At 41.5% G+C, this 144,179-nt stretch overlaps 2 protein-coding genes across 7 annotated transcripts; both read left to right on the top strand.

Annotated features, from left to right (window-relative positions):
• Window positions 1-28,375: 28,375 nt before the first annotated feature.
• On the top strand, window positions 28,376-96,304 carry TMEM260 (transmembrane protein 260). 6 transcript variants are annotated; one of them, XM_027570445.2, is made up of 16 exons: window positions 28,378-28,772; window positions 33,646-33,677; window positions 34,404-34,555; window positions 51,458-51,635; window positions 52,810-52,923; window positions 64,293-64,472; window positions 65,965-66,005; window positions 69,099-69,182; window positions 70,764-70,785; window positions 72,371-72,540; window positions 74,710-74,881; window positions 77,887-78,035; window positions 85,125-85,301; window positions 87,678-87,731; window positions 89,449-89,539; window positions 93,846-96,295. In XM_027570445.2, exons 1-16 carry the CDS (start codon window positions 28,613-28,615, stop codon window positions 94,098-94,100), a joined length of 2,031 nt encoding a protein of 676 aa, XP_027426246.1. In that variant the 5' UTR covers window positions 28,378-28,612; the 3' UTR covers window positions 94,101-96,295. The 6 variants fall into 6 exon arrangements, with proteins under 6 accessions (XP_027426250.1, XP_027426246.1, XP_027426248.1 ...); XM_027570447.2 differs by lacking the exon at window positions 93,846-96,295 and adding an exon at window positions 90,741-92,432 and having other exon boundaries at window positions 70,764-70,878; XM_027570444.2 differs by having other exon boundaries at window positions 28,379-28,772; window positions 70,764-70,878; window positions 93,846-96,293.
• Window positions 96,305-133,847: 37,543 nt separating this feature from the next.
• LOC113909966 (thymosin beta-4-like) lies at window positions 133,848-134,438 on the top strand. The gene has a single exon (XM_035728177.1). It carries the CDS (start codon window positions 133,899-133,901, stop codon window positions 134,031-134,033), a length of 135 nt encoding a protein of 44 aa, XP_035584070.1. The 5' UTR covers window positions 133,848-133,898; the 3' UTR covers window positions 134,034-134,438.
• The last annotated feature ends 9,741 nt before the right edge of the window (window positions 134,439-144,179 follow it).

Genomic DNA, 144,179 nt, shown 5'->3' with positions numbered 1-144,179 from the left:
ATAGAGTGCTAAAATCCCCCAGTTCTTGGGCTGGGGGAGCTCGATTTGTAGTTTTTGCAATTTCCCAAACTACTTCCACCATGGCTGATTTAAAGCTACCGAGCTAGCATCATGGATCATGTCATGGGAGAGAGACGCTCACAACTGGCTCTTGTGAGCCAGTGTAATCTGACTCCAACACCACTGAATGAGATTTTTAAGTGATGAAGATTCATTCAGTTCAACAAGTGCTTTGAAGAAAATGAGAGGATGGCATGGTTTTAGGTCTTCCTAGAAGCAAAATAGCATTTTTGCCTTATCTCCCCCCACCCCGCCCCCCCCACCCCCTCGTCAATCCCAAATTCAAGTTCAGTCCTAATTATAAATCGATTACTTTTGAAAACTACGTTCAGGACCTTTCCTATTAAAGGTGACAATAGTGATCTAACACCAGCAGTGCCTTGGAGGTGCTGTCCCAGGGGTGGTGATAGTCTCACCCTGATCTATGTACCCCTTCTTTCTCAGCATCTCTTACGAACAGGACACGCATTTCCAAGATGATGGGCCCAGATTAGAAGCAGGGGCTGTGTTCCCAGAACAGATCAAAGTTACATACAAGCACAGAATTACGGGATTTAAAACTTGGTAGAACTTGGCTGATTTGTTCTCTCAGCTATACGTTTGAAGTGTTCAGTGGGGACCCCAAGTCCTGATCTCATCGCTTAAGAAATGTTAAAATGCCTCTAGTGATTCTGACTTTAATTCACCCTGACTGCTAGAACAGGAGCTTTGGAAACGAAAGGAGTAGCAAACCTCCTGTGTGAGATCAGAGCTCTAAGGGGGACATTTTGTGTCAGCTTCCTTGGATATGTGTGTGTATCCAAAATAATTAACATGACTTAAATTTCTGGCCATTTTCCAAGTGCAGATGTATGACGGGGGTGGGGGGGAATGTAATTTGCACATTCATTTATCCATTCCTTCATTCAACTATAAAAAGATGAAACTAGACCTCATTTTCCTTGCTTCAACCTTTGCCTCCTTTCTCTTTTTCCCTATTATTTTCTCTCCACACCCCCTTTTTTTCCTATCTCCCTTCCCACGAACCTTGATTAAAAGACAACCTCCAAGCTTACAAAAACAGCTTTTGGAAGAACTGTTCTGACAGTTCCTGGGATGAGATTGATCCAGTGATCTCCAGTAAGAGTCATGAAAACCCAGAGCCATCTCCAACTATCTGCAAATATTGCAGCAGTTAGAGATAAAGAAATTGTAACCTAGCAGACCACAAGATCCCACATCCCACCCTTCTCAGTCGATAAGAGCCCAGACTACATCATCTTGGATAGTCAATGTATCTTCAGATCCAGATTTGCATCGGCTGAATAAAGCCTTTAACCTCTGTTAGAAATACTTGAACTATTTCTTTTTCTCTGACACAACAAATACTTAGGGAGCATTTCCTCTGGCCCAGCACTAATCTCGTTGCTTTGGGTACATCAGTGAAAAGACCCCTGCCCTCATGGGGTCCACATTCCAACTATCCACCAAACCACAGCCTGACTGATTTTGGATATCGAACAGCAGGTTTATATAGGGGAGTCATAAACATAAAGGCTGAAGGCAGAAGTCTAGGATTCTAGACCCATTGTCCATTCCCCAAATATTGTTTATGTGCATAATCCCCTCTCTGATGTCCCATTTTCATTCTAAAGTGGATCATGACCTGACTTTTATCGAACACTGCACTTTCCAGAAAGGACCCCCAAAGTACCAGACTCTTAGGAACGGTATGAAGTGGGAGATTTAAAATACAAATCTTGGGCGCCTGGGTGGCTCAGTTGGTTAAGCGACTGCCTTCAGCTCAGGTCATGATCCAGGACTCCCTGGATCGAGTCCCGCATCGGGCTCCCTGCTCGGCAGAGAGTCTGCTTCTCCCTCTGACCCTCCCCCCTCTCATGTGCTCTCTCTCTCTCTCTCTCTCTCTCGTTCTCTCTGTCTCAAATAAATAAATAAAAAAAATCTTTAAAAAAAATAAAATACAAATCTTAATTCGACAGAAGAAATGGAAGTTCAAATGCTTAAGACAAGAAGACTATTGATATCTCTGAGAGTATATAGAAAGCACCCAGCTCAGTGTTTTGTAAGAATTACTAAGGCAATAAAGGACTACTACCAGGATAGACTTTTATTGTCTAGAATTCCTCATGCACTGTGATAATAAAAAGTGGACTCGATTTTAGTTGATTTTATTGTTTTTAGACTCTCTTCAGACAGTGCACTGCCATTTTGCCTGTACCCTGGGCTGACCACCCTGATCACCCCTACCCTTGGGGACACCATTGTTCTTCCTTCAAACATTTTCTTAGATTCATCTCATCTATAGAGTCTTTTTAACCAACCTATATCAAGCTGACTCCTAATACCTGTTTCTTCCATGATCTTCTCCAGCCATTACAATCCGTTTCTCTTAATTAGCCCTTATTTAAATGCAATCTGGAGTGTGTGAATTACTCCTTCCTGCACATCCTGTATCTTCTCAGACTTAACATAATGAGGACAGGACTGGGTCTGGTATCCATTACTCACCAAATGATAGGTGCGCAGTAATTGTTTTATCAGTAGGTAGCAAAGAGGATATGGATGGCTTTGTGCAAATCACCATCCCCCTAAACCAGGGACCCCCTGGTTCCTCTCATGGTAGGGAAGCACATCAGTGTCCCAGCTGGGCCCAAATTGTGCTTCCTGCAGAGACTCAGCTTCGTCTCATGACCCAGTGCAGCTAGCCCACTGGGGAAAGAGCCATCAAGCCAGGCAGCTCACCTAGTAACAACATTCCAGGAATAAAGGGCAGAAGGCTGCTGAAGTGCAAGGTGGGGACTTATGCCAGAGTCAGAAAGAGAAAAGAAAGATCAGGCAAATCTTAGTGAGACCTTGAGGCCCAAGCAATACTGTCTGGAACCTGGGTAACAGAATGTGTTTTCTGAAGGGTAGGACTCTGCCTAACTTTGCCATAAATCCCTGTACGGTCTCCAGACGATGGTAGGAGCTCCATGAGAGAGCAATGTGATGGGGAAAAAATAGCATCAGAAAAGAGAGTGGTGCCTGGCAAGGGTGCCACCTCCTCATTATAAAAACCCTAACTTTTCGGGGCACCTGGGTGGCTCAGTCAGTTAAGCGTCCGCCTTCAGCTCAGGTCATGATCCCAGGGTCCTAGGATTGAGTCTCTCATTGGGCTCCTTGCTCAGTGGGGATTCTACTTCTCTCTCTCTCTCTCCCTCTGTGCTCTCTCCCTCAAATAAATAAATTTAAAAAAAAACCCTAACATTTATTGAAAACACAACTTGTTGCAAACACTAGGCTAAGGTACTTTATCTATATTATTTATTTACTCTTCACAGTCCTTTGAGGTAGTTTGATCTCATGGATATGATGTGACAGAACCAGGATGGTAGTTGACTGGTTTTGTTCAAGAACACATGTGAGGCACCTCCCAGGAAACATGAGACATGCTTGTGGGGTGAGCTCTCCAGGGGCTGAATATTGGGGTGAGTTTTTCTGGTGGCTATTTTATTCATGTGACCCCATTTGATGTCACTGTTAGTGAAACCCCAGAAAATGTGGGTGACAATAATACAATAATCACACCGGCTGAAGGAGAAGGTAGATAACCAGGAATTACAGATATACAAAGTAGTCCCAGCTCAAATATCCGGAGGGCTGGGCTGGGCTGGGATGGAGGGCACTGTGCTGTGCTGATGTCCCTAGGGCAGATCACTAACTAGGAAGAAACCCGTTAGTACTGAGGGCTGGCAGATTGCTGTCCCTGCAGGAGCTTGAAGAGGAGGAAGCCTTCGGGGTGTGCATGGGAGGTTAGCGGGAAGTCTCGTCTCCTCCCCCCCTTCCCTCCCCACCATCCCTGAGGGGGCTAATTAGCCAGTGCCAGTCCCTAGGCCAAAAAGAAGTGACTGCTCCTTACACTTAGACCAGTGGTTTTCCAACCTATGCTGAATGCTGGACCCACCTGGGGGCTTTAAAAACGGCCCCACTTACTGGCTCAGAGATTATCATTGACTGGGCTGAGGTGTGCCCTGGAGGGGCGGATCAGGGTTTTTCAAAGCTCCCCCAGGTGATTTTTAAAAATTTTTTATTGTTGTTAATCACCATACATTACATCATTAGTTTTTGATGTAGTGTTCCATGATTCGTTGTTTGTGTACAATACCCAGTGCTCCATGCCCTAATTTGGGGAAGGAAACAGGCATCAAAATCCAGGAGGCACAGAGATCCCCCAGGTGATTTTAATGTGCAGTTGTCTCGGTTGAAAACCCCTGGGTTAGGGCAAGCCCAGATGAAGGAGAGTTGATCGCACCTAATATTTATTGAGCAGCTACTATTCCCAGGCACTGTGCTGGGTGCTTTATGCGGATCCTTTCTGATCCTTAAAATCAACTTGCCGGTAGGTATGCTCCTCTCATTTTGAGAAGTGAGTAAACTAAGCCACACAGCTAAATCGAGGTCACAGAGTCTCTATCCCATCTGCCTGTCCCCAAGCCCAGTCCTTTCCTGCTATATGTCCTGGCAGGACAGCATCGCCACTGCGAGCTCTGACAAGAGAAGTGGAAAGAGACCAGAGATTATCTTCGTGAACACTCTTCACGAGAGATTATAAACACACCAAGAGAGACCTCTGACACCTCTTCCGCCAGTGCCGCGTGATTGCCCTTGAGCCTGGGTCTTTCCTCCCAGCGGAGTTGCTGTGACCTCTGAAAAATGTTTGCCTCTGTGCCTATTAAGACTTCACCTTCCTCGTTCTGATAACAGTGCCATGCCAGGTGCTAGGGGGTGTGTCAGAGAGACAGGATACACAGTGCCTGTCTTCGGGAAATCTTTTGTTGAGCTGAGCAACAACTATTCAATGAAACCACTTTGGAATAGTAATCTGGGGTAAGGGGCATTATTTGAAAAGCAGAGAATTGCTCTAGCAATTGGTGGTCCTCTGCGGCGCCTAGGTGGCTCAGTCAGTTAAGCGTCTGACTCCTGGTTTTGGCTCAGGTGGTGATCTCAGGGTCCTGAGGTCGAGCCCCAGGTTGGACTCCACGCTGGGTGTGGAGCCTGCTTAAGGTCTTCTCTCTCCCTCTCCTTCTGCCCCTCCCCCACAAATAAATAAATAAATCTTTAAAATAATAAAAAAATAAATGTGGTCCGCGGACCAGTGGTACCCACAGCCTATGGGAGCGTGTCAGAAATGCAGACTCTCAGGCCCCCAACCCAGACCTAGTGATTCAGAATCTGCATCTTAAACCATCCCCAAGTGATACATTTATATAGTAATGTTTGGAAGCAGTGGTCATGAACAATATTGGCATTACTTCTGTCCCATGTTGTTGCTTTAGGAACATCTGTTTTATTTCCTTTCTCCTATGAATCTCCCCTGTGCTCACACACACTTTTTTTTTTTTTAAGATTTTATTTATTTATTCATGAGAGACAGAGACAGAGAGAGAGAGAGGGGCAGAGGGAGAAGGAGGCTCCCAAGGAGCAGGGAGCCTGATGCGGGACCCGATCCCAGGAGTCTGGGATCATGACCTGAGCCGAAGGCAGACGCTCAACCATCTGAGCCACCCAGGCGCCCCACACTTTTTTTTGGAGCATCGGTGCAATTCTCCCTGCCCTTCTTAAAGTACATGAAACCAAGATGAACAGGGAACGGGGATCCTGTTCATAACGAAGTCTTTTGTCAGGTTTCCCTCGATGGCCCCAGGTGCCCTGGCACAGCTGCTGATATTTAGTGACGTTCTGCACCAGCGATTCTACCATTTGGGAAGTGAAATTCATTTTTCTGTCTCTGGCTTATGAAAGCCTGGGGCAAAGGAGGTGAAGGAAGGGGAGCTTGGAGGAAATCAGTATTGGATGTATCAGGTGTAGCAGCGAGGTCAGACCATTTCCATCTTAGGTCCTGGCGTTTTCTTGAGGCCTGGGCAATCTATCGCTTTAAATGCAGATGGGAGAATTTCTTTAATAAGGCCACAGACAAAGGTTTGTAGTTCTAAGAGGCTCGACATTTGACTCAAAGTCCTTATATTGAGTTACACCCTCAACAGGGATTGTGTTCTGCTCTATGTTTAATTACTCTCGGAAATGGTCAGTGAGGTCCTCTCAAGCACGGTCTTCAGGCACTTGTAATATTAATTGTTCCATTTAATAAGCAAACCACAGCCCCATTGAACCTTTCATGGATGCATGATTTTCATCTAGTCAAGTAATAAAGCCAATCACTTTCTTAGGTCCTGGATTGCCTCTTTTACAAAACTGTGCTCCCCGTTTTAGCATCAAGAATAAAGACCTACCTTTGCGCTCCCTGCTCGGCGGGAAGCCTGCTTCTCCCTCTCCCACTGCCCCCGCTTGTGTTCCCTCTCTCTCTGTCAATTAAATAAATAAAATCTTTTTTTAAAAAAAAAGACCTACCTTTGCTACTGAACAGATTCAAAAACAAAATCTACTCAAAGAGGGGAATGAATTTACAGATATTGGGAAACTTTGGAGGTTCAGGATTGTGCGTGACTTTGAAACAAACCGTATTATTCCTGCAAAGTTGCAGAATGATGCAATATAATGTTTGCATTTGGGAAAATTAATCATAATCCTACGTCATCGGTCAGAAATATAATTAAACTGATTAGTGTCATAGGATAAAAATAAAAAGCAAGGCCTGTGACAGCTTCCTGCAACCCCCACCTTCCCCCCCCCTCCAGCTCCCCAGAAAGGCTCTTAAAGGAACATTTAAAACACAAGTCTTTGTTCCCTCAATCTATGGTGCTCAGGTCAGGTGGACCCTGTGGCGTGGCTGAAATATTTCAAACAGTCACTCACAAATGTGTCATTTGACCTGCTGTTCTTCCAAAGAGGTATGAAAAATGTGTTTCTTGCTGAGATAACTTGAAATCAAATAAACATAATCTCTTTAATTCTTTCTAAATAGTTCCATATTTCAAGTCTAAACACAATAGAACACAAAGCTTCTAGCTTTTAAAAAAAAGTTTATTTTTTTCATGTGTGTTGTTGGATTTTTTTTTCCTTCCAGTTTGTGTAAGTTAGATTTTAAGAGTATAATTTACACTTCAAACCAAACGAATATATTTTCTTCAGTTTGGAGACACATACACAAAAGATGGCAACATTTTTACTTGGTTAAATAGATACATGTGCTTTCATAGGAGTGCTATCTTTAAGCAAAGACAGATATTCTTATTTGTATTAACCATCACTTGTTAAACCAGAGGAAAGTCTAAACCGAGGCTCACAACAAAATTGAACGATATTTCCTTATGCAAAATTGGTTCTGGTCCATTGTTTTTATTTATATGCAATAATGGCACTCCCTCAAGTTTGTAATAACACTGTCATGGCTGAAGGGAGTTTGTTTTAGGTATTATATCTATTATCTGCTTCCTCTCCCTTCTTTAAACAGAATCTCCAAGGAGAAAGTCTGTATGTGGCATGGATTTAAGAAGAAATGATAAATCAAAAGCTTTCCTAAAACCTCACTGAGTAGGATGTTATTTTAGATTGTTTTAAGATTTTTAATAATTCTTGTTTGTTTGCCCTTGCCATTGAACATTCAATGACACAGAACTTTGCCTTATTCTTAGTAGAGAATTATAAGGCTTGGAGTCCTTGTATAATGTTCTATTCATTTCCTTTGCTGCCTTCAGGCAAGCCTACCTAACCTTTTGCCCAAACAAGGAATTTTTATCTAGGGCTCCCTGTGCAAGGATGAATTGAGCGGTTTGGAAGTGGCTGCTTAGCTCACCACCACCAGAGTGTGCTCTGGTACCATAAGATTCAGAAGGTTTTCTTCCGTGGGTTGGCAAGGTACATGGTTGAAGGGCTTCAAAAAATTCTTTCCATCTGACCGCATAAGTGTCCCTTTAAGTGTCTTGGTGAGACTGGATTATGTTCATGAATTTGATTAAGGTAGAACTGAAGACTTTACCTTCAATACTGACACATGACAGTATTCGGCGAGAGTTCATTTTTGGATTTGAATTAGCTCCCCTTAGTTCCAGTGGGGTGGTGGTAAGAAATAGTATTCCCCTCCATCCACAAGCTCTGTCTTCAGGCAGTAACTCTTTCACCTTATTTATAAAATAGTGTCGCTGTGGCCCCAGGGCTTGGATGTACGCTAGGGTGACCTGGGAAGAATGGACTCCTGAGTGACAGGTCCTTGTTGCAAGTCCCCAGCAGAAGCCCCTGGCAGAACCTTGGCCACAGGGTTGGTGATGAAAGCACAGCCTCCGTGGGTGTCCATGCTGGAGGCTGGTCATGCTCCTCAGTGTGCTTCCAGCACCTGTTAGCAGCACCTCCCCGTCCTTCAGCACTGTCTTTTGCTTTACTTCGCCCCCCCCCCCCCCCGCCCCCCCGGGGAAAGCAAATGACTAAGACTCTCTTCAGGCACTATGGCCCCTCAGTTCCCAGTGACCCACAGTCCTTTTGCTCTTGGTCCCTTCAGTAACTTCAGACCCAATGTCACTTCCTTCTCCTGGGGTTGGCCACAGTTGCTCTAGCAGAGTCTGCGAGGTCCTTGTAGCTGGGACCACTCGTCTCCCTGAGATGTCTAAGACTCACTGCTCAGGCTTCAGTGACCACCAGCTCCGAATAGAAGGTAGCCCAAGACCACTTTCACAGAAGTATGTCCCCGGGTCTGCCTGGACAGATGGAGGTTCAGCTCAGGTCCAGCTCTGGAAGCCACCTTGAAGCAGATTGGCCCTAGAGGGACCACAGCCCAGGGAGCCATTTGAGGGGGCCCAGTGTGCCCTGCTTCCTTTGCCCTCAGATGAGCACGGAGGACCCCAGCACCCGTGTGGGACTTTGTGCTCCCCTCTCCATATGAACCCAATTTAGCATGGGAACAGACAGCATCCCAACACCCTTTTCAACGTGGCAGTGGTGGTGCATCTCTTCAGTTGAAGGTTTCTCTTGCACAACAGGGACACAAGGAGGTAGCTTGGGAGATTTTATGGACACCTCCTACCCCTGTGCACACTAATGTCCCCCAGCCCCTTTCAAAGCCACTCCAAATAAAAGCGGAATCTAAACAAAAATAGTGCACTTGCTATGTAAGTACAACTTTAAGCCAAGTCATGTCATGAGAAGCCTCTCCAGCTTCCATCCAGAGCCCCATCCATATGGACTGGACATCCAGGAGCCATCTTTCCTCTGATGTGGCTCCTGGGCAGTGAGTCCTGCAGACTCCCTTCCCAGAAACCCAGGGTAGCCAGTCCCTCCTGGACTCTAAGCCTCCTGTGGCAAATGAGTGCCGTCTGTCCTGCTACTGATCCCAAGATTCTACCGGGACCAGGAACCCCCTAGATGCCACTTTTGGATACCCCAGAGGCTTCTAAGGACATTCATGGAGATGTATCGTGTGATAACAAAGGCTCCAAGCTGACCCTGACTCTTCTCTTGCTCTCTTGAAGTTCCTTTGGCCTCCTTGTATGACTTGCAGACAATCTTTGGTCGGTTAAAAACGAAAGAAACCCAGCAATCTACTTCTCACTTGGACAACAGCATGATCCTGTGTATGGAAAGAGCCTGTGCTCTTTCCCCAAATCCTTCAGCTTGTCAATTGTGTGATTGAAGGAGTTTGCTCCAACTTCCTAAGCCTCGGTTTCCGTTTTTATAATGGAGAGGTGCAATGGGAACAAGGCTTAGTGTGGTATACTGCTACCCCAAAAGTGAAAATTGGCGCTACGGCCTCAAGCAGAGAATGGGGTCAGCTGGGTATGTAACTGATCAGCTCATCTGCACATGGTGGTTCACTGGATCACATTTGTCCGAAATGCCTTTAAAAAGGACATCATCTGTTACTCCTTCTTGGATTTCTATTACTTACAGGACAAGCTGTAATTTCAAAGGAACAAAGGTTTGCCAGACTTGAAAAGAGAAAGAGAATTCTCAGAGTTGCACAAAAATAAATATTTTCCTACCACAATACTGAGTTTTCACCACCGATCATGCCATAATATGTTGGCTTTTAAAAATCACTGTGATTACTTAACTGAAATTTATTAAATGTGCCATAGGAGAAGTTGGAGATATAAAAGTGAAAAAACAAAACCAAAACCTCGGTGGCTCCAATGAGCTTCTCTCGTGCCACCTGGGGACAGAACCACACACCTAGGAACTGTAAAGAGAGATTGTTAAATAGAATTTATTGTGCATAATTATAGTTACAGTTTACGATGATGAACACTATTTGATAATCTCATACCAATACAAATGCACTATTTGGGAGTATTTCCCCCTAAAGCATTCTACTCTTTCAGCATCATGGCAGGAATAGAATATTGTGGAAGAACATTGAATTATAAAGCCAAGTTCCAGTTCTGCCGTCAACCAGTTGTGTGGCTCAGGTGAGACCCTTAACCTTCCAGGTGTCTGCTTCTCTATCAGTCAAATGAGGAGTTGTAACTTTATATCAGTGAGCCCCAGAGCACGCTAATCAACAGGATCATCTGGGGAGCTTTGAAAACGTTCGGCTATCCATTCTCTACCTGGAACTGCTAATTAGAATCTCCAGGTGTAGGCTCAGGAATCCACATTTTAAAAAAGTTCTGCCACATATTTCTGATGATCCATGGGTTTAAGGAATGCCTCGTTAGAAAGTTGGCCACATCTGGCCTTTCTTTAACCCACCTCTTTTCTCACCCTGCTTAAAAACATCTCAATTTTACCTGGTTTCCGCCATTACCTTCCTGCTCCCCGCTCCGGGATTTCATGACACACTCCTTTGCATCTGTGGCATTAAACACACACCTCTGCTCCTCCTGTGTCCTCAGGTCCCTCCTCCACTGGAAGCCCCACACTGTCCCTACTGCTTGGGTTCCTGTCCCTGAAGCTGACTAATCCCAGTGGGTGAAGTCTCCTACCAGGATGAACCCAGCCCCTCTCACCCCACCCCCACCCCTCACACATCCACTCAAGCTCCAGGGCCAACGCTAGCCCAAGACAAGGGCACTTCAAAAATTAACTCAAGGATTCAGTATCAAATCAAGGGGTACAGACAAGATTCCCATTGTGGTTAAAGTGGGGGACCTGAGATGAAATGTGGGGGTCTGAACTCTTCTTGCTCCACCACTTGCTGGTTGTGTGACATGGGCAAGTTACTTAACCTCTCCATAATGCCCTTTCCTCATCTGTAAAATGGGAATATAAATGGTTTCTAGCTCACAGGTTACTGGGAATGTAAAATGAGATCATGTTTCATGGCTAACGTTTTTTGAGTGTTTCTTATGCATCAGGCAGTATTGTAAGCATTGTATATGCATTAATACATTTCACTGGTGGAGGGCAGTCCTAACCCAGGCAGGGAAGCTCAAAATCCACAGTCTCATATAATTTATGTAATGTACTTGCTGAAGTGCCTAGCATACGGTAAGAATTGAATAAATATTTAAAGAAAATCCAGAATCTGGGCTCTTGCTTTGTACACTGTGACTATTCTTTTATCTTATAGTCCAATTTCAGCCAGACTCTGCATTATTCTCTGAGACTCCATCTTCCCACCTTGTCTACTTACCCAGTTCCCCCAGGACTCAGTCACCTCCTAAGAGCTTCCTCTTATAAGGCCTTCCTTCCTGACCTCTTTGTCTTTAACCCCACATGGTCTCTCTGCTCTTCTGCCATTACCACGATAAGGACATGACTGTGTGCTAGCCTGATGGAAGATGGGAGATACACAGAGGAGACTTTTGTTACACAGGTCCTGCCAGCCAAGGCCATCCTAGACCAGTTAGCAGCCAGCAGATCCTCAGACCTGTGAGCAAATTCAGCCAAGATCAGCAGTCACCATGCTGACTTCCCCATGGGCAAACATAAACCCTTATTGTTGTATGCCACTGAGGTTTTGTGGTGTTTTCTTACACAGCATTATTGAAGCAATAGATGACCGGTGCATAATTGTTAAGTGATATCACATGGATGCAATAATAAAAGCCAGAATGTGGGGGAATCCTACAGGATAAATAATCCAGTTTCTTCTCTTGTCCTGTAGAATTCCCCACATTCTGAAGGGAGAAATGTTATAGATTAAAAGAGACTTGAGAAAAATATGAGCCAAGGGCAATATCTGGATCTTATGTGAACCTCATTCAAATAAATTTGCTATTAAAAAACATTTATGAAGGTGCCAGGGTGGCTCAGATGGTTAAGCGTCTGCCTTCGGCTCAGGTCATGATCCCAGAGTTTTGGGATCAAGCCCCACATTGGGCTCCTGGCTCAGCGCAGAGCCTGCTTCTCCCTCTCCCTCTGCCTCTCCCCCTGCTCATGCTCTCTCTCTCTCTCTGTATCTCTGTGTCTCAAATGAATAAATAAAAAATCTTAAAAAAAATTTATGAGACCACCAGGGAAATTTAACACTAATAGGATAGTTGATAATATTAAGAAATTATTGCTAAATTTTAGGTGTTACAATGGTAATATGGTTATTTTTTTAAAAGATTTTATTTATTTATTTGATAGAGAGACAGCAAGAGAGGGAATACAAGCAGGGGGAGTGGGAGAGGGAGAAGCAGGCTCCCCACTGAGCAGGGAGCATGATGTGGGGCTCCATCCCAGGACCCTGGGATCATGACCTGAGCCAAAGGCAGATGCTTAACGACTGAGCCACCCAGGCGCCCCTATAGTTATTTTTTCTTTTTTTAAAGAAACCATATCTCTGAGAGACACATACTGAAACATTTATGGATGAAATGATATAATGTCTGGAATTTTCTTTAAAATAATCTAGTGAGGCAGAAAGTAGGGGAGAGTTATTGGTGAAACAAGATTAGTCATATATTGGTAAGTGCTGAAGCTGGGTGATGAGTACTAGAGATTCATTATACTATTCTCCATAGTTCTGTGTATGTTTGAAAATTTTTTTAAATTTAATTTTATTATATTATGTTAGTCACCATACATTACATCATTGGTTTTTGATGTAGTGATCCACATTTTATTGTTTTCGTATAACACCCAATGCTCCATGCATTATGTGCCCTCCTTAACACCCATCACCAGGCTAACCCATTCCCCCACTCCCCTGCCCTCTAGAACCCTCAGTTTGTTTCTCAGAGTCCATAGTCTCTCATGGTTCATCTTATAGGGGCACTTGGGTAGTGCAGTGGGTTAGGTGTTAGACTCGTGGTTTTCGCTTGGGTCTTGATCTAGGGTTGTGGGATTGAGCCCCATGTCAGTTTCCAGGCTCAGCATGGAGTTTGCTTGAGATTCTCTCCCTCCCTCTCCCTCTGCCCCTCCCATTTGTGCTCTCTCTCTCTCAAATAAGTAAGTAAATCTTAAAAAAAAAAAAAAGAAAATTTCCATTATAAAAAAGGAAAAAAGGAAAGAAAGAAGGGAGGGAGGGAGAGAGAAAGAAAGAGAAGAACATGAACAAACTGCTAGGGACAAATGATGAGTCACGAAATAAGATCAGAACTAAAGACTTGCCACCAGTGTCACTTATGGCAGAACCCCAAGCTAAGCTATTAAGACCTAATTTGAAGCTGTGGATCCTTCCATGTTAAAAGGGAAGCAACTATAGTCTTAGAATATATCTGAGGAAAAACTCACAATAGAATATGCATGCAAACAATAATCTCAAGATCAATGAAGGTCTAATAGAGTCAACAGATCTAAGAAATGGCAGAATCCACATCCAAGGAAATAAATACAATAGAGCAAGTCTCAGGACATTAAGAAGAAAACAGCAAGCATAAAACAAAAACTGGACATTATGAGAAAAAACTTATAATTATGAAATAGGAATAGGATGATAAAGAATAAGAATTAGAAATCAGTTGTTAGGTGTCTGCCTTCGGCTCAGGTCATGATCCCAGGGTCCTGGGATCGAGCCCCACATCAGGCTCCCTGCTCTGCAGGAAGCCTGCTTCTCCCTCTCCCACTCCCCCTGCTTGTGTTCCCTCTCTCGCTGTATCTCTCTCTGTCAAATAAATAAATAAAGTCTTTAAAAAAAAAAAGGATTAGAAATCATGAAGTGAAAAACACAGTTGATTATATATACTATTAAAAAAATTCACTAGATGAGTTTGCTAGTAGCCTATTTATAACTGAAGAGATATTTAGTAAATTGGAAGAAAGAATTAAGTAAATCTCTCAAAATGTAGCTCAGAGAGATAAGAAATGGAGACTATAAAAGAGATGTAGAAACAAGGAGAAATCCAATTGAAGTTCCAGAAGAAAAGGAAAGATTATATAATAAAGAAGCAATCTTTGAAAATAGAATGGCTAATAATTTTCCAAAACCAAAAGAACAAGTGAGTACCAAGAAGAATAAGAAAGTTCTATGTAGAAATTTCTATGTCCAGATACATCACAGAAAATTTAAAAACAATAAAGGTGCAGAAAACAAAATCCCAAAAGCTGCCAAGGGGGAAAAAAAGGCAAAATAGGTAAAAGAATGACAATTACATTGATGGACTTCTTGGCAGTAGATGACAGGAAAAAAAAATCGAATGGTAAAAGTGCTGAGGGGAAAATGATGAATCTAAAATTCTATACCCAGCTAAATTATCGTTCAGAATCAGGGTGAAACAAAAGACAAGCATAGATCTACAGAGTTTCAGAAACTACTAAAAGATATATTAAAAAAAAAAAAAAAGATGAACCCAGAAGGAATAGCATAATGAAAGAAGAAATAATGGGGAAAAAATGAGAAACATGCTGGTAAATATAAGTATTGCCTGAGAAAGCACTTTATTTTTTTTTTTAAGATTCTATTTGCTTGTCAGAGAGACAGAGGGAGAAAGAGAGAGCCAGTGCACAAGGGGGGGGGGGGGGAAGGGGAGGGGAGGCAGGCAGAGGGAGAAGCAGCCTCCCTGCTGAGCAAGGAGCCGATGTGGGAATCGATCCAAGGACCCTGGGATCATGACCTGACCCACCCAGGCGTCCTGAAAGCGCTTTATTTAAATATAAATACTATAAGGTGTTTGTTTACATCTTTCCCTGTCTCCACTACCATTACTCCTTAGGACCGAAGTCAGCTCCCACCAAGATTACTAGTTTGGTTACTGCTAACCCCTTTCCCTGCCTCTAGTCTTACTTGTCTTTCTTCTCCATTCTGCAGCCAGAGGGAACTCTCTATAGCATAAATCATACAACCCTTTGACAGTTTCCTAAGGTTTTTAGGAAAGAGATTTTAGAATTACATGTGTGAGCAGATAAAATATGACGCCGGCTTGAGTTTTGTTTTTGCTGCTCTAGAGAGTTTTTCCTTCTCCGTCCCAGGAAGGAAGTTAGCTGGCTCTGTGTTGGAGAATTAAAAGGAGAGGTTCTCAGGAGGAAGACAACTCCAGGCTCAGCTTTCATTTGTGACATTTGGGCTCATGAATGTTGGCTTGTCCCAGAGAGGGAGAGGAAGGGCAGAAGAGCTGAGGATTTAAGACACAGAAATAGCCAAACTAGAGGGGTGAGAGAGATTTCCAGAGATAAGAGATCAGATTCTTGAAGGTTTTCAAGCAGGTAGATACCCAGGTTCACTTGTTAGCAACACTTGAGACTAAGCACTGGTGGAGAATGCTGAAGTCAGGTCAAGGGAACAAGGGTGGGACTACATACATACAGAGACGTCTCTTTCATATCCAAGGGGAATATTTCTGCAGACCCAAACTTGGCATTAGCGTTGATGACATCTGCCTTCAAGGGAGAATGTCCTTCAAGGGAGAATGGCCACCATACAGATTAAGCCCAGAATGTTGTGGCTGTGTAAGCCTCAAGACTCTCAGATGACCTGGATAAAGTGGGAAGGAGCCCCAGTAACAACTGGGAAAATTCCCTGACAACCAAGTGGGATAGAGACTCAAAATAGATTAAGTTTGATTTATTGAAATAAAGTCAATATACCCTTATGGTGTAAATTAAAATTCCTCTCTGCTCCTCTTGGGTTACCATCTCTGCACGATAGAGCCCCCATCCCCCACCCCCAGACCTACCTAGCCTCACCCTTTACAGCCTACCCTGTGGTTCTGCACTCTAGGCCCACAGATCTGTTCGCTTGGATACACTATGTCCTCTTCAACTCCAGGTGTTCCCACACCCCATTCACTCCTTCCCTCAGGCAGCCTTTATCTGGCAAACTCCAAACTCCAAACTTCAGGTCCCAGCTTCTTCAAAGCCTTCTGTGATCCTGTAACATCCTGGATGTCCCCAGTCATGGCCCTCATCACACCAGATTATTTATATTGTCTTTCACAATAAGGCCTGTGAACTCTGGGAGGAAGAAATAATGCCTGCCATACTTTTGTTTACCAATGCACAAAGCCTGGCACACAGTAGAGAGAATCCCAGTTGCTATTTTTGAGGTGACTAATAATAATATTGTTAGTAATATATAATTACTATTAATATAATAAAAATGTTGTTACAAACATTTGTTGGAGTCTTTACTCTGTGCCAGGCTGGCTGCTAAGCACTTACCCTAGATTTTTTTTTTAATTCTCGTAAGATTCTCATTTTACAAATAGGAAAAATAAGGTAAGAGAAATTAAGCAACTTGCCCAGCTAGTAAGTGATTGTGGTGGGTTTGAACTCAGGCAGTCTAACACCAAAGCCCATGGAGTTAACCATTGCCTTCTAGTCCTGAAAGGAGCATGGATCCTGGTAGGACAGGTACCACATGCTCCTGGACTCCAGCAAGACTACCACTCTGCTGAGAGGCCCATCTCACTGTTCATGACCGCTTCCGGCAATCTGTGCATGCTGTCTGCTCACTCTACACCCTCCACCTCTACTGCTCTTGCAACCTTCCTTCATTTCTACAAGCATTTATGCTTATGTCCTACCTTTGTGTCTAGGATGTTGCCTTCTGAGGTGAAAACCTGCTAAGCCCATCTTCTTTCATGTGCATGGGGGAGGAAGTTCCCATTTGTCCCTCAGATAGCATATTTGAATCCAAATGATAATATGTGATGAACGGTACCTCGCCTGACTCCACTCATTTACAGTCAGCTTATTGCAAATCCTGAGCGCAATCTCATGATTCAATCAAATGATGCACTCAACATGGTGTATTTATTCCCACAAGAAAACAAAGCCCTTTTACTGGGTTTGCGGAAAAAAAAAATATCAGGAAAGGCATTAACTGCCCAGTCTGCCATATCCCTTCTCCTGATGCCTGATAGAAGTCTCGTGTGTTCAGGTATTTTTCATCCAGCTTATCTTGGGCTTCCCTTGGACTTGCAGTTACTATCCTTCCAAGTTGAGGATTCAACTCAGCATCCTCACCTTTCCCATCTTAGAGAGACAAGCAGTAGGGATAGATCTTGGGCTCCATCTAACAGGATGTAAAGCCAGCCCCAGAATCCGTGGGGCTCAGATTCCAGAACTGCCCCCTCTCCCTATTGTGCTTAAGCTCTCATCTTTATTGGAGCTCCCATCCTTCAGAGAAAAGCAGTTTCCTACTGTGTGCTGTTACCTGAGAAGTAAGGGGCTTCTCCCTCACTCGTCCTATTTTATTCCTAAGGTCCAAACAGAAGAAAGATCCTCCATCTTATCTTACTTATGTAGATAAATTTAACGAGACACTCTTCCGATGGATTTTGAAACACTAAGCTGTCTTTTGACTCTCAAAACATTTTGAGCCAATGTTTGCCTTCTTCTAAATCCCAGCTACTACTGTATTGCTATTTTCTAACAGGAAAGAAAGGTATCGGTCTCAGAAAATCATTAAAATACAGTCTGACACCTATTTTACATTTTTTTCTCCCTGACTTCCAAGATTAGTTCGTCACAAGCAAACTGACACTTCTAAAGGCAACATCCCCAACTTTGACGTTTAGTGTGGCTGAATGACTAATCATAGAATTTCAGGTCAGGGAGAAGTAAAGAGCAGGGTCACAGCCTGACTGGCCAATAGGGTCTTGGGTTATTGATCCTCCAAGAGCACCATCCAGGGACTCCATTGCCTACACTCAGAGAGACCATTGCACAGTCCATGATAAATAGACTTTATTTATTTTTTTAAATTTTTTAAGTTTTTATTCAAATTCCAGTTAACATACAGTGTAATATTAGTTTCAGGTGTACAATTTAGTGATTCAACACTTACATACAACACCGGGCACTCATCACAACAAGCACAGCCCCCATTCCCCATTCCCTATTTAAACCCCCCCCCCACCTCCTCTCTGGTTACCATCAGTTTGTTCTGTATAGTTAAGAGTCTATTTTATGGTCTGTCTCTCTCTTTTTTTCCCCTATGATCATTTGTTTTGTTTCTTAAATTCCACGTATGCGTGAAATCATACGGTATTTGTCTTTCTCTGACTGACTTGTTTTGCTTAGCATAATACCCTCTAGCTCCATCCACGTCATCGCAAATGGCTGAGTAATATTTCATTGTTTATATCTACCACATCTTTATCCATTCATCAGTTGATGGACATTTGGGCTCTTTCCATCATTTGGCTATTGTAGACAATGCTGCTATACACAGTGGGGTGCATGTATCCCTTCGAATTAGCATTTTTGTATCCTTTGGGTAAATACCTAGTAGTGCAATTGCTGGATCGTAGAGTAGTTCTATTTTTAACTTAAAAAAAAAAAAGATTTTATTTGTTTATTTATTTGAGAGAGAGAGGTGGGGGAGTAAAGAGGGAAAGAGTAGGGGGAGGAGCAGAGGGAGAGGAAAAGCAGACTCTGACCCAGCGTGGAGCTGGGTATGGGGCTCAATCCCATGACCCTGAGATCATGACCTGAACCAAAATCAAGAGTCAGATGCTTAATTGACTAAGCCACTGAGGCGCCCCTATTTTTAAATTTTTGAGGAATCTTCATACTGTTTTCCAGAGCGGCTATGTCAGTTTGCATTCCTACCCACAATGTAAGAGGGTGCCCCTTTCTCCACACCCTCACCAAAACCTGTGCTGTTAATTTTTAGCCATTCTGACAGGTGTGAGGTGATATCTCATTGTAGTTTTAATTGCATGTAGAATCACTACTTGTATGCGTATAAATGAAAATATTTAATTCATTTTATCAACTATGTTAAATTCATCAAGATGTTACATATCTATACTTCAGTAATTTTTCTTTAGATGTTGAAAGCATCAGTGCAGGAATCCGGAGAGAAAGAAAATATATTAGGCTGAGAGTCAGACTCTAGATCACTATTCCAGTGATTAGGAGCTTGTAAACCCTGTCACATGGAAGGTTCTTTATTCTACTAACTAAATGCCTTTGATGACTTTGGGTATGTTAGTTTGGGCAACCTAACGTGCTGTACAGAAAAAGGGGGAAGAACTTGAGAGTTTGCAGAGGCAACTTTGGGAGAGAGGGGGATGAGGAGGAGCGCGAGTAGGAAGCTGAGGTGATGGTTGTTGGTGGAATATATCTTTCCATTCTAGTAGAACCAACTCCTTTGGGACGAGTGAATTTCCATGGAGACTGGAAAAAGGGCTGAGTTTGGGCTGATGCAGCATGACTGAAGAGCTAGAGGCAGAGGAGAACATGATGGCAGAATTTCCCACCCTGAAATATCAGGAAGGGGTTTGGACTTCCACAGACCATGGAATTGGGTGTTTATCCAAGGGTAGACCAAGTCTCCAGGGAGCAAGGAGCTTCCCAGATCACATCTAGGCTGCAAATGAAGGCCTTCTTTTGCATTCTTTTGCATCTCTTTCAAATTAACTTTGAAATGGAAGTAGAAAAGTGTAAGTTTTACCTGCCCTATTTTAAAATCATATCCTTGAGTGTTTCTTCCAAATGTTAGATAATAGTAATGATAGCAAATATTTATTGTGGCTCACAATGAACGAAGTTTTGTTCTTTTTATTATTTTACTTATTATTCAGACCAAACTTATGAGGATGGCACTATTGTCATTCTCATTTTTTATTTTATTTTTATTTGTTTATTATTCTCATTTTTTAAATGAATAATCTAAAGGCCATAAAAGTTAAGAAACCTGTTAAAATTCACAAGGATAATTAGTAGAGCCCGCATTTAACACAAGCTGCTCCCTGAACTATTAGTAAGAAAATGCTTAATGTTACGTATGTGCTATAATTACTTTCTAAATTACCTGCATAGTTATATGTCTCTTAAATTTCTTTTGTCATTTGATTTATATCTTTTTAAGTCTGGTTTAGGAAAGATCTTCCTTAGAGTGGGTGGTTTATATATAATCTCTTCTGAAAACAATTGGCAAAGTTAGATATCCTCTCTACAACCTTTCTACTGCCAATCATCAACGGCTTTTTGAGTACTTATTATGTAGGTCCTATGACTGGCACTGGGATAAATCCACAGTTTTAGTATTCCAATATCCATATTCAATCTGATAGGTACATTTTAATATGATCTTTACATCTTTTACATCTGAGTGTAAAAAAACTCATTATTTGACTCTGAATTAGAACAAAGATTTAAAAAAACTCTAGTTGAATTATTCAGGTATAAGTCCACCAGATTTTGAAACAGTAGTACCATAATATTTGTTATGAGACTCTTCTGTGTGGGGGCCAGACATTTCTTTTCTTAAATCCGTATTGTGTTAATGGTCTGACTTTTCCAGCCATCCTGCCTCAAATGCATTTTCTTTGGTCAGGCAGAAAAACAAAATCACATTTGCCCCATATATTTTCTTAATTTTTGTCTCAAGGGTCTTATTGGAGGAACTATTAAAGATGGCTGTAATTTCTTTCCTATTCCCTTTTATAGGTAGAGCCTAACTCCCCTTCCCTTGAATCTGGGATGGTCTTAGTAACTTGTCTGACCAATGGAATACAGCAAAAGTGACATTCTGAGTCTTCTGAGGCCAAGACATTAAACAAAACTGAACAAAACAAAAACCCCTGCAGCTTCCATCCTGGTCTCTCATAATTCTCTAGGAAACTTGAGCAGGTCAAGTACCCTGAGAGTGCAATGCTGGAGAAGCCACATGTGACCACTCAAAGCAAAAGTTTCAGCTGAGCCCAGCATTCTGGCCATCTCCACCTAGCCATCAGACACGTAATGAAGGCAGCTTGAACCTTGCAGACCATCTGCCTGCTGAATATCACCAAGTGACCTCAGTTATGCCATACAGAACAGGAGAAACTTATAGCTGAGCCCTGTCCACATTTCTGACTCACGAAATTATGAAATATAATAAATGGTTTTGTTATATGCCACTAAGTTTTAGAGTAGTTTTGTTTTTGCTTTTGTTTTTTTAAGATTTATTTATTTATTTGAGAGAGAGAGAGAGCACGTACATGCGAGTGGGGGGAAGGGCAGAAGGAGAGGGAGAGGATCTCAAGCAAACTCCCCATTGAGTGCCGAGCCAGAGGGGATGGGGGTTCGATCTCACAACCCTGAGATCATGACCTGAGTGGAAACCAAGAGTCGGATGCTCAACTGACTGAGCCACCCATGTGCTCCTAGGGTAGTTTTTAACACAAAAGCAGATAACTGGAACAAAGATTTTCAAAATACTTTCTGAAAAATTAGTTTCTCTAATATGGATACAATTAACTTGCAAATCAAAGTAGAACAGCCAAATGAGAGAATTTTTAAAATGTAATTCAAATAGGAAACAACTGATTTAGGGCAAACATTTATATGGCTCCTGTATTTCAGGCTCTTCGTATAATCTGCAATTCAAAACAGATGTGGTTTTGGCTTTTTTTCATTCTCATTTGTTCCTTTACAAGTATTTTTATATTCTTTATCAAAGTAACAGAATGCATATGGCAAAATGTATAATAGTACAGGACAACTTATAATGGAAGAAGTACCTTCCAACCTGCTTCTCCCCTCCCACTAGTCTCCTTTTTCAGGGGCAACCACTTTCAACCTTGTCTGATTTTGGTCCTTCTCATGACTACCTCTTTCAATAATAGGCCTCCAAAGCTACCTGTTGATTTATCAATTTAAAACATTATCTCTTGATGAATGAGGAGGATAGACAGAATGAGGATGTGGCTCATCACCACAATCCTTGCCTCCACTTCTAATTTTGAGAGTTGTCAGAGTACCTTGTCTAATTTTTGCTTTTGTGCCTTTAAGTAATATTCCTTTTTTATGCGCTATTTTAGAGTTTTGTTTAAAGAAATTGGTTCATTGACATTTTGAAGACTCCTGATAGACATCACACTCTAAAACCAACTACTTGTTTTTGCCAAAGGTCTGGAGCATAATTCACAAAATTTATGTTAGAAAGTAAATTGATTTCAGGAGTGAGTTTAGTATGCAATTACAGTAGATCACCAGAAGGGATTTTGAAAGGAAATTTACTTTCATGCTGAAATCTATTTTCCTTGAGTATAAAACACCTCCCTATAATCCCTTAGATTACACCGAAGTAAAAAGATGCAGGGACAATGATGAGTTATCACATGCCAACTCAGGGTAATATTCTGCTTAGCATTCATTACAAAACTGTCTTCTAGATAACTGCTCCACAATCTCCCTTCCTTTCCATTTTTTCATTGAGACGTATCACATATAGATAAAAGAGTGCTTGAAAATGTTTATAAATAGTTTAAAGAATAATTATAAAGAAAATATCCAAGTAGCCACTGCCCAGGTCAAGAACAGAAGCACTGACAGCACAGTAAAGCCCACAGGTACCCCTCCCCATCACAGCTCCCACCAACCCCCGAGGTAGCTACCATTATCTCAACATCGGTGACGATTTTTTATTTTCTTTATAGCTTAAAACTTTACGGATAGAGCTCCAAACAATTTAGCTTAGTTTCACTATCTTTTAACTTTAAATAACTAGAATCATTCTCTCTGTACTATTTTATAACTGTTTCTTTTGCTTGGTATTTTTTATGAGAGGCATCCATCCTTTTCCATGGTGGTTAACTGTAGTTTGTTTATTCTCTTTGTTGTGTAGCAGGTTATTGTATAAATATACCAGGATTTATTTCTCTGTTCCACTGTTGAGGGGTGCTTGGGGTTGTTCCGATTTGGGGGCTCTTATGAACAGTAATGCTATGAACATTTTTTGTAACTGTCTCTGGCTTCTCGAGGTACAAACGCGGCATGGAATTGCTAGGATCCAGGCTCTGCAGATCTTTGTTTTTCCTTGAAAAACGTGTGCTTTCCAAAGTGGTTGTACCAATTTACACTCCTGCTAGAATTTCCATTGTTCTACACGCTTGCTGACATTAAATATAGTTGGACTTCTACTTTTGCTAAACTGGTAGGTGTGTAGTATCCCACAGGGGTTTTATTTCTCATTTCTCTGATGACTAATCAAGTTGAACACATTTTCATACTTTCACTGATAATTCTAGCTCAAATTATTTAAATATCTTATAGATTTTTGATACATGTAGCTAAATTGCCCTCTAAAATGTTGTATCAAATTACTTCATCACTAACACTCTATAGATATTAAATACCTTCAACAATTGGAAAGATTGAAAATGACTTTTTTTGGGTATTTATTTCAAATTCTTTTGGTTACTAGTACATTTGAGTGTTTGAAATTATTTTTCTAAGGTACTGTACAGGGACATTTGTGTCTTCTTGCATTGTCCTATTGTAGGTGGTTTATGGGATGGTATTCCAGGTAGCTAATTTCTAATCTAAAGTACCGAATCTAAAATTTTACAGGTATTGGTAAGATTAAGACACATCTGACTTTATTTTAAGTGGGATTTAATGGTAATAATGGCTTCTAGATGACAATTTTTAAGGCAGATTTCAGTGCATTAATGTCTGTGAAGCTGCTGTAAATGTTTGGGAAGAATAAAACAAAGGGGAGTGACTCCTGCTTCCAGAAAGATGGAATAGACACTTTTCCCTATTCCTCCTGCTAAGTACAAGTAAACATTATATGTAAGACAATGATAAGAAAACTAAAGGTGGAGAGAAGAAGGCAGACCAAATAGGAGCCTGAGAAGTTGAAGAACAACATGATAGTGAGTTCCCTGGGTTTTCTTTTTGCCTCATAGATCCTAGATTGGATGCTAGAGAAGCTGACAACCCAGAGATGCCGATGGGCACAGACCAAAAAAGCCCCAACAAAAGCATGTTCTTTCTGGTCAAAGGACAGGGAAAGGATCCAGACAGATATATTAAGAAAGTAACATCTCTACTATAGCCAAAAACCAAAGAAAAAAACAGTGGCCCCAGGCCCTACCCATTCTAGCGAAGACTGAGTACAGACCTAAACTTCCATCCTCTCCAGATGTCCCCAAATACCCACCAGGGTGATGTTCAAGGCTGAGGAAGGAGCCAGAACTTTCATCCTGGCTGGGTAGAAATGGGGCCTCTCTTCTCCATGGTGTCAGCAAAGTCCACATGGGGAGGCTAGACTTCCACCCTCACCCAGCAGTAATGAGCTGCCCACCCCTCTCGGATAAGGTGGTGTCAGATGGAGCCTAAAGGAGAGTCATGATTTTCACCAGCAGCCCAAAAAAGGAGGCCACTCCCTGCCCTGCCTCCTCCTCCTCACTGTGGTATCATCAGAAGCCACAGGGAAACACTAATAAGATGCTACTTGGCACCCCACATGCCCCCCACCCCGCCACCCAGCTAGGAGGTATCAGTGGAAGCCTAGTGAAGAGCTGGAATGCCCATGTCTGCCCAGCTGTACTGAGGAGCCATTCCCTAAGGTGTCCATAGAAGCTAGGTGCTGGCCATAGGTGCCAGGAAGACTTTGCTTTCCCTGGGGATCTAGGAGGCCACACAAATGATCTTATTTCCCTTTTGTTTTGCTCTCAAGACTCCCAGAGCCAAATCTGGTATACCATAGGCCCATACATTCATATATTTACTTTCCTCCAATCTGATATTCTATTTCCAATTCACATGTTCCCTGACCTTGAATTTGCATTATGTATAATACTGCGATGGTCTTTGGATGAGTCACCTTCGCTTGACAACATTCTTCAGTTTTTCAATCAAACACTAATCTAGGTGTTTTTGTGAAGGTATTTTGTAGCTGTGATTGAAGTCTGTGATCAGTTGGTGTTAAGACAGGGCGATTATCCTAAATAATCTGGGTAGACATGATTCAATCAGCTGAAAGGCCTTCAGAGCAGAGCTAAGGATTCCCTGATGAAGAAGAAATTCCACCTGTGGACAGCCGCTTCACCCCATGCCCAAGACTTCCAGCCTGCCCTTCCTGACGGCCGGCCCTAGGGATTTCGTACTTGCCTAGCCAGCTTCCACAAACACGAGAGACAATTTCCTGCAATAAATTTCATAGCATCCATATATCTCCTACTACCTTTGTTCCTCTGGCTGAATCCTCAGTAGTACACTATATTTTTCTAGTTTATAGTATGTATTACAGTAGCTGTCTCTAACCCACTGTGGAATGAACCAGAGCATGTATAATAGGTACATGTTCCTTATATATTTCACTAGTCTCCCCAAGGATCAAGTTCAATGGTCATGCATTCCCTAATTTCCCTCCTAAACTCTAGTATTTCCTATCTTCATCCTTCCTGTTCTTTCTTCCTTGGTTCCATTCCCTCCAGCCTCCTGTACATCTTTACTTCATTACTGTCTCTCTCCAGATACTCTCTTGGGTTACAAAAAAACTCATCTGACACTTCAGTCCCTATGAATTCCCATACTACTTCTCTCTTTCCCTTCACTGACACACTTCTTACCAATGTGTTCTATTTTCTCTTCTTCCATTTCCTCATTTCCTACCCACTACTGCCTGGTTTCCATATCTACTACTCTACTGAAACTCACCCCTTGAACTTTCAAGGTTCAAATACTTCCAACTCACCAAATCTAACTACAGCAGCACCTGCTAGTTGCATTCCAATATCCATTCTCCCCTTCTTCCTTGGTGATAGAATCCTGAAAAGCCATCTAGCTGCAAAGGTACATTTCTCAACTGCCTTTGCCCCTAGGAGTGGCCTGTTAATCAACTGTGACCAATGAAATATAGCATAATTGTGGAATGGCATTTCCATAACCTTCTTTAAAAGGCTGGGACATTCTCATCGCTTCCTATCCTTTCTCTTTCTTCCTCAAATACAGATGGAGCATTAGCATCCCATCATTGGTCAAGGGATGACCTTGAGGACTTAAGCTGAGTAGGATGGGGCAGGGAGATATAAGGAGCTCAGTTTTTTCCTTGAGGACACGAGAGAGTTGCCAAATCAATGTTGGACTGACTGCTTTGAGACCTCTACATAAGAAAATAAATGCTTGCATGTTGAAGACACTGTAGCAGAGTCTCTGTTACCAGCAGGTAAATGCAATCCCTAACAGGTATACCAGTGGTCTCTCATTGTGCATGTATCCATCCATTACGCCAGTATTTGTTAAGTACTCTTTTGTGCCAGTCACCATGTTAGGCATGGTATATGGTGCAAATAAGACAGGCAAAGACTGCCAGGTTTGAAATGTTGTTTAGACATATAAATAGGGAAATCACAGTGCAGTTATTTTCTTTTAAAAGCAGTCACTTAAAGGAAAGAATAGCAGTGTGTAGTTTTGGAATTTATTAGACTCTAGTTGCTACTTAAAATTTCAATAAAATTATTTTGGGAAAGGAGGCAGAAAGAGAAAAAATAAGTCTACAAATGAGCCCTGGCACACTCTAGTATTTGGAGGTCTGACAGAAGTGAAGTCAGGGCAGAGAGGCCAGTGATAGAAGGAGAGCCAAAGCAGTGTCCTCTCAGGGAAGCCTGGAGGAGACTGGCTCCCGGTGGGAGCGAAGCATCAGCACATGTCCTGAGAGGCAGAGTCGGGCACAGAGCACTGGCCCTACTTCATCCTCAAAGGAGATTAACCGTGAGCTAACGAAGCTTAAGTTTCACGGCCTGTCACTAGCACAGGTTCCTTCCAATGCCTGTACCTAATTTTGTATCTGCAGTTTTGTATTCTTTTGCTCAGATGATTCTCCAAATTGTATAAACTCAAGCCCCACAAAACCTCAATCTGGCCCTCCTCACCGTCCTTCCCTCTCTGTGACAACCTGACCACATACCCTTCACTGACATCATTTCTTCCTTAGCTTCTTGGGACACATGACCCTCTGCCACTGTTCTCTCCTCCTCTCCTGCCATTCCCGAGACAAAGATAAGGGCTAACACTTGACCTTCACCTTGTTCTCGATACACTATGCCCCGGTGAACTTACTCATCCTTCTCATCCCTACACGAGAACTCCCAAATTCCTACTTCCAACACTGATCTCTACTACCCATACATGGGCAAAGAATTATGCCCTTTTGAAAATAATTTGCCATGATAAAAATGTATCTTTTTATAGAGCTCAGAAGCAAAAGATGAAATGGACATGCTTGGCTCAGTCAGCATGAATCATTGGCGTGCTCTTTCAGAAAAGAAACAGAAAGCAGCCTGTGTCAGCACGATGGATGTCAGTTTTTTATAAACCTAATCAGCAAAGTGACATCCATCACTCATGCCTTACCACACTGAGAGCTCTGGCCCCCACACCAGAGAAAGGATTACATAAAGGAAAGAATACCCGCAGTCAGGGGACCACTGGGAGCTATTTTAGAAGCTGCCTACCCGGCGGCCCCTGCCCTCCAGGAACCCCCAATACGGCCGAGAAAGTATTGTGTAAGTACCTGAGGAAGACTACGGTATTGCTGGCGCAACTGCCAACCTACGTAGGTGGATGTTACTCCACAGTTGAGACCAAGTGTTCCACTCAGAGTACTTGTGACACGTTTTAGATTGTCACTAATCTTTGGTGTATTTTGAGATGCATTCCACAGAGGATGGCCTCCTCCCCTCCCCCTTCAGAATAATTACTGTAATAATGTAAAATGTAAGCTTAAAAATCTTACTAAGAGCCTCGTGCTACGTGGTTGTCCTGTAGTCCCCGTTCTTTCTTGCCTGGCAGCTAACCATGTACAGCGTACAGCATCTCCGTTTCATTTGTCATGTTGTGCCAAAGCTCCACCGCAATCCCCCTGTTCATCAAAGTAGGCGACAACTTTAGCAGGATACGAATTATTGGTATTAACACAGAAACTCAAGTTTCTCAACTCACCGGTTGAGTTTTCCTCGTGGTATAAGGAAAAAAACAGACCAACTAGCGTATTTTAATCTCTCTGAAAGTAACTCAGCGATTTAACAATTCGCACACGGGCTTGTAATGAATCGTAGTGAACATGCGGTTGATGCGATGCATTGGCCTGCTTCGCGCACCGCGCGCACACTTCTCCGGGCTCTTGCACGGTGCGGCTCGGGCGCGCGTTCGCGGCCCTCCAGTGTAGTTCCACCCCACACCAGCGGGGGCAGAGGCGGTCCTGGCGCACCCCGGTTTGCGACCCCGCTCTGTCTCTGTCAGACCCGACCAAGTCAGTGTGAGGGGGGGTGGGGGGGCGTAAAGACGGCGGTCCCGCGCCCAGGCTTGCTTGCTTAGCAGAAGGCTCTTGCTCGTGGTGGGTGACTGTAAAGCACATTATCCCCCCGTGGGTCCCACCGCGTGGCGCGCTACCACCGAACCCCCGGCCGGCTGGTGCCAGACGGGCCGCGTCCTCTCCCCGCGCCCGGCGGAGGAAGGTGCGGTCCGGGGAGGGGGCCGAGGCCCGACCCGGAAGCCGCCGCTCGCGCTGCGCTCGCCTCTCGCCGGGGAAACTCCGGGTCGCCCGAGTCCTTGGGCCCGCCGCGGCCTCCTTCCCCGGGCCCCACGGGGGCCCATGGGTCTCCATGGCGACGGCGGGGGCCCGGCCGGGGGGCGGGCAGCCCGGGTGGGGCCGCGGCGCTCCGGGGGCCTTCGCGGCGGCGTGGCCGTGTTCGCCGGCGTGGCCGCCGTGTTCACCCTCACGCTGCCCCCCTCGGTGCCGGGGGGAGACTCGGGTAAAGTATCTCAGGGCCGCCTTCCCGCCCCTCTCCCTGGTGGGTCAGCTCGCGCCCCCCGGTCCGCCCGCCCGTGCTCCGTGCAGGGTTCTGCGTGCCAGGCCAACTTCTGTTTCCATTCCTGTAACTGGTGTCTGTCGTTTTCCGGCCCTGGAGAAGGGGCTTGCCGGTTTCGCCTGGTGGGACTTAGCCGACCTCTGCCCCTGGCCAGGGCATTTTCCGGGACCCGAGTTTTCGCTTTCCATTCCTTCTGACCCCACAAATGTTCCTGAGTCCTTATTGTGTTCCAGACAAAAGGAGTCACGGCGGTGGTGACCAAGTACCGTGGGGAGTGTTCTTGGGCGGGTAGAGACAGTACACACACGACGGACTACACAGCGACAGACCGTGGGAGGGAAATGTGGGATAGGTGGGGGCGTGGGGCAGCTAGGGCCTCCTTCAGAATGGCTGGCCAGGAAAGGCCTCCGAACAGGGTGTTCAGTTGAAACCTGAATGTTGAAAAGGAACCTGCCCCGCAGACTCTCAGGGAGAGCGCTTACAAGAGTGGAAGCCAGTTGTGGCTTCAAGCAAGCCGCTTCTGTTAAAAGTACGGACCACGGAAATCACAGGAGCCATTGTTAACGTATTTGTTATAGGCTTGTTACGTATTTGGGAAGAGGAGCAAGAGCCTGGTTTTGTTTTTGCTTTTGTCTTGCTGCCAGATTAAGTGACCATCCGATAATGCCGGTAGTGCTGTAACTTCTCGAGGTGAATCTATAGATTGAAAAAAAAGGAGTGTACTAGTCACGTCTTGCTTCTTAACAAGATGACCCCAAAGTTAGTGGCTTGAAACAACAGGTGTTTATTATCTCCCCTTCCCTGCGGTGCAGGTTGGCTGGGTGCCTTTCCTCAGGACAGGGTTGTTGTCACGGGGTGGGCGGGAGCTGCAGTCTTCTCAGGGCTCATCTTGGGAGAGGATTCGCTTCTCACCTCAGTCCGGTTCTTCGCCACGTGGGTCTCTCGGGAAGCCGACTCTTGTGAAGAGGAAGAGACGGCACCCTCGTCTGACACGGCTGTCATTTCCTAAACCTAGTCGTGGAAGTGATTGATAGACCACTGCCCTGTTTTATTCTTGACAGTCTGTAAATCCAGCCCACGCTCACGGGGGAGAGGATTATATAGTGAGAACGGCAGGAGTTGGGCATCAGTGGGGGCCATCTTCCGGGCTACCTTCCACGTTGAGGAGCCTTGATGTTCCTTTTACATATAAATCATTGCCTGCCTTCTTTCAAGTCCTATTGAACAAATAGGAGCAGTGTTTCATTAGTATAGTTGGGAATGGAGTTACCATGTTTCCAAGGCTTACGCTGAATAATGGAAATAACTGTAGTGTGAGAGTTTTGACAATGGAGAGCATTACTTAAAGATTGAGTAGTTCTGTACCTTAAAGAAAGAAGACATTGACAGTTACTTACCATGATTCTTTGAGCCTGAAGTTTTCAGATAGGATGAATAAAAATAACTAACACTTACTGAGCACTTACTATATGCCAGGCACTCTTCCAAGTGCTTTTCGTGGATTGTCCTTTGTTAACTATCCCTGTGAGGTAAGAACTATCAGTATCTTCCTTTCATAGCTGACAAAACTAAGGCTCAGCTGTGTCCAGAATTCACGCAGCTAGAAAGCAGGGGGCAGTCAAGGAAAGAACTCAAGTAGATTGACTTCAGAACATACTCTCTTAACCTGTGCTCTAAGTTCTTTATTAAATCCGTCATCACATATATAGTGTTATTTAGAGTCTATTTAAAATCTATGATTGGTGTCTTTATTAATACTGTTATTTTTTCCCAGTAGAATAAAGTTACCCATTTACATTGAGTTACCAAACTTTTTAGGTGTTCTGATTTGTTTAGTTTGATGCCAAATAGTGGTTGCTTCTAATATTTTGGTGTTCATTGTTAGGAATGATAAATAAACTTTTCCAAGTCTTGCCAGTAAAATTTGTATAATCATGTCTTTGATAATAATTGTTTATATGTTGAAAGTACTGTCCTCCTTGAATGTTGTGTTTATGAAATATTTTTATCAATAAACAGAACACATCTCAAAACCAGTATAAAGTATGTATTTTTCTTCTTGATAAGTCTTAAATTATACTCCATAGATCTGTCAAATTGTGTAGCCTTGCCAAAATTATTTCTTGCACTATTTGATACACAGTTGATTTATGGGCGGGAATACTCATGATCCTCTGGAGGAGAGTGTGGGGCGACTTCACATTTATTTGTTATTCTTGGGAAAAATAAAGTAGCTTATTTATGTGTTCATATATTTTAAGAATACTGTCTTTAACAGACTTGATAGATGAGCATATAATTGTGAAATTAATATAAAAAGTATAATGCAGAGGGAGCTGGTTTTTGTAAAGGTTAAGTATCCACTAACAGTTCTGAGCTTGCCACCCATTTGCATCTCAAGACAGAAAAGCTGTAATTCTCAAACTTGAATGTACCTCAGAATTGTCTGGGAAACTTGAGACCCAGTGCCAGAGGGTCTTAATATAGGTAGGTTTGGTCAAGGAATCTTCATTTTTAAAAAGCATCCAGGTAATTCTGGTGCAGTTGTAGTAGGACTTAAATTTGAAGAAGCCTTAGAGTAAAGGGTTGGGAGTAACTGAGCATCCAGGAGGCTCTTTTGTTCCCCCTTAGTCACATTTCTCTTATCTCTTTATCAAAGTCCAGTTTAAGAGTAATGTTTCCCTTTAGCTTTTTTCAAGGATACATTTATAGACTTTGAATAATAGCTATCTTTCCTATTTAGATTTTAGTTTAACATTTAATATAAGAGTAGGTGATGGAAGTTTGTCACATTCCCCCAATTTTTATACCTACAGAACTTAAAGAATAACATTATGATTTTTTAATGGTAAAAAGAAGTTAGCGAAAGTAGGCTATTTTTCTTAATGTTAAATGCAATTGTAAATACACTTTACATGGAGGAGAATAAATAGTGACTTTGAAAATTTGAACTTAACTGTGTTTCATCATACCTATAGAAATACCAAAAAAGCTGATTAAAACAGTTTGGGGACTGAAGACAAGCCTAATCCATCCTGGAGTAAAACTATAAAATGTCCTTGACAGTAGTTACAAAGGGAAGTTAGTTTAAATATTTTTAGGCCATAAACTATTTCTTTAAAAAGTCTCTAAGATGCAAAAAGTGCCTTTGGTTTCCAAATTGCTCTCGAATATCTCCAGAAAACTTAAAAGGTATCCTTAAGTAACTGACTTAGGAAAGCATTATCTGTCTTTGGGTGCCCTTATGGGGCTTCCATGAGGCAAGCAGTCATTCAGCCTAAGATAGGGGTATCTGAGTAGCAAGGATGATGATATGATTTGTCTTATTGTCAACCTGTGTGTGCAGGACTTGAATTAGTTTCTTTGTGGGACCAGAGGAGGGAAGGGTGGTGGTGTCTTGACGGTCCCCTGAAACGGATAGGTTAGTATTTTCAACTTAGAAAAGACAGAAATGAAAACAACTAACTAGAATATAAGGCAATCTAAACAAGTGCTAAATAGGTTAGAGCAGGTTCTATGGAGGAGGAAGAAGTGATTAATTCTGGTGGGGGAGGCTAGGGAGGGGTATGTATAAGGAAAGGTGTCACTGAGAAGGTGGCAATTGAACTAGGCCTTGAAGGATTTAGGGGAGAACACTGGGTGAGAAAATGAGTGATAAGAGGTGCAAAAGAACCATTCCAGAGGAACAGTGGGTAATCAGATTTGACTGAGGTGAGCATAGGTTTCATTGATACATGCCTTGTAAAGGGAACCTTGAAGCCTTTAGAGGGCTAGCCTGTCGTGCTGAGGAATCTGACCTTCATTTAGTAAGCAGAGAGCAGCCATTGAGAAATTTTGGATTGGTGAAACAATCCAACCTGTTTTGGGGAGGTGGGGTGGCAAGAGGTGATTTCACTATGAAGATGAAGTAGAAAAGTGGTCAAAGTTCTTGCTGTCCTAGCCAGAGGGTAAAGATCTACTTTGCGGCTGCAACAGTAGAAAGTAAAGAAGCATTGATACCCATCGAATGATAGAAAATGGACAGTAATACATTTCCTAATAAATACTAGTAACTTTCATAAACCATCAACATTGACTTCTTACATTGTCCTGTATTACAGTGCACAGGAATGAATCAGAAATAGTCCCTGTGCTCTGGATACTTAAAATACTAACAAATAGACATTGAATTACTGCATCATAATTTTAGAGATAATCGCTGATGGTGAGGAATTACAAAGGACTATGTAAATAATATAATGATTTAGTGGTTTGCAGAAATGTATTATGGTAATCAGAGCTTACCAAAATAGCCTGGAGCTAAGAAGTGCTCGCCAATTATTTAAAGATACCCGACATAATTAATGTAGAGAAGGTATTCAAATGCCAGTTTAGAGCAGAATGGTACATGTTATGGAATGTCTAAGCTTCAGAGGTCTGCACATTTTACATTATCATAAAGTTGCATCTTTGTAGATATCTTTATACTAAATTCTTGAGGGACATTACATCATATTACACTTACATTCTATAAGAGTTTTTGTATATTTGCAAGTGTGCACAACTTTCAGGAAGGAAAATAAGCACTTCTTAAAAACCAGAATTCACCTATGTTTCCACTGACCAGTTATTAAAAACTATCAAAGATCATTTGTTCAGTTAGACCTAAGGGAGAAAATATCCTTAGACTGTTTCATGCTGTTAAATCTCTACAGATTTTATAGTTTTATCCAGTCAAATTAATGCAAAACCCCAGTGCAAGCATTTGGATTTTGAAAACTTTGGAGGAGTGTCATTTTCTAATAGTAATTATTGGTTTTACATTATTTTTTCACAGGGGAACTGATCACAGCCGCACATGAGCTTGGAGTAAGTATTAGTTTTATTGTTTAATCAATGCTCTCATTAACAGTTTTAGGAATTAAGAAAGTTTAATTAAGCATGGAGTAAAGTAGATTAATTTATTTTCAAACCCCAGTTTTTAGTAACTTATAAGTACAGTACGTGACAATTTACTTTAAGTTTTAAATCCAATTAAACTAAATTACAAAGCAAAGCCTTTACTATATATACAGTAGCTGGCTTATTATCACCCCAAATTTTGTATAAGCTATGGAGAATAAAATAAATCGGGTTAACAGTTTTAATAAGTTTATTATTTAATAAACTTTATTATGGTGCATGATCCCTTTAGGCAAGACCTTAGGACTGTCAGCATGGTGGTAATCCGATAGCAGTGTGGTCTTTCAACTTCCTAACCAATACGAAATTTCAGAACCTGCTTTATTTCAATAGCCTTTTAAATGACCCTAATGTACTGTGAACCCAGAGAACAAACTGCTTAAGAACTGACAATGAAATATGTCACCCTTTCTCTAGGTGACACACCATGTGATAGACGCTGCCAAATCCGCTAAAGAAAATATTTATTTGTATTGGCACAAAAGGATTACAATAGAAAACCGCTGTTCAAACATGTAGTCATTGCCTCTTAATCTTTATACTTGCCCGAGCAAAGGGCTACTTTGCAATTAAAGCCAGTGTGACTCTTTAGTAGGAGGTGAAAACCTTCTAACTCGCTGATTTTTTCCATAGGTTGCCCATCCTCCTGGCTATCCTTTGTTCACGCTGGTGGCTAAACTGGCAATTATACTCTTTCCTTTTGGTTCAGTTGCCTACCGCGTCAATCTTCTGTGTGGCTTGTTTGGAGCAGTAGCTGCGTCATTACTTTTTTTCACCGTTTTCAGGTAAAGTAGTTGATGAGTTAAAATTAATTTTGGCTAATTGGAGATGGAGCGTTCTGATGGCCTAAGTGCAGACATTAAATAAAACCCCAAAACCAAAACTCTTTTGTTGCTTGAATGGTTTTCCTAATCACTCCTGTGATTACACTTTCTTAATTTCCAGTAATTTCATACGCACTTTACCCCTCAGGTGATTACACAGTTGGTTGTGCTTCCTACAATGGAGTCAAGGTGTCACCAGTTGATTATCACAGTTCTCGGGTTAGGCAGAACTAATAAGGTTTGTCATTTTATGAAGATGCAGATGGGCCAGTTTAATTCAACAATATGAAGGTCATCTTATATGCACATGTTGTATACTCTTTGAAATGAGGCTGTTAACTAAGGAAATCAGTTTGGGATATGGTTTTGGTAAGGTTTCACGATTCCTAATAAGGTAGGCAAATTAGACCCCACATACTTCATTGATGGAAAGTTTTCTTGGTTCTGAAGGCTACCTTGCTTTTTAAAAAATGGGTCATTAGGATGTTGGTAAACTTAATTTTTCTTTGCTGCTTCTGTCTCCTTCATTCTTAACCAGTCTAACCTATGCCTAAGGAGATTATAGTTAAAAAATACAAGTTACACTTCCTGCAAAGGGAGAACCAAAATAAAACGCCTCTTTCAAAAACTACTGCAGTTTTTATTATAAAAACAAATTTTTGTATGTAAATATAGTATAATTTGAATAGACAATTTCAAATGCCATTTTTGGAGACTAATGTTTTTATTTGTCTTATTCATAAAATTGCCCTTTGACTAAATTCTTTCTAAATTTCCTTTTTAATTGTTTATGGAAAGGTAAAAGTTAACATTAAAGCTTACTTTTAAATTTATTTGTGGAAAGCTTTCAGATTCAAATGTTGTAACTGTTGGTCATTTACTACATTTGTATCTACATTATTTAATTCATTTTTATTTCAGTTACAGGTTTTCAGTAATAGCCAATTTTTCAGTATGAAATGTTGAAAATAACATCTCTGCTTGGATTGATTAGTATTATGAATACCTTCTTTTTCTAAATGATTAGAGTAATCTTCTTTAGAATTGTTTCTCCTGAGTCTTTTATAATTAAGAATTTGTCATTATTTCTATTGAGAGAAAAACTGATCTTTAACATTTTTAAATATCTAGGTTGAAATGTAGAACTACTTGTCTTGTATTGAATGTATGAATTAATAATCTTCACAAGACATTTAAGACAAAGGCATTTAAAGAAAATTAATACTTGTATTTATTTTAGTAGTTCATCTGTAATTTATTTTATTTTTTATTTTTTATCTGGATTTTAGAATATCATTTCTACAACATACATTTAAATGCTATGTGGCTATAAAAAGCTCTTATGCAAATAAAGTGATTTGTTCTCTAAAACTTTTCCATGCTTTTCAATATATAAATTGGTGATACCATTCCACATGAAAACCACTGTAAAAATCATACATAAAAATCTTTACAGAATCCAAATAGCTTTGGACAATAATTTTCCTTTGAGTCGTCTGTATTTTAAAATAGCTTTTATTATCATGCTTGATTATAATGGGTTTTAGATTAGCACACTTAACCTGTGATCCCTTTTTTTTTAAATACAGTCTTAATGGTAAATTTGTATATTTGCTGACATAGGCTTTTTAAATCAAAAACCCTTAATATGACTAAACTGGATATTTGAGTGGTTTTCAGAATGTTTTAGTAATATTGTACTTGGGAAAGTTGCTTTCTTCCAGAAAAGGGATCCAACAATATTATCTCCTACATACATTTTAATATGAAAATACTTCATTATTTTGAATACAAATAATTGACAAGGTACACGTCCTCTGGGAACAACCTAGTTCAAGTGGCAAATCTGTTTTGTCAAACAATAGACACCCTTCAGGAGAGAGCAAGCCATCTCTATGGTAATAGGACTAACAGTAGCCTATTGATTGAGAGGAAGAAGACATTATACAGTGTCAGCTGGCTTGTTACAATTTCATTTGTTGTATGACCTGAACTTAACCTTTAAAACCTTTCTTCTGTGAATATAAACCCAACAGCAGGACACAGTTCCCTTGCAGCCATTACAGTGACAGCTTTTTTCCAGCCCAGCGTCCGGTAAATGTGTTCCTTTACAGGTTGCCTCCTTTATCAGAATTCGTTGAGGAGACATTTGACTACTTTATTCATTGACAGGCCAAATCATCATTCCATTTTGTTGTGGAGTGTTGGAGGGTTTTGATCCAGGAAACAGTTTTATTCTTTCTCTCCCCCCATCACTTCAGAGAACATTACTGTACATGTAGGATTAGCGCTGACTGGTGTGCAGTAAATTAATTCTTTTAACAGGTTTAGGTTTTTTTCAGGTAATTGTTCTCATGGCATTCACTATATTTAGCTCTTGGGGTGGACATAAAGACCTTCTGTACCTTTTAAACAAAGATTGTATTTTAAAAGCAAATTTCTGTTTAAATGTGTTGATGTAAAAAGCTCCATTTTTTTCGGTAAACATGACTTAGGTTGAAAGAACAATTTATTCGTTGTTTCCAATTACTATGTAATTTTTGCTTTCCTTGCATCTTTCTCTTGCTTTTAAGAGCCGTAAGATGTCATCAACACTGCATTTTTTTGTCATTCTTTCCTAATGGTTGACAAGAACTCATGTGTATTCGCTTCGCCCTAATGTAGAAAGCATGGGAGTAAAAGAGCACTTTGAAAGCTGTATGCGTCACTATACTTTATTGAATTAAAAATAGTAAGATTGTGGCAGTTGTTTCTATATGTATTTATGTATTGTCCCCTTCAGGGGTATTTTTCAGCATTCACTATGTGAAGGGAGTTTAATACATTTCATTTATATGAAACAGGATTCATTTTATTAATGTGTACATCTGTGTTTTTAAGAGTACATGACAGGGATTTGTAGGAACTGGGATTTTCTCTTTCAAGGCCATTGAAGTAAATTATTTTTAAGTTTGATGGTACGATATCTAAAGTGTCACCTTTGAAATTCGCAAATCCTGTTAATACAGAATTTAAAAAGTTACAGCTCAGGTAAGTCACTAATATGAACGGGATTTAGCATTGCTTAGTACTTGAATTTCAAACTTATTTTCTAAGCAACCTCAAACTAGGTCCTATATACTTAATAAGGAAGGAGCCCTGAAATCACTATCTCGCAACATCAACATGCTTACATTTCTTATGCTCTGGTATCACTAAAAGAGAATGGAGTATGTTGATAGCATTGTATAAAAGTTCTTTCCCTCAGGGAAGATTTCAATTGCTTATGATCTCAGATGAGGGCATATCTTGTATCATGTATTTTAGTAGGGTCCAGGGCAGGAAATCTACTCTCAATAGGCTTGAGAGTCAGCATATCCTTTCCAAACTGTCGTGGGCCAAATGTAAGTATGGAAGAATTCATTCAACAATGTTTGTTGAGGACTCTTGTGAATCGAAAGTAAAACTATTTTAGTTTTTATAATCAAAATTCAGTGTTTACTTAAAGAAATTAAGACAAAGTCACTAACCATTGAATAAACAGTTTTGCAAATATTTTTTTCTAGAAGGTACTGTCTTAGGAAACTTGCATTAAAAAACTTTCTAACACCGTTAACATTGTACAGTAAGAAATCAGATCTCTTAATGTCAACCAGGTTGCCTAGAATATATGAATATTAATGGTAATTGAAGGTAAAACTATACCTGCTCACTACAAAGAACCGACAACCAATTTCAGTGATAAATTTAAGTATTTTCTGGCAGATCCTTTTGTGCCAGTATTTTATTTATGGGGCATTTTATTTTTTTGTAAGTGATATAATTCTAAACGTTATGCTGCTGCTAAAAATTAATTTGATTAAACCTTTGGAGGAGGAATACTTGATTTGGAGCACTATGTCTGCAATTCTTATAGTTCCAGCTAAGATTCCATTCAATAAAGAATAGGAATTAAAATGCCGTACCTTAGAGAATGTAGAATCTCCTGCTTAAGGGACATTTAGATTTTCCAGCTCAAAGAGTATTTTAGATTATTGCCATAGAGAAGAATGTCAAGCTCTTCCTAATTTCAGAGGTAACTATGCAGAAGTAACAAATAGTCACCAAGTTTTTGTAGTTGAAGAAGAATGGAAAGTACTGGAGTATTAATTTCCATTCAGGAGAATATCTGTCTTGATCCCTGGTTAATTGATCATATATTTCTCTCATACTTGTATTAAAATTGCATTGACTCAGACTGGCTAAGCATATTAAGAGCTTGGTTCATTTGCATTTTCTTCTAAGTAGAGGGACATATTAGGCTCAAATAGCGGCACTTCATTTTGAAGGGGAAAAAAGCAGGGCAAAAACTCTTTTTTAAGACTGTAGAGTCTTTTCTGACAGCTAGTCAGAGTTAGAATTAGTTCAAGGAAATGTTAATAATGCACTGCCTGGCCTAATCCCTTTGATATCACCAGGTATCCTCCTGTTCATGGGTTAATTGCTTTAAAAGCGAAGGCAATATTCTGAGCGGTGGGCCGCTTCACCTTTTCACAGCTGTTACCATTGAGTGACAACTAAATCCCATGTGTAAGATGAGGAAGAGCTCAATCTCCAATTGGGAGAAAATTTATGTAAACCACAATCCCTTCAGAATGTGCGGAAGTCATAGACTTTCTTGATTTACTCTGCTTTTCCCAGAAAGCTCTATTGTTCACTTTCCTAAGTCCCATCAACCCTTTGTAGCAGAATATCACAGAGGCAGCAGATAGCTTGAAATATATAAATGCTATCATAGCTCTGATTAATAGCAGTGCTTATGAGTCAAGTCTGATAACAGTGCAGCTCTCCACTCAATTTCAGATACTGCTAATGGAATCTGTCTTCTCCAATTGTAATATGAGAAGGCCTAATTTGCCATGGAGCTTGGAGCTGTCACCAGTAGGGGATTGTGGGGTCAGATGGGAGCTGCCAGGTTTTTGCCCTGCAGCTTGTATCTCTCACTTTGAATAGAGCAGCCCCCTGCCTGCCAGTTAGCTGATAGGCCGCTGTGGGGTTTATGCCACTATATACAATAGGAAAGGGCTACATAGGCTGACTTTATAATTGTGAAGCTAGCTCATATTTCCACAGCTACTGTGCTGCATAATTTCTAATAAGTGGTTTTAACAAATGTCAGATTATGAAAAGTTTCCTCAATTACAAAAACTTATAAAACATTCAGATTGCTAAATCTGTTTCCTGCCGAGATTTAGCCACTGGAACTAGTCATCAGTCATTACGGCTGTAATAATAAATGCATATATTTCTTAAAATTACAAATAAAATTCTAGATCATAACTCCCCATAGATATGCTACTTTTCAAAGCCATAAAAACAGAAAGCGGTCTTCAGAAATTGAAGTATTAAGATATGCTTTCATAACTTTGCATGATAAGACTACTTAATATTAAATCTCTATTGTTTATTGAGTTGGTTAGTGTTGCCAATGAAAACAGTTTCATACCCTCATTCGGCTGATTTTAGTTATTTGGATCTTTTAAGTTTACCTGCCATACGTTTAGTGTCTTAATGTTTCAAAAAGTATGCAGCATCTTCTAAGTTTTGAGTGAAAAGGAACTTAGTGTGATGACAAGCCAAGGCCAGGGCCTTTGAGAACAATATGCTGGAATGTACTTTTTAACCATTCAGATTTGCTATTGAATACAAAATAACGCTATCAAGCTTGAGTTAACAAGGTAATTTGAGGTCTTCTGTGTCTTTAAACATTTTGAACAAAATATGAAAATTTGTAATTTGGGAGTTATTTTAAACCAGGCTGTGCTTTCAGAAGAAATTGCATCCCATTGTGCAAGTTATTTGGCATACCATGAGAACTTAGTAAAAAAAGTAAGGTGTATGATGTTGATTCTTAGAAAGCCCAGGGTTTTTTCTTTTGGACAATTAGGTAGAAGCTGATGAGATATAATAAAAGGAGTTGTTCTAAACCTTGAGTAACTTTATTATTTATTGGTTAATGCATAAATCTGAATTTTAATGGGAATTGTGTGATTTTATCTTATTTTCGGAAGCTATTCATGATCTTACTCCCTCCGTGTCAGTTGTGTTTTTTTTTTTCCCAATGTTATTTAGTGGTTTAAAATCAGGAATAATACTTTGTACTTTTCCTTTTAGTGTATTGGTAGTTGGTATTTATGTAGCTGAAACTTCAGGCCAGAACCAGTTTTCCTTTTGATTGAATCTCGTGAAATAGAACACACCTTGGGAGAATTTTATCTGGAGTGAAAGTAAATTTTTATAAAATGTGGGAAAAGGGATTATTTGCAAGTTTATTAAAGGTGGAAGTGTTTTACATTTTTTTAGGTGTAGTGGTGGCAGCTTCCAAGATGTAACTTTAATATACCATGCCCTAAATGATTGACTTATGTTGATTAGGTCCAAGCTTTAAAATTAACAGGAAAGTTTAGGTTCTACTGTTTTCTAAATGGCTACTGGCTATAATTTGCCAACAGAGTATCTGGAACATATTAGATGCTCAATGCGTATTTGCTGCCACTGGGTTGAGTGAACTGCCATGGAAAGAGAGGCTTGGCAGTAGCTAGCTTCCCAGTTTGACCTTTCTCCAGGTACACAGAAGAGATAAATATATGGGTGTTGATTATGTGATTGAGGCAGAAGGTAACATTTATATATTTTCATGAACAAGACCCAGAAAGATAAGAACTCCGGGAGGATGGGGTGGTAGCTTTGCTGTTGTGTCCTGCTTTACCTTACTTCCTCCCTGTAATCCATTACATTTTTTTAGTCATCAATATGAGTTGACACTAATAGTAATTTATTTAATAATCAGTCTCAGAGGCTGCATTGTGGCCTGCTTACTCGATCCTACTGCCTTCAAGCAGGAGTTTGCAGCATAGAAGGAGGGCGGTGTACCCTCCATGTTGGGTCCTTTGCATGCAAGTAACACTGAAGACAGATACATTCGTGAATTTTATGAGGCACGTCAAATGTGTGTTCTGAGAGAATTTCAGGTTTCTGTTATTTGCCTTTTGATTGAGGGTTAGACAAACATGTGACTACACATGAAAATCAAATACCACGTAGTGGAAAGAAAAATATACCTTATCATCAATAGCAAACCTGTGTCAATGGTGCAAATTGTAACCTCCTGATTTATCCATTGTGTCAACAGATGAGGAGTATTCCATCAGTGAGAAAACTCCTGCACAATCAGTCCCTTTCCTAGGAATCTTATCTAGGTTTCATGGATTTTGTGGACCAAAAAGAAGGCAGTTATGTATTAACCATAGAATTCTGAGCTTCACATTCTTTAGGATGATCTTAATCCTTACCCCATATTCCTTACCTCAGTGGAGAATTTTTGTTATTTGTGTTATCTGGGTGAAATTTTAAGTACTTTACCACCCTTCCCATACTGTCTGTCATACTTTTGGTGTGTCTTTCTCTATTGACTAACCACTGTGCTTTACTAGAATGTGAACTACATGATGTTAGTGTTAACCCAAGCAAAAAGCAATTAGGAGGATTTACTTACTGCAAACATACTGGAAAATATATTTTACGTGTCACATAAAAATATTTACATAAAACATACTTCAATGATTTTTAGATTATTTGATATTATGAATCATCTGTATCATTGCTTTATGCATTAGTATGAGCCCTTAAATTCAGCATACCTCTCTCACAGTGTAAAAACTTGATTTTGATTGTTAGTACTCAGATATAACTATCTTTTACAATATAGTGGTTGTGTTATTAAAATGATCGCAGTAATGGTGCTGTAAGTATGCGATCATTTCTTCATATAGCCTCATAAGATGTTATCTTCTATAAGTCAGGTTAGATTCTATTTTTTTTTTTAAGATATTATTTATTTATTTGAGAGAGAGACAGAGATAGCGACAGAGGGCATGAGTAGGGAGGAGAGGAGAAGCAGGTTCCCTGCTGAGCAGAGAGCCTGATGCGGGGCTAGATCCCGGGATCCCAGGATCATGACCTGAGGCAAAGGCAGACAGATGCTTAACCAGCTGAGCCACCCAGGTGTCCCTAGGTTAGATTCTAAACATACGTTTTTCGGTCAAAGAAATGTCTTTTTTGATCTCCTTCTATGAGGCTTTATGAGAATCAAATTAAGAATGGAAAACATTTTTTCTCATATTGTATCTAATTCATCGTAAGTTGTCCTTAAGTTAAAATGGAAAATAGTTGAGACTATTTTGCCATTTATTCTTGAGTTCTGGTGAAAAGACTTCTTATTTTTCTTCATAACCTCATTTGGATTTCTCTTCTCTTTTTTGTTGAAGTAGTTTCATCAGTGTCAGTAGAAGAATGTGTATCTTTTAATTTAGTGAGCTCATTTTAAGATGCCACTTTAGCATGTTAAGTGTAGATAATTAAATTCACTAACTCCTTAGTTGCTTTGTAAAAAATAATAAGCATGTTTATTCAAAAGAATAAAATGAAAATGAAAAGTAGGACTCTTGGATTGCCAAGTGAAAACACAATGGTGTTTTTGATTATGTCATTTTCATTTGGAAAAAAAATCATCAGACTGAGTCTATGGGTAGATGAGAATTAATTGTTTTGCCTTATTTTGGAGCTGCTTACATTTATAGTCCATCTGTATATCTGACTTTATGGATGATGCCAAACAGCTCATTTTGTGGGCTCAGAACAACCATTTCATTTAAAACTCATGCTTAAGGAATAATGTCAGATTGGACATTCCTTCCACATGTTTTTAAAAGAAAGATTACTTAGCCAGAAATTTGGATTACCAATTCACTTAACAGTACTGCATTCCTTAAGGTATATAAATAGTATTTCCTTCTACTTACCTAATTTAACTCTGCATCCCCTCACCCCCCGAAATTATAAATATCTGTTATAGCCTTTTCAGGAAAAAAAAAAAATTATGGAGCATGTGTTCTGGTTAGAATGTATTCCCCAAAAGAGATTACAACTAACTTGTCTAATCATTCACTCTGGAACACCCTTCATTGAGAGGGATATTTGGCCAGTCTCATAAAATAACAAAGACCCCAGCAATCAGAATAGACGATGGACTCATTGGAGGCTATAGATATTCTGTGGATTCATACAAAAACACTTTTTTTAAAGATACACATAAACAGATAATAAAAGGATTTGTTCAGTCATCTTGTTTGCTTAACATGTTTAAAAATTAGATTTGCCTTCAGACATATTCATCAGTGTGATCTTTACAATATCACTTAGGTAAATCTGCACATTTAATGTCTTCTATCTCAGACTTGCAGTGACTTATTGATATGGGTGGTTCATTGATATTTGGCTCAGTAAGACATAAGAGGAAAAATCTGAGGTGTTTTGTTTGAAATTTCAGAAAGCCATGAGAAAATGTAAGGGACTTTGTTTACAAGTCAGTATGCAAAAGGCAGTTATGAGTAACTATAAACCTGTATTTTCTCATTTCCTTTGAAGTATGTATTTCATAGACAAGGAATAAAGTAATATAAAATTATTTTAAATAAAGTATGATTTCTGTACTCTTGCCAAAAGAATATTTAAACACTTGAATTAAAGTACGGGGTGGAGAGGCACCTGGGTGGAAAAGTTGGTTAAGCCTCCAACTCTTGGCGGCTCAGATCCTGATCACTGTGGTGTGCTTGCGACTCTCCCTCTCCTTCTGCCCCCTCTCCTGCGCTCCCTCTCTTTCTCTTTCTCTCAAATCTTAAAAAAAAAAAAAAAAAAAGAATGGGGTAGAAAAATCATTATTCCTTAGTTTCTGTAAGATATACCCATATGGATATCACTTTATTTTAAAAAAAATCAATGTAACAAAAATTAATGTAATAAAAATTAATCTAACAAAATCTAAACAAATCCTTTAATTTTTCCCTCAATCTCGTGGGTTACTAAGACACCACTTTTATAATAGTAAAGCACAGCAACAATAAAGGACATGGTTCTTCAACAAAATTTATCCCAATACCAAACCATCTTTTCTTTCAGTTTTTTTGGAATTAAAAAAATAAAGAATAAATTCTAAATAATGGCATAAGTAGCTTTATAATAAAGCATTATTTGGAAATGCTTGGACTTGGGTCAAGATAATTAGAAACCTTTGTTATTTGAAAAGCATTAAAAACTAAAGATAAAGTATGCCTGAAATATACAGGTGGAAAAACATTTAATTTTCAAAAAAATCAAAAGGCTTTTGTAGGGACACACACATATGTATGTGAAGTGAAATTGACTTATTTTTAAAATGCATGAATGTGCTGAAATGGCTATATCAGTAGTCAAAAAATAATTCTGTTGGCTTTGTAATTCATTATTTAGAGGATTTTAAGTTCCCTAAATCTGATTTCCTTACTATGTTTAGATTAGGTTATAGTTAAAAATTTCTATTCCTCGGGTTTGCAAAGTTTTAGAAATATAGAAAAACCTGTCTATTCAGTACCCATTTAATACATTTAATAGAGTCTAGAGAAGGGGCAAACATCCTGGTCTTGGTGAAAATACTTCAAGAAAAACTTCTTGTGGGGTGCCAGAGTGGCTCAGTTGGTTAAGCGGCTGCCTTCAGCTCAGGTCATGATCCCGGAGAGCCCCAAGTCCTGCATCAGCTCCTTGCTCAGCAAGGAGTCTGCTTCTCCCACAGCTCATGCAGACGGGCGCTCTCCCTCTTTCTCTCTCATAAATAAATAAAACCTTACATAATAAAATTAAAAATAAATAAAATCTTAGAAAAAAAAACTTGTTGGAAAAGTATGCCTATGCTGAGTTGGAAACACCAACTCAGGGGGAGTCACCCCCATAAAGGCAAAACAGTATTCCTTATCTGCAAAAAAAAATGCTGCAATGGAGGAGAGACAGCTTGTAAGTACAGGAACTTACAACTCATTTAGTGTTGCTAGAACACAAACTATGAGATGGGTTATATCAAAAAATGAAGCCACAGGTAGGCTGAGACCAGATCATAAAAGGTCTTGTCTGTTGTAATGAGGAGCTTGTAATAGGCTTTTTTTTTTTAAGATTTTATTTATTTGAGAGAAAAAGTGTGTGTATGCAGGGGAGGGAGAGGGTGAGAGAATCTGAAGCAGACTCCACCCTGAGCACAGAGCCCAACATGGGGCTCGATCTCACCACCGTGAGATCATGACCTGAGTCGAAACCAAGAGTCAGAAACTTAACCGATTGATCACCAGGCGTCCCTGTGTTATGTTTTATAATCAAAGAGGAGTCATTATGGGGTTGAAGGCAGCAAAGTACAAGATCTTCACTCTGGTGGCAATGGTGGGCCTAGGGCTGGAGGCAGACCACATACAAAGTGTTGAGTTGGTGTGAGCCTAACAGCTGAGGTAGGGCAGTGGCAGTATGGATGGAGAGGAGGATGAGTTTTTAAAATGTTTATGAAGTAAGATTGGCAGGATGTGATATGTTCGACAGGGAGAGGGGCCAGGAGCTCTGACGATGCCTCTTAGGTTTCTTGGGTAATTAAACTCGGTAGATAATGACAATCACTAAGACAATACAGGAACAAGAATCATTTAAGGAAGAGGAGAAATTAGTTTTGCACGTGTTGATACTAAGGTTCAGTGGGGCGCCAAGAGTTGGAGTGGCTTTGTGGTGAGGCACAGAACAGTCAGCTGGAGATCTGTCCATTTGAGACTAAGGGGGAGGTCGCGCTAGAGACAGATTCGGTTACTTAAGTTTGTAGTTGGCAGCCGACATCAGGATAGTGGATAAGGCCACCCAGGTAGGGTATGTAAGAGTGAGAAGAATTGCGTGAGAATGAAATCTTGGAAACACCAACTTTAAAGGAGGTGATGGTAGGAGAGGAGCCATTCAGAGAAAACAGAAGGAAGATCCAGAACCACAGAAGGAACACCGGAGGGATGTGGAGCCCGGCTTAACTCAGTAGAGTGTGCTTGGGGCTGGGACCAATCCAGCAGAGAGGTCCTGAGAGCCTGTTGTATTTAGCAGTTAGATGGCAATTAGGTGCTATTTGAATAGAACGCTCTGGTGACAATGGAGCATAGAGGCTACAGATGTGGACAGCAGGAAACTAATACTGAGCCTTGCCATGATCCTGAACTGTCTTCGTGAAGTCATCTTTGAATTCAGCTGCTCTTTAGTCATTTATCTCTGTCTCAGTAGGGTGAAATGAAGCAAGCTCAGATAATGTAATATGCCTTGCACAATATAATGAGACTGCCTACCTACAGAGTCAGTGAATGAACTGAAGAACTCCAGAGTCTTCAGAAAGTCCTCACGGCTTGGGGTACCTGGGTGGCTCAGTCGGTTAAGCAGCTGACTTTGGCTCAGGTTGGGATCCCAGGGTCTTGGGATCGAGCCCCACATCGGGCTCCTCATTCAGCAGGGAGTTTGCATCTTCCTCTCCTTTTGCTCCTCCCCTCTGCTCGTGCTCTGTCTCTCTCTCTCTCTCAAATAAATAAAATCTTTAAAAAAAGGAAAAATAAAAAGTCCTCATGCTTACCACTGCTCACATCATCCTTTGCTTGTCAGCAGATCCACAGACTCAGCTAACAGTGTGCTGATGTGGGCCCTCACCTCTCCTTGTTAGGTTGCATATGGTGTCATGGCCCTGGGCTGCACACCTGTCTTTCTATAGAGCATTCAGCCTGCAGACTTATTAGTGTATGATGTACTGCTTGTCTTTTGGGACAAATACTTAGTTTTAATGAAAATCTTACGATTTTTGAAAACAGCTTTATTAAACCCTTTTCCATCACAGGCTGCCCTCAACCAACAGAGTCCAGTCTTGTTTAACTGGCCTGTTCCTTCCTTTAACGGTTCCAGTCCCCTTCCCCACCCCACTTTCCACTGCCTGGCATGACTTTAGCTTTCAGTTCACTCATTTCCTTGATGCCTCTACCCTTGTCTTCCATTTGACTGAGACCTAGAAGCTTTGCTCATCCTCTTTATTGCCTTCATCCAGCCCCCGCTGCTTTGCTTTCTTCCCTATCCAGTCTAGGCCCCATGGCTTATTATAAACTCCCTTCCCTCTTGTCCCGTCCTACCTGTGTAGCAAAGCCGCCAACCCTGGCTCTCTCCAGTCTTTGCAGGCCAGCTTAGGCTGCTTCAGACCTCTCCACAGCCATGCTGACAGATCCTGCCACTCCATATCCACCGTCTCTGCAGCCTCAGCAGAGCAGTACTGCTACCTACAAATCCTTGTATGTATCCTTCAACTTGCGGAGTTTTTCCACAACAGATGTTTTGCATTTTCTTTCTTTCTCTTAGTCTACGAGTCGATACATATTACATGGTCAGTAAATGTTAATTGATTCTGAATCTTAGCATAAAGCAAACTTAAAAACTATGTTAAAATATGTGTGTTTCAATGGACATTCATAGTTTAGTAAAGGCTGCTGAAATCAATGAAATTCATACAAGCTTAGCTTATATACAGCACTACATAAACCCCAAACTGAAAAGTAAAATGATGAGGCCTCCAAAAAGTTTTCTATTCTACATATCCTGTGTATGGATGCACACATAACTTTTGTTCTTAAACATACTGCCCTCTCTTCTGTTTTTCACAAAGCTATGACCTCTTCAGCATTTATTTTCAGAATTTGCTCACACAGTTTGCCTTGAAACCTTAATAGGAATAACAAAAAGGGAAGGCAGTGTGTTTCAGTCAGGGCTCTTGGGTGCAAGCAATGGACTCTGGCAGTGTTTAGCAGGAAAGAAATGTATTAAAAGGAAGTTGAGAAGAACTCTACAATAATACAGAGGACAACCTAATTTTTAAATGGGCAATGGATCTGAATAAACTTCTCCAAGGAAGACCTACAAATAGCCAATAAACACTTGAAAAGATGCTTGATATCATTAGCCACAAACAATATGTATTGTATTGTTTTGTTTTTAACCATTTAAGAGTAAGCTGCATGGATGCTATCCTTTTACCCTTAAATGCTTCAAGGTGTGTTTCTTAAAAACAAGCACATTCTCTTACATATCCACAGTGCAGTTCTCAAAGTCAGGAAATTATCACTGATACAACATTGTTATCTATGGAGGTGATTCAGATTTTGCCAATTGTTCCAGTAATATCCTATTTAGCAGAAGGAAATTCGAGATCATGAATTTTACTCTATTATATCCCTTTAGCCTCTTTCATATGGACTCATTTTGCTCTTTGTCTTTGTCTTTCAAGACCTTGACATTTTCTTTGATCTCTATCAGCCAGTTACTTTGTAGAATGTTCTTCAATTTGAGTTTGCGGGTTCAGGTAATACATTTTGGCAAGAATACCGTAGAAATGATGCTCTGTTCTTTTCATTGGAATAGATCAGAATGCATATGAGGTTTGTCTCATTACTGGGCTTTAACTTTGATCATGTGGTTAAGATTGTGTCTGCTGGGTTTACCCCTGTAAAGTTACCATTTTTCCCTCTGTAATTAATCTGTTTATAGGGAGATATCTTTAGACTACGTACATATTTCTGTAAAACTTTTACTCACTAATTTTGGTATCCATTATTATGATATTAGCTGCCAAACTCCATCATTTCTTCCACAGTTATTGTTGACTTTCTGGGGATTTTCTCTTCCCCTATTTATTTATATCACTGTAGATTCATAGATTATTTATTCATTGGGTAATAATCTATTACTGTAATTATTGATGTTCACATTATCTCTGACTTGACCCCTTTAAGCTGGCTCTTTGTCCTTTTGTCATATCCTCTTTTGAATCCTTCTTTACTTTCTAGTACAAGATATTTCAGATTCATTTTGTACTTGACCTGCCCAAGACCTGGAATTGGCCATTTTTCCAAGGAAGCTAATTTATGTGGTTTATTTTATTTAATTGACAGAGGGAGAGAGAGAGAGACAGCGAGAGAGAGAACACAAGGAGGGGGAGTGGGAGAGGGAGAAGCAGGCTTCCCGCCAAGCAGAGAGCCTGATGCGGGGCTCGATCCCAGGACCCTGGCATCAAGACCTGAGCCGAAGGCAGTCGCTTAACCAACTGAGCCACCCAGGCGCCCCTCTAATTTATGTTTTAAGTAGAGGAAGGAATCCTGTATCTTATGCTGACTTTCCAAAGTAAATATTGACAGACAAAACATAGAAATTCCTTTAAAAATGTTACCCATTATTTAAGATTAATTCATTCTCTCATTCACGAAGTTTCCTTTCTGTGCTTCGGGCGAAAGACTTCCAATATAAATGAAGCTTAACTCCAGTTCACCTTTCAAAAACAAAGTCAAAGTAATTATTAGAGGCAACTACATGCTATACATGTTCTAAGATGAGCTAGAACCTGGGAATTGAAGAGAAATTTGAGAAAAGAGTAGAGTTTGAATAAGTAGAAGGAATCCAAGAACACGTTGGGTTCATGGGTACAGCATGAGCAAAGGTATGGTGCTGGGAATGGGCATGTCTTATCAGGGAATTTTGGGGAACCTAACTGGTTGGTGGAGATGATAATGTTGGTGATTAGTGCCTTGGTACCGTTTATTAGGAGCTTCAATTCCAGCCTGGCTCACTTAGAATATTTCCCACAGGCAGGGAAGAGTCCTTAAAGTAGGGGGCTAGGTATTCATAAAGAGTATGTTTTCAGAAGTTTAATGTGATGTTATATTGCAGAATGGTTTGGAAAACAGAAGACCACTTAGGAAGCTTAATTGAGTCTAAGGTAGTAGGAATACAAGTAGAAAGGAATTTGGAAAGTAATTTAGAGGGAAGAAATGCCCTCAATGTGATGAATCAGGGTCACTGAGAGAACGGGGAACTCTGAAAGAAATAGAAAACTGATGATTTTTATAAGGGAAAGAAAAGAAATACATTGCAAAGAAGAACTCCAAAAGAAGTTCGGTGATATCAAAATTTTATTTTAACTTTTTTTTTTTCTGTGATGCTTGATTAAAAGCCATAGAATGACTCCACAGCTTTTTCTCCAAAACAATATAGTTTAGTTGAACAGTGATGATCTAGGGCCATATACTATCATTAACTATTAGACACGGTAATGCTTGCTGAATCATAACACTTGTTAGAGATATTTGGTAATAGTTTTTTCATCATTTTAGATTTATGGGGAAATAGGAAGTTGTTTTGCTTTGATATGCTCTGTCCACCACATTACTAGTCTCAGATCAAATCTTGAAATTGAGATCCAGATTCCTGATTGATGTGAAATGTCTGGCTCTCGCTGGCGTTGGGGTTGAGAAATTTGTTTCCAAGTGTGGCATTTGATTCTTTTTGTGCTATTGAAGCTCACATTCCCATCCCTCTCTTTAAAGAAATACATTGTTTTCAACTTCAACTTTGTATAAAGAAGGAATCACTAGAAACTAAGAACTCAGCTTTCAAGATCTTAAAATCACCAGATACTGTGACAAAGACATATTTGCCATATGTTGGGAGATAAACTTTGGTGTGATCGTGTGGGAAGTGCCTAGGCCCAACATTCCATGAGAAGTGAGAATGAGTGTTCCTGAACAGATATTTTACCATTTCATTAATTCTTACAATTCAACATATTTCCATCTCAACCAGACCATCATTCTAATTTGTGGATAGAGCAAGAGAAGTGACACAGGTTTGTTATCTCTCTAGCTACTATCTCTTCAGGCTTTCTGAATTGGCTTGAATCCTAGAGGTTCCATCTGAGAACTAAACCTCATTCAGTCCATAAGAGACTGAGGAGGTTTGTTCCTTTGTTTATTAATAAGTTAACATATGGACTTCCTGATTAAAATCTGTTGGAAGAAATTATTATACGAAGTAATGTATTAGCCATATAATGTGTTGGGATAGTGCTGGGTGACTCATAATTTCTGCTGCTACAGTTTATAAAAAGGAAAAGAAAGTCGGTTCTTTTTGTTGGGAAAGAAGATTTCATGTTATCTGTATTTGCAGGCTTTCTGGCTCACATGCTGGAGGAATCCTTGCTGCGGGGGTGTTTTCATTTTCTCGTCTAACATGGCAGTGGTCCATTGCAGCAGAGGTTTTTAGCTTAAACAATCTGTTTGTGGGGCTGCTTATGGCTCTTACTGTACATTTTGAGGAGGCAGCAACTGCAAAAGAAAGATCAAAGGTAACCTATTTCGATCAAAGTGAAATCACTTTTTGTTTTAATTTTTAGACAGATGCTGTATTTCTTTTTACCTTTGGATGCTGTTTATCTGTCCTGATTACTGTTGAGGTAATTTAGGCGCGTTGAGAGAGAAAATATTCTGAGTTCTTTTACTGTGAACCATGATAGGCTTTATAAACCATGGAGCTTTTTTTTTTTTCTCCCAGAGTTCAAAAGTTTTTTGGAGAATGAGAGGATTGAAATCCCCTCTGAGTCCTATGGGAAAGATGGGCTTGTTGGTTAATTCCACCATCGTGCATGTGTGTGTGTATGTGTATGTGTGTTTGAGTGTGATTGTTAGATGCCAAGCTCTAGATTGACCACCTTAAATTATATACCATTGTGGTACATTGACTTACTCTCTAATTGAAAAAAAGACCAAATTTGTACTTTTTTTTAAACTAAGAGTATCAAATGTATAAACGTAGTAGTTCGGAAGAGTTTCCAGTGAATTTATAAGGCAAACACTAATATCAAGATCATTTGAAATGTGAACCCTGTCTTCTAAGAGCTTACAGTCTACACATTGGGAAGTACCAAACCATTTTAGTAAAGGTAGCCTTTTGTTGTTAAAGAATATACAAACAGAAGAATACCATGGTTTATCAGTGGTGCCTATAAACAGATCTGTGCTGCTATTAGAGTTCATTTTTTGTCTAAAGTAAACTTTTTTCTGATTATGAAAATTGCACATGTTCAAAAGAGCAAAAACAGCACCCCTAACCTCGTTTTTAAATAAAAAGTGTTCTATTTTATGTATTTAATTTAATAGGAGAAAAAGTAAAATGGAAAGAATGCCTGAGTTTTAGTTACAGACTTTAATAAGAATTACACAATATCTTATTACTAGTAGGACTTACCTAGTTATCATGCAGGACTTTCTAAAACTTAGTTTGAAGGCAGTCATTTCAGGTCAGACTTCAGTGATGTGATGAGAATGGACAATATTATAAAAAAAAAGTAATGTTGCTAAATATTAGTGTCTGTGGAAGCAAGCCTGTGTCTAAGAGGTTGACTTTAGCCTGACCTATGGTACAAATGCTTGGTTCTCATATAAAGAGTAACTTTTTACTATTGTGCTTACTTAAGAGTTTTTAGGTAAATTTTTAACTTAGGTTATTTTCTTTTTTTTCAGATAGCTAAAATTGGTGCTTTCTGCTGTGGCCTTAGTTTATGTAATCAGCATACAATAGTACTCTATGTTTTGTGCATAATACCATGGATTCTCTTTCGACTTTTAAAAGAGAAGGTAGGTTTTTGGGTGTTTTTAATGAAAATTCATAATGTTTTAGTAAGGCCCGATACAACATTTATGGCATAAAACATGGGGCTTTCATTTTTTTTTTAGTTTTATATAAAGTGTAAATGACCCGAGGCTCTAACAACATTGAAAACAAAAATAGGATTTACAAAAATTATACAGTATTTTTTCTTTAAGATTTTATTTATTTATTTGACAGAGAGAGACACAGCGAGAGAGGGCACACAAGCAGGGGGAGTGGGAGAGGGAGAAGCAGGCTTCCCACCAAGCAGGGAGCCTGATGTAGGCCTTGATCCCAAGACCCTTGGGATCATGACCTGAGGCCAAAGGCAGACGCTCAACGACTGAGCCACCCAGGCGCCCCCAAAATTATACAGTATTGATTGCAGTGGCATCTGGTCTGATTCATAATTTTCTTACTGATTCTGAGCAGCACCTTGATAATAATAGGCTAAAAAGGAGTTAAAATGAAATAACAGATTTCCTTGATTGTTTTATTATATGCCCTAAAACAAAGGATAGTGTATTAATAATAGTTTATTCATTCATCCAGCTGTTTGTTGAGGGCCTGCGCTATGCAGGTGCTGCTCTAGGTGCTAGAGATTCAGCTCTCCCGACAGAACAGACAGCATCACTGTGAACCAAGTAACATCTCTGGAAAATAACAACCTGTTTTCTCAGAACAGATGTCTCTAGAATTAAAAATGATTTATTTTAGTTTTCCCTTTCCCTCAAAGGAAAAATGATTATTGATTTAAATGGCAGTGTAAAGCAATGTAAGAAAATTACAATGCTGTGTAAGGCCTTGTGAGATGGACTGAAGAAGGCAGGAAGCTGAGTTAGACATGAGGTTTTGGAAAGATCGAAGCCCTTTATTTTGTCAGCCCTCCTCCTAGAGGTTGAAACAATCTAAATACAAAGCCAGTACTAGAGTCATTTTACTGAATTTATTGTTTGTTTGTTAATTATACCTCAGCTACATTTATTTATTTATCATTTCATTATTTGTTGCTCTAGTCAGGATTATATTAGAAAATACATGTTCAGTAAAATTATTATACAGAAATAGGGAAATTATAACAAAACTTTAGGTAACTATTGTATTTACTGTACTTGAATATATTTTTTGTTTTTAGCTTCTGGCAACAAAGGAAAAAGTATAACGTGGAGATTATATTATGTGTTAAAAAAATGGAAATAACAATCAAAGGAAGATCAACTTTTTCTTGGAACTGAATTCTGCTAAGTCAGTCATGTCCAACCTTTTATGAGGAATATTAAACAGTGTAACAGGTCATGTCTAATAGTGGTTTTATAGAATATACAGAAGGTTCTTTATCTGGTCTTTTATTATATAAAATAATAAAATATTTTTTATTTTAAATAAAGGAGATAGAACATAAAAAACATAAATTCAGTGAAGACTTTTCTATAGATTACAAACCTGAAGAGGCCCAGATATTTTTCTTGTGAATTGATGGATGCATAGATGGGGATGCATTAACATCCTGCTATCAGTTACCTTAGCCAGGCATTTTTTTTTTTAATCCAGTCTTCATTTCTTTCTCTTTTTTTTCCAGCTTATTGAGATACAGTTGACATATAACATTGTGTAAGTTTAAGGTGTACAACATGATGATTTGATATATGGATATATTATAAAATGATTGCCACAATGAGGTTAGTTAACATATCTATCACCTCACGTAGTTACAGTTCTGTGTCTTGAAAACTTTTTAAGATCTACTTTCTTAGCATCTTTCAAATATAAGCTACAGTACATAGTCCCCATACTGTACATTACCTTCCCCAGAACTTATTCATATTATAACTGGAAGTTTGCACACTTAGACCACCTTGACCCATTTCCCTCACTCCCTACTCCCTGCCTCTAGTGATCACCAGTCAACTCTCTGTTTCTGTGAGTTCAGTTTTTTTTTAGACCCCACTATAGGTATATGTCTTTATCTGACTCATTTCATTTAGCGTAATACCCTCAAGTTTTATCCATGTTGTTGCAAATGGCAGGATCTTTTTCTTTTTGTGGCTGAATAATAATCCATAGTACTTATGTATGTATATCTGTTTTCTATGTTATCTCTTAGGAGTTTTATGGTTTCAGGTCTTACAATCAAGTCTTTAATCCATTTTGAGTTAATTTTTATATATGGTGTAAGATAGTGGTCCATTTTCTTTCTTTTGCATGTGACTGTCCAGTTTTCCTAACACCATTTATTGGCCTTTTCCCCTTGAATAGTTTTGCCTCTTTGCCATAAATTAATTAACCATATATGCATGGGTTTATTCCTGGACTCTCTACTTTGTTCCATTGATTTATGTATCTGTTTTTATGCCAATACCATACTGTTTTGAATGCTATAGCTTTGTAGGATAGTTTGAAATCAGGGAGCATGATGCCTGCAGCTTTGTTGTTCTTTTTCAAAATGGCTTGGGCTATTTGGGATCTTTTGTGGTTTCATTCAAATGGATTGTTTGTTCTATCTCTAAAATGACAGTGGAATTTTGTTAGAGATTGCATTGAATCTATAGATTGCTTTAGCTGTTTTAACAATATTAATTCTTCCAGTCCATGAACATGGAATATTTTTCCATTTATTTATATCTTCTTCAATTTCTTTAATCAGCATCTTATAGTTTTCAGTGTATAAGTCTTTCACCTCCTTGGTTAAATTTATTTGTAGGTATTTTATTCTTTTTGATGCACTTGTAAACAGAATTGGTTTAATTTCTCTCTGATAGTTCATTGTTAGTGTATAAAAAAGGCAGCAGATTTTTTTATATTGATTGTCTACCCTGCAACTTTACTGGACTCAGTTAAGAGTTCCAACAGTTTTTTGGTGGAGTCTTTAGGGTTTTCATTATATAAAATCATGTCACTTACAAATAGTGACAGTTTCACTTCTTCCTTTCCAGTTGTATGCTTGTTATATTTTTTCCTGCCTGATTGCTCTGGCTAAGAGCAGTGAGAGTGGGCATCCTGGTCATATTACTGAGAGGGAAAGCTTTTATCTTCTCACTGTCGAGTATGATGTTAGCTGTGGGCTTGTCATATATGGCCTTTCAGTGGCCATATACCTGCTTTGTTGAGAGTTTTTATCATGAAAGAATTTTGTAAATGCTTATTCTGTATCTATTGAGATGATCATATGATTTTTATCTTTCATTATGTTAATGTGGTATATCATGTTGATTGATTTGCAGATGTTGAACCATCCTTGCATCCCTGGAATAAACCCCTCTTGATCATGGTGTATAATCCATATAATGTAATGTCAAATTCAGTTTATTAATATTTTTTGAGGATTTTTGCATGTATGTTCATCAGGGATATCTGATATGGCCTATAATTTTTTTAATTTGTTTGGTGTCCTTCTCTGGTTTTGATATCAGGGTAATGTTGGCTTCATAAAACATGTCTGGAAGCATTTCCTATTCTTCAGTTTTTGGGAAGGGTATAAGGAGGATGGATATTAAATCTTTAAATGTTTGGTAGGATTCACCAGTGAAGCTGTCTGGTCTAGGACTTTTGTTGGGAATTTTTAAGTTACTGATTCCATCTCCTTACTAGTAATCAATCTATTCAGATATTCTATTTCTTCATGATTCACTCTTGGAAGATTGTATGTTTTTAGGAATTTATCCATTTCTTCTAAATTGTTCAATTTGTTGGTGTATAATTGTTTATAGTAGTCTGTTATGATCCTTTGGATTTCTTTGGTATCAATTGTAACTTCTCTTTAATTTCTGATTTTATTTATTTGTGCCCTCTTTTTTTCTTAGTTTAGCTAAAGGTTTGTCAATTTTGTTAATCTTTTCAAAGAATCAGCTCATAGTTTCATTGGTCTTTTCTATTGTCTTTTCAGTTTCTACTTCATTTCTTTTCACTCTGATCTTTATTATTTCCTTTTTTCTACTAATTTGGGGCTCCATCTGTTCATATTTTCCTAGTTCCTTTAGGTGTAACGTTAGATTGTTAATCTGAGAATTTTCTTCTTAACTATCTCTATGAATTTTTCTCTTAGAACTGCTTTTGCTGCATCCAATAGATTTTTGTGTGTTGTATTTATTTTCTTTTTTTGGTGTGTTGTATTTCCATTTTCATTTGTCTCAAGGTATTTTTTAATTTCTTCTTTGATGTCTTCATTGACCCATTGGTTGTTCAGTAGTATGTTGTTTTATCTTCACATATTTGTGATTCTTGCAGTTTTCCTCTTGTAATTGATTCCTAGTTTCATATTGTGTTCAGAAAAGATTCTTGATATGATTTTAGTCTTTAATTTACTGAGACATGTTTTGTGGCCTAACATATGATCTTTCCTGGAGAATGTTCCATGTGTACTTGAGAAGAAAGTGTATTTTGCTGTTTTGGGATGGAATGTTCTATATATATCCATTTTTGCATCTAATATGTTGTTTAAGTTTGATGTTTCCTTATTATTTTCTGTCTGGCTGGGACAAAAAATCAATATCCATTGATATAAGTGAGGTATTAAAGTCCATTGTTCCATTGATATAAGTGAGGTATTAAAGTCCCCTAGTATTATTTTATTCCCGTCATTTTCTCTCTTTAGGTCTGTTGGTGTTAGCTTTATGTATTTAGGTGTTTCTCCATTGGGTACATAAATATTGACAAATGTTATATCTTCTGCTGGATTGACCTCTTTATCATTATATAATGCCCATCTTTGTCTTTTACTATAGTCTTTGTTTTAAATCTGTTTTGTCTGATGTCAGTATAGTTACCCCTGCTTTCTTTTGGTTTCCATTTGCTTGAAACATCTTTTTCCATCCTTCATTTTCAGTCCATGTGTGTACTTATATATGAAGTGAGTCTCTTACTCACTCACTTACAGGCAGCAGATAGATGGGTCTTGTTTCTTTATCCATTCAGCCACTTTCTGCCTTTTGATTGGAGAATTTGGCCCATTTACATTTAAAGAAATTGATGGGTATGTACTTATTGCCATTTTATTAATTGTTTTTCATTTTCATTTTTCATTTTCATACTGTTTTGTAATTCCTCTCTGTTCCTTTCTTCTCTTGGTTTCTTACCTTGTGGTTTGATGACTCTCTGTGGTGTTACACTTAGATTCCTTTCTCATTATCTTTTGTCTACTATGGGTTTTGCTTTATGGTTACCATAAGGCTCGTATATAACAGCCTGTATATATATAACAAGCTATTTTAAGTTGGTAACAAGTTATGTTTGAATGCATTCTAAAACTGTATTTTTATTCCTCTTGCCCTGTGGTTTATTGATGTCATATTTTACATCTTTTTATTTTGTGTATCCCTTAACTAATTACTGTATTTGTAGTTATTTTTACCACTTTTATCTTTTAACCTTCATACTAGCTTTTAAGTGATTAAACCACTACTACATATTTACCTTTACCAGAGATATTTTTAAAATATTTCTTTCTTATTACTAATTAATGCCCTTTCCTTTTAGCTTAAAGAAATTATTTTAACATTTCTTATAAGGCTAGTTTAGTGTCTGTGAACTCCTTTAGCTTTTGTTTATCTGGAAAGCTCTTTATCTCTCTGAGTGATAACTTTGACAGGTAGTATTCTTGTTTGGGAGTTTTTTCTTTCAGCACTTTGAATGTATCATGCCATTCTCTTCTGACCTGCAAAGTTTCTGCTGAGAAATCTACTGATAGCCTTATGGGGATTTCCTTGTGTGTAACAAGTTGTTTTTTCTCTTGCTTTTAATTTCTCTCTTTATCCTTAACTTTTGACATTTTAATTATGTGTCTTGGTGTGGGTCTCTTTGGCCTCATCTTCTTTGGAATTCTGGGCTTCTTGGATCTGGTTGTCTGTTTCTTTTCCCAGGTAAGGGAAGCTTTTGGCAATTATTTCTTGAAATAAGCGTTCTGCCCCATTCCCTCTTCCCTTTCTGGGACTCCTATAATATACATGTTATTCTGCTTGATATTGTGCCATAAATCGCTTAAGCTATCTTCAGTTTTTAAATTTTTTTCTTTTTGCTGCTTGGTTTGGGTGAGTGCCATTGCCCTGTGTTTTATTTAGCTCATTGATTCTATCTGCTTCATCTAGTCTGCTGTTGAACTCCTATAGTGTATTTTTCAGTTCAATTATTGTATTCTTCAGTTCTGTGTGTTTGGTACTGTCTTACATTTTCTGTGTCTTTGTTGAACTTCTCACTGTGTTCATCCATTCTTCTCCCAAGTATGGTGAGCATCTTTATGACCATTACTTTTAACTCTTTGTCAGGCAAATTACTTATCTCTGTTTCATTAAGATTTTTTTTCCAGGGTTTTATCTTGTTCTTTCATTTGAAATATACTCCTCTGTCTCCTCATTTTGCTTGACTCTCTGTGGTTGTTTCTGTGTATTAGGCAAAATAGCTGTCTCTCCCAGTCTTGGAGGAGTGGCCCTGTGTAGGAGATGAACCTCACATCAAAGTAGCTACAGCTACTTTGCTGTAGCTCTTGGCTGTCTCTCAAACCTTTATGATTGTCTAAGCAGCCTGAGTTTCTCTTGGTAGGTTCTAGTTATTGTGTCAAGACTTGTGAGTGTTCCAGAGGGAGGGATCTCATCAGCACCTAATTTTACACTGATTGGAAACTAGCCCCTCAGTCAGCATCTTTAAGGTATGCAAATAGATACAGTCCTGGGAGACTGCAATCATAGACCGTACTAGCCTCCAGACCAAGTGATCTGGGTGCGGGGGGGGGTCTCCCTTTAGGGATTGTTGCAAATTCAGGGTTCCAGATGAGTGTACAAGTTTGTTTCTGGGAGGTGCCAACAAGCTGTGGTGAGGCCAGGTGAGAGCTCCAAGATGGTATCCGTCAGCCTGTGTTCCCGGAGAGCACTTCTCTAGCCTTTAGATGTGTGGTAAACCTGAAACCTACCCTTCAAGCTGAAGTTTTTTCACGGGAAGACCAGGGGGTGTTGTTTCAGTCTATTGTCAGTGCAGTCCCTTGGGGATGGTAACCTGCCAAGAACTGTCTTTCCAGTTGTTTTAGACCCATAGGACCCCAAAATGCAATTCTCCTTGACCACCAGATCCAGGCACTTAAGGGGCATCCCCTTTGTGGGCTGTGCACCCTGGCTGACTTTGGTGGAGCTGTGGTGGAGTGGTATGTGAGGTTGGGCATTTGCCTGGCTGGCTTTGACAGAGCTGCAATGGAGTGGTACACAGGAGTGGGCACACTCACTGGCACTAGCAAGATAGAGGAAGAATGCCAGAAGTGGCACCCTCCAGCATCTCTGTCCCCAGAGAGAGTTCTACCAGGCTTCTCCCCTTACAGCAGACATTTTAAGATTAGCAAATGAATCTTCTTCACTTATGGTCTAGCACTTTCCAGACTGCTGCTTCTGTACCAGGTTCTGGGGCGAGTGAGTCTGTCTGTAAGTCCTTAAGAGCAGAGTCTCTGTCCCCTACAGCCCTATAATTTTCCTGAACATTTGACCTATTGGCTTTCAAAACCATACATTTGGTGGGGGATCATCTCTCTGGTGCAGGACCCAAAGCTTGGGGTGCCTTACATGGGGGCACAAACCCCTTGCTCCTCAGGAAGAAGTCCTATATTTATGAGATCCCTCCTAACTGTGGGTTGCAGCACTAGGTTGGGGTTTTCGGTGAGACCATGTCTCTGTTTCTCCCACACATTTTCATGTGGCCCTTTTATTCTTTGTTATGGAGGCACTTGTTCAGGTAGTTTTTAGGTCTTTGTAGATTTGTTGTGTCTGTGGAGGAGGTGAGTTCAGAATCTTCCTACCTCACCACCTTGAACTCCTAATTATGACAGCTTCATAATGTAGTTTGAAATTAGGAAGTGTGATGCCTCCAGCTTCATTCCTCTTCTGCAAGATTATTTTGGCTGTTTGGGGGTCTTTTGTGGTTCCATATCAATTTTAGGATTTGTTTTTCTATTTCTGTTAAAAATGCCATTGGAGGGCACCTGGGTGGCTCAGTTGGTTAGGTGACTGCCTTCGGCTCAGGTCATGATCCTGGAGTCCCGGGATCGAGTCCCGCATTGGGCTCCCTGCTCAGCGGGGAGTCTGCTTCTCCCTCTGACCCTCCCCCCTCTCATGTACTCGCTCTCTCTCTCATTCTCACTCTCTCAAAATGAATAAGAAATAAATCCTTAAAAAAAATGCCATTGGAATCTTGATAGGGGTTTCATTGAATCTATAGATGGCTTTGTGTGATACAGACACTTAAAAAATATTAATTCTTCCAATTTGTGAACAAGGGGTATCTTTCCATTTATTTGTTTCTTCTTCAATTTCTTTCATCAATGCTTTGTAGTTTCCAGTGTACAGATTTTTCACCTCCTTGGTTAAATTTATTGCTAGGTGTTTTATTGTTTTTGATGCTAATATAAATGAGATCATTTTCTGTTTTTTTTTTCCAGACAGTTTATAGTTTATTGTTAGTGTGTAGAAACACAACTAATTTTGTGCATTAATTAGTTGTGTTTCTACACCCTGCGACTTTACTGAATTCATTTATTAGTCTAACAGTTTTTTGGTAGAGTCTAGGATTTTCTCTATATAAGATCGTGTCATCTGCAAATAGAGACAGTTTTACTTCTTCTTTTCATATTTGGATGCCTTTTATTTATTTTTCTTGCCTGAATACTCTGACTAGGATTTCCAGGACTGTGTTGAACAGGAGTTGGTAATACCAAGTAGGCACTCTTGTCTGATTCCTGATCTTGGAGGAAAAGCTTTCAGTCTTTCGCTATTGAGTATGATGTTAGCTATGGACTCGTCTTATGTGGACTTTATTATGTTAAAGTATGCCCCAGATCAAGTAAATCAGAATTAGTTTAGGGTGGGATCAGCTACCGGCTCAGCTCAGCAGATGGGCAGGATAGCTGGCTGGGATCTCTGCTTGGGCACAGCTGCAAGCAAGAACACAGTCCTCCAGATCTGAGCACTGGTTGCCGAAAGCCCTGCTTCCCTTCTCCTGCGTGATCCCCAGTGGTTGAGCCGACCCCTTCCTCCCACCTCTCAAGAGATGAGAACCGAATGAGCCTCCTGGGAAGTGTCCTGCCATGCTGGGGGAGCTGGTTGTCCACCCTGGAGTCTCTTTTCCCACTGGAAAAACTGTCACCCCAGGGGAGCTCTGTTAGTGCAGAGCTGGGCTGGCACGGGGGAGGAGTGATGCAGTCAGAGTGCTCCTTCTTATTTCTAATGTGGGTCTTCTCAGTCTGTATGGTCCAAGGTGGGCTTTATCCTCACCCCTGAATTCTGGGATTCTTCACAGTGATATCTCGTCTGTAGATAGTTGCTAGCTGGTCTTCTGGTAAGGAAGACTGAAGTCAGGAATGATCTATGTTGCCATCTTGATGACCTTACTCCTGGACAGGCTTCTGACATCAGAGAAGTTTCATTCAGATAATAGAGAGGTGCATTGACTGACAAGAACTTAAAAAGTAAATATTTTGTGTTAGTTAATTGAAAGAAGAGCCATATGCTTTTTATAAAACATGCAGGACTCAGAGTGGACAAGGTAGGAGCCTGGTCTGAGAGCCTGTTTATTCTGTACTTAGGTCAGCTACTGATGAATGATGCAATTTGGGGAAGTATGACTCCTCAAAGGACATTTCATTTTCTCTAGTTAAATAGCAGAGGCTAGAAAATAAGGCCTACCAATGAAGTGACAGAGTAGTTGGATCTCACTGGTCAGATGAGTTGAGGCAGAGTAAGAAGTCCTGAGTCAGTTGGTTGCAACCCTGGCTACTCAGATGATCTGGGAAGCTTTTAAAAAGTATGTGTATGTGTGTGCATTTGTGAATGCATGTGTATATATATACATATATTTGTATATAGGTATGTATATTTATGCTGACCCCACTCCAAAATAATTCTGATTTAATTGGTCTAGGGTGAGGCCCAGACATTGATATTTTCAAAAAGCTCTGCAGGTGATTCTAATGTACGTACAGCTAGGACTCAGAGCCACTTTCTTGCACTCTCTGAAAAAGCTCTCACGTAATTGTCTCCTTGTTGATTTCTCACACAAAAGGAAAATTCTCCGGCAGTTGCATCGTGCCACTCTAACTTGAACTTTATAACAGGCAGAAACTGTCAAAATATAAACATTTGCTTTATTTAAAACTACTTTTAAGAATAGCAAAGGCATGTTGCTCAATTAGTTATTTCTTATACTCTTTTCATGCCATTATTTTTATGCATCTCATTACCACTTTAGAAATATCAAATGAAATCAGTACTCTAGTAAAAACACTCTATTTTCAATTAAGAGTGTTTATTTGAAAATGCTAATATAAGTCAACTGCTTGTTCTCCTTCTGGTGAATGTGAACTTGGTTCTTGTAGTCATTGTCGCATATGAATTTTCCTTTTTTGTAAAGGAAAAGTTGGCAATTGCCAATTATGATATTTGGAAGAGACCCCCTTTCCCAACTACTAAAGCAACCACTATTTGAATCTTTTAGTATACCAGAATTCTTTTGGGTGTAATCTTTATAAGACTTTGTCAACATTGTCCTTTATTTTAGAAATGTGCAGATGAGGGGGTGTCTGGGTGGCTCGATTAAGCATCCAGCTCTTGATTTCAGCTCAGGTCATGATCTCAGGGTCGTGTGATTGATCCCTGTGTCAGGCTCTGCACTCAGCAGGGATTCTGCTTGTCCCTCTCCCTCTTTGCCTCCTCCTTGCTCTCTCTCTCTCAAATAAATAAATAAATCTTAAAAAAAAAAAGTTATGCGCAGATGAGAAATACACTCTTATGAGGCAACATTGTTATACAGAACAAATTTCTATCAGTACTCCTTCCTATATGTACATTGAGGAAAAAGAGCATTTGGATGAACTGGGAGGTTATTTAAAAGCTAGCTTCATTTGTGACACATATTTGCATGAAATATCCAAAACCCTTGGGCAAAGTATCATATTGTCAGTGTGTAATCATAATAGAGAATATAGTTGAAGTCTGCTCCTGGTGATGGTGATGAAGGGAATTGTACTGGAACAGTATTTGGGGTATATTCAAAATCAGCCAAACAGTCACTCCCACGTGTGTTATCCCAGCCATGTAATGCTGCATGTCATGACATGGTTTTAAATATAAACAATGATACTCCAGAGTTGCCCCTAATATTATTTGCTTCACTCAGATTTCACCTGCCATGCAAAGGAGTTCAGGCTGATGCAGTTTTCTAGTAATCCACAGTACTCAGAAGGTTTAACATAGTATTCTGTGGTGACTTAGTAGAAACTGAGAGATCAGCTCTGAGTAAACATTTTGATGTTTTTCTTGATGTGTTCTTGAAGTTCCAGGATGAATGGACTAAAAATAAACATTGTTACACAATACAATATGCTTTGGTGCAGGAACTCTCCCTGGGCTCTCTGTTGAAGTTGAGTCTGTACTTCTCTGCTGGTTTATTGCCTTACGTCTACCTTCCTATCTCATCCTACCTCAATCAAGCCCGTTGGACCTGGGGAGACCAGACAACGTTTCTAGGATTTTTGACGCATTTGCTCAGGGAAGAATATGGAACATTCAGTCTGGTAAATTTATATTTAAAGCCCTTTTAAGGAAGGAAGTGGTGAAACTTCAGTGTTTTGCCTGGGCCTTGACTGAAAAAAAATAATGTCTATCAATGAGTACATAGAATTTTCATTTCCATTATCTGTGTAACAAACTTGCTCCTTATAAACGTGGAATCACTTAACCTGACATCATAATGTTGTATATCCCAAGTATGTTTTTCAGGATAACAAACATTAAAAAGACTCTTTTGCCAGCATTTAAAACACTTCATTCTTCTTAGTATTGGGTATCACTTTCGTCCCTTGGTCTGTGATTTTAAATATTTGGAAAAGATTGAAGAATCAAAAGAAAAAAAAACTCAAAATTTTTAATTTACCTTGACCAAAACACTTTCTTTTTTCATATTTGACAAATAGTGTTCATGATAGTCTTTAGTGTAATACATATGTGTAAGTACTTTATAAGATAAAATTTCACTAGAAGTGTTTTTTTTAAGTTCAAAAGGCCTTGTTTTCCCTGAAACATAAATTAGGGAAAAAACACTGAATGTGGTTAGAGTAAAGGTTATCTGAAAAATAAAAGGACAAACTTTTTTTTTTTACCTTAATAAAGAACAGTTGTATCGGATTTTTCTCTCATGGTTTGTGCTTTTTGTGTCTTATGCAAGAAGGCAAATCTCTGAAGACTATGTATTATATGACACCATTGATACAAAATTCTAAACCATGCAAAAAGTAAACAATCTATTGCTCAAGGTACATATAAAAGAAGAACTATATATTTTTAGAAAGTAGGGGAGTAATTAACACAGAATTCAAGGTAATAGTTATCACTGGGGGTGAGAAAAGGGAGGTCTGTGAATGCTTTGTGAGATACTTTATGGTATTCATGCAGTTCTGTTCTTAAGTGAATGGCAGCTCTATAGATTTTTAAAAACTCTTTATCCCTTAAATATACATTATATGTGTTGTTTGTAGGAGATATTTCATAATAAACTAGCTTAATGAAAGGATAATTATTAATTACTTTTTGAATTAGAGAGTTTGATACTTTCAGCTTATACTCTGGCTTACTTACATTGGTTATTCCGTTACAATAATGCTTGAGGGCCACTCCAGATTTGAAATTTGTGTAATTCACACATAATTGTGAAATTATAGACTAACATGTGGTAATGAGCTCTAATCAAAGTGCCTTAAAAACAGTCTACAACAAAAGTGTAAAGTCTGTTAATTCATCAATGTGTTAATCGTTCCTGCTGGAACTAGTTTAACTGATTTTTAGCCCATCATTATTTCTGCACTTCTTCCTCTGGGATGTCTGTGTTTAATTTCCACTGACTTCTCTTCAAAAATTCAGTAAGGCTCTGAAGCAAAGACTGAATGAAGAGAGATGTTGCATTGTCTACTTAAAACATGTATATTCTAAATCAGGATAGTTAAAATGCAATAGCCTAACACAGCTGCAGTTGAAGGCTTACACAAATAAACTTCTCTCTTTTATGTTTAGGCCAAATCTGAAACAGGATCCAGTATGTCTAAAATTTTGCTGTGAGTATGAAATATTTGAAACTGGTTTTAAGTGAATTCTCTATCAGTTCCTAGACTAAGTGATTTGGGGGGCTTCTGGGATTGTTTCTTTGTGAAGCAGTGTGTCTGAGAAGTGGCTCTCACGGGTATGGTCACTAGGTGTTTGTGTGGACTATCAAAACATTCTAGCATTTCCTTCAGGAAGAGAAAGCTGAGAGTGAGGGATAAATACAACAGTGAGTTAGTAGACTGTCAAACTAGAACGTTTCCACTTCCATTTGGATACAAAATGACCCAATGCAGTGTTGCTTTATACATCATTTATCCTTTGTTCTGGTTTCGACTCTTTTTTTCAGAGACATTTTAGAACATTGCATTTAGCGATTCGATTCTTTTCTTTTTAGGATTGAGCTCTCTGTTCTTAAATTCTTTAGAGCTTCATTTATTTAATGTGTCTTAAGACTTTTTCTTTAGGCTGTTCTTAAGCTCTATTTTTGACTTAAATATTTCTAATATCCAACCTTTTTAGAGCCGGTTAAGCAAATATATTTCATCTATATTACCTACTAGGGTTCTTTGAAAAATGGGTTAATATTTGCTTTAAAACCCACACAGATTAAGACAACTTGAAAAATATCCATACCAACCCTCTACTATTTTTATAATATTTTCAATATAAAATTATGGAAGAATAGTCTTCTATAATACTAAAGTGATCTCCTAACTAATTATTCATTTAGGATTCCCAGGACTATTTGAAAACCGTTTTTAAAATATGGGGAGAATATTTCAACTCTGTACATGAGGCAGTTCATAGGTTCTCACAGTTTCTGTCTTGTTAATTTGCTAGCTTGTTTGCTTCCTTCCATCCTTCCTTCTTTTCTTTTAAATGTCCCTTTCCCCTGCTCCCTAAATGTGATTCATAATCATTATAGAAAATTTAGAAAATCCAGGTAAGCAAAAACAAGAAAATTAAAATTACTATAATTCTAATGTGTAGAGATAACCACTATTGTTAATCCATTAACATTTCTGTCTGTATCTTTCAATGTTTTTTATATTTTTGTTTTGAAAAATGGGATCATAATATGCAGACTTTTTTATTAGCCCACTGGTTTTCATTCTTTACTGTATCTTGAAAACATTTTCCTGCCACCAATTATTCTTATGTAACCTTTTGTTGGTTCTCACAACTGATTTTTTTTTTTTTTTTAATGTCTGACTGAAACTTTTGTGGCTCCTTTTTCTTTTTGGTTGGGAAAAAGTATCAAGAAGCTCAGTTACAACGACAGCTTTACCAATGTCTGTGGGCTTTTATTTTATTCCGCTTTGCTCCAGGCCAGAAGATTCACTGCCTGTTCTTTTCAACCTACCTTATAGGGTTGTGATCACATTTGACATTGGCAGTATATTTTGCCTTAACAAATCCCACATGAACTCCAAAGAACTCTCAAGAGTTCTCAGTTATAAGTTGCACATAAAACTCATCTATTGGGGAACATAAAAGCCTCCTTTATATTGAAGTAATAGCAGTTAGGTGATATGCCTAGAAAAAAGACTTAACAAAAGTGATGACCACTCACACCCACACTATTTGTTCGAACCAAATCATAATGTAGAATGGAGGCATAATCCTAGCACCCTCTGACTGAGTGAGAGAATTTCTAGTCTTTAATTGTTTCAGGAGGACAGGAGTGTTGAGAAAAGCAACTTAAAATTAACTTACTAGAAAATCCTTCAAAATGATGGGACCTAATCATCTCTCCTTTTCCAGTCAAGCAAATTAAATTCTTTCCCCATGCATATCTCTAAATTGCAATCCTGTACAAGGAAATTATTGAATCTAACCCTAGGCACTGACCATGTTTTAGAGCTTACATTTAAGCAACAGATCTCCAAGAATTAATTTGGAAACTGACTTCATTCCTTTTGAAGAATGGTTTGAAATGGGCATCATGCTGGAATCAATTTTTCAAGTGTATTTGAAAATGAGTAAGAATATCTTCTCATAGTAGATGAGTCTCCATTAGTAAAATACACATTGTGTGGTTTCCATAATTATGGCATCACATTTTCTCCAGTAAAATTGCCAGCAGGGAGAAGAAAGTTCTTCGAGAGGTTGTATAGAGTCATTTCTTTTTTTAAAAATTGGTGACTGCTAGAGCTATTTCAGAACTCAGATAACACTTGGGAAATGCTTATTAGTTAATGGAAGAATTTAGTTTAATTATAGGAAAAAAATACATTTCTCAGAGATGGCTTAAACATTTTTGAACCAAATAATATAGAAAACAAGGAACCCCTTTTTTTGAGAGAGAGAGAGAGAGAGAGAGAGCACATGCCCACTCGCACACTGGGGAAGACGGGTAGAGGGAGAGGGAGAGAGAGAGTCCCCAGGAGGCTCGATCCCACAACCCCGAGATCATGACCTAAGCCGAAATCAAGAGATGAATTCTCAACCAGCTAAGCCACCCAGGCGCCCCACATTGATTTTGTTTTCAATTGCTAAATCACAGGAGGCCATGTCTACACTACTGACAGAAGTTCAAAAACTCATTTCACATGACTTCTTACCAAACCAATTGGGGGATCCAAAATATTATCAATACAGCATACCAGCATTACAAATACAGAAGAATTACTTGCTCTGATCCTATCCCAAATAATATAAATTGGTAACCAAATATTACAATTGGAAAACATCTTAGAACTGTTTAACTCTTTCTTATGGTACTTTTTCTCCCAAATTTAAAAGAAGACAGAATAGGGGTGCCTAGGTGGCTCAGTCGTTAAGCATCTGCCTTCGGCTCAGGTCATGATCCCAGGGTCCTGGGATCGAGCCCCGCGTCAGGCTCCCTGCTCTGCAGGAAGCCTGCTTCTCCCTCTCCCACTCCCCCTGCTTGTGTTCCTTCTCGCTGTGTCTTTCTCTGTCAAATAAATAAATAAATAGATAAATAAATAAATAAAAATAAAAGAAGACAAAATAATTTTAACATCTGCCTCCAGCCATTAAAACTACTCAGTGCATAATCAGATGTATTTTACAAAGAATGTTGTATTTGGATCTAACCAAGTTTGTTTTCTACCCATGATGAGTTAGATTGTCTTTTACAGTTCTCAAGTAACAAGTATGAGGACCCAACTCTCACTCAACATTCAAGCCCTCGCAGTTTGGGCAAATATATGTTTAGCAAGAAAGTGAGTAATATAATTTCTTTTCCTATTCTTTTTCCCATATTCATTAATTCAATTCATATTTTTAATATGCCATTGGAGAACATTGCCAGTATTATTTTATATTCCAAATTAATGACTCTAATCACTTCTGTTACAGCAAATGTGTATTGCTTTCTTCCTAGGTTTTTTTTTTCCTTATAATAAATTAATGATTTTGGAAGATTGAGCAGTATATTACAATCTAAGTAAGCAAGTCATTTGATGTCTTAAACTTCTGTTTTGATCCCTAACTGTGCCCATAGCTACTCATTATTGCATTGCAAAAGAAGTAAACAACTATTTGAATTCCTTGGAAGAAGTTACCTCTGATGATAAAAGAAAACCTAAAAAATATAGCACTCTTAACCTCCATTAATTATTTTTTGTCCATTTACCCTCTAATCTGAGTGTTTTATGTAAATTTATATATGTACACACATTTATAGTTCTGTTTCCTTGACACTTAACATTATATTATGAGCATGCACCCTTATCATAAAAAGACTGAAGGTCATTTAAATGTCTGTATAAAATTCCATTCTCTGACCTAGGAGAATTAAGTGAAGTGTTTTTCTGTTTGGGAATCTTCAGATTGCTTCCACTTCTATTATAAATAATATTAAAGCATTTTTATGGATTAATCTTTATCCACATTTCTCGTTTTGCTTAAAGATTTATGCCTACATGTCAAATTACTGGGTCGATGAGTGTGATTATTTTTTTAAAGATTTTATTTATTTGAGAGAGAAAGAGAGAGCACAAGCAGGGGGAGGGGGGACGAGTAGAGGGAGAGGGAGAAGCAGACTCCCACTGAGCAGGGAGCCCCATACGGGGCTCGATCCCAGGACCCTGGGATCATGACCTGAACCGAAGGCAGTTGCTTAACTGACTGAGCCACGCAGGCACCCTGAGTGTGATTATTTTTAAGGCTTTTGGTATATATTATCAAATTAATTTTTCTTGAGGATTATACTCACATATGTGCTCATTCTGTTGCATCCTCACCAATATTGAAATTGCTGTTTTAAAATCTTTATTATTTTGAGGCATGAAAGTATTTTTTTGTTTTGCTTATGTTTAATTACACCTTAAATTTAACAAGATTGATCATTTGTATTTCTTCTCTGAATTTTTACTTTCTATATCTTGCTGCATAGTTCCAAGTGAAGTCTGTAATATAGTACAGTGTGTAGCTGATTCCTATATTTCAGTTGTTTATTCCAGCTCAGATTTTTTTAAATGGAGATCTTTCTTTGTCCCTAGTTAAAAATGGAAAGTTCTGGGGCGCCTGGGTGGCTCAGTCGTTAAGTGTCTGCCTTGGGCTCAGGTCGTGATCTCAGGGTCCCAGGATCGAGCCCCGCATCGGGCTCCCTGCTCAGCGGGAAGCCTGCTTCTCCCTCTCCCACTCCCCCTGCTTGTGTTCCCTCTCTCGCTGTGTCTCTCTCTGTCAAATAAATAAATAAAATCTTAAAAAAAAGAGAAAGTTTTATAGATCTAATTTTTTTCTTATGCAATATTATTGATATTCATGCACATAAATAATTTTGGACATTTTTTTTATAGGAACAGACAGAATCCATCATTGGTATGGCTTTTTACTGGAATGTTTTGCACTTATTCATTGTTCTTTGCTTGGAGGGCGAATTTAGATATTTCAAAACCACTTTTCATGGGTGTGGTAAGTTTTACTTAGATTTATCCGTTGACCAGAAAGTTGAAGAGTGTACAAATTTGTCCTCATGAATCTTGTAGAAGAGCAACTGATCACAGAAAGAGCTAACATTGTGTATACATTTTTACAGATCGAAAGTTAAATTCTTTTTTTTTTTTTTTTAAAGATTTTATTTATTTATTTGAGAGAGAGAGAGAAGGAGAGATAGAAAGCACGAGAGGGAAGAGGGTCAAAGGGAGAAGCAGACTCCCTGCCGAGCAGGAAGCCCGACGTGGGGCTCGATCCCGGGACTCCAGGATCATGACCTGAGCCGAAGGCAGTCGCCCAACCAACTGAGCCACCCAGGCGAAAGTTAAATTCTTGAACCAGTAAGACCGAGGCCTTTTTTTAGGGGGAAAAAAATGCAACATTTAGTTAACACAATAGTTAGGTAGAAAAATACCCGTAAGGTAGTTTTAAGTTAGTTATTTTATGTGTGTGCTTACAGATACAAGTACTCCTGCAGATCCCCTGGAATTTTTTTAAAAAACAATAAAGAAATAAAGGTCATAGCTGGGCCTCTTACCCACACGCTCCGCTAGTTTTTACCTCAGCAGTCTCAGGCCTGTGCAAAAGAGTGACCACGCTTCTGTTTTCCCCTGGCTGCCACTGCTGAGATTAGGGTATTTCTTCTCTTTGTAGTAGAAACCATAAATGTAGACAGCTCCTTTTCAATGGCTAAAGCCAACTCTTTTCTATGTGTATGTTCAAGAGGCCTAGTAAATAATAATACCCTTTTTGATCATCTGAGTTCTGAGTCAGTTGAGAAACGAGATAAACCAGGACAACTACAACAGGTGAATCCCCTTTATACTGAGAACGCTGAGAATGGAGAAGGTAGTTTCTATCTGTGGGCAAGGGGGCTTCCTCATACTGCGTCCTGGAATGGACGGACTTACCCCCCCCCTCACCCCCCCACCCCCCCCCCACCCCCCCGGTCACAGGCAGGGCTGCACAGGGCAGGCCCCTCCCCACCCCACACCCGCCACAAGGACGGGCTCTGACCCTGGATGCGTGCGTCCTGTGGGTGGATCACTTCCCAGAGAGGAAGAGAGGGAAAGGGCCTGGCCATGCAGGCCCACAACCGGGTCGCAGACTCCCGTTCCGCTCAGTGCCTGCAGTCTTACCGGAAGAAGCGAGGGCTAAGGAGTAAAGCAAAAGCATTTCTCCATCTCCTCCTCCTCTCGAGTGGCAGGAGTTCAAGGTGCACGCCATAGCATTGAAAAGAATGTGTGGACCCAAAAAAGGGAGATTCGTGTGTCAAACTGGAAATGAGAAGTATTTGAAAATGGAAAAATAAAGTGACACGGAGTTGGATTGGGGAAGTCCACAAACGAGACCTGAGTGACCGCGGGCCTGAGCGGCTAGGGGTACACGATGTCTTTGTTAAATAGACAAGTACCCGATTGATGGCCTAAACCAGTCAGCTGGATGTCCTGTCTGCACGCCTCTGTCACAGGTGGAGAGATTCTGGATGCAGAGCAATGCGGTGGTGGCCGTCCTCGCTGGCCTCGGTTTGGCAACACTGGCTTCTGAGAGTAACCGAGTGCTGAACACTAGTGGGCTTCAGTGTCTGGAATGGCTTTCAGCAGCTCTTTTTATAATTTACCAAATATATTCTAATTTCAGGTAACACGTGCTTATTTTTATGAAAAGTAGCACTCAAGCAAGAAACACTTAGATACTTAGAGTCTTGGGCTTTATTTCACCTTTAACCTCCCCTGGTTTTCAGAGTGAGACAGCTGAGTCTGAATGCAGCGCTGCTTAAACTTTTGAACAGAATCTCAGCATGAGCGATGTGTGGTTTCAGGGCATTGCAAACAAGGGCTTGGGTGGGACATATAAACTATTTGTATATTTTCCTCTAAGGAATCCTAGAGATACTTGGTAGGATCTGGAGGATGTAATAAAAGTCCGTGATCTAAAATACCACTTAGATGGAGAGTAAAGACATTTGGGCCTTTTTGTATGTCCTAAAATAATTCTCCTCTATGCTTTGAAGATTTCATCTTTTGAGTGACACCTGGCCCTTATCTAGTTTCCTCCATAGCAGTGAGTATTAATTATTTTGAAATAATTAAAGTTCTAAAAGTTCCTTAACCCTTATGCATTATGAATATTACATATATTTTTCAAAATCTGTTGAATAACCTTGCCAATGAAAATCAGTCTGGCTTAAAACATGTCCAAGTTTTAGATGATAGTTCATTTATTTCCAGCAGTATTGAGTAAACATTACAGCAGTGGAAGAGTCCACTGGAATTTCATTGTAGTGAGATTTGATTGGTATTTTAAAAGGTTCAGTACTCCCCCTTTTTTTAAGATTTTTTTATTTATTTGAGGGAGAGAGAGAGCACAAGCGAGGGGAGGGGCAGAGGGAGAGAGAGAATTCCAAGCAGACTCTGCACTCAGCAGGGAACCCGATGGCAGGGACTCAATCTCAGGACCCTGAGTTCATGACCTGAGCAGACACCAAGATTCGGATACTTAACCTACTGAGCCACCCAGGCGCTTGAATTTCCCCTTTCAACTTAACTTTAAAAACTGATGTGCTTTATAATACCAGGGTAGAGCCAGTGTTAGGACGCTCGTATCACCAAGAGGTCTGTTGGAAAGGGGATGCATGTCCCAGATACAACTCCATAGCTGGCTCAACAAGGGCCTGCAAAGCCCACCGTGTTTCCCAAGTTTGTTTTATCCCAGGCTTCTGACTTGGGTCTTGAGGGCAAGCCAGGTTCAACACCAGGGATGCTTGTACAAGCTGGGCTGTTTTATATTGTTTTGATTCTTGTGTTTGTCCCAGGGGAATAGATAGCAACTTTGCTAGGTGGCAGAATGTGAGGCATCACCCTGCAAAGTAGGGAATCACAGTAGGAAGCAGTTGCATCAATCACAAAGACGGGTGAATATTTTGCAGTGTTCATTTGCTTTGTGATGCTAGCCCAGTGATTCAACTTTAGACTGTGTTTCTTAGAACCATTACATGTAACAGACCTGATAATGACAGGAAGGACAATGCCTGTTCCGTTTTTTGATGGTTTTACTCTCTTGTAGTCTTTTTCTTTTTTTCATGGGAAGCTCTCAGAGTTCATGCCAGTTTTCTTTGAAGTCAGAATGTCCACTCTGTCACTGAAAGGAGTTGTACTGCTGTTGTTCGCATTCGCAAAAAATGCCTGGAGAGAAGTAAACAACTCCGCCAACTCTTCCTTCCCTTCCTTCTTATTGGTCTCATTCTCTAATGACTTCTCCATCTAGAAGGGAGAGAGGACCACAGGGAGCCTGTGGTTTGGGGAAGTGGTGGAAAGGCTCAAGTTTGCATGCAAGAGAGTCAGATGCATGCTATACAAAGTTATGCTAGAAACTGGCAGATTTCCTTTTTCATTTCTGAAAATCTCTTTGGTCTAAATGGAATTGACATGCAATTACCTTGAATTTCAAGTGAAATCAGAAGCCTTACTTCTTTTTAGTGAAATTAGATGTCCTTTTAGGTGAGAAAAAAAGGACTTATTCTTGAGCACTAACCAGTTCCCTTTTTATAGAAATGATGATAAACTCCAGAAGTAAAGCAGTACACTGATTTTCATTTAGTTGCACAAGTAGTCCCTTCTCTTTTTCTTTCAGATGATGGCATCCTTTTTTCAAATATATGCATCTTCTTAGAAGATACAAATTAGAATACTTTGAAGCACTACATGTAGAGTGTGTGATGGGAAAAGACTGCAGCAGAAAATAAACCCATTCTTGTTAAAACTGTAGCAGTATGTTGCTATTTTAATGTTTCCTTATCCTTTTATTTAGCATTTGTGACCAAAGGACCAACTATGTGATTGATAAATTTGCAAAGAACCTTCTAGCCTCTATGCCTCGTGATGCAATTATCTTACTCAGAGGAGATTTGCCAGGCAATTCTCTCCGTTACATGCATTATTGCGAGGGACTGAGACCAGATATTTCACTAGTGGATCAGGAAGTAAGTATATAAGAAATATACTTAGAATATAGTAACAGTAATCGCTTTAAAAGAATTATTTTTTAAACGAATTTTTAATGGCAGATTGGTACAGGTTTCACAGTTACTCTTAGATAGAATATATATCATGTTCTTTTGTTTACTTTAACTAATAGTATAAGCCATATGAATTGCTTCCTTCTCATCTAAACTGTTTTAAGAATTGATGTTTTTTGTGTTAGAATCAAATAATAATCTTAAGTCTCTAGTTCACATGACAAACCGTGAAAGTACTGTATTGTAAATTTATTTTTAAATAGTTCTTTGACATTCTTTCAACCCAGCCATTCAAATTAATACTGCCCACTGGTCCCAGGATTAAAATACATTCGGTTGAATATAAAATAAGTTGTACTGCAGGTGAGTAAACATTTCACTCAAAATAGAAATTATTAACCACGATTCTGCTATAGAATTTGTGTGTAAACTTTTTGGTCTTATGACAAAAATATGTTTGTGGAGGACTTGTGAAAATTTCCAGGTCTATTAAAACGGTCTTCCGGAAAAGAAGAAATGTACTTAAGCTGTAAGATTTATAATTTAAACCATAAATACCTAAAAAGGAACAAATCTATCTCTGGTGTTTTTAGAGCAGTCATCAGGGAAAGAGAAATTCCTCCTCTTGATACTAATCTTAATACTATAATTAGTTTGATTGAGCAAATTATTAAGCACAATATTTAATAAATTTTGTTGAATGAATGAATAATTTGAATTTTTGGAAGAAAACCATATAAACAGATTTGCAAATATAGGGAAATCTGCACATTACACATTTTTATAAGCAGTTTGCATTTGTATCATCTATACAAATTGATCAATTTGATCTTCAGTCTAGTTTCTGACAAAAGCTGGCTGTTAGTCGGTAATGTGGTACCCTACCATGACTTTAAGTACTGCTTTAGGACGGCGGCAACTATCATTCAGAAGCATGGATTTCAAAGTTAATTAGACCTGCATCCAGTCCTCATTCTGTCACTGCCAGGATTCGCGGCGCGGGGCTAATGACTTTTCCTCTCAGAGCTTCTGTTTCCTGATCTATAAAATGGAAATGATCATCATGTAAGTTAGGATGCTTTTGAAGGCAAGAAACAAAATACCTGAGAGTAGCTTAAACTATGGGGTTTTTAATCTCACATAAGAAGTAGTCTGGAGATAGGAGGTTTTAGGCTGGATAATATGAGCAGTTCAATGATGTCAGTGTTCTGGGGTGACTTTTCTACATCCATCTTGAACTGATGAAGGCCCAGCTCCAAACATCACATCCTAAAATGAAGCAAAGTGCCTCTCTCCTTCTCTCCCTTCCGCTCCCTTCCCTTCCCCTCCCATTCTCTTCTCTCTCTCTCTCTCTCTCTCTCTCCCCGCACCATCCTCTCTCTCTGTTGAGAGTAACATGTGTCCCAGAGTCCCCTAGCAGACCTCCCCTCGGGTCCCCCTAACCAGTATTTGGTCATATGCCCACTCCTAAACTACTTTCTAGCAAAGGAGAAAGACCAGACCCAAGCATATCGCTGCCCTGGGGGACATGATCGAAGTCAGGATTGTGTGAGTGAGGAAGAGGAGGGTATTAGCTGTTCAGTGGACAATCAGCAGTGTCTAATGTAATTACTCTCACACAATAAGGTTACTCTGAGAATCATATGAGAAATATTGAGGTCATAGCATATAGAAGGTATAGAATTAATGTTAATATACCCAAGAATTGAAACTGTTGGTTAATAAAATCTAATTCAGTAAGTATCTTTTGAGTATTTATAATGTACACCTAGATTAAAAATAATTTGTCATTTCTAGTTAAATTACATAAAGCAAGTAAAACATAAGCATAATTTTCAAAAGATGATATCTAAACTGTAACAAAGCTTTGCAAGTGTAAATAGGAGTCTTAAAAAGAAAAGTAAATCTGGGGCACCTGGGTGGCTCAGTCGTTAAGCATCTGCCTTCGGCTCAGGTCGTGATCCCAGGGTCCTGGGATCGAGCCCCGCATCGGGCTCCCTTCTCTGCGGGGAGCCTGCTTCTCCCTCTCCCACTCCCCCTGCTTGTGTTCCTGCTCTTGCTGTCTCTCTCTCTGTCAAATAAATAAATAAAATCTTTAAAAAAAAAGTAAATCTGTACATATAAAAGTATAGGTAGGTATAGATTTAAGAAAAAGTGATTTTTCCTGATATTAATGATTTATTTTAACCAAAAGAACACGTAAGGATATGTAGTTAATTTGGACATACTCTTAAATTCAGATAATTTAGCCAAAAAGGGTTTTCTCTTTGAGGTCTAGATGATCACAAACGTTGAGCTTCTCAAGGGCAGAGACTTTATCTTCTTCACTGCAGGTGAGCAATAGTTGTTTCTTGAGTAAATAGTGAGCGAAAGAATAATGACACATCTCTGTATCTCGTGCAGGTCTTCTAGTCTGGCCACCTTAGACATTTCACTTCAGCAAACAGAATTTGAGAACCATTCAATGCCAGGCACCATGCTAGGTGCAGAGGCACAGAGCTGAAAACATACAGTCCCTTCCCTCTAGAAGCTCACAGGCTAGCAAGGAGTAGGGTCAGAGCTGTGACAGAGGTAAGGTGCAAAGTGCTGTAGGAGCATATCATTCTGCTGTGGAACTGGGCGGCGGGAGTGGGAAGGCATCACAGAGAAGTAATACTTCAGCTTGGTCTGAAAGTTGGGTACACATTCTCTAGTAGGAGAATGGGGAAAGGTCATTCTGGGTAGTCCGCCAAATGCACAGAGGTGAGATCAAACCAGGTGCTTATGTTACTAATAATAGTCACAGCTTAAGAAATGAAATCCAAGCTTTCAGTCATTAGAGGAGAAGTCAGTGTCACATATGTGAGTTGTGATGTTAATGTTTAACAAGTATATCCACATCGTAGAACTTCTTCATTGTACTTGATAAACTTGATTCTTTTTTAAGAAGTATATAAAAAATATGACATCATTTGTTATTTTTCTGATAGATGATGACTTATGAGTGGTATTTACCCAAGATGGCAAAGCATTTACCAGGTGTCAGCTTTCCTGGAGACCGGTGGAATCCTGTGGAAGGAATATTACCTAGTGGAATGGTCACATTTAATCTTTATCATTTTCTTGAAATAAACAAACAGTAAGCATTCTTTTCATATAATAGCTTTTCTAAAATTGTTTATGTAGCAGCTGTGCCTCATCCAAAAGACCAATTTTCTACACCTATTTCCCTGTCACCAGTGAGATTATCTTTGTAATTAAATTGAATATCTGTGCATAAATGAGGCCTGGCAGAAATAAATGTTATTGTTCTGGGTAAAGGAAAAATAAAGACAGATTAGCAAGAATAGCAAATAAGATCTTAGTACAACTCAGAGAAATTGGAGATATGCCTGTCTACTTGAAATCATTGTGGGTGGATCGCAAGCAATTACAGCTTACCCCGATCAACACCAGGACCCCCTTTTAAGTGTAAAGCAAATGTTTTCCAGGAATAATAACTATATAAAAATAGCTTAAGGATTTTTTTAATAAAGGATAAGGCATTTTTGTAAATAAGAAAAACACCTACAGTTAACGCTGGCCAAGATAACATATGAGAATTGTGAATTCTGTACTTAAGAATATAAAATTATTCATAGTTAAGGTCAAGAATGAATAACTCCTTCAGTGGTATAGTGTTGAACATTTTTCCTAACCATGAAGTGCTTTGGATTGTCCAGAGTGTGAAGAAAACTTGTTTCGTAATTTCTATTCTCTTATAAAGGGAACTTGAGAAATTCTCTCTAAATTCCAAAGTTAAATTATCCCTTACTAAGAATATGATAATGTGGTACTTCTGGTGTTCAGAGGCTGAAGTTTACTATGGCTCATGAAGTAATAAGTAATCAGTATCAATGTGTTATGAGAGTAACATTTAATTGTTCTATTTTGGAATAAAATATCAAGAGCCATTAATATCCGTAAAGAGGCATTTTTTTGGGTGAATTTTATTTAATTCAACCCCACAAACATTTATTGAATTTACTATGTTCCAGCTCATGTTAGGCCTTGGCAGTAAAGGGAGACTCAGTTCCAAATTCAAAGAGACCACAATCTAGTTGCATCTATACAGAGATATGCATTGAACTGGCTATAATATAATGGGGTAAGCTCTATATTAGCCAAGCTTTGTCAAGTGTGATACCCAGTTCAATATGTGTTTACTGAATGGATGACTTAACTGGGAGCATGGATGAAGAAGCAGTTAATTCTGCCTGGGGGCATTCATTCCACATTTACTTAATAAATATTGAGTGGCCAAGATGCCCCAACAACTATACGAGCTACGGCTGCTTGGGCATGGCCTCTTGCTGTTGCAGACTTTCAGGGAGGGTTTCGGGTGGTGCCTGACATATGAAGCAGATAAATTACATTGTCATCCGGGAAGCATGGCAGTGTTGGTATGGACAAAATGTTAGAGACTTAAGGATGAGGTAGGAATTTGCCAAGTGGGCGGGAGAAGGCTGATTCAGGGAAGTGCTTGTGTGAAGTCCTGGAAAGGGCCGGCTGAGCTCTAGGGAAACTGGGGGTGGCCCAGTAAGTGTAGAGCACAGGGCTTAGAGGGCTAGGTGAAGGGATGATGCTCAGGGAGGGCGGGGCCCAGATTGTCAAGGGCGTTATCCCATAGATGGGGTCGAGGCCTGGCCTCATTATGGAAATGCTGTATGATCCTTGGAAACTCTAAAAAATACAGACAAGTAGGTGTAAAGAAGAACAGTATCTGTCTTTAAGACAGCTGTCATAGTCTTAACATTTTGGTAAGCTTTTTGGAATTCCAGTTTTACCATCACTTATTTACTTACACAAACACATACATTCTCACACACTTATACTGCACTAGCTGGGATCATATTTAGTTTCCTGTTCAGTTTCTTTTCACCTAATATCATGTCATAAACATTTCCCCATGTACTCCGAAAAGTGCCTTTATTACCATCACTTCTTGACTGTTTAATATTCTTATATAGATGCACAATGACTTAACAAATACTCTATTTTTGGACATTTTTGTTGTTTCTAGTCTTTGGCTATTATAATATAGCATGGTGATGAACTTTCTGGGCCATCAATTTTTGTTAATCTGATTAACCAAGGCCTCAAGATTAATGTTGCTTATTGATACCAGTTTTTTAAATAAAATTTTTAGTTTAAAAAGTAACATTGTTCATTATAGAATAAGAAATTATTTTTTTAAACTAGAAAAAATATGGTTCTATCACTCAGAAATACAAATAAATCAAAAATGCATATTTTTTACAAAATTGAAAGCATAAAGCAGAAGAATCCTGTTTTTTCACTAAATATCATATAACCATTTTTTAATGTTTTTACACACTTTTTGTAAATATTTTTAGTAGGTACATGTACTATATTTTAATAATAGAGGAATGGAACTATTAGTAGATATTTAACATATCTTAATTTTTAACTATCATAAAATTATAGACTACATTAAATGACTTTGTGTGTATAGTTTTTCTTTGCGGGAGGTAGAAGTTTGAATTCTTAGGATAGATTCTCAGACATGAAATTACTAAATCAGAGGACATGAACAATTGAAAGGCACTTGATAGAGTTTTTTTTCCCCAAGCATTGAACCATCAGCATCATATGAAAGCTCTCTAAATGGGTACTTTTTAAAAGGAAGGAAGCTAATATTAACACTTACTATTTTATTTTATTTTAACATGAAGTAAAATTTATCTTTTTTTGATGTATAGTTCTATGAATTTTAACACATGTATACACTTGTGTAACCCCCACAACAGTCAGGATACAGAACAGAGCCATGACCCCAGAAACTCCCTTCTGTATGGTCTATTCTTCATTGCTATAGTTTTACCTTTTCCAAAATGTGATGTAATGGATTTATAAAGTATGTAACCTTTTGACGCCAGCATATTGCACTTAGCATAACGCCTTTGACATCCATCCAAGTCGTGTGTACCCATAGTCCATTCCTTGTCATTGCTGAGTAGTGTTCCATTGTAGAGGTGTAGTACCACCTCTTCTTTATCCATTCACCTGTTGAGAGGCATTTGACATTTGGGTTATTTTCAGTTTGGGGATAGAGCTGCTCTAAACATTCATGTACAAGTTTGTGTGTGAATATGGATGGGATTATTGGATTGTTTGTTTTCTTAACTATTGGGTTTTAAGAGTTCTTTATGTATTCTAGGTAGAAATCCTTTGTCAAATATGTGATTCATAAAGTTTGTAGCTTGACTTCTTATTCTCTTTGAGGTGTCTTTTGCAGATAAAAGTTTTCTAATTTTGATGAAATCCAGTGATCAGTTTTTTCTTTTACGGATCATACTTTTTTCTTTTTTGGATCATGCTTTTTGGTGTCACATCCAAGAACTCTTTGCCTAATGCCAGGTCACAAAGATTTTCTCATGTTTTCTTCTAGGAGTTTAGTAATGTTATGTTTTACATTTCAGATCAATGATCTACTTTGAGTTACTTTTCATAAGGGGCAGGGGATTAAGACAAGGTTCTTGGGTTTTTTTTATTGTTGTTTCTTTTTGGCATATAAATGTCAAGTTGTCCTCATATTTTCTGAAAATGCCATTGAGTGACATTTGCATCTTTCTCTGTATTTACAAAAAAAGAATTCTTCTGGGTTTTTTATTAGTTTTAATTTGATTAGTGTTTTCATAGTATATCTTTTTTTATCCTTTTGTTTTTAACCACCTATATCATGTTTAAAGTGGGTTTCTTGTAGATAGCATATTTTATTATCCATTCTGACACTACCATTTCACTGGTACATTTAGACCATTTGCATTTAATGTAAATACTGACATATTTAGATGTCTGTCTATTATTTTATGATTTGCTCTCAATTTGTTCCCTCTGGTTTTTGCTCCCCCTTTCCTGCCTTATTTTGGAAAATTTGGTTTTTTTAGTACTCCATTTTAAATTATTTATTGAGATTTTTACTATGTCTTTTGGTAAATTTTTTTTTTTACAGTTGATCTTGGGAATCACGGTATACATACTGAACTCTTCACAGTCTACTCAGGATTGATATTTTGCTACTTCAAGTGGAATATACAAAATTTGCTGCCATATAAGTCCCTTTAACCTCCCCACTTTTGGTTGTGTTGTCATATATCTTAGACATGTGATAATTTTTGTTTTCAACTATCACACATACATTTTTAAATTTAAGAGAAAAATAAATTTAAGAGAAAAAATAGTCTAAGATATTTGTCCAGATATTTACCAGATCCATCGCCTTTCTTTTGGTCTTGATAGTCCAGTTGTCTTTTCGTATCATTTCTCTTCCATCTGAAGATATTCCTGTAACGTTTCTTTTAGGGCAAGACTGTTAGCAGTGAATTCTCTCAGTTTTCCTTTATCTGAAAATTTCTTTATTTCTTCCTTGTTTTTGAAGAATATTTCCGGATATTAAGTTCTGGGTTGTTCGTTTTGTTTTGTTTTGTTTCCCGCACCCCCCCCCCCCCCAGCACTTAAAAAATGTTATTTTGCATCCTTCTAACCTACATGGTTTCTATTGGAGAGACCCACAGTCATTCAAATCATTGCTCTCTGTGTGCAACATGTTGTTTTTCTCTGGCTGCTTTCAAGAGTATTTGTCTTCAGTTTTTAGCAGTTTGATTATGGTGTATCTGGGCATGGATTTGAATCTAATCTGTTTGGAGTTCACTGAGCTTCTTAAATCTGTTAGATGGTGTCGTTCACAAAATTTGGGAGCTTTTTAGACATTATTTCTTCACTTTTTCTGCTTCACATTTTTTCTCTTCTCCATCTGGGATTCTGATGATGTGAACATTAGACCACAGGTGCCTGACACTGTACATTTTTTTTCAGTCTTTTTGCTCTTGGTTTAAATTATATCATTTCTCTTGATCTGTCTTCAAGTTCACTGCCTGCCAGCTGTCTCTCTTTGTCTCTCTCTCCAGACTTAACATTAAGCCCATCTGGTGAATTTTTAATTTCCATTATTGTATTTTTCAGGTCTATGATTTCCATTCGGTTCCTTTTTGTATCTTCTATTTCTTTGTTGAGACTTTCTATTTTTCCATTCATTTCAAGAGTACTTGCCTTTACTTGTTGGTGCATGCTTAGAATCGGTATTTTAAAGTCTTTGTCTGACAATTCTCACATCTGTGTCATCTTGGAATTGACATCTATTGATTGCATTTTCCATTGTGAGTTGAGATTTTCCTGGTTCCTCATATGCCAAATAATTTTAGATTGTATCCTGGACATTTTGAATATTTGGGCCTTATTTAAATCCTAAGGAGAATGGTGATTTTGTTTGTTGTGTTTGTTTAACAGACCGTCAGTCAGGTAAATCTCAGGCTGCAAGTTCTGACCTGCCATCTGAGGCCTACAGTTCCAGTGTTGGTTCTGTTTTCAAAGCATTTGCAGTGCTATCTGAATCAATCCCTGTGTGTGCTGCCCATTATGCATTCTGGGACCTGGGTGGCCATCTGTCCAGTGGCTTATTTCTCAAAGTCTATTAAGGGTCAGATCCATGCATGCTGAGCTCAGAGATAAGCCAGAAGTTCATACACAACTTTATGGGATGGCTCTCTTGACCTCCCTCCTTTCTGTCTTCACCCTGGCCCTTCCCCCTCCTTGGAGCCTTCTCTCCAGTTCTCTGGCCAGAAAACTGGCTCTTTAATCTCCCTCTTCTGCCACTCCTGTGACTGTCTATATGTGGGACCAGGCTGCCAGAGGACACAGAGAGGTAAAGAGCCGTGAGGATTAGCTCCCAGCTCTTGCAACCACAGCTCCTCTGATTAGAGAGCAATGTTTCTTTCCCTCCGAACTGTGGGAACCAGCCCGTCGTCGTACTGCTGCCTCGTTGCCGGCACAGTACTGCCTGGGGCCTGGGGAAGAAGAGAATGGGGGCAAGCCAGGACATTTCCTCTGCTCTCCACTGAGTTCCCTTTCCTCCTCCCCAGGCTTTTCTTGGAGCTCTTTTTGTCCTCACTTGGTATGTAGTTCCGGGTTTTACGCTTCCCTTGAGTCCAGGCAAGGCAATACTGGAAGGGGAAAAATGGAAAACTCACCACAGGTTTGGTAGAACTTAGAATTCTGGTATCTCTCCCCATCCTTCTTTACACCATTTACTTTTCAGAGTCCTCAGATTCCATGCATTCTGTTGAGGAAATCTGGTATGCAGTGGGAGAGACGGGAGAGTGTGCTTACTCCGTCTTCCCCAGAACCAGAACTCTTCTAATGTTCGAATACTATACTTTGTATCAGATGCCTCATTTAATCTTAATTGGGTTATACCCATTTCACAGATGAGGAGACTAGACACAGGTAGTGAAGTAATTTCCTCCAAATCATACAGGTCATAAGCGATAGGGGAAAATCTAAAATCTAAGCCAAAAGTATCTTGTTTCAAAGTTCATGCAGTTTTTTACTTTCAAGTAATTTCTTCTAATATGCTTCCCCACCCTCCGCACTTAGTAATAGCTACTCAGGCATACACCACAAATTGGAATAGAACTATTCAATTATAGTGAGTTTGAACCAAGCTTATTTAAACCATTTCTTTTCCTAATTTTTGCAGGATTCAAAGCTCCTAATAGTTTATTCAACCTAACTAATTTTATTCAGCATATATTGTGTATTAGCTAAGCATTGTGCTATTTGCAATTCAGAGTGAATTCAGAGATAGAGAGCCTATCCTCAGGATGCTTCTGGGCTATTCGGGGAGATTTGTGAATGGAAACAATAAGCACAATACAATAATGATAAAAAAGACAAAAAATAAAGTGCAATGGGAATTGAGGAAGGAGACATTACTTCTAAGTAGGGAATCAAATGCAGCCTTATATTTCCACCTGTAAAATGAAAAAAAAAAAGGTGTCAAAGTGTCTGTTTACATGTGAGACAGGACCACAGAAACTGTCACTCCAACGATGCTTGTCAAGTGATTTCTTACAATGTTAACGAACAGATCGGTTTTTATCGTTTATGTCTGTTAACTTCCACCCCCAAATCCCCCCAGACAGTTTTTTTACACTAATATAAATTCTAAACATCCTGTTTAGGAAAGATTTAAATAAGCCAGAAGGTTTTTGCAAATAATTTATTGGTAACAACAGTTTAAGGAGCCAAAAATGACCCTTCGTGAATTGTATTTATTAACATTTAGAACTTGGAGTTAAAAATACATGTATTTTTCTGTTTTCGATAGAAAAAAAACATTTGTTTGCATAGGAATTCATGAAGGTGACCCAACCTGGAAAAAGAATTATTCACTGTGGCCTTGGGGCTCTTGTGACAAATTAGTTCCTTCAGAGATTGTATTCAACCCTGAGGAGTGGATTAAACTTACAAGAAATATCTATAACTGGACCGAAGAATATGGAAGGTATGAACAGCAGCTGTATTTTTCATCAGAGCATAGTGGTTTTGTGTGCTTACTAAATTTTGAGATGCCCATGCATATTTTTTATTTTTTATTAGGTATTAATACTATAATACTAGTTACTTGCTGCCCATGCAAATCATAATAGAGAACATGTATTTCTTGTCCTCGTGTTTGAAGAACAGTAGGGAGATGGGAGGGCAAGGGGGGCTGTGGTTGAGTGGGCTTCCCAACAATTTGGGGCATGGCACCTTCCACTTCCAACTCTCATGATGCCATATTGTCCATCATCCTCTGTCTCGCACCCTGAAAGTGGAAGACATCTATTTTTTTAAATTTTTTATTGTTATGTTAATCACCATACATTACATCATTAGTTTTTAATATAGTGTTCCATGATTCATTGTTTGTGCATAATACCCAGTGCTCCACGCAGAACATGCCCTCTTTAATACCCATCACCAGGCTAACCCATCCCCCCACCCCCTCTCCCCTCTAGAACCCTCATTTTGTTTTTCAGAGTCCATCATCTCTCATGGTTCGTCTCCCCCTCCGATTTCACCCCCTTCATCCTTCCCCTCCTGCTATCTTCTTCTTCTTCTTTTTTTTTCCTTAACATATATTGCATTATTTGTTTCAGAGGTACAGATCTGTGATTCAACAGTCTTGCGCAATTCACAGCGCTCACCATAGCACATACCCTCCCCAATGTCTATCACCTAGCCACCCCCTTCCACCTACCCCCCACCACTCCAGCAACCCTCAGTTTGTTTCCTGAGATTAAGAATTCCTCATATCAGTGAGGTCATATGATACATGTCTTTCTCTGATTGACTTATTTCACTCAGCATAACACCCTCCAGTTCTATCCATGTCATTGCAAATGGCAAGATCTCATTCCTTTTGATGGCTGCATAATATTCCATTGTGTATATATACCACCTCTTCTTTATCCATTCATCTGTCGATGGGCATCTTGGCTCTTTCCACAGTTTGGCTATTGTGGACATTGCTGCTATAAACACTGGGGTGCACGTACCCCTTTGGATCCCTACATTTGTATCTTTGGGGTAAATACCCAGTAGTGCAATTGCTGGATTGTATGGTAGCTCTATTTTCAACTGTTTGAGGAACCTCCACACTGTTTTCCAGAGTGGTTGCACCAGCTTGCATTCCCACCAACAGTGTAGGAGGGTTCCCCTTAGTGGAAGACATCTATTAACTGCAGTAGAGCTTTATGAGGTACTCTATGTCCCGTGATAGGTTGCACAGTGCATGAACTTAGCCTATTTGTTGTTCTTCAGGAATGGCAGATAACTTCTCTCTGGGGGACACTGGCCTGTGATGAGTAACTTGTTCTTCACAGTTCGTCATTAGCCTGCTCATGTTGTTTGGGGCATGATCAGTCTTCCAATAAGCATCTCTACAGAGCTGATTCTCTCCCATATGGAAATTGAGTCACCATCTATAGAAATGTGCCTCCCTTGCCTATTTTTAAGTTACGAATTATTTAAAGATTCGATAATTATTGCTTATAATTCAAGAACAGGCAAGATGATATGAAAAATGCTACAAAGGGGTTTTGGATCCATTCATGAGCAAACAGACCACATTGCACCAACCAGAGATGGATAAGTAGGTCTGTATCAAAGCACTCAGTGAGGAAAAGTTAGAAAATAATTTATTCTGGGGCACCCAGCTGGCTCAGTCATTGGAGCATGCAACTCTTGATCCTGGGGTTGTGAGTTGGAGCCCCATGTTGGGCATAGAACTCACTTAAAAAAATAAAAGAAAAGAAAGAATATAACCTTTTCTGCAAACAGCTGACCAAAGTACAAGCACCCAGCACCACTTGCTATGTCCATTCCATCAAAAGAGACACAATAAGAAAGTCTAATTAAGAGAGAGAAAAATTCAGCAGATGGTTCAGCCAGTGCCCTTTGATGGCATCCTTGCTCCAGCAATGATGTCAGCAAAGCCAGGAGCCCCTTCTCTCAGGCTTACCGCCTTGCTTCCCAGCTCTTTGGCTCTTGGCCGCATCCGTAGAGCGACCCAGGCCTCGCCTCTGCCCCATTACGCATCTAGCACTTCTTAAAGAACAGCAGGCTCTTCAGATGCCTCCAGCCTCTTCCCACTAATCCTTCGTCCACTCCCCTGGGGCGCTGGGGCTCATTATGCAGATTAAGAACACATTTACCAAACGCTCAAATTCCTAGTGATCAGACTTCTCTAGGAGAATAAGTTTATTATTTTGGTCCCTATCAGTCCTTCAAGATCCAACCTACTTTATTTGCCTTGTAAGATTATAAACAGGGATTACATGTCCGTAGCAATAAACGTAGCTGGCAGAAAAATGTCACTGTTTTCTTGTAACTGCAGGTTTGATCCATCTTCTTGGGAATCTGTGGCCGACGAAGAGATGTGGCAAGCAAGGTGACTAGCCCACACTTTTGTGTTTGCAGTCAGTTTTGGGGTCAGTGGTGATAATAAAATAGCATTTACGAGCAGTCATTTTGTTTGAGGCATTGTGCTGATGGCTGTACATTCATAATCTCATTTTGCCCTCAAAACAACCTATAAACCTATAAAGAAGTCGCTGTTATCCCTGTTTTACAAAAGGACAAACTGGAGGTAGAGAGGTTACTTGTCCAAAGCCAAATAGCGACCCGTGAGAGACTCTGGAACTCGCGTCCGCCCGACTCAGGAACACTGCTCTGCTCCGATGCTCTCCTGCCTCAACTAAACGAAAGTGACTGAGGAGAAGTTGATAAGGCCCCGAATCCACGGGTAATGTGCTAGTTAATTATGTAAGCACTTACTCAGTATTTCCTAGAGGCCAGACACCATGCCGTGTTTGGAAGCTACACCTATGAATACGACACAGTTCCTACCCTCAAGGAGCTTACAGTCTAATGGAGCAGACGGACTTGTTAAAAGAGGTTTGAATACAGATGTGCTAGATGTTATACTTTCCTGTTGTTCCTGTATGGAACACTTCACAGGGACGCTCTGGAGGCTCTGGTTCCTGTCATTATTTTGAAATATTCGAAATACTGGGGCACCCGGGTGGTGCAGTCGGTTAGGCATCCGACTCTTGGTTTCAGCTGGGGTGGTGATCTCAGGGTCATGGGTTCGAGCCCCACGTGGGGCTCCGCCCTCAGCAGGGAGTCTGATTCCCTCCCTCTCCCTCTGCCTCTACCCACTATTCTCTCTCAATCTCTCTCCCAAATAAATAAGTAAATCTTCAAAAAAAATAAATAAAATATTCAAAATATCTAACACTCACAGACTTTGGCCTAACTATAATATAAAAGTCCTCAGTGGCATATAGACGGGGCGACCAAGTACCTGGGAAGCATTTCCTTCAGGGAAGGAAGGGGGCCCACTCTGAGCCAGACTGCTTTGCACTGAGGATTGAGTTATGATATAAGGGATTTACATAAGTTTAAAGAGGTTTTTAAAAAGTTGTCAAGAAATAGAGCTTCAAAATAGCAATTACAAAAATAGGCGTACTGCAGTTTATGCAGCAGTGTTCTTGAAAAAGTCAGAAAACAGCATATTGCAAGTGATCAGCCTAGTTATAGGGACAATCACTTGCTTTGAAGAACTGATCAAAGATGCCCCCTGTATGTTTGCACAGTTCTTCACTGTGACTGAATGTAGGAAAGCTGGGGAAGAAATCACATAAAAGAAGAAAGCAGGTCATTATTCAGGCAGGTATTGATTTAATGGGTTTGCTGAAGACAATTTGGATGTGTTCATGTGGTCAAAGAGTCTAGCTACCTTTGAGGAACCAGTCACACATGGCATGAGCCATTGCAATGGGTACCTCCAGGGCTGTGCTGACAAACTCAGCAAGTACCCCCCCTTCCCAGCTGCTCTCGCATGACAGTGACGTACATCTGGTGGAGATCTGATGTATAATCGTGACGATGAACTTAAGTTTTTTCCTAAAAGCTTTGGCAAGCGGTGTGAATGCAGCATGTTGGCAGTGGGGACACTTCTATGAATATGAGAGAGGAAAAAGTATATAATAAAGTGTTTTGTATGTTCTTTATTGGTGGGAAATCTGGCAGATATAGCTTTAAATGTGAAATTTGACAACATGATTTTAATGAAGGTTCCCCCCTCCCCCCGCCCCAATTCCCAGGATGAAAACACCATTCTTCATCTTTAACCTGGCAGAAACTGCAAACATACCTTCGAATGTGAAGGCTCAACTCTACACTCATGCGTATAACGTACGTTACACTTTTATATCTATAAATATGTTTGGTGGGAAGGTGGTAGTGATTGGAATGGGGAGTGTGTATCACAGTAGAGTTTTTACTTTGTCGTTTCTAGTCTTATTTGGCTTTATAAAGCGGTATAAATGGAAAACTACTTGTGTACCACAAATAATGTCTAAAGTAAATGGTGTGGTTGGCCGGTGATACCCCCTCCCTAAAGATGTCCACATCTTCATCTCCACAGCCTGTGAATGGATGGATAGCCTTACATGACAAAGGAGACTTTGCACGTGTGATTAAGTTAAGGATCTTGTGGTGGGAAGATTATCCTGGATCATCCAGGTGGACCCAGTGTAATCACATGGCCCTTCTAAGAAGGAGGGCAGGAGGGTCCGAGGCAGAAATGGAGAGGTGATAATGCAAGCATAGGGCAGAGAGAAAGATTCCAAGGCACTGGGTGGCTGGCTTGGAAGGTGGAGGAAGGGGCCACAGGTGGGGGAGTCCAGGCAGCCTCTGGAAGCTGCAAAGGGCAAAGAAACAGATTCTGGAGCCTCAAGAAAGAACACAGCCCTGCTGGTTTTACAAAAACCTTGATTTTATGGATTTTGACCTCCAGAAGTGTAAGATAATATGTGTATGTTGTTTTAAGCCACTATGTTGGTGGTGATTTGTTACAACAGCAACAGGAAACACATAGGAAACCATAGGACACAGCCCCCACCAAACCAGTTCTGACAGGTTGCCCTCCGTGCAGACGTCCTGCTCCTCGCTGCACTTGAAGCGATGGGTTTGTGGCTGGTTGGGATTTCGTGAGAAAGATAAAGGGTCTTGGAGAATGGCTCTGGCACAGGTGGTCCTCGCTGGTGGGGAACAGAAGGACGGAGCAGAGACTTGCTGTTGCCCTGTTGTAACGAGCCCCTGCTTTTCTGAGATTCATATCCCTGGGCTCTTCAGACACCTTCGGAGACCGTCTGGGAGCCTGCTGTCTAAGAAACAGATGTCCTGGCAAGGACCAGTGAGCCCCGAGCCCTGGAGCTATCTCTGTTAGCAACCAAGGTGTCCCTGCCACCTGCAGGCTGCTGTGGGGCTACTCACCCAGCACTGGTTTAGTGCTAAGTCCGCATCGCACGGTGTCCCATCAGTACGACTCCTCTTACTACTGAATGTTGTGGTCATGGGCTCATTGTTTATTCATGTATTCATTTACTCACAGAGCATTTCTTGAGCACCCAGTCTGTACCCAATACTTCGGTGGAGACGACCAAGCATTGTCCCTGCTACCCAAGAGGTAGCAGCTACAGAGGGAGACAGAAGATAGAGTCATCAGTTACATTAGTCTTGTAAGGGACATGAAGGGTTTGCAGAGGAACCATGAGGGACAGCAAGCTGTACCTGCGTCCACCTCCTGGAGAGGGGCCGGTGAGGACGGGAGGGGGGCCTTCGCAGGAGGCGTCCCTGGAGTGTCATCTTTAAAGATCGGAAGGAGCTGGTGGGGCAGAGTAGTGAGAGGGTGGGCCAGGGAGGACAGTCCACAGGGACAAGGGCAGAACCCTCCGAGGTGCCCACTCGGGGACAGCAAGGGATGGATTATGGGGGACCGCAAGCTGGAGTTCTGTCTGGCAGTTGGCAGATCCAGGTGCAAGGCCTGCTGCACCATTAATTGCCAACTGTAAGTCAGTTCACCTTTTCAGGCCTCGATTTCTTCTAAAAATAAAAGTAGGCTTTAAGCTTTATCGATTATCTCTCGTGTCCTTGTCATGTCATAGCCCGTTCATCTCTAATGCCCTGTGATTGTGTGAACAGCAAGCAGTATTTAGTGGGGAGAAATCTGAGACTTACTGTTATTTCATATTCTCATCAGTGACCCATTCCGTGGTCATTTGCTGGGCCACTACTGAAGCTGATTCACGGATTTATTGTCCCGTTGGGCCTGTAAACTTTACTCTTTTCAGTGGACACAAGTCCATAGGTCTCTTCTTTGCATATGTCTCCAGAGGTGTGACCTTGTTTGCAAGACATATAAGGTCAAATACGTGATGGGTCCACACAAATCCACCCCCTGGTACTGGTTTTTCAAGAACATTCTTGTTAGGTGTAAGACATTTTTGTTGTTATTTATAGTATTCCACTCAGTAGCTCATACAGAACTTTAAGTTAGGGGGACCTTAAGTTCAGGTGTAGTGGGGGAGCAGGGAATACCCCTGTTATCTTTAGGAATACATTTGATAAATGGGTGTCCCCAGTAAATAGAATAGAGTCTGCTAAGACACATGTCACAGTAACCCATAGAGGAGGAAATATAGTTCCATGTGATGAGAAATGACCAGCTTCTTAAGATGCAGCACACGTGGCTTAATGGGCTACCCCGAATAAGTTGATGATGTGTCAGTAACAAAGTGTTCCAGAAACAGGTAGTATGCTTGTTCCGATAGCTGGAGACTATATAATGGGGAGGACGCGACTGAGCCTCTCATTCTCTTGAGCCATTGGGGAAATGCTCTCTCAAGGGCTGGCCTCTGTTTTGAACTCCAGAACCTTGGTAGGACTTCAAACACTTGGGAAAGTAAAGAACCTAAACAGTCCTGAGTGCCTGCTCTGTGCCGGGCAGTGTGCCGTGCACTTCACACGTCCCTCATCGGAGGGGCGCTCAGGAAGGGAAGCAACAGTGGAGTAAACAGACCACAAGGAAAGGTAGAGAAACACTGGATATTTGACCAAGAGAATGGAAGAGTGGGAGGCTAGCTTTAGAGCTTTGATGTACATGCAAGCGCAAGGTGACTGTTTCCTTGGTTCTGGAGGGAAAGAAGTGAAGGGGGAAACTGCTTTAAAAGCCAGCTTGAACAATTCACAGCGCTGTGAATTGTGCAAGACTGTTGAATCACAGATCTGTACTTCTGAAACAAATAATGCAACATATTTTAAGAAAAAAGAAAAAGAAGAAGATAACAGGAGAGGAAGAAAAGGGGAGTATGTCAGAGGGGGAGACGAACCATGAGAGATGATGGACTCTGAAAAACAAACTGAGGGTTCTAGAGGGGAGGGGGGTAGGGGGATGGGTTAGCCTGGTGATGGGCATTGAGGAGGGCACGTTCTGCATGGAGCACTGGGTGTTATGAACAAACAATGAATCATGGAACACTGCACCAAAAACTAATGATGTAATATATGGTGATTAACATAACAATAAAAAAATTAAAAAAAAAATAAAAGCCAGTTTGAAGACTGATGCTTATTAAATACCAAAATGACACATGGAACATGAATTCTGGGATTTTTCCCGTGGATGCTATTTAAAAGTAGGTTAGGTAGGGATGCATTTATCTGCCCTGGAGTAGAAGTTGGGGCATTAGCTAGTATCTTGTGTCCCTTTCAACTGAATGATGTGATGGATACAGTTCTAACCACAGAAGCCCTTGTCCCTCGAGAAAGCATCGTTCCTTGTTCTGTGCGCTCACTGAGTCTGTGGATGAGCTCACGTTCCTGCAGATCCGACTCCAATTTGCCAATCCCCAAGAAGGCTGTGGAATTCCCACCTAAGCAAGTCTAGTATTCCATTGTGCAGATTTGGCTCTACTTTTTTTGTTAAATTTTAATGTTTCTCCCTGGAAAACTCAATATCAAAGTCTCAAACTCTGTCCAAATTCATACGATCTCTGATGTTGCGTAACAAAATTCCTGATTTCCGTGGGCAAAATGTTAACTATCGAAATTGTAATTATAGGGTGCCCTGAAGATTTTTAATATCTCGCTCTAAGGATGTCTCTTAAATTCTTTTACGCCCAGCGTATTTGATGATGGACTTGTTTGAGCTTGTTTATTGTTGCCATTGTTACTGCTGTTGTTTTTAATGTAGAGAGAAGTTTATATGAAAAGGAGGGTCAAAATTTAAATTCCTTCCAGTTCTTTTTCCATGCAGTTTTCTAAAGGAAGCTATTTTTTTTTTCTCCAACGGCTAAATTTAGAGTTTCAGCCTTTCTGCCTGTTGAGTAAATAGCTTTCCATGAATTAGAACTAAATCCCTTTCCCAGAACATCTTTCTGGAGGAAGAGCATTTTGTCCTGACACAGTGTGTCTTAGGTTCCCCCTGCAACATCCGAAAAACCCCAGAAGCAGTTTTAGATGAAGCACATTTGCCTCCTGCCACTGTAATAATTACAGTCACATTCTTGCATTTTCTGCATGGCCTAGCAATGATTCGATTTTTACTATAGGCTGTGTGGATTTTCCTTCTTGTGTGATTAATTCCTCTGTGTTTTCTGTGTTTTGAAAAAAAGTCAAAGGATAACAATGGAATACCAACATCTTTGCTGTTTTTCAGCTTTATAAGGAGATTGTCTCTTTACAAAAGGAACACCCAGTGAATTGGCACAAGAACTATGCCATCGCTTGTGAGCGCATGTTACGCCTTCGGGAAAGAGGTGCAGACCCTGAAGTCTTGTTATCTGAAACCATCAGACACTTCCGCCTCTACACTCAGAAAGCACGGAATGATCCACAGCTGCCTGATATTTTCGTTGCTCTAAAGCACCTAAGAAAAGAATTGCAAAGTCTGAGAAATAGGAAAAATGTCTGAGGCAGCAGGATGTGAAAAAAACCTGCTCATTGTTCAGCTTCCAGAATTCCAAAGTGCAAAAGTTTTTCCTCCAAGAAAAAAAAAATTGAAGACTCAGTCATTTCCCAGATAGGGTACAGCAGTACTGTTCAGTGGGGTGTTTGCGTGATTGCGATGTGCTACATATGCAAATTCTGTGTATCTCTTGTCACTTAGCATTTCAGTGAGAACCTTCCAGAAAACCCTCCTACTTCTTCCATCTTTCACCTAATGACTTTGCTTGATTAGATGCTAGAAGAGAATGGGCTATTTTCACGTACTTTAAATATCGCTTGTGAATCATTTATTGGGATCAGTTTTGAAGATTGCTTATTGCTTATTGGGATTAGTTTTGAAGATTAAATTCATAAAATGTTAATACCAGACCAAAGACACATTTTCTGTTTCTCAAAAGTAATTTTTTTTTTAAGAGTGAACCTTGCTCTGCTTCAAATTAAAATACTTTTTTTTTTTTTTTAGTAACTTTGGTTGTTACATAATCTCACACTTTAAGCTAAACACCAACCCAGTGAATATTTTGAAAAAAGTTGGGAGTTTTATTGTCTTTGATAATTCTCTGAAATCGTTAAAAAATAAAGCTGCTAATTTGCTTTCTTTCAGTTGCATAAAGTGGCAAATAAAAAGGATTTTGTATTTCCTTAGTTAATTTTATATTTATGTTTTACTTCTGTTTGGGCTCATAAATCCAGGCCCAATAATTAGTAGGCTCCTGCTGCCAAAATGCAAAAAAAAAAAAAAAAAAAAAAGTGGGGACTGGGGGGTGGGGTGGATGGGGAAGTGGTTCAATAAATTCATTTCTGTTACAAGCATCTTTTATACATATTACTAAAGAGAACATAGTAAGAAATGCAAATAATAGTTCTTTATTTTATTATGACAGTTAATTAATAGCAACCTGTTTTAATGAATAAAGTCACTCCGAGTCCTTCAGCACTTCCTAAGTAGAGGCCAGAATCTGTAGGGATTCTTTTCCCCCCAATTGTATAGCTCCTAGACTCCAAGCGCTATATAGGCCCCTGTATAGAAATGCTCACTAATGAAGAGGGAGGGCTAGAAGCTTGTCTGCATTCAAAGATCACTGGTGAGTCATTCAGCAAGAAAAGGCCCCTTACCAGGAATAGTCACAGTTCCGTGGCATTGTACTAGCAAAAGGGTCTGATCAAAGGTCTCCTGTGGAGCTTGCATGGTTCCCTTTCATACCACGACCATAATTAAAACCACTAATTCTCTTTTAAAATGCTGCAGGATGCCATGTAGGCATCTGTCTGGAGTGTCCTTTGTGATGTCATAAGCTGTTAAGGACCAGTGCCGAGGGCTTTTGAGTGAAATGCCAGTCATGAAGGTGCTTCAAGACAAGGGTGCCTCTCAAAGCTTGACAGGGCCTTGACTGCACAATTCGAGCTGAATTTGCCCCTTGTCAGCTGCCAGTAAATAAATCTCAAAGGGGGAAAAGCTGAAGTTTCATTACCTGATCCATGGGGCTTTGTTGGTTTTGGCATCACACAGGGGAAGCCCTTGCCCTTCCATTCTCTGGATTTGAAGATGTCCATTGGAGCCTGCAGCGCCTGGACAGGGTTCAGAGCGGAACCTTTTGAAGAGTGTCAATAGTTGTAACAGTTCAGCTGTTAGGAAGACAAATAAATGGAGGAGCTCATTAATCCGCTTTTGGCTCTCTTTGCCTTTTGCCCTTTTATCACAGCCTTATTAGGCTCCTACTCATCTTGAACCAGAAAAAAATGAATTGGAGTTGTTGAGTACTAATTGGCAAAGACTTTTCATCATGGGCCAAGAACTTTCACTGACTTGAAAGTAACTTCTCCACAGGGAAGAACCAAAAACCTGGTTTACCTTAAAACAAAAACCTGTTGAGTTCGGGGTGGTGTAAAAATTTAAGGAAGCGTTGATAAATTGTCTAAGTTTATCCATTTGAAAGAAATCGTGTGAGATTTCTTTGGATTTGGATTTCTACTTTCTTAAAGAGGAAAAGTACAATAAAATTCAAGTGAACATTCCCGGGACATGTGTTGTTTTTCTTGGTTCAGGAGAGATGGCGTGCATGGGTGAGGTGATGGAGCATCAGTAGGTACGTGGGCGTGAATATGCATTTGGGCATCTGTATACACGTGGTGTCGGAAGGACCTTATGGAAAGGAAGATTTCCTACTGATGGCCTTGAGGATGGCAAGTGAAGGCCTCTTTTTGAGGATACCTGCCTGTTACATTTGTGTCTATATGGAGGCGCTCTGTATATATGTCTGAATATACTTCGTGTATTGACTGTGGTCAAAGGTTGCATAGATTCTTCTGTATAGTACTTTGTGAACAGTGGCTTTGGACCGCTCTCTGAGAAAGCACTGATATATATATATATATATGATGGCCCGAAGTCAATAGGATCATAATTATTTAAATTGCTAAAAACCCTCAGTACATGCAAAAAACAGCAAGCTGAGCTGAGACTTGGGCATGTTGGGCTTCATTCCCAGATCAACTATTCTGAAGCATTCTTTCCTTTCTCTTGTGCGCAGTTAAACAGGTTGCTTTCTCTTTCTTTCTCTTCCTTTTCCTTGGCTGGTGCACGAACACCACAAACCCTGACAGAAGGGGTCTCCTCTAGTCTAACCCCCTGACGTGGGAGAACATGTGAAGGAGGTGACTTCTCATGCAGGATTTGGCCAGGATTCTCCTAACAGTGTCTCTGGAGTGCCAGGACGACAGGAACCGCACGAGGCCAACTTCTGCCTGGACTTTGGCCTGAGGAGCAAGTGGGAGCCAGCAAAGCCAGCCGTTCTCCCTGAACTGCAGTGCCCTCCTGCCCGGCCCTAAGGCTGGCGCACACGAGTGCAGGGACCGCGGCTCCATGCCCTCTGACAACAACCCCCCCCCCAAGCCCCACACGCACTAATGGGAGCTATGCTCCATACTTACTGTTGACTCTCCTCTTCTCCTTGTGGTTTTCAAAGGTCCCATTTTAACAAATGCTTTTGTCATATGACTCAAAATAAAGCTCAAATGGAAGGGCATCAATTACTAGTATATTTTCTTGAGATCTTCTGATAGACACTGTGAAATGTTATCTCTGTCCATCTTCCTAGTATTTTCTGATGATAGAACCGTTACGTTCACTTAGCCTTTATGATATCTAAACAAAACCCATTTTGATTGAGTGTTAGGGTGATTTTTTTGATACCCAGCCGATTTCTTTAAGTCATCAGGCTAGGATATATGAAGACTAGTTTTTTTAATTTATATTTTAAAAGTTAAACAATGTGAGTCCTTAACCACAGTTCCCACCAATATCCCTTAGAATTTAGAAATGTTAATACTTTTAATATTCAGAAAAAAAGTTTTAATACCAAAGGTTAAAAAAAAAGATCCTGTTACAACAAATCCTTTTACTCTGTTTTGATGCTGGTATATTTTGTAAATGCACCAATGTAGAGTATTACTGGTCTTCTCAGTGGCTCCGAATCCTATGGTTAGGTGAAGAAAAGAAATTCCAGCCCAGGAAAAGATTCACATGCTTTATTCATCCTCATATTTTGTTGTGGATGCAAAAGCATTTTAGAGCTTATACTCACAAACAAATACGTAATGTTTCCAGGGATTCTGGGAACATCTAAAGGCCAAGATCTTGGCACAACATTAGAAAGCAAACAGGGAGCTACAGCTTTAGCAGCGATCATATTCAATAAAGACGTCATTGTCAGTACCCTCGAAAGGTCTGTTTGATTTGGATCAGCATAGGACGGTGTGAAAAAAGCCTCAGGAATAACACAATGTGCTTACCTGGATATAGGAAAGCAAACTAATAGGAATATATCTTGAGAAAGGGATTTTTCTGAAAAAAAACTTTGATTGCTCTTCAACACTGTAATGTACATCTGGTGTAAAGGATATGTACAAGAAGCGTTAGCGTATGTCATATTGCAAAAAGAAAAACGTCGGGGGAGAGATGGGTAGAAGTTCCCAAACTATAAATAGGAAGCCCGCAATTATTGACCTATAAATGGAGTCATCTGGATCTTTTCCTAGGATCCCAAGTGTGACTGGTTGGGGTTAATTTTCAGTGACGTAGGTATTGTGATGATTTTAGAGAAGTCAAGTTGGTAAGGTGGAGAAACTTGCAAGATACGGATCGAACACAAAGGCGAATAACTGGCCTGGGTTTCCATCCCAGGGATGGAGCTCCTCCAGCAACCCAGTAGTCTTGCCTTGTCCATAGTCACCATTAGGTGAGGAGGATGTTAAATAACCTTCTAATGAAAGATAAATAGAAATCCAAATCTAAGATTTAACCCTTTCATAATTTCAGTTGTTTATAATTTGCTGGAAATCTGTATAAGTAGTATCGGGGAAGGTACAATAGATGGAGTATAATCTCTATGTACTCTAGATTATAAACTGATAAATAGACATTATGTCCTGTTCTTGAAAATATGCACACCACAATCATCTTCTATGTAGAAGTGTTACCTAAAAGGAGGTGATTTTGTAATGGAACGTTTTAGAGAAGATATTTTGAGATTTGTCTCATCTCAATGAAATATTCCCTGGATGCTTGAACCACTGGAAATACCCTTCTACCTGTGGTTGGTGCTTCTCTGGGAAAGTGTGAGCCATTGAACCCCAAAGGGAACACTGCTTGGGAAGTGAGACCCAGTTTGCTCATTGTGGGCTTATGGTGGGATGGGACCCACGTGGGGCACCTGGTACCCTAGATCCTTGCGTGTCGTTCAAGACACAAGAGATCCCAGTGCTACCCTGGCATGCCAAGATGTGAACTCAAAAACCGCAACAGAGGGCCGTCTAGGATCTGAGGACAGGGTAGACGGTGCAAGCACTAGGATCTTCTGGAAGTATCTGCCCTCAAAGTAGGGTCCAGAAGTGGAAGGAAAACATTGTATAATTGTATTATTTATTAACAGTGCTTTTAAAAGTTAATATGCAAAAAACAAGGGCTCTTTTAAAATACTGGAGCAAGGGCGCCTGGGTGGCTCAGTTGGTTAAGCATCTGACTTCAGCTCCGTCCTGATCTCAGGGTGGAGGGATGGAGCCCCGCGTCGGGCTCTCAGCGGGGAGGCTGCTTGTCCCCCCGGCCCTGCCCCCACTCGTGCTCTCTCCCCCTCTCTCAAATAAATAAATAAATAAATAAATAAATAAGATCTTTAAAAAAAAATACTCTGGCAAAAGCTACAGAAACTTTAAAAGGGGTTGTTTATGAATGGAAGATGATTCATTTATCAAAACACTAGGGTTCCTGTGACTGAAGAGTTAAAAGCCAGTCTAACAGGTGAGAGGAAGTTTCAAAAAAGTTTTGTTTATGAAAGAATGAAAACCAAAAGTTCAACTATGCAGCACTTAAAACGGGAAAGTCCCCTGATGGAGAGCACTTGTACTTAGCGGTTGTTTTTATTCAGTGTGTCATAATTTGTTTGCTACAATTAGAATACATTCCTTCAATATTCCTTCAACTATATAGCTACATAGTTTTTATATTTTTCTCTCAGTGATCAGAATTCTTTTTTTTTTAAGGTTTTTTAATTTATTTACTTGAGAGAGAGCAAGAGAGAGAGAGAGCACAGAGGGAGAGGGAGAATCAGACTCCCCACTGAGCAGGGTGCCCGACACGGGGCTTGTTCCCAGGACTCCAGAATCACCACCTGAGCCAAAGGCAGACATGCTTAACTGACTGAGCCACCCAGGCGCCCCTCAGTGATCAGAATTCCAACCACTAACCTACACAGTCGCCTGCATTCCCCTTGAGGCCGTTTCTCAGAGTACAGGATTGTGCCTGGTTATGGTGTTTGTGAACCTGGGCCATGGAGTCAATTTAGTGGAAATTGGGACCATCTTTTTCTTAATGAAATAGAATAAAAATATCAACATGCATTTGAGGTAACAGGGGTAAGTGTTCTTTCATGAGACTTTCAGTATCATTCCTTACGTGTGTGTGTGGTTGCATGTATAACACATATATCGTGCTATGTATTTGTGTGTGTGTGTGTATGTATAAACAGTTGCATATAAATATATACATGTATGTGAACTAGGTCGTAACATAAAATGTATTTCTTATTGTGGGTCACAGAAAAGAATGCATTGGAAAGCCAGTGGCTGAGGAGAATTTATCCAACTTTATTGAACATGAATGCCAAAAAGTTAGTAAGGGATCATCTAGTATAGTCAGCACAACGAATCCAGTTTAGTGAATGAGGAAACAGGCCTACACTCAGTAAGCGACTTGATTTATGTCACATAGCTAGGTAATAGCAGAACTGGGACCAGAGCGTGAGCTTATTTGGCTCAATAACTGTGATTTACATCACAGCTAAATAAAACCAGCTACATTCCACTGTCCACTGTGTGTCACATTAAAGTCCCCAAATAATATGGCCATATTAAAACTATGATAGACTTTTCTAGAGGTAAATGGTATCTAAAATCGAGAACTATGTTGTAGGATATTGTTTAAAAGCCATACACTGAGCTGCTTTCTTCCCCTTCTCCAAACCTCGGGGATATAATTTCTTTTTTTCCCTTCCCTTTTAGACAGAGCCTGTATCCCTGGCCTTTGGCAGAGAATTTTCCTACCCATTCTGGATTTAGGAACATATACCCAAATTAAAACGCTTTAAGTGTGGTAAGAAAAAGTCACTTTGAAATCTTGGAAATTGTTGGCATAGATTATATTGCAGCTGAATCAGCTACTGAAAACTCCATTTGAAAAATGTTGCACTAATTTGTATATTCCTTACCCCTTCTAAGCAGGGTTCAAAACATAATAGTATTTCTGTGTTTTACAGAAGGAAATATGTCCCGGCTCCACTGGAATTAGACTTTTCTTCCCAGAAACCAAGACCATCTAGAGCTAGTGTTCATGATTGTTCCGTTCGGTTCGGCCACTCTATTAAATTTTTTAAGTGTCCAGAAAGGCAGATTCCTCTCTGGAGACCTAAATGTCCGGTTTCCTAATTGTGAACATTACCAATTCAGTGTTTAGGTAATAGTGATTGCTTCCAAATTTGGCTCTTGAGTCATATGTATGATTTGTAAAGATATATAACAGTGGTAATATCAATAACTATTATGGTTGTTGATAAAACAACTAATTCCATTTAGTAGCCATTGAATGGCTTCAATGATCTGAAATCCCCTAACTGTCCTGCATTTACTGTCAGAGTTGGAAGTAGTTTGGCCCTTCATCTTTGGGAGGCAAATACATCTGGTATAACCCTTGAGACAAAGACCACACGAACCATGCCGCACACACTCTGGGCTAAATGTAAAGGTGACCCGTTTCGCAGGGTTAGCATTTATGTGACAGTACTTTTCTCCTTCTCCATGTCCCTTGTGAACAGTCAGTTGATCCACAGAACCTGAAGCTGTTGAATATTATGAGCCAGTAACAAGGTAATATGTGAACAAAGCAAAACGTGTGAACCTATGCAAGAATCAAACAAAACTAGAACTTTGTTTTAAAGCAATTTCATGAAATTTTGGTAAGATGGAAAGTCTATGTTCCTTTTTTATTATAGTGCAGGATTGTTACAGAATTAAAGAAATACCCTAACAAAAACCTTCGTCTCGTCCCTGAAAGTGCCCATCACAGTGCACGGCCTCCCACAGGAACTCACCACGGCTTCCCGCAAAGGGCAGTTCCATTGCCGATTGCCTGGATGGAGAAGAACACGCAACGATGTGTGCCTGCCAGGCTCATTTTGTCCCTAAAAGAGCAAAGAGCAGGAACTTAGTCCTTCCCAGCTCTTCCATTCACTCTCCCAGGTGCCAGGCTGTTCCAGAAAGCACAGGCCTTTTGTGGATTGCACTAGAAGCACTCTATAGTATCGTGATCAGAGCTAGACTCCCAGCTCTGCCATTTACTAGCTGCATGACTTGGAGCAAGTGTCTCTGTGCCTTAATTTCCTTTTCTGTAGAATGGGGAGAGAAGAGATTCGCCTGATATGTCTGGAAGGATGAAGTGGGTTGCTATGTATAAAGTGCTTTGAACATACCAACTGCTCACAGGGCAAGCTGTTTTCATTAATATGCCAGTAAAACCAGCTCCCATCCATTTTATACATCTGAGTAAAATAAGTCTAAAGAGCCTCCTGCTGCCGGCTGCTTTGCCTCTCTCTTGTATATTTAAAAAAGGCCTCGGTAAATACGCATCTGAAAAACTTCAATAAATAGTTCAATTTAAATTACAAAGATAATTATAAATAATGTGTTATTTAACTTATACGGAAAACTGGCAATTAGAAGAGAGTAACCAAAAAGCACTGAGCAGATAAAGAACTGAAAGCAGTCCCATTAATAAGGAAAGCGTCTCGGTCTGCGAGCGCTTGCAAGCGCTCGTGTACGTGCCGCCCGCGCACACACACGCAAGTACGATCCATCCCATGGGACCCCAGTACCATGACAGTCCTTCCCTCTTCCTATTGGCTTCCCCAAAGCATGGTCCACCTGGAAGGAAACTTCAACATTACTACCATTTGCCTTCTCTCCCCAAACTTAGATTTTGCCATCTACACATTTGATATGGATCTGATTCTACCTTCCCCCAGACAACGTGGATTCTGTGGGTCCCAGAGACCTCTTGAAGAATAGTCTCTTCAACACAGCTTCTCAGAGCACTTAGAGGACTGACATGGGGCAGAAAGCTTGGAGTCCTGAACTCGGGACCACCACTCAGGACCACGGCTTTTAAAACCACCCTTGGGACAGAGTCATGGATTTCCCAGTGGGGATGAGTGGAGTGCCCATCAGTATGTTCTGCCGATGAGTACTGCATCCACTCACCGGTTTGTTTTTTTTTTTAATTCATTTCATCAAAACACATTTTTTGAGTTGCTACAATGTGCCAGGCCTGGGTCTTGGGTTTTCGGAGGAAGAAGGGAACCAGACAGACAAGGGCCTGTCCCCTGTGGAGTTTCCATTTTCAGAGGGGGAGAAAGCCAAAATGCAAATCTTACAAATCTGCCCAAGGGTCCTTTTCACCACCACTACTACTCTTTAACCCCACTGAGGGCATCCCACCTGTTTCTTCACTGTTACAAATGCTGATTGGAAACTGTTTGCCACCACTCTCTCCATCCAAATGAACAAGTTCCCACCCATGGAGAGGTCTGCATCTCACTTTCAGTTATCTAGAGCCCTGCGGAGTCCACAAAGGGCTGCACTGGACCCGCGTCTTCCCACCACCACCCCCCCCCCTTTTTCCCCACCACCATCCATGATACTCTGCCTTCCCTGCCTACCCCTTGTCCTACAGATCTCAATGGCACCGGATTAAAAAAACACTAGTGCGGGGGCCCCTGGCTGGCTCCGTCGGTACAGTGTGCGACTCTTGATCTCGGGGTTGTGAGTTTGAGCCCCGTGTGGGGTGTAAAGATTACTTCAAAACAAAACAAAACAAAGCACAGTGCTGTCTACCAACAGCAAAGAAATGTTCTCACTTCTCCCATCACCACCCATAGCAACAGAGAAAGGAGGAGACAAGTGTGAGAAGCCTGTCACATGATCTTAGGCACAGTGCCTACCTCTCCTGAGACCCACCACTCGGGTTCTAGACATGCATTCAGGCCTTCCACACGTGCCCTCGCTGAACTTTCACTGCAGGAAAGGACCAGGTCCCACTTCTCCAGAGCAGTGAGAAGAAATTGGCACTTCTGTAGTATTCTTGCCCAAAATGTACACCCTCGCTTTCCTTGTGAGAAAATATCACACAAACCCAAACGGAGGGACATTTCACCAGTACTCTTCAAAAGTGTCAAAGTCATGAAGGGCAAGGAAAAATGGAGAATGCCCTGGATTAAAGGAGACCAAGAAGACATGACACTTACATGCAATATGGGATCCTGGCTCAGGTCCTAGAACAGAAGAATGATATCGGGGGAACATTGGTGAAATTTGAATTGAAGTCTGTAGTGTAGTTAACAGCATTGTACTTAACAGTTTCTTGGTTTGGCTCATCGTACTGTGGTCATGGAAGATCTTAAATTAGGGGAAGTTGGGCGAAGGATATTCAAGAGCTCCCCGATTTTTGCAACTTTTCTGTAATTCTAAAATTATTTAAAAATAAAAAGGTTGTGGGTTTGGTTTTTTTTTTTTTAACTTCTTTAAAGGCAAAACACTCCTTTTCCCTCTTGCTCCTCATCATTCTGTGTTGCCTGTTTTAAGCCTCAAGAGGAACAGTAGTTAGAACCGTAGTCTTTACTACCTGGACACACCACTGATCAAGAGGCAAGTTTCTTAAAGGCCAGAGGTTACAGGCCTGCCACCAGCCCTGCCCTTGGTGTAGGTGGCCCTCGTTGGCCCCGGACCTGAGCTCCCTCCTAGCGGCCACCCACTGGGACGTGGGTGAGGATGGGGCATCTCCAGGGAGCCTTTGGCTCTGTTTCCAGCATCTTAGGGAGGCTTGGCAGAGGTCTGTGGGATTAAATTCCCCGCAAGCCACTGGACTCACACCCAGTTTAAAGACAGCAGGATCTAGTGTCAGGATTATTCCTGTGGTCCCCGTTTCTCTCTTCAGGCAATCTCTACAGGAGAAGAGGGAGTGAAGGAGAAGCCCCCTTAATACCCTAATTCTTTCCAAAGATGATTCAGGTTTTTGTAGCTTCATTAGCATTTGCAGATAGAAATACATTTTAAGTGGCATTATGCTAAGTAATTATTCTTACAGGATGTGAAATGAAACACATTTTATTCAGCATGAAATTATTCCTGCCACGTACTGAGTTTGGTGACAGCTTGAGAGTTTGGACAGTGGGTTGCAAGAAGGGGAGAAGCAATCTATGTATTAAAAAAAGAAATTCCACCAATACTCCACCAAAGGTAAGTCCTTGTAGCGAAATAATTTTGGCTGGATGGAATATTAAACCTGCTACTATAAATTTCACGCCTTGCATTCCTAAAGCAGATGCAGTGTGATGATGCCAAAAATTAATTGGAAATAATGCGACTTGCCTTGTGTACTCTATCCAGTAGAGGGCATAGCAGATAAGCGTTGTGTGCATTGGTGACTTAGCGACTGATAAGGCTTGTTTGTAATTGCTTCTGTAAAGATATGTAGCAACATGCTTGGATGCTTATTTACATTTAGGAATGTGGTTTGGAATAGGAGGTTTAGATTTATAACTTTGTTTTTGTCTGTCAATACATGGGAGACTTTTGGTTGTTGCGAGCATTATATTTACCAATGCGCAATGTTAAATTGCTGGATTTAATTGTTACAGTACAGTGAATCATTCTATTATTTCTTACTTTTTTATCCTAAGGAAAATTCAAACTTTCCAGGCTTTAGGGCAGGATAAAATGGCTCTGAGCATGTCAGCGTCTCAAGAGCACATTATTTTCTTATTGGATTGTATTAACTTTACAGATGGAAATTTGAAGGAGAATTAGAAGGCTTAGGGATGGGAAATTTGGAGAAGAAAAGAATAATGTCTTAAGATTTCTGGAGGGGTTAACTGGTAAGTCATTTTGAAAGCTGCTGATGCTAATTCTCATAGCAAGAGACATAGCAGACCCTAAAATTATCAGGAACGAGGCACAGAATCGCTAAGAAGGAAGAGAATCTTGTGTCACACTCCGAATTGCCAAAGGATTATTCAGGTTTCCTCTTCTCTTCTTCTCCCTCGTTCTCAATACCTGTTATAACTGGCACAGATTTTTCTTGTGTAAACTCCTATAGGGCAGCGTTCCACGATGGAGGCAGAGGGTGTTTGGCAGTCCCTCTTAGTTTAAAAGCCAGACAGCCTTCTGCCTCAGATGCACGCATTATGACCCAAAAGGACAATGACATGACATATACAAACAAACAGTCCCACAAGCCCGGGGCCCTGCAGCTGAAGGGAAGGCAGGGGGAATGAAGCGCTGCATCATGGAAGCTAACCAAACATGGTGCTAAGGGGAAGGGCGTGGGCCCACTTCCTGCCAGCAAATCCCCTATCTCCTGAGGGGTGGCCAGGAGCGGACAAGCGCCGGGGTCCTGCCCACATGCGTGCTCTGACCCGATCCGTGGCCAGGCACCGGCTGGTGGTTCTGGAATCCTGGTTGTCAGCACCCCAATCCCTGCCAAAGACTCTCTTTCTGTCTCTGGAGCTCTTCCCCACCATTTTGGAGGTTTCCATACCCAACCCAGAGCAGAGGCGCTCTGCGGGGAAAATGGGCTGGGGAAGAAACTCACCAGAGAGCGGGCCTCTGGAGGGGGAACCAGGAACACGGGCTCAAGGGTGGCGGACTTGCTGTGTGTCCTTTTAAACTGTAAACTTTGTACCTTGAGCAAGTATTGCCTGATCTTAGAATTGTAGCGAAATGCAACCCACACCTACAGGTAAAGAGAGTCTTGCCCATTCCTAGACCTGTGCTTGTTGTCAGCCTCGCCCCCCTGCCATGGGAAGTACTTTCTCCTTCTTGTGCTTTTCATATAGGAATACTGGCCCCTTCTCCCAGGCATGTGCTCTACCGCAGATCTTGTTATCATGTCTCCCTTGAAACTTCGGTGTGTCGTTTTTATCACAACGTTTCTTTACAAATGGACTCCTCCTGTGTGTGTGTGTGTGTGTGTGTGTGTGTGTGTGTGTGTGTGTGTGTGTGTATCTTGTGCCAGTAGATGGTGGCACTGAAGGATTTCTGCAGGAGGGGAGGGAAGGACAGAGAGACAGCAGGGAGAGAAGTGGGAGAGGCCATTCGTCAACAGAAAGGTTGTGGCAGAAGATTTTGACCTGCAGGCTTATCAATTTAGGGTTGAGTTTGAGGACAAGTTCAAGTTAATGTGAAGCTTAGCGTCTCCAGAGCTTTGCCTCCCATCCATGCCTCAAAATCCTATTGGTGGTGGTGTCGTAGCAAGTCGTATGCACACCCCAAATGGCAAGAGCCCTGATTTGGCTCCTTTAGAGCTGCAGCTGCCCAATAAAATGCCAAAATCTTCTCAGATAGCTGCTTCTCCTGCCTTGAGATCTTTCTAATCAGAAACTCATTTAATATTGCAAATAAGTACTCCCGCAGTATATGAGTCAGGCTCCTATGGCAAAGGACAGAATCCATGCCAGCTAGGGAAGCAAGAAAGGAACAATTCCAAGGCACTAAATGGCTCTCAGGATTACAGGGAGGTCTGAAGAGACAGGCTCATTAACCTTCCAGAATGACCTCAGCACTGCTCTGCAGAACCTAACCACCATCAGAGCTATAGCCTTCTACAACCAGGAAGCTCTCTGTCAAAATTGGAAGCTACTACCCCTGCCTTCAACTCCAGAACCTCGACATCACTGTCATCCTCAGGAAGCCACCGTGTTCAAGAGGTCCCTGCACCTGCTCCAACCAGAGCCACCCAAGTGCTCACTGGAATCCATGCCAGCAAATGGCTGGCCCACCACCGCTTTCAACACTCGCAAAGCTAGTGATCAGACACAGGGAAACTTAATGTACCTGACTGAGTTTGCCAGCAAAATGAACAGAGTGAGGGCTAGGTCTCGCCCCTGCCTTTCAAATCCCATGGAGTGCACCTGAGTGGCTGAGCCATGCTCACATCTGAAACTCCAGCTGCAGGGGCATCTGGGAAATGCAGTTTTCATGTCCCAGCCTCTACAGTACAGAAAGCATTCTAGAAGGTAGTTGGAGTAAATGTGGAACATTAACACACTGTATTTGCTATACTCCAAACAATTTTTTTTGCTTTTTTTTGGAAGAAGTTTATTTATAAACTATACACAAGAATAAATAGGTTTTTTTAACCAAAAAAAAAGCGCATTCAGAAATGGGCAAATTAGTAATGCAGGATTATTCCAACAGGAATTTATAGGTACTGAGGTCAACACAAAAAGGGCAGAGGAGGGTGGGAATTATTTAATTTCCTCTGTCTTAGCAATAGAATAGAGGAATTGGCCAAGATCAATGTGTTGTGTCTCTTTCTGTGATGGTAATCAGGACATGATTAGAACACGGAGCAGAAGGGCAAGAGGTAGCTGATTTTACCCACTAATGACATGGAGGCTAATGGGAACTTTCCTGCTGTGAAGACTAGAAGTGAGAAAGGGAATGACTGCATCATCAATGGAATAGGCGAAAGATATAAAGTGGTCATGGCCATCTGTAGGAATTGGGTGTGCACGCATGAGCAATGGAATCAACATGCTTCCAGAAAGATCAGAGGGCCTGCCCATAGGAAAGAAACACAAAACAGAACCCAGAGCGCCTTCCACTTTCCATTGTCATTTGAGAAGCAATATTAGGACAACATGGCGCGAGCGGAAGTCCATCCTTGGGATGTTGCTGGAAGGCAGAGTAGGAAGTGCCCCTCACGTGTCAGAACTTGGACAGTGCTGCAGCAAAAGAACGGCTTAGAAAAAGAATTTCTGGGAACTCAAATGACCAAGAGACTACAATACATACACCATCCCAAGGCTTTCAGAAGCTGGAAGGCCACTTACAAAGAAAAGCATCACGTACAACCGAAGAAAAGAGACCAAGGATTGCAGAAGAGACAGGAGGTGGACAGGAGCAGCAAGACACAGCGGAGATTATCCTGGGGGAAAACCTCACAAAGCTTCATGCAATTTAAGATGGACAGTCACAGATCTGACTGAGAACCAGAGCATGAACAGGCAGCAGTGCCCTGACGGCCACACAGAGTGGGGTTCCCTGATGTCATCAGTATAAAGTGCAATGGCATTGTGCCTGGAGGGGAAGCAAGATCAACTGCTCTAAAGCTCGGAGTTAGGGGTGCCTTGGGTGACTCCGTCCATTAAGAGCCCCCGCATTGGGCTCCCTGCTCAATGGGGAGCGTGCTTCTCCCTCTGCCCCTCCCCTGCTCATGCTCTCCCCCTACTCAAATAAATAAATCTTAAAAAAAAAAAAGGCTCTGAGTTATGACCTTCATCATAGACATGAACTGTTTTACTTATTTAACAGCTTTTTTTATTTTTGAGCATCCACTGTATGTCAAGTAATATGAAATACAAAGATAGGGTCCGTCAGGGGGTTTATAGTTTTAGAGGGCCGCAGGTCAGTAAAGAAGCAATTACATTACAACGTGGTAACTGCAGTAGTAAGGGAAGCATAGAGGATTATGCAGAACACTTACCCAGGCTCAAAGTGGGAGACTGTCCTGGGGAGCAGGCCAGGCTGAGAGGGGAGAGGGGTGAGCGGACGGGGAGGAGAGTGAGCAGGCAGAGGAGGGGAGGGGCTCGTGCAGCAGGAGCGAGAGAGTATTGCTATTGCCAGAAGAGGAAAGAGCAAGTGCAGAGCCTTGGAGGGGAGGGAAAGAAAGGCGCCTTTAAGGATCGTAAAAGAATTCTGGCTGGTTGAGAGGCAGAATTGGATGTGGAGGAGGCAAGAAATGAAGCTGGGAAGCAGTGTGATGGACCGGCTCATGCAGGATCTTTGGAGCCACATTAAAGAGTTTGGATTGTATCTTGATGGCAAAGGGGCACTCTGGGAAGTTGCAGACTGGGGTGGGATGCCTTGTGAGTTTACTGATGGGGTGAGAGCAGTGGAGGGACTAGCCTGGGAGCAGAGGCAGGGCGGGCAGAAGAGAAGCCCATGGGAGGAGGTTGCCATCATGCAGAGGTGCCTGCGTGATGGTTCTGGGTGGTAGGGGGCATGTCCTGGAGAACCACAGCCCCCCAGCCACCCCCGTAAGCGTGGTCTCTCACCCTCAACACAACCACTTTCTTCTCTCCTCCCAACTCCCGCCCCCCTTCCCTCACCTCTCAGCTGTCTCCTAGTTGAGAAAATAGAAGCCATTAGAAAGGGTTTCTCTTTCCCTCACCGTCAGACCCACCTGCTTCTGTGCCCCTTCTCTTGCCCTTTTGCTCTCCCAAGACCTCCCATCACAAGCCAAGCCCATGATGACCTGAAATCCTGTGCTGGCCGTGTTCTCAAGGACTCTGCTCCTGTGGGCCTCTTCTGCATCACTGGTGTCTCATTCCCTCTCTGTCTCTGTGTCTCTGTCCCTTTCTCCTCCTTCCATGATCCAGCTCTGCCTTTCTCTCCAAGCTCCCTCCTCTGTGTCCTTCCACATTTCAGCCTTACTGGCCCCAACTGTTCCGAGCCCTTTCCTCCCTGAGGGCCTGTGTGAAAACCACTCCACCTGCCTGAAAAAGATCTTGCCATTTGCACCGGGTTGAATAGTGGCTCCCAAATAATCAGATTCTCCCAGAACCTCCGAAATGGAACCTTCTTTGGAAGTAGGGTCTTTGTAAATGTAATCAAGATGAGGTCATACTGGATTCAGGTGGGCTCTAAATCCAATGACAGGTGTCCTCATAAGAAGAGGAGAGAACACACAAAGATATAATCACAGAGCAAAGGAGGCCATGTGAAGATGGAGGCAGACATTGGAGTGGTGCCTCTCCCAGCCAAGGAGCCAAGAAGTGCCAACAACCCCAGCAGCTAGGAGGAGGCAAGGGAAAATGCTTCCCTAGAGCCTTCAGAGGGAGCATGGCCCTGCTGACATCTTGATTTCTGACTTCTGGCCTCCAGAACTATAAGAATAAAATTCTGGTGTCTTCAGCCACCCCGTGTGTGGTCATTTGCTATGGCAGCCCTAGGAAATGAAGACCCCATCCTTACACCACCCAGGCCTTCTCAGCCCTGGCTCTTCCTTAGGAGGGCCTCCCTGGCCACTTGATTGAAGATTTCTCTCATATTTTCTTCTTTGTTGAAACTAGTTCATTTTCTTTATAGCCCTTATTGTGAGAGGAAATCATATATTTATTGGCTCTAAGCACCTGTTATTGTATTATATAATTTAACATTCACACAATCCTGGGGGGGGTAGATATCAATATTGTCATTTTAGAGATGCAAAAACTGAGTCTCATTGGAGGTCATCACTTGAGGTGAGACTCAGTTATTATATAATACAGTTTAACAGGTGCTTAGTAAATGTTAGCCTCCTTCCCTTGACCTGTTCTACTCACAGAGCCTTTGCTTCTTCAAGGGTGGCTCTGAGACACAGGGAATGTGCCCTGCCCTGGGCAGGAGGAGCCTTGGATTCTGGCCCCAACTCCATCATAACATAAGAGCTATGAATTCTGTTTGACACTGTCCTTACGGCTAATGTGCACATCAGATACAGTGAAGGTGGGAGTGTCTTTAAAAAGATAAGCACTTACTAAATATTAGAAAATAAAATATCATTTATTTTTATTCGGTCAGCCGATATTTAAAGCGCATCTGTTGTGGGCCAGACACTATACTAGGGAGAGAGGCTGCCGTAGTGTGAAACCTAAGAACGTCATCCTCTGCCACATCGAGGTTTTGAGGAGAGTGGGTCCAGGGCCTCCATTTATTCACAGGGTTGGAGAGTCTCTTCAATCCTTCTCTTTATGGCTGTCCATACTAGATTTAGCACAGCTTTTTGGGCAGACCAGCCTCCAGTCTGAAATGAACTCCCTACCAGGCTACTTTCTGGGCTGTCTGTGATGAAACCACCAACAAACTTTAGGAATTCTATTTTTCCAAAGACCTGAATTTGAATAGCAATTCTGCCATCTTCTAGCAACTGTCCTTATATTCCTGAATTTCTCTCAGCCTCACTTGCTACCCTGGAGAATGGGCACACTACTCACATGGAACTGCACATGTGAGTAAAATACCAAGGTGCACAATTGCTGAATCATGCGTCAAGATTTTGTTTAGCTTTGTAAGAAACTGCCAAACTGTCTTCCAAAGTGGCTGTACCATTTTGCATTCCCACCAGTAATGAACGAGAGTTCCTGTTGCTCCACATCCTTTTTTTTTTTTTTTAAAGATTTTATTTATTTATTTGACAGAGAGAGTCACAGCGAGAGAGAGAGGACAAGCAGGGGGAGCGGGAGAGGGAGAAGCAGGCTTCCCGCTGAGCAGGGAGCCCGATGTGGGGCTCGATCCCAGGACCCTGGGATCATGACCTGAGCGGAAGGCAGATGCTTAATGACTGAGCCACCCAGGCGCCCCAGTTGCTCCACATCCTTGCCAGAATTTCGTGTTGTCAGTGGTTAGCTGCTCTAATAGGTGTGTAGTGGTGGCTCATTTTAATTTGCAATTCTCTAATGGTATATGATGTTGATCATCTTTTCATATGCTTATTTGCCATTTGTACACCTTCTTTGGTGAGATGTCTGTTCGGAACTTTTGCCCATATTTTAGTCAAGTTGTATGTGTTTTTATTGTTGAGTTTTAAGAGCTGTTTGTATAGTTTGGGTACAAGACCTTTACCAGATACGTGTTTTGCAAATTTCTCCCAGTCTGTAGGTTGCCTTCTCATTCTCTTAACAACGTCTTTGGCAGAGCAGAAGTTTTTAATTTCAATAAAGTTTTAACTTATCAATTTTTTCTTTTCTATTCATGCTTTTGGTATTGTATCTAAAAAGCCATTGCCCAACCCAAGATCATCTAGATTTTCTCCTATGTTATCCTCTACAAGTTTCACAGTTTGCATTTTACTTTAGGACAATGATCTATTTTGAGTTAATTTTTGTGAATGGTGTAAAGTGTCTAGATTCATTTTTTTTTTGCATGTGGATATCCATTTGTTCCAGCATCATTTATGAAAAGACTGTCCTTTCTCCCGTGAATTGCTTCTGCTCCTTTGTCAAGATCAATCGACAATATTTGTATGAGTCTATTTCTGTGAGTCCGTTCTGTTCCATTGATCTATTTGCCTTGTCTTTTGCCAATAACATACTGTCTCAAATTACTATAGCTTTATGGTAAGTTTAGAAGTCAAGTATATCAGTCCTCCAACTTCATTCTTCTTCAATATTGTGTTGGCTCTTCTGGACCTTTTGCCTTTCGTATAAACTTATAATCAGTCAATCAATTTGTTAATATTCACAAAATAACTTGCTGGGCTTTTGTTGGGATTGCCTTAAGTCTATAGATCAGGTTAGGAAGAATTGACATCTTAACAATATTGAGTCTTCCTATCCGTGAGCATGGAATCTCTCTCCATTGATTTAGATCTTTTTGACTTCTTTTATTGGAGTTTAGTTCCCTTCTTATTGATCTTGTACATATTTGTTAAATGAATACCTAAATATTTCCTTTTTGTGTGCTAATGCAAAGAACGTTTACATTATATTGTACAAGATAGGAAGTGAAAGAAGTTGCTAAGGAGGGGAGTGGTATTGTACATTTATGTTTAAGAAGCCTGTTCTACTAACCGTGTGGAAGACAGATTTGATTTGAGTAAAATTGGAGATAGGAAGCCACTTAGGAGGATTTTTTTTTTTTTAACGTGTACAAGTAGAATAAAAACTTAAACTGAGGAAGTGGCACAAGGTATGGGAAATGGTTAGTCTAGCTCAAGAAATAAGGCAAATAGTGAGGATCTTCTTTTCTGGAGGAAACCAAGCAGACCGACCTTCCAACAGCCTTGATCACTATTCACCTAAACTAATCCTGATATGCCAGGGAGGTGACGCGGAAAGACCGAAATGGCAGTGTTAGCGGCCTGCCATTTATCCCCTGCCTCTTTTCCTGCCTAACACAATACCAGTTTTGCTCAAGTACCCTCCTTTCCCACATTGCCGAGTATGACAGGGGAAGCCCACTCTAGCCCAAACTCCAGGGGTGGCTTAATTGGTCTAAGGCTGACCTCACCCACGTCACCAGGACTTGACCAGGAATGGGCATAGAGGCCAATTCTGGCCAATGAGACAAAAGAGAGAGTCTGCTGAATAGGGTGGGTATAGAGGCTGAAAAACATTTCCTCCGTCCTGAGTGAAAGCCACGAGAAGAAATAGTCTCTTAATTTGCTCTGAAGGTTGTCCTGTATTTGTGGCTCCCAGAACTCAATAGCCATTTTGCTATCAGCTGGAAGATGAAGTCAACAGCGAAGGTGGTATAGCATAGAGAGAGCATCATTGAGCTGCTGAGTCAAGGAAACCACATCTCTTCATTGTTTAAGGCAATTTGAGGTGGGATTTCTGAACATCTGAAAAATACCCATCTGTTGAAACTGCCCTTATTCAGCAACTAAGCTAAAGGAAGCTTGCCTGCTATCCACCCATCCCTCTGAGGATACTAAGTTTCTTCTTAGTATCTGAGAGTAAGAGTTTGCCTGCTTATTTTCTGCTCTAACCCCCACATCTGAACCTGATTTAAGAAATATCTAATGAATCAATGAGTGAATGAAATACTCAGGAGCCAAAATTTGAGACATTTGTCTAGCTACTCCCCATTTCCCACTTTGTTTCCTCCCATCAAGATTTATCATTATTGAGTTGTGACTGATGTGCGCCCTTGACAGTTGCCAAAGATTATAGCAACAAATAGCTATATCAGAATTGCTTGATTGTCAAACACACTGTATGATGCTTTTGGAGTTCCTATACAAAGTCCCCTCAAATAAACAATGCCAGAAAAAAAAAAGCATAACTCTCCTGGAGAATTGTTCTGCTTCTTTCCGGTAGGTTGTGTGGACTGTATCATTGGGTATCCTTTTTGCCCTGGCTACCAGGAAGCTCAGTACCTAATCTGAAGCTAAATCACAGTGACTCTGTTACACCTGACAGTGAATGCTTGCTTCTTTCTCCTTTCTATGGCTTTGCTTTTCTAATTTTAGTTGAATGACCTCATTGTGTTTGCCTTCATTGTAAGTTGCTTCAAATCCTTTTCAGAGAGAGGTGTGTATTAAAAAAAAAAATTAACAGCTCAATTCTGAAAAGCCATGCAGAGCCTGAGTTGGCACCACTTGCTCTTTGTAATAGCCTGGGAGGGCCCCCAAAGTAGCCTGGTGCTTTATCTTTACAAACACATGTCAGCCAGAGCCGCGGTGCTCACCAGAGATCTCGGGAGACAAGGGCAAAAATCACCCGTCATTTTCTACTGAATGGGTGTCTGGAGGACCATTCAGGCTCCTAGTGGCTGGATTTGGTGGGGCGGATTAACGTGGAGAGCCCTTGGAAAATCAGCGTCCCCCCTGCCTGCACTGGCTATTGTTCCAGAGGTGAGTCGCTCTGTCTAGTTTGGAAGATGGACTCTCTCTCGGGCCTGGCTTTGTACGCTCAGGGTCCTGTGCCCTTTCCCCCACCTCTGGGCCAACGGCCTCTCCAGCCAGCCCTCCGTGCCAACTGGCAGAGGGTGCTCTTGTATAGCAGATCTGACTCCCTCTCCCCACGAAGGAGCTCCCGGGGCTTTCCTGCTCCAGCGGGGCTGCCTCCACCAGCTGGGGGCCCTGGACCCCTCACTTGGGCACATTGCTGGTTTTTTCCAAAAGCTGGCCTAGGCCATGCCCCCAAACCACTGCTGAACCGGCCTCACTCCCCTACGAGCTTGTGTGCCTCTCTCTGCACCCTGGTTTCCCTGCAGGTAGAACAGAATGAGGCTGTTTATGGGGGACATAGTTTGGTTTGCTGATATCATATGTGAGTGTTGGGGGGGGGAGAGAGCTACGCGCGTGTGTGAAGACACACTGCCCTCTCAGAGCTCTGCAATAATAGATTTCATGATTTAATTGGAAATTTAGTAAATCTGCTAAAACATTTAGTGGTTTAAATTTATCCTGTTCTGCAGCGAAATAAAAGCTTCTGGTTTACCCTGTGTCTTTCAACAACTTTAATTTCATTTGTAAATTACGGATGGAAGTAGCATTTCCACTCGATTGCATACTGGGCATTAAGAAGACAAAAACCTTCATTGTTTGCAGCCCTTGGGATTTTTTTTTTTTTCAGACATTAAGCTGTAGGTGGCATTCTTTATACTTGACATCAGAGCACTTTTGTCAGGCGTTTAGTTGACAGGATTTACTGCCAGCCCATCCTAGGTGTGTGAAGCAGAGAAAACAAGAAAATATTTCGTTCAGGTGGGCAGAGAGAGGGCAGAGGCCCATCGGCCCGATCGGGTAACTGCTGCTTTTCAAACTGTGTAATTAAAGATCTTTAGAGTTCTTCGAAGGGAATTAATTAGTAGAGAAAGGCTGTTTTGCTTACAGTCTTTATCATCAACATAATCAAAAGCCAGCCTAGATACTGGTGGCAAATTGGACTGAATTCTCCAAAGCCAAGGGCACCTCACGCAGAGCTTGCTTTCAGAGGTTTGTTCCATCTGTGCGTTAACTTGCCATTGGGCAGAGGGGGATAGTGGGGGGGAGTGATGCGCTGTGGAGGGGGTAGAGGAGAGGTATTCAGGAGAGTCAAAACATCCGTGGGCGGTGTGGTTCCCATCACCAATACCCACCTGTGTGTGGTGTGTTGGCAGGTTGGGATTAGTCTTTAGGTTCACCTGTCCAGATGGTTTGTCCATGGGTGACTGTGTTTTCAGGCCCAGACCACCGCACTTGGGAAGCCCTAAAGAAACCATCTGGTAATGGGTCACAGTGGATATTACCGTCCTGGCCTGGTGGCATCAGACATACCTGGAACACTGCATAATAAATGCAGATGTCTGGGTCCCACTCTGACCCACTGAACCAGAACCTCCTGGGATGGGACTCGGGAATCTATGTTATTAACTCACTACCCAGGTGCTTCTGTTATTCGGCCAGGTTTGATATGCAGAATGACTGGTCTGGGAATCTATGTTATTAACTCACTACCCAGGTGCTGCTGTTATTTGGCCCGGTTTGATATGCAGAATGACTGGTCTAAACCACCAGGTGACCTTTTTAGTGAAAAGTCCTGGGCATGAAGTGGGGAGAAGGGCAGGGGTACCCAGGAAGATTACCTTGGGCCAGAAAAGGCTTGTCACGGGGTATTAGACCCACAGCCTCTGAGTATAGACTGAAGCCGCAGGGAGCAGGGTCAGTCTTTGCAAAGCAGAAACAAACCCTTACCTTGAATGATCATCCTAGAAACCCAGCCTCAGCAATGGGGGCCATGCTCCAAGCCAAGAGAGACTGCAGGGCAGCTGCTATCCTATTGTTCACCGTCCTTCCAAAATCCCATTTCATGGTGCCAGGGCATGTTTGGAAGGACCGGCAGACTGAGGGGAGGGGCTGCGTTGGTCAAACGATTGTCCGGCTTGCGAGAAGCGGGTCTCAGTAGGACCTGGGTTTTATAGGCCCAATTTCATCTGATTACCTTGGTGATAATATTCCAGACCCTGTCTTGCCTGAGCTTGACAAGAGCTCAGAGATGGCTTCCTCAGTGGTCCCACACTGTGTCTGGACTTGGCCACCTCTGCAAATCATGCATACCACGTAATCTGGATCTCATAGAACCTCTACTCCTAGCCTTTTACTTTAGTTTCATTTTCAATGGAAAGTTTATATTGTCGGGGCGCCTGGCTGGCTCAGTCGGAAGACCATGTGACTCTTGATCTCAGGGTCATGAGTTGGAGCCTCACACTGGATGTGGAGGTGACTAAAAAATTACATAATTAAACTTCAAAAAACATTTATATTGTAAAAGTCATACAAATACGCTGTTAAAAAGAAATTTTAAACAAGTAGATGTGTTCAAAGTGGGGAGTGAAAGTTCTTCATGTAATCTTACCCTTCAAAGATAATTCCTCATTTTCAAGACGTGGACACTAGGGTTCAGAGAGGTGAAGTCCATGATTCTGTGGCAGAGCAAGGACAGGGGTCCCTGACCCCTCCGCCCAATGCTCTTTCCACCTACTCCTCTTTGAAGGAGACCTCTGTCAGCACCCCAGGTCTTCAGAAAGTTTTTGATGCCACCAACAAGGAGGGGACTAACTCCTTTCACATGCGTCAGCAAAGGAGATAAGCACACTTTACTGGAAGCCTGAAGTCATAGCTCCAAACTGGATTCTTCCGGATTATACGAATCATACCGTGCGGCCGATTCCTCCTCTCCCCCTCAGGGCTTTACACCGATCAGTCTCCCGTTCCAAGCCTTCGCTTTTCTGCACCAGGTTCCCAGAGCTTACAGATTCTCGACAAAGAAAGCAGAGCTGAGCATTGTCCGTAACCGTTGGTCGGGTGGGGGTCCTGTGAGCAGCGCACCCGTGGCCATCTAGGAAAACGCCCTGGGGAGAGCGGGGGGGAGAAGGCAGGCAGAGCCACGGTACCCCCAGCAGAGCCCACTGTGCTGTGTTCTGAGAGTCCTCCTAAAGGCCTGTTCACTTTGTCCCGGGACTCCTGGGCACTCAAGCCCGCCCCAAGGTTGTTCTCTCCTTCTCCCACATGCCATCCGGCGATGGGGCAGGGCCTGGGCGGGGTGGGGAACTAAATGTCCTGGGCTCCGAGCGAGGGGGGCACACGAGCGCGGCGTGGCTACAGGGAGAGGCTTTCACAACACTTAGCGGAGTGGAGCTTTATGCCTCGGGGTGTGTGTGTTTTCTTCAGTAGGCCCCATGGACAGTCACACTCAGGCCAGCTCTCAGTACTTGCAGAGTCCTACTGGGACAGTGAGAACTTTCATGACATAAACTGTTAGTTATGAGGCACCAAGCATGTGCCAGACACCAGGCTAGGTGCTTCCCACAGAGTATCTCATTTAATCTCCCCTCCCAGAGGGCGCTCTTATCAACTCTCGGAGAAGCTAGCTGCCCCAAGAGTCAGGTTTCCAATCCAGGTTGATTTGATGGCAAAGTCTGACAATTTCTCGGTGTAAATGCAGGCCTGGTGTCAGATCTTAGCCCCTACTTTTCCCAGCCTGAGACAAAGCTGACGGAAGAAGGCCAGGTCAATTCAAGTGAGGACTGGTTTCTCACCCTTAATCCCAGCAGGGGGATGCCGAGCAAGACCATCCTCCTGTCGCGCTGGGTGGAACTCTGGGGGACACCGTGTTACCTGAACACAGGACAAGTACACACTCACCTGGAGCCAGGACTCTGTTATCCTGCCTTGCTGATTTATTTATTTGATGTTTAATCCCCTTTTCCCCCCTAGAAAAGTGATCTCCACCTCTTTTGAAACCCTTTGCCAATCGTTCTGTTGGCTGCAGTGACGTAGATGGACCACGGCCACTGATAAAGAAATAAAGGCCTCTGTCAGATGTCAGGGTGCAGAGGGAAGCCGAGGTGGCACTAATCAGGAGGGACACCCAACCAGCCCAGAGGTAATGCTCAGGGGAGCCCAGAGCAGGTGTTTTTTGTTTTTGTTTTTGTTTTTTTTTTTTTCCTTTCACCGTTTTAAAATTCATGTCAGCGAAGCCAGGTTCATGGTGCACCCCTCTCTTGCTTCTTAAGCTTAGTCTGAATCTCTGCATTTGCTGTGCCATTGTTGGAAGAGACCTTCATTTTAATTCTTTTCTCTTCTGCGGGCCCCTCCTTCTCTCCCTCCTCCCCAAATGTTTTAGCATCTGTTAATCCCAGTTGGAAACCTTAGCAGATAAAAGTGGTGTTCCGTGTGGATTGCTTCCAGAACAAATACGGGGTGGGAGATAATTTAGCATTCAGTTTCAGGAGAGCTTAGGGTGGGGGCTGCAGAGGCCAGCACCTCTCCCTCATAAGACATCCAGGAAAAGCAAAAGCAAAGTAATTCCCAGGCTCAGATGGAATGCATGTAGATCAGGTTCATTTCCAGAACGGCCACTGCCTGCATTTAGGTGATATTAGAAGCCACCATGACAGCAAAGTAGTTTTATGCATAGCGGCTTAGCCAACACTCTGAGAACTAGTTTAGTGAAGCTATCAGGTTGAAAAATACCAAGTCACAAAGTTTTAATGAAACTAAGTGTGGATCAACGTATCATAAAGAGCATCCAGGACGACTTAAAAGATCCACGGGTGGAAATTAGAATGGATCTTTGGGATTTATTTGGCAAAGCCCCGTTTATTTTGACCTTTTTTTTCCCGTTTCATATTAAGGCTACTGAAAGCGTGTTTTGTTTGGCTGGGGCTGGAGGTGGACAGCCGCTATGGGGACCGTTCCGCTGAGGCTGCCACTGAAGTTGAGCGGCATTAATTGACTGATAAGGGCCGGGCATCAAATAGCAGAGAGAAAGGCCATCACAGATTTTCTTGCTTTATTTCTCTCTGCACTTCATTTACATCTTAAGCCATATTGGTGATCCAGATTTGAATAAAGCCACAGCTTAAGCTGTGATTAGATCTCAATAGCTTGGATTTTCTGTGAAATTGCTGCATTTTTACTATATGTATTTAGAAATGCTGGTGAAAACTGACACCTTGGGTAACTTTATCATTTAAAACGGTGCTTCGGGCGGATAAAAAAAAAAGAAAAACACGCTAAAATGGGGGTATTAGTCGCCAGGCCTTTGACTCAAGCAGTGTCAGGGGTTAGAATTATACAAAAGCCAAGCTGAGCACGATGTGGGCAAGAAAGAATGCAGATAACTCAACCCACCACCTTCCCTTAAGCCCACTCTCCCCAAAAATGTTAATCGAAGCAGTGATCCCATAACCTGAAGAAAAATAAGGAAGGCAAAAGGAATATATAATGCAACAAGGAGCTTTTTTAATGCTGAGATTTTTTTTTTTTTAATCACGAAGCAATATTTTTAACTCTAAGGTTAACCTGCTAATCCTTAAGCTGGTGATATGACAGTGTCAAATGTGATGGGATTTTGTGATTCTCATTATTGTTATGTATTGTTCTTTCCCTGGTATTCCATATTAATATTTATAAATGCCCTTTTTATAGAACCAAGAGGACCAAAACCCATTATTAAATTTTTAAAATGGACAACCCTCGCATCCAATATAGTTGATTACAATTTAGAACAAAAAGGATTTCGGTAGTAATCCACTTCTTGCTTCTCGTTGTTGTTGATTTGTGTGGAGAGCAGAGCTCCTGATGTTATTTAAAATAACAACAACAACAACCAAAAAACCCCTACTGCTTGGCCAAAGTAACATCCAAATGACAGAGAATAACAGAATATTGATCCTGCTTCATGAGAAGCAGGTGAAAGGCACCAAGATCAGGTAAGGGGGTGGGATGGAGAAAAGGTGTGCATTTAAAATGCTAAGTCCCCCACCAAGAGCAAGGGCAAAATGAAAGAATCGATTAAAATTTGAAAAAGGAGGTTGTTCATTCAGTTGTTTTCAAGAGCCTCATTTTACTTGACAAGTGGCCTCCAAAGGGTTCAGTAGGCATCCATGTGTGTGAAAGAGGAAGTCTCTGTAATAAAGAGAGGAGAATCAATCATCCCACAGCCTGTCAGGGAGAGTCAAAATTGACAACGGATCTACCCAGTGCGTTCTCCTTTCAGCACCATGGGATGCAATCAAACATCCCTTAGAGTCAAAAAAGGAAGGAAAAGTCTCTCAGCTCAGCGACATTACTATGTCCTCAGCTCTGGGTAGCTAAGAGTCTTCAGCCCTAGAGAGGAGTATTCCTTATGGAAGAAAGATATTTTATGGCCAGCTGGCCCCACCACTCCCTCTGCCTCCAAAAGGACCTGAATAACTCAGGGTAATTAGCAGGAGTGTGTAGAACTAATTGGCTGTAGTTTGGGGAGCCCCGGGGGAGGTGGTGGCTGGGTGGCCTCATTTTGTAGAGGAATCATCAAGGAGGAGAAAGGGTAACTAACATTTCTGCTCATGAAGCCAAGAACCTGGAGCAATTTTGACAGATTATTAGAAATGTCCCAACTGGGGCGCCTGGCTGGCTCAGTCGGTTAAGCGTCTGCCTTCAGCTTGGGTCGTGATCTCAGGGTCCTGGGATCGAGCCCCGCATCAGGCTCCCTGCTCAGCGGGGCGTCTGCTTCTCCCTCTCCCTCTGCCCCTCCCCTGCTTGTGCTCTCTCTTTCTCTCTCTCTCTCAGATAAATAAATAAAATCTTTAAAAAAATAAAAAGAAAGAAAAGTCTCAACTCTATCCCTTTGGAGAGAGGGTGTTTTCATGGGTTATATTTTTATTCTTGCTTATAAAAATCACTTTTTTCCCAACTCAATGTCCGAAGCCTGGGCTTCAGAATCAGACCCAAGTGTGAGTCCTGGTTCTTTCCCTTCAAACTGTGTGATCTGTGGCAAGTTACTTTATCGAATTTCCTTAATTGTAAAATAGGGAAAATGAGGTGTCTGGGCGGCTCAGTTGGTTAAGCATCCGACTCTTGGTTCCAGCTCAGGTCATGATCTTGTGGGTTGTGGGATCAAGCCCTGTGGCCCAGTGGCAGGTTTCTCGCTCAGTGGGCAGTCTGCTTGAAATTCTCTTCCTCTGCCCCTCTTCCTACCCCCCCCCATGCTATCTCTTTCTCTGTCTCAAAATAAATAAATAAATCTTAAAAAAAAAGGGGGGGGAACTAACCCTACTTCATGCTATTTTGGGAGAGCCAAATGGGATGAGTACAAATTGTGCGGGCCTGGCTCCGAGTAAGTGTTTGAGAAACAGTAGCTCTAATTAATAAATATGTCCATGGCTTGGGAGATTTGAAACTCTGATTTCTTATTTGTGGGTCATTTTCTCTCTTTAATCCTATCCTGGTTTGAGAATTACAGCCATAGATTATTGTAACTATAGGTTTGCACATTCGACTAAACAAATGAAGGAGGGTACGGCGCGGGGGGCCCAGGTTGCTTGAGGAATTCCAGACTAAGTTTAGCCTTCCAATATAAAACACTAGGGCATTTATTTTGAAACACATCTAAGGTATTTTCTAACACCAATAAGGAAAGAAGAGTCAGAACTGACGCCTAGTGGTTCTGACAGTCATTCTATTATAATGCAGAGTTATGGCCACAGAGATGGTGTGTCAGCTTCCAGCTCTATATGTTGAAAGCAGCAGGGGAGTAACTCAACTCCGATGAAACCCAAGTTTGGGGAAGCAATGAGAAGGCTATTCATCGTGACCAATCTTTGTAGAAACTGGCCTCGCCTTCTGGGGAAACGTCTTACGTTTCAGGCATGTGGAATGGCCTGGTTTTGCAGCGTGGTGTTCGTTCAGAAAGTAGGCTAAGGATGCAGGCTTCTCAGATCTCTCAAAAACACGTCAGCCTACCTCTCCTTGAAGTCCCTAATGCCGTCCTGTCTTTAAGCATCTTCATCTGAACTCTTCCTAGAGGTAGTCCTCCGGAGTGAGGTTGGAGTGATTTGCTTTGGGTGCTTTCTCCTGCTTTTCACGGGAGACCCTAGGCTTCTTGCCATGCTCTTCTCAGGCAGTTGGTGACCTGAATTGGCCTCATGGGTCTCCTCTCTCCACCATCACTCACTGCCCCCAAATTGTTCTCCTCCCACTGACGTATCGAGTTTTACTTGTCCCCTCCTCCATTTCCTTAGGAGGACCCTGAAGGAGCCTCCGTCACCCTAGTAGAAAGCTTAATAAAAGTTTGATTAGAATTGAATACATGCATTCAGCCGTTGGTGCTAGCCTAATGTAATGGTGACTTCTTCCCCCAGAGATGACATTTCCTTTATGCCAGACGGGTTTGGTGCCCTAGCTCACATGGACTCAGGCCACCTGTGCCTCCCGCTGTGACTATGGCAACACCTGTGCTCTGCTGCAGCCTGCAGCCCCTTTTCTCACCTGTGATGCTTCCCTCTGCGTTCTGCCCCCGGGCTCCTCTCAGCCCCCTGCCTGTGGGAGCCAGCCCGCCATGCTCACACACATGCATGTCTGCACAGGCACAAGCCTGCAGGTGTGCCAGACTCAGCACTCCCCCGAGCACACTTGGACCAGCACAGACAGGAGCCCATGCGTAAAACTCCCCTCTCCCGTGTCTTTTGGTTCCTCAGAAGCTCCTCCTGGGGGACTGATCCACCTGCCCACGATGGTAGCCAGCTCCCAGACACACCCTTGGATTGCCTTTCCCTTCTTCCCTGTTTTGTTCTCTCTGGTTCCCCCACTCTAGATCCCCAAGTTTACTTCTCAAAATAAACTGCCTGCACATAGGCCCTTATCTCAGACCCTCCTTTTTGGGAGAACCCAAGGCAAAACATCCTTTCTCACAGAGGACTTCTTGAGAAGACTCTCTTCATCAAAGACAGTCCACCTCTGCAAGTAGAAATTTCTGTGCTGTGGGATACACGTTGGGGGCAGTGCTCTTCCTCTCCCTTCCTAACCCATAGTCACCAAGGCATAATCTCGTATGGCTTTTGTCATGTTAGATTGTCATGACCTGCTTACTGGTTCGTCTCTCCAATATACTGAATTCAGGGACAGTATCTCCTCTGTCTCCATGTGCCCAGCACCATGTCTGACATGAAATTGATACTTAATAAACATATTCTTAACGGATGAAAGAATGAATGAAGGAGTGAGAGCAAGGGACCCATGGTGGCCCCATATCACTTATCATAGTTAACAGTTCACCCCACCTAACCACATCTACATCCCCCAAAATACAAACATAACCTAATATAAAAATAACCCCACAGAATTAAGGTACACTTTAGAGGAAGGAACACTCACACACACAAAGAACACCTTTGTCATCACTTGTGCCCCTCCGTCAGCATTCCTGAGCCTCTTGCTTTGTAGCCACTGAGTAGCCGGTCCCAACTTGATCCCTTTTTTCTGCCTTTCCAGGTGGGATCCTTTAGGTATCATTTGGATCTGCATAGACTTTCCTTCAGACATTCCTCTACGGGATAAGGGAGTCATATCAAGAATTTTAGGTCTTCTATGAGTTTTTAGGATCCCTCAGAACTGGGCTGACAAGGCACATAGTCCCCATATTTTACCTGGGTCCCTATAATAAAAGACCACCCCATCCTGGGAAGCTGGCACCAAGAAGAGAAACTCATCTTGAAAGGCATCTCAGGGTGCCAGCAAGCTCCATTCAGATTCCCTTACCCTCTCTCTGAAACTTCCTGTGTCACTGGGATGATTTTTCTCTGCGACCTGTATTCCCCCTGGGGAGTTGCGGAGCCCAGCAGGTGGGGAGGCAGGACCTCTATGGGAGAATGGAGCTGGAGTGACCACGCTCCCCTCTGTAGCCAGGAAGGCTCAGCACCCTTGTCCCCTTCTCTCACTAGCTTAAGTGGAGTCTTAGAGCCTTACGTACTATGAAGCATTTGAAACAACTGCAGGTTTGTACATGATCTTACTTTAAATTTAGTTTCCCATTTAAATGAGAAACTGAGCTCATAGCAACGTCTGCTGTGAGAGTGGTAGTTGTAACAGACTGAAGTGAGGTTCATCTTGCCTTGCTAACAGCCAGGGTTTATCAGTTAGGAGGCTTTGATTGCAAGTAACAGAAACTCCAAATCAAACCTATTTGAACAATAAGAAATTTATTACCTCACATAACAGAAAGAAAAGAGGTACATTCAGTTCCCCAGGCTGGTGGAGTCAGCAGCTCAAAGATGTCATCAAGGATCCACATTCTCTTTACTCCACCAGGGTTAGTGTTGGCCTCACCTTTGGGAGTGAGAAGGTTGTAGCAGTCAGTCCCAGCTTCACACCCAGACCCCAGAATCCAGACGAAAAAGAAAGACTACCCATCCAGTGGTTTCTTTTAGGAGAAAGGAAACATTTCCCAAAGATCCCCCATCTGACTTTATTTCATATCTCATATCTAGAAAAGGGTCTTAGCTTGAGCTTAATTATACTCTAGTAAGAAATAATCCCCAGGATGTGAGGGTGACCTGGTTGTAACATCTGTCACCCCATTGATGGCCAAGGTTGATTTGGCTGATCTGGCTGCCTAGGTGAGTGTCCCCTTTCTCCTCATGGCTCCATGTGTGTTCCTCCCAAAGCTGCGCACTCAGTGGAAGAGGGCAACCTTACCTGATAGAGGAGGGTTGTTCTGCAAAGGTATTCAGGTAACTCCCCTGCTAGAACGTCCAAACAAGCTCTAAAGGTCCAGTTGTAGAAGGTGAGGTCAGTCAAGCTTCTAAGATTCCAGATATATCCAAATGAGGTGCTGCATGTGGCAGTCTGCCTTTCTAAGAAGAAAGAAAAGAAGAAAGAAAGAAAGAAAGAAAGAAAGAAAGAAAGAAAGAAAGAAAGAAAGAAAGAAAGAAAGGAAAGAAAGAAAGAAAGAAAGAAAGAAAGAAAGAAAGAAAGAAAGAAAGAAAGAAAGAAAGAAAGAAAAAGAAAGAAAGAAAGAAAGAAAGAAAGAAAGAAAAAGAAAAGAAAAGAAAAGAAAAGAAAAGAAAAGAAAAGAAAAAAAGAGAGAAAGAAAGAAAGGGAGAGGGAGGGAGAAAGGGAGAGGGAGGGAGGGAGGAAGGGAGGAAGGAAGGGAAAAAAGGGAGGGAGAACGGATCCCCAAATTTCACTGGTTTCACACAGCAAACATTTATTTTTCACTTCATGCAAAGTCTACTCTGAGTCGAAAGACTTTCCAGGATGGTGATCTCCATGGGTTCACTCAGAAATCTTGTGACGCCTGCATCTCCAAACATTCTTCCACAATCACTGTGGCTAAGGAAGAGAGTGGTGGAAGGTCTTGTGTAACAATCTAATGCTGAACCCTGGGGCCATACTTGTCACTTTCCTTCATGGCCCATTAGTTATATGGCCCCATCCAATTGCAAGGGGATGGAGAAGTGTGATCTTCCCATGCCCTAGGGATGGACCATAGAACCAAATATGGAGGATGCTGGAAAGTCTCTGTTGCCAGCTTGCAAGGGGGTGGGAGCGAGGCGAGCAGTGTTTTTAGGCTGTTCTAGAGTGAGATGGGTGTTAGGGACTGAACCATAATTCCAGGTGGTTTGAACACTAAGGAGACAACAAATATAAACCTTTGAGATTCTTGAAAATGACACAGAAATCAAAGAGCAAGTCATTCTGGATCGACCATGTGTTGATTACCCAATCTTCGATTTGATCATTAGAGAAAAGAATGACAATTGCAATTACCTGTGGTTAGGATCTTACCTAAACACAGCACCACCCTCCACCTGAAAATTCCCTTCTGCCTAAACAATTTGAATCAGGAGATACAGATGTTTTGACATCAGGGTTCATTTGCACTTCACAACTGCCTATTTGAGAGCCCATAAAATATGCTTTTTGACCCTGCAGAGCAATCTCTGTTAAATCAAAACTCTATTAAATATCTAGCAATCATACCCAGTCCTGCACATGAGAAAGAAGTGAGTGGGCAACTTTTGGAAGATCTTTTTTTTCCTACAAAACTAAACCTAGGACACCATAAAAGGGTTTGTCATGTCCCCTCAATTTCCCAAATTGGGACTGGACTGTTCTCTAAAAGGTAGCATCTGCCACATTTTTTAAAACTTCTTTTAGCCCTCTTGCCCCTCCAGCGACCAGCTGCATTCGAATTCCTCAGGAGAATTTTAAAGCCTTGCACAAACAGGCGGAAAGAGGTAAATAAATAAGTATAAATAGAAGCAGCTCCAACTTGGAGACTCCACTTGAGTAGCTGTAGAATGTGGCTCCGGAATCTGGATTTTTTTATAAAGTCTCTCAAGCAATCAGGACACAGCGCCAGGCTTCCCATCACAACAGCCTGTCAACAGGTAGAGGGACCCCTATGGACACTGTTTTTATTTCACTTGATGGTTACCTTATTGAACAAATAACGGGTCTCATTAGCTTGTGAGGGAAAACAAAGTGATGTTTATTGAACCTAAGAGAATGATAAATCCAGTTTGCAGTCACTTTATTATGTCTAAGATTAGTTATTTTGTGTCTTGGTGCTTTTCTGATAAGCTGATGAGGAGGTCTCCAAAGGAAGCATGGACACTTCTGAATAACACTTTGACTTATTGTAGAATGACTTTTAATGCACATGAGCCCATTTTAAATATAGTTTTCTCCCTTTATAAGCATAAGTGTTTGCTAATGTTCGTTACTTGCCCCTTACAGTAGCAAATATTGGATGACAGAAACCTTGCTTCCACTCTGCACCTCAGTTTATTCATCTGTGAAATGGAAATAACAATAGTATCTATTGCAAGAGGTTGTTAAAAAGGAAACAAGAAAGAACAGAGAGCCCAGCAACAGAGCCACACAAATATGCCCCGCTGAATTTTGACAAGGATGCAAGAGGAATTGAATAGAGGAAAATAATCTTTTCAAGTTTGCTGGTGCTGAAAGCAACTGGACATCCTTTGGGTGTGGGGTACAGGGGAGGCCCTCCCTTAGTTTTACATTGCATACAAAAATTAACTCAAAATGGACCTTGGCCTTAAATGGAAAATGGAAAGCTATAAAACTTTTAGAAGCAAACATAGGGGCACCTGCATGGCTCAGTCAGTTAGGCATCTGCCTTTGGCTCGGGTCATGATCCCACGGTGCTGGAATCGAGCCCCGCATCAGGCTCCCTGCTCAGTGGGGAGTCTGCTTGTCCCTCTCCCTCTGCCCACCCCCCATAATCGTGTTCTCTGTCTCTCTTTCAAATAAATAAATAAAATCTTTAGAAACAAACATAAGGAAAAAATCTTTAGGATCTGAGGCTAGGCAAGGAGTTCTTATACTTGACAGCAAAAGCACGATCCATAAAAGAAAAACTTGATAAATTGGACTTCATCAAACTTTTAGTTTGCTTTGCACAAAACCCTGTTAAGACAATGAAAGAACAAGTTATAGAGTGGGAGAAAATATTCCAATAAAGACTAGTATCGGGGCACCTGGCTGGCTCAGTTGGTAGAGCACATGACTCTTGATCTTGAGGTTGTTGGTTCAAGCCCCACATTGGGTACAGAAATTACTTTAAAAAAAAGTAAATAAACTTCTTTAAACAACAAAAAAAGATTAGTATCTACAATATATAAAACTCAAAAAATCAAAACTCAACAGTAAAAAAAAAAAATCCAATAGAAAATGAACAAAAGACATGAAGAGACTTTTCATCCAAAAGTATGTAGAAATGATAATAAGCACATTGAAATTACGTTCACCATCATTAGGGAAATGTAAAATAAAACTACAATGAAATGTCAGTACACATCTACCAGAAAGACTAACATAAAACAGTGACAACACCAAATGCTGGTGAGGAAGTTGAAAAACTGGATCACTCCTACACTCCTCATGGGAATGTAAAACAGTCTGGCAATTGCTTCAGAAACTAAACATGCAACTATCATACAACCTGATAATTACTCCTGGGCAGTCACCCCAGATAAATGAAGACCTACGTTCACATACAAACCATTACGGGAATGTTGTTGTTGTTGTTGTTTTAAAGATTCTACCTATCTATTTGACAGAAAGAGAGAGAGAGCACAAGCAGGGGGAGTGTCAGGCAGAGGCAGAGGGAGAAGCAGACTCCCTGCAGAGCAGGGCGAACCCGATGTGGGACTCAATCCCAGGACCCCAGGAACATGACCTGAGCCGAAGGCAGACGCTTAACCAACTGAGCCACCCAGGCGCCCACAGGAATGTTTATAGAAGCTTTATTTGTAACAGCCCAAGCTGGAAACCACCCAGACATCCTTCCCCAGGTGAATGGTTAGACATACGGTGACACATCCATAGTGTGGAATAGTATTCGGCACTAAAGAGGACTGAGCTATTGACACATGCAACAATCTGGATGAATCTCCAGAAAATTATGCTGAGTCGGAAAAAACCCACAAAAGATTATGTGCTTCATATTTCCATTTATATTAACGACAAATTTATAGAAATGGAGAACAGACTCGTGGTTGCTAGAGGGAGGGCGATGTAAGTGTGTCTGTAAAAGGCCAACATGTGGGTCCCAGTGGTGATGGAAATACTGTGTATCTCAACTGTATAAATGTCGATATCCTGGTTCTGACACTGTTCTATAATTCTGCAAGATATTACCGCTGGGAGAAACTGGGTAAAGGATACACAGGCTCTCTCTTTTCCTACAATTACATGGGAAGCTACAATTATCTCCAACTAAAAAGTTTACTTAAAATAATTAAATGAGTTGACATCCATGACAGACGCATAGTATGTTTTTAATAGATTTTAGCTATTCTTTTTTTTTTTTAAAGATTTTATTTATTTATTTGAGACAGAATGAGAGAGAGAGAGCACATGAGAGGGGGGAGGGTCAGAGGGAGAAGCAGACCCCCCGCCGAGCAGGGAGCCCGATGCGGGACTCGATCCCGGGACTCCAGGATCATGACCTGAGCCGAAGGCAGTCGCTTAACCAACTAAGCCACCCAGGCGCCCGATTTTAGCTATTCTTGATTGCACTTTCTGCAGTCACTTGATACAACTTCCATTTTGTCCCGCTGTCCCTCCTGAAATACCATGGGGCAACGGCACAGTGGTGACGCGGTACCAGCCAGAGTCACCCTCAACTTCCAATCATAACTCTGACCATTATGAATCAGCTGTGTGACGTTAGGCAAGATAAAATCTTCCTCGAGCTTTATTTTCTTCATCGGGGAAATGAGGATATTAATCCCCCCTTCTATCCTCATTGCAGGGCTTTTAGGTTCGTTTGCTTGCTTGTTTAAGAATCAAACGGATGATGCGCAGGGAGGGGGGGATGCTGTGAAAACTGTTAAGTGCTGCGAAAATGCTTTGCATTGAACATACATTTATTAAATACCTCTTACTCATCTACTACTGCTATTACTAATAAATATGACCATTTACTCGCTTGAAACCCTTGTTGGAATTTGGCACGCCAATTTCCTGAGTGTTGCTCATTTGCATTGGAAAAAAGGAAAGAGGTGGGAGGCCTTTTGAAGCCTTTTGAAAATTGAGCTGTGGGGGGAGTGAATTCTTATCACTGGGCCCAAGGTATAATTGATTTTCTACACAATGGCTCACAGGTGCTACATTTAACACCCTGAGTAGGAGGATGGAAATGTATCCCAAGGTGCAGCTTTAACTTAAAATACCTACATAGCCCCTTCACTCTGGGGAAAGCTGAGAAGCCTGGGGGGCTGGGGTACCCCACCTTTCCATCAGTTGTCTGAAGGTGCTGACAGAGGCACCTACTCCTTACTTACTTCTCATCCTACTCAGAGAATTGGGCCTCAGGTTTCTGATTTTCAGTGGCCAGATGCCAAAAGCCCCTCTTTTCAGGCCTGGATCACAAGGTTAGGGAAGAACACAGGGCAAGCCCACCATGAAATATATATTAATATTATAACAACCCTTTCGGAGTTCACTGTTGCTATGTCAACAAAGCAGCTGGGGAAATTGGGTCTTTGGGAAATTGGGAAATGAGGTCAGCTTTGGCAACCTGGCAAATGTTTCCTTCTCTCAGAACAATTGGGTCTGCGACACTAGCCACCTTTTCCTACCTACCCTTTCTCCTGCTTATTTATGGGAAAATGGAGAAGCAAAACGATAGTCATTAAGGTTTGGGGTGAGGGGGGCACCTGGGTGGCTCAGGCGGTTAAGCATCTGTCTGCAGCTCAGGTGGTGATCTCAGGGTCCTGGGATCGAGCCCCAGGCTGTGCTCCCTGCTCAGTGGGGAGTCTGCTTCTCCCTCTCCCTCGGCCCCTCCTCAACCCCCACTTGTGCTCTCTTTCTCTCTCAAATAAATAAATAAATAAATAAAAATCTTTAAAAAAAGGGGGGTTGGGGTTAGGGAGCTTCTGCGTCATGGAAAAAGCAACAGAAATAAAATTATTTCCCTCTCCCCCTTCTCACTTGTCTATGTCAGTTTCTCGGTCCCAAGCTGGACTCCACTGGACTGAACATGGATTCTGTACCCAGCTCAGCAACTTTGAGTGAATTACTGGCTTCATCTCAGTCTTAATTACCTCATCTTATGAAATAAAGGTATATTCATAGGACCAGCTACATAATTTTAGGGGGCTAATACAAGATAAAAATGCAGGGCCCCTTATTCAAAAATTAAGAATTTCAAGATGGCGACAGCAGAACATTAAACCAAGCACAATGCCTTTCTAAGGACAGAGCCCTGTGCGAAGGTCCAGGTCTCAGACCCATGAAGCTAGTCCTGTACATCAGTTATGACTCTAGGCTTCCAAATGAGAGAAATCAAGTCACACTCCTACCTCAGAAAGATAACTTAATGGATGGTTACTATGGTATTATGGAAGCCAAGGGAGAGCTGAACAAATGAGGGGCCATCACCGACCCTCGTGAAAAAGCAGAGCCCAGACCGTTCCTGAGTTTTCTGTCTTATGGCTTCAACCACCAGAGACACTCACTGACTTGCTCCCCCTAGTCTTCTAAATGTGACCTCTTGGGAAGGGCCTCCCCAGCCTAGATTAGGTCAGGTGCCCAATCCAAACTAGGCAACCCTGAATGGGAGCCCAGCTGAATTTCAGAATACTGGTAGAGGCCCAGCAGGTAATCCCCCAGCTGTCCTATCTGCTGTAAGAACAGAGATAGCAGATTTCACCTCAGTGCTACTGCAGTTCTCTTGGTAGCAGGGGCCACCTAGAGAGAGGTGGAGACAAGATGCCTGGGGCCACACTGGACAATCATGGGGGCAGGCCGCCATGCTGTCTCCCACGAGAAGGGTTGGCCCAGGCGCTTGCATCAGCCATCTGTGGACTAGTCTGTGAGCTCGAAGTTTTCTTACAGCCCTAACATTCTAGAGTATTTCCTCTCTGCTCATGCTCATCCCCAAAATCAACTTTCAGGAAGCCTTCCCTGTGTAGGGATAATTTATTTCGTTCAATAGATGTCGGTGAAATGTGATTAAATCTTTTAAAATTAAATGGATATATTTGGAATACACAAGAGAAATGCTCTAGCTTAAACAATTCTGAAGTGAATCCTTTGGTAAAGCAGACTCTTATTTAAATTGAAGAGCCACTTAGCTCCTTAGCAAATCTGAATATTTATGTAGAGTGCTTTGCTCAAGATAGAGAGACTGAGGATCCGACTTGGAAAGACAACCGCTGAGAAGGGGATGGGTCTGCAGAGGGCAGAAAAATGGACCAACCGGGCTCGCTCTATCCCACTCCCGCCTAAGTGACAGTGGAGAATTTTCCCTCACCTGGACATTCTTGGGTGGCTTGGCCCCTTCCAGGAAGCCTGAGTGTTTATTCTAGTTTATTCTAGAGCAGTTGTTGTTGTTGTTGTTAAGTTTTTGGTGGTAGTGAGGAGGGGACAAATAAGAGTGACAGAGCTTTAGGCCACTGCTATCCAATGTGGTAGCCACTAGCCACATGTGGCTGTGGAGCCCTTGAGAGGTGGCCGGACTGCATTGCACTGAACTGGGATAGGCTGTATGTGTAAAATACACACTGGATTTTGAAGACCCTGTATGAAAAAAGAATGTAAAATACCTCAATATTATTCTGTAATGATTACTTCTTGAAACGATCATCTCTTCATACATTGGGGCAATTAAAATGTCTTATTAATTTCACCTGTTCCTTTTTACTTTTATCTATTTATTTATTTTGGTATTTTATTTTTAAGTAATCTCTGGACCCAACTTGGGGCTTGAACTTACAGCCCTGAGATCAAGAGTCACATGCTGTACCCACTGAGCCAGCCAAGTGCCCCTCTTTTTACCTTTTTTTTTTTTTTGTATCAAGTAGGCTCCCTGACCAGCATGGCACCCAACTCATGACCCAACTCATGACCCTGAGATCAAGACCTGAGCTTCGATCAAGAGTCAGATGCTTAACCAACTGAGCCACCCAGGTGACCCTCCTCTTATTTTTTAGCGTGGCTGCTAAGAAATGTAAAGTTCTTCAAGTGGCTTGCATTCTATTTCTGTTGGACAGAGCTGCTCTAGACCCTGCCGTCCAGTGGCGGTCCTGGGTGCGGCCATGGTGCCTTGTTGGTTAAAGGTTTTCCAAAACAGAAGATGGAAGCAGGTCAGACTAAGGGAGACTAGATAGAGGACAGAGGTAAAGCGGGTGAAGTGAAGATTTGTTCCATTTCAGGCTAGGCTAACAGCAGTGTCTAAAAGAAATTCGTAGAACTGTAGAAGTGGAAGCCACCGATTCCCACCTGTGCTGTTATACCCGAACAGTTTAATCTACCCTGTTGTGGAGGATTCGAGCTGGCGGCAAATCCTCGAGACTCCTCCCATCAGAAGGTGCCTCTGCGATTCGGCGGCGGCCACACTGAGCAGATCGGACTTCACTTGTACGCGCACCTCGCTCCGCTTTCTCTGCAACCATGTCTGACAAACCCGATATGGCTGAGATTGAGAAATTCGGTAAGTCGAAATTGAAGAAGACAGAAACGCAAGAGAAAAATCCACTGCCTTCAAAAGAAACGATTGAACACGAGAAGCAAGCCGGCGAATCGTAATGAGGCGCGCACCGCCAATACGCACTGTACATTCCACAAGCATTGCCTTCTTATTTTACTTCTTTTAGCTGTTTAACTTTGTAAGATGCAACGTGGTTGGATAAGTTTAAATGACTGTGCTACCCCTTTTCACATCAAAGAATCGAGAACTACTGACTGCGAAAGGCGCCTGCCTCTCCCATCTGCCTGTCTGGCTGGCAGGGAAGGAAAAGAACTTGCATGTTGGTGAAGGAAGAAGCTGGGAGGGACGACAGTGAAATCGAGAGTAAAAACCAAGCTGGTCCAGGGTGTCCTGCAGGCTGTCAAATGCAGTTTAATCAGAGTGCCATTTTTTTTTTGTTCAAATGATTTTAATTCTTGGAATGCACAATTTTTTAAATATGCAATACAAAGTTTTAAAACCTGGAAAAAAAAAAGAAGGTGCGTCTGCGCCCCTGGCCCACCCAGCACCCCACTCCTCGAGTCTGGGCAGGCTCGGTGACTGCCCTCCCAGTTCTGGGCTCGGCCTTTAAGTTTCTAGCCTAGAGCCCTGAGCCAGCATGGAAGAAATCCCACCCCCTCTAGAGGGAACCTGCTGAGCCCAGCCTGCCCAATGTCTACACTGAGGTACCAGGACATACATCCAAGTGATGCTGTCTTGGATTCTTCGGACCAGACCAGCCACCAGCCCAGCTGACACCACCAAATATCCCGGCTGATACCACTGGAATAAACAAATCACCCAGCAGAACCCTGCCCAAATTCTTGATCCAATAATCTATAATAAAAATAAAATCGGTCGATGTTGTAAGCCACTAAGTTTTTAGTGGTTTATGATGCAGCTTTAGTTTAACAGGACAACCTACAAATCATCCACTGTTGGCTCGCGTTTGCAAAAAAAGACACCGGCACTCTGGTCAAATATTCATTCAGTCACTCACCATTCCTTTGAGAACATTAGGGTCTTGAAAAGGGAGTGGTAGAGAGGAAGGGATATTAAGGCCAGTTTTACAGAGTCTTGAATTCCAGGCTAAGAAGTTAGATTTTATTCATGGGCAGTAGAGAGATACTAAGTGATCTGAACAGGGAGGAATGTGATCAGAGCTGTGCTTTGGAAACATTACTTAACAGCTTTGTGCAAAATGGCTTGGAGAAGGGAGAGATTAGGAGTGAGAAGGCCAATTCGATCATCCAAAAATCCAACATCTCAGATGAAAAGGAAATTGTCAGGATCCAAGGTAGGGACAGAAGAAAAGTTCCTTTGTCTCTCAACTGGGAGACACTGAGCCTGGGGGACACATGGGGATGCCTCGGGCTGTTTGTGTCACATGACAGGCAGGCACTCCTAGCATTTGGTGGGCAGGGTCAGAAATGTTAAACGACCTGCAATACGGAGGACAGCCCCACAGAATGAAGAACCGTCGTATCCGCTATACCCTGTTGAATGATACTAGTAGATAGAAGGCTCTACGAGAGGCTGAGTCAACAGAACTCAGTCCGTGATGGAATGGAGGAGGAGCAGAGGGGGAGATGGGAGTCGATGGCCTTGCTGAGGTTTCTAGATTTGATGACTGGAATCATAGAGATGGAAACTCAGGACGAGGAGCAGGCACGAGGGGAATGCTGCGGAGTTAGAGGTGCTCTTGAGGCCTCCGGCTGGGGGTGACTCACAAGCAGCCGAGTGGGTGTCAGGACACACGCAGAAGACAGGTCATGGGTTGAGGTTTAGTAAAGCCAGAAGCTGTCCCACCTATGGCCTCCACCAGTCGGTAGGGTCTGCAGACCTGTGCTCTAGGTCTCCCTGCTCCAGCGGACCCTGCTCTGGCCTGGGTCCGGCCATCAGCACCTAGCAATCATTGAGGCCCAGAAGGTTGACTGTGAGGTGAGGTGGAGGCTGGTCCAGAGAGCAGCAAATCTCGGTCTGCAGCTGGCTCTGCTCCCCACCCACCAGGCAGACGCGGCCACTCCGCCGACCTGTGAACCTGCGTGTTTGAACCACCAGGTGAGCCAGGAGGATGGTGCTAACCCTGTCTGACTGGGGTCTGTGGCCCCACGGAAGGACCCTCGTTACAAGGGTCTTCCTTCTTGAGGGGAACGAGTTCTCATGGGACCACAGGAGAGCCTCTAAAATGACAAGCCAATGCCCCCCCCCCCAAAGGAAGAAAAGAGTATTCCAGGTTCAGACGATGGGAAACATAAGCTTCCTTCTTGAGCTCTTCCTTGAGTCTATTCGAACTTAAAGCCTATCTTCCCAAGGGCTCATCTTGTGCCTACTCTTTTCTTAAGGACAGGTGAGGAGCAGCCCACCCCATTTCACCGGGGGCCCACATCAGATCTGAGCCTGCCCCCTGCTCTAGTCTGTTCCCTCCCTGTCCCTCCGGACCTGTGCCAAAAGGCTTGTTTCCTGTGTGAAAAAGAAAGCAGGACTTGGCGGTGGATGATCCATTGTCATTACTGAGGTGCATTACGTGGCAAGGAGATTTGGGGACCCAGAGCAGCAAAGCGACACCTTTGCTCCCCGGGGCAATATTTCAAAGTGACGTCACCCCAATACCCCATTCAAATCCATTCCTTTTAACCTCCACAATCATCTGAGATCCATATCAAGTTTGATTCCAGCAAGATGCCTCGATATTCTAAATTATTTGTCAGCCTGGCACGGCAAATAAACATTTGTGAAATTCATTTCAAAAGATGTTAACACTGGTGAAACCCACGTGCCCCCAGAGGGATTATACAAATTTCCATGTCAAATATTTGAGGCAAAGCACTTGTAGAGAAACAGTGGGTTTTTTTTTTTTGTGTTTTGATGCCTTTCATTTCCATAAACTAGATTACTTTCTGAAATTACTTTCACACAGAGAACAGTTTCTATTGAATTCCAGTCAGTGAACTCCTCCGAGTGTGAGGTGAATAAAACATCTCGGGGCTGTGGGGCTTCCTTGATGCATATGCACCCGCGTTGTGTAAGGAAGGCAAACCAAGTTGAGATGTTATCTTTAGAGAGCTCATGTACCCAGATCTGCTGTCTTACGGTAATTGCTAAACAACCAATTCATTTAGAGCCTAACAAGGAAGCTCTAGGGCTTTCTCGTTGCGCCCCCCCCCCCAGCCCCCCCATCTCTCCTACCTGGCTAACAATGACTCCAGCTCTGTTGTTAACTGGAGATTTGCTGGCAGGCAGTGCTCGCTACTGCGAGGTTCTCCAACAGTCAAGTTTTATCTGCTTCTTGCAAACACTGATTCTGCCAAAAAAATTCTCACAAAAAAATTTGATCCGAGGCAGCATTGTCCTATTGTCCTAGTTCTGTCAAGCCCACAAAATTAAAAATGGACTTAGTTTTCTTAAAGGGGAAAAAGAGAGAGAGAAAGTAGTTGAAGGCCCAAGGAGAAGAAAGCTGCCGAGTTAAATGTTACTTGCAACGAACAAGCATTTTCTGTAGGCTTGGGCTCGGAGCCTCAGTGTGGCCACAGAACGGGGATTCCTGGGGCGGGGGAGTCGTGGGTGGGAACAAAGGGGACAATCTCTCCTCAGATAAAGCCACTAGAAGGTCTTATCTTGCAGGGCTAGGAAGGAGAGTTCCCGGATCTGGGGGAAGACATTTCTTAGCCAATCTAACCTTGACCGAGTTTAAAATGACCAAGTGATTAGCACGTGAGCGTTCCTCCGCAGCCAGGGTGCGGCCGCGTCAACAGTAGCGGCCCGGGCGCTCCCACAGGACCGGGAGGGAGAACACGGGGGAAGGGCCTGGAGCTGCCAGGGCGGGTGTTTGTTTTTCTTTTATCCAGAGAAGCAGAGGTGACGACAAGAGTTTCCAGCTTGACTCCTCCGAGTGGAATGGGAGGCACTGGAGGGTGTAAACCGAGGGACCAGATGATGCGATTTGCTTTTTGAGCTACATCACCCCGGCTGCCGAGTGTAGGGTAGACCAAAAGGAGAAAGGATTAGAAGCCGGTTGGAACAGCCGAAGTGAGATATGATGGTGGTTTAGAGCAGAGTGGTAGCGGAGGAAATGCTGAGGAAAGGTTGAATTCTGGATTTATCTTTCGGGATATGGGGATAAAGGAAGACTAAGGGATGACCCCGATTTGTTGTCCTGAGCAGCTGGGACAATGAAGTTGCCACTTACTTGCGTGAAGGAGGCTGTAAATGGAAACCAGGGCTTGGGTAATACAGTCTTCATTTTGAGATGTCTACTGGACTTCCCAGTGGAAAACTCACGTAGGCAGAGGGCATGAACTTGTCAATTCAAGAGTCACCTGTTTACAGATGTTTTTTAAAGCCTTGAAACTGGATGAGATCACCAAGGAGAAGAAGGTGGAGATAAAAAGAGGTCCTGGGGCGCGTCAACATTGGGCACATTTGCAGCTTATCAAACTGTAATTACAAATGCAAAATAAGCTAACTTTGTATAGACAAAAATTAGCTATCTGATCCCTTCATGGGCCCTGGAGGATTGAAACACAGGATGTGTACATTATCAAGGAGACAAGGCAAGGTCACTAGGAAATGATGACATCCAAGGGGCTGGGAGGGACAGGGGGTGATGGCTATCACCTTCAGACCAGACTGGCCCAGGAAGCGGAGGGTATAACAAAGCTCACAGGTGCAGATGAGAAAGACCGGCTGTGCCGGGAGGTCATTACAAAGTTGACAGAGGACATACAGAGAGGAATGGACCAAAGCCCAAGGAACAACCCCTTTTGCAAATTTTCCTTGGGCCCCCGCTCCTCCTCACTCGTCACTGCCCTCACCGATAGCCTTCCGGGCGGTGCAGGTGCCCACGCATGCGTGCATTCCCCTTTTCTCGTCCGGGGAAGAAATTGGAGACGCTGCACAATGCAGGGCCAGCCGGGACTCCCATTCCCCATCCCTTCACCTTTTACTTTTTTCTTCACCTCCCTGCCACCGCCCAGCATCTCACCAAGTCCGTTTACTGCCTTAAGCACTGGCTTGGAAACCCCATGAGGACGGCGACTTATCCTTAGTGCCTGGAACTGGGCCTAGGCTACAGCAAGCGCTCAATAAATACGCATTCATGAAATGGGTGATGTGCTGAAAGGCAGTGAAGGTTAGCGATGCCACCACCTACTAGTGTTTTTCATCAGCTGTCCCAGCCTCAATTTTTCGAACTACAAAATGGAAATCTTATCTACCTATAGGTTGTGAGAATTAAAATTAAATGAGATTAGTTTTGTAAAGCGCTGGTCTATAGTGGAGACACAAGAAAAGTTTTCTCGCTACCTATCCTTCACTTTGGTCCCGAGAGAGTCAAGGTAGAGAGCTCCAACTCTGATGTCAGCGATCCAAACTAGCTTCCAGCATGGTGGGTTCTCTCTGGCGGCTCAGCTTCGTATTGTGGAAAGTTCTAAGTGTCAAAGAATGAATTTTCCTGATAAGAAATGCATTTTATAAGATGCTCTCATAATGTAAAATAACAAGACTACCAAGGAGTACATCAGAAAAGAACCATATAACATTTTCACAATGAGAACTTGACACACAGTAGATACTTGATAATATCTGATGAATGGACACAGTAAGATCAATTAAAATTTAACCTCACAGTAAAGGCTCCACTACAACTTGCCCTTGAATATCAATAAATTTCATCCTAATGAAAGTAGCCTACACTGCAATTTCAAGTGCTCTCATTTGTCAGTGGACTTTCCTTTGATCAAACACTAAAAATGCAAAGTTTACATTTCTGCATTGATAAAATATTTTTCTATTCGATTCCAAAGTTCTTTGATTTTCCCAGCAAAAATGTTAATTTCTTAGTAATTTGGCATGAGGTTTAAGCACTTCAAACATCCCTCATTCTCCCCAGTCCTTTTGTATGCTTTCTACACTGTACAGAAGTTGTTTCTCTCTACTTGTAAGAGTCTCATGAGAGCCCAGGGAAGTTCTGGGCACAGAATAAATAAACGGAAATGATGCCAAGAGGAAGGCTATGTTTGCCATCAGTAAGAGAGTAACAGCATGCTTAGGATAGGCTATGGGCGAAGCTCCTGAAGGCTCAGTCCCAGAAGGAGAGTTTGAGGTCGTCTTGGAGAAGTTGTTCTTGGCGCTAGCACCCCCAGAAGATTGGGGTGGGGCGGAGCTCTACTTTGAGGTAACTTTTCCTGGGTCAAATGGACTCAATGACTGTGATTCAAAATCTATCAAAACGAAAAAATAAAAGCTTCTTCTTGGCTTGAGACGTCCATGCCAGATTTCTGCCTGCAGCAAATTTTCATGGGGAAATCAGGCGACAGTGAACATATGGGTGTGCTATTGAAGATGGCCACCTGTGGGAGGCCACTACCAAGGCAGCTTCTGCTGAGAGTCAGCGGGGGGGGGGGGGGGGGGGTGCCCATCCAGAAACTAGTGCCCAGTCCGCCCATCGTCCCGCCAACCCCACCGCCTCCGCCTCTACCCCCATCCACTCGTACCCCTGCCCTCACTTCTTAGGCTTTGAGTCTGCTCTGCACCAGAACAGGCTCTCCAGGAAAAACAGTAAAGTGTCCGCCTTTTGCCGAGAGGGTCTGCAGCTTCAGGCCTCGCCTCTGACGCTCAGGAGAACTTGGAACAACCTGGCAGCTGAAGTTTTCATGTAGAACAGGGCTGGAGAGGGTGGAGGTAGAGCAATGATACTGTTTTTTGAGGAGCAGCCAATTTTACAGGTGTTGGGCTTGCTTCACTCTTCTGCCTCAGTTAGGACCAGGAGCCAGGGCATCCTGGAGTCTTCTCAATGGGCAGGACACATCTGAATGTCTCCCCAAGGCCTCCCTTCTGGGAGCTAGGGCTGGAGCACTTGGCCTGGCTCAGTCACTGACAGAGTTCTGGGGTGGCTGTGGTTTGAAGGCGACAGGGTGCTCATGGCTTTCTTATGCTCATTATCATTTAATCTGCACAGCCGGTCTCTGAGGCAAGAATTGACTCTCACGTGGATGAGGAAACCAAACTCATGGAGACTCTGGGGTACTGTCTGCACTCAAGTAGCTAATAAGGGGCGGAAAATCCTGGAATCAAAACGTAATGCCAAATTCAGGCTCTCAACGCATTTTTCTACCCTATAAAGTAGATTTTTCCCTTCCCATCTAGCAGATGAGGAGACAATGGATCTAGCAGTGTTTACCAACAGAGAAAGACTTGCTAGGTCATCCAGTCACCCCTGCACCGTCTCCCCAACCCCCACCTCGAGATGGATTAAACCCAGAGGAAAACACAACAACTTTGCTTTTTAAAGAAAGCAAACTTGATCTTTGCTGATTCGATGCCAGTTCTGATTTAAGTGGTGGTCCTTACCCAAATTAGCTCACATGGAGCCTTTGTGGCTTGTCCTTGCTCAATATTATATGTAGTTATGATTTATACTTAACTTTGGTGGAATCAGATAAGGACCTGAGAGGGACACAATTACAGACCTTAATGTCACCTGGCCTTTGCCATTCTTAAGGGAAAACAAGGCTATCTGAGCTTTTCTCCACAACCTCATGAGCAGCTGCTTGGCTAGTCTTTATGGCCAGGGATGTGACTTTTATCAGATTATTAGTTAACAGGATTGGTTTTCTCATTTCTAGTGTCACACGGATGACTCTATTTGCTTTGTATGGATCTGTGACCACCTATTGAGAGACAGACTACCTACAGACATCAAGTAAACTGTCCCTTTTCTGATTATGCTAACATGGGCAGCTGGGGAAACCTTAGACCCCTCTGATTTCTGATTTTTGTGGTCACATAGAAGGCTTTTTCGACAGAACAGCAAAGGTTACGTCCATCTCCTAGGTGAACAGAGCACCCCATAAGTCCAAATAAAATCAGTTCATAGCAACAGAACAGTTAGTACTTTACGGACTCAAAATATCTTGCTAAACACCTATGAACTTAGCTGACGGAAGATAGCACAAAAGGCTCATCTCAAAGGGACCTCTCCAGGCGTGCCTGGCTGGCTCAGTCGGCTGAGCATGCGACTCTTGATCTTGGGGTTGTGAGTTCGAGCCCCACGTGGGGCACAGCGCTCACTCAAAAAATTTAAAAAATAAAAAAGCAAAGGGAGTTCTCCAGTCCATGGCTATTTACTTGCAGTTCCTTAAAGACGGATAAAGATAGCAACCTGAGGCCCAGCTCAGAGACCCGGCAAGGACAGAGACAGGTCCGGCCACTGCACGTGGAGCAGTCCTCAACTAACCATTCTCTCCCTAGGTGGGATTAGGTCTTTTAGCACCTGGGAGATAACAGTGGGGCGGCATCTCCCCCACCCCCCGGGGAACCAGGTCACCCACCCAACCCCACCTGTGTGAGTGGAGTTAATGCACGTCCCCAGGAACTTCACGGCTGGGCCTTCTCAGGGAGCGTGTGGCTGTCCTTGCCCTACGGTGTCACATTTGGAAGCTTTGTCTCTGTTTTTAAGGTCGTTAACGCGCTGTGAAAACCAGTACCTGGAGAAAGCGAACTTTCCTCGGGGATGCAAATAACCATGGATGTTCTGTGTTTTGTAAAGACGGCCGGACACTGCTGGTCGCCTGAATGGCTTTATTACATGTGTGAGCCCATCAGAAAGGCCACCGCGCTCCCAATCAACGGGAGCGATTTGTAACCACAAACTTTGTGACAGAAAGACAAATGAGGAAATCTCAGGACCAAATTAGGCCTAATTAGTATCCATATAGGAAACTCTCCAGCAACCTGGCAGTTTGCAGCCAGGGGGAGGACACGTGCGGCATTGTCTTAACAACAAGTTCATCAAACGTGTAATTAGCCACCGGCCACCAGCCACCTTTGCAAACTGGATCTCAGCTGCTGCCAATCACAGATTGGCCGGCAGGCGTCTCTTAACAGAAGGCTAGGTAGATGTACAAATACTGTGCTCCCCAGTAGGGGCAAACAGCCAGGCCTGGCTGGCTTTCTTACGTGGTGGACTCACAGTATTTTCCCCCCATGTTAATGAACTTGGATTTCAGGGGTCGGTTCCCCTCAAGTTACTTTCTGAAGAAGAAAGCCCAGGGCATCACTTTCTGTCAGAGTTGAGTGACTGCTATGGAGAGAGTTGGCCGACAGAGGATGACCTTGGTTCAGACAATTAGTTTCCATCGTAGAGAGGAATTCAAACACTCCCAAGAAAGAGAGATTCCGAAGCCCGGTACTCAGAGCCTCCCACATCCAGCATGGCAAGAAAGGCCTGGGGATCCCCACCTGCCCATTCCAGCATTGCAGAAAGAATTAACTGGAAAATATTGTCTCTGCAAATAAAAAATAATAGTACATCCAATTAAGCATGACCAATAAAGATTAAAGTGTGTGGCTTTTCTTTCTGGACATATCTGTCAATTCACTCTAGGACCAATATAGACTATTTCTCTCAGGAGGTGAGATTACAAAGGAAGAAAAATGTTCTCAGAGCTCAGTTGGTAATTAATCTTTGCATATGACTTCCTCATAGTTCCCATTAATTATCAATATTCAATCATGCATTAAAAATGGATTTTTCTTTGACAGAATTTAGCTGTTTATAAGACTCACTATATCAAACTAACTTCTAATATAATCGCAGAGGTTGGCCTTGCAAACCTTCATTACATTTTTACAAATCCTTTAGCGGAGGGTTCCATACAAACACATTAATAATAGCCAATTCAGCAAAATCAACATGCAAAAAACAATATCAAAAGCAAACATAAGCATATCAACCAACTGCGATGTGTGGCCTTTATTTGGATTCTGATTCACACAAACCGGATTTCTTTTTCTTTTAAATCATGACTTTTTGAGATGACTGGAAATTGAACATTGACTGGATATTGTTAAGAAACATTATTAATTTTTAGGCATGATAACTGTATTGTGGTTATGTTTAAATGTTTATGGATAATATGATGTCTGAGATTTGCTTCAAATTAATATGGGAAGGGGTGAGCATACGTAAGACAATAATGACCATTAATTGAAAAATGCACATGGAAGGTTTTATGTTTTCTCAGCCAGATATTACAGAAAAAAAAGCGAACTATGTGAAGTCAACACAAGGATTGTCTCTCTAAAGATTATCAAGTAGCCATCGCTTAATACAATTGAAAGCCTCTTCTAACGATGACAGCTCTAAACCAGAGGAATCAAACCAAAGACCTGCTGACTGAATCAGGCTTGCCATTGTGTTTTGTCAAGAATCTGAATTGTTTACT

Source organism: Zalophus californianus, chromosome 6 (assembly GCF_009762305.2).
Source record: "Zalophus californianus isolate mZalCal1 chromosome 6, mZalCal1.pri.v2, whole genome shotgun sequence".
NCBI classification, from domain to species: Eukaryota; Metazoa; Chordata; class Mammalia; order Carnivora; family Otariidae; genus Zalophus; species Zalophus californianus.
This window is presented reverse-complemented; position numbering and strand designations above follow the sequence as displayed.

Coding starts and splice junctions, on each gene's coding strand:
- LOC113909966 (XM_035728177.1), top strand. CDS start 133,899: ATGTCTGACAAACCCGATATGGCTGAGATTGAGAAATTCGGTAAGTCG.
- TMEM260 (XM_027570444.2), top strand. CDS start 28,613: ATGGGTCTCCATGGCGACGGCGGGGGCCCGGCCGGGGGGCGGGCAGCC. Junction 87,732..89,448: donor GAAGAGATGTGGCAAGCAAG/GTGACTAGCCCA, acceptor CCCAATTCCCAG/GATGAAAACACCATTCTTCA. Junction 89,540..93,845: donor TCTACACTCATGCGTATAAC/GTACGTTACACT, acceptor GCTGTTTTTCAG/CTTTATAAGGAGATTGTCTC.